The following is a 107,998-nucleotide window of genomic DNA, read 5'->3' as shown; positions in this document are numbered from 1 at the left end:
CCTGGGTGATGTTTAATAATAATATAATAATATTATAGTCTGTGTATATACAATTTGGTTGTTGGAAAAAGCATGCAATGCAAATAAAAGTTGATAATTGTAACTAAGGTGATAATGGTGATAATGCCGAAATATGTATGTGGTCATACGAAGACATCAGATTAATAGTAGGCCTAAATACTGGTGATGATTTTATTTTTAGAGGCCTAATATTTAAAAGATATGATAATACAGCAGTCAATTGTATATTTCAGCTATTATGCACATGTAACCTATAACGATTTTCTTTTAAATAATTTTGGTGATTACAAATAATGAAGAAAAACGTTTTGATATGTCAGTGATAGTTTTATTTTGCCATAAAAAAATAAGATTCACTCTTTCCTGGTATTGCCAAACATTTCCGTACAATAAGCCTACACAAACATCTATCATACGAAATTCATCATTGTAAATTGTTACTCTCGGATAATTTATAGGCGTACCAAAACTTGACAAAATAGAGGGCGCTAGACTTGTTTTAATGTTTATCAGAGACAGCTGCTCGATTGCAAAGCTGTATGATGTAAGTCGTACATTTAAATAATAATATAATTTAAAGGTTTATTTTTTAATTTATATACATTAATATTATAATAATACACCAACAATTAAAGTAACATTATGTTCTGCATTCTTTTAATAAATTGTAATATTCACAAGAACATAAAAACATCAATAATACAATCAAGATAAAAACAAAATAATTAATAAAAATAATGATAATTTTCACAAACCACAATAAAAATTAAAACAATTAAAAAAAAATCGCAATACTGAACCACATCTTTCAATAATCTTTTATATTTGTATGTTTATTTCATTTTAACATAATAATATAAAATAATAATACTTCACATGGTAAATTATGCATAAAAATAGCTTATCAGAAAATAAGAATTATAAACGACACTTGCTCAATTGGTGGGCTAAGTATGTCCATAAATGAAAATTCTAATTTTAAAATCTAATTGGAATAAATCATTGTACTTTATGTCTTTGTCAACCTTGAATATGTACTTTTGATGCTGGTATTTGATTGGTTAAAAGTTATCAGACATTCTGATATTTGATTGGTCAGAGAGTATCTGGGTTTAACCTCGCAACTAGCAAGCATTACTTAAACCAAATAAAGTCTAAAACAATTTATGTTGCCATAGCCCACACCCAACCCAAAATATTATCAACAGGGTCCAAATGTTGGTAATATTGAGGATTCAAATTAAAGTATAAATTGCATGCATGAATGAATTGTCTATAGCGCCCTCTATTTTTTATTTTAGATTTTGGCCTACTATAATATTTTTATTGTATGTGTTTGAGTATTTACTCTGGTAGGGGGTTGTGCTTATGACACACTTCATATTTTTACAGCTAAAATGAAATTATGATCTACATTTTGAAATCAATTTTTGACAGAGCGCTCCTCCGTTTAAAAAATCTAATAACTTCTCAGAAATGCTTGGATCTTGTACCCATATTAGAACATAATGCAAGAATAACATGTTTACTTTTTTAAGACAGCTTTGGATTTGAATAAGACAGTTTAATGACACTAAACACTTTAAATTGAATAGGATCATAATGGTACAATCATTTACATAAAAAATAGCGATATAATCAGCCAATTGAACATTAAAACCATGCAAAAAATGAATACTGAAACACTGTCAAGCAGTAAAAGAATAGTTTGAAAATTAGCATAATTCAACATACTGGTTAAAACAGATAATAATAATAAAATACAGAAATGAATATTATCACATATAAAATACTGTACAGATATCATAATCAACATTAAAATATTATATACAGAATATTTTTACATTCAAATTATTATACATGGATTTTGTAAAAGAAAACTGCTGTGACTAATTATAACAATGATTGATTTTAAACATTTTTGTTGAAGAAGAATTTTTTGGGGTAATTATGTTACTTTTAAGCTCTGTCAAACTATCAAACTATTTTGACAAAAAAATTTCTAAAATATGGTAGTGTTATGCCCAAATATGGTAGTGATATGACATTATCATGTTCATATATGGGAACATCACATTTGTTTGTCACATAAAGTTTGTTAGTGTGGACAGAGCTTTAGATTTGAGTCGGGTCTTGTTTCATTCTCTATAGCCTTCATCATACACTGAGTTTCAGAACAATGCAACATAATTGTATAAATACAATCAATTATTATTATATGAAATAATATATTATATAATTATAATATTAAATGACCTGATTTAAATAATACAATAATGGTTATTATTAACTAATCATGAATACAAATTTTCATTAAACACTTGTTTATACCTAATAAGTTGTATTTTATTCTACAAATAAGTACATGTGATATTAATATTTAACATTTTCTAAAATCATACATGAGACAAGCACCATTTACAGGAAAAAAAATACAATAATTCTGACTGAGCAAAAGGGTGACATATGCAGCGTGCACTTTGCTTGAACTATAGATACAAATAAAAAATATTAATAGTAAGTATAAAACTAATAAACATATTAGAAAAATATTTCAAATAGAACCACTTCTTTGGGATACCCCTATTCAGGGGACACCCCTGTTAATGGGATACTTTCGTATAAAACAATCAAAAGGAAATACAGTTTAACACTGGTCCAACCTCTATTCAGGGGACACCTATATTAACAGGGAACACCCTGTTGTGTCACAAATGTGTCTCCTCCGAGTTCTACTCCATATGGATCGTACCCTAAATCATGAATACAATAACATTTAAACAGAACTAATTGATGACTATGTAATGAATGGTACTGAAAATGACATAGCATCTACCTGATCTGACTATATCTTACAGACGCCAGCTGAAAAAGACACCAGCATGTTTTTGTCAAAGCTGTCTTCGAGAGTCGACCAGACATGATAAAAATCATAACTAATTTCCTGGTAAAAAATTTGATGGGTTCTAAATTTGATTGATAGCATTTAAATGAATAAAAAATTAAATGCATAAATAGTTTTGAATTAGTTAGTGATAGAATTGAACTTTGAAAAATAAGCATACATACAAATTAACTGGCAGATTAATATGGATGTACATCTTTCTTTATAATTCATTAATATGATTCAAACAAAAAACATACAATCGTTATCAGGTCACAAATAAGAAAAAAAAGGATAATTATTTTTACAATTCCATCAAAGAGTAATGCATTTCAGATATAACAGTGATTAATATTATCAATTAATTAATAATAGAATACATGTATTACAGTACACACAGCAAGTTTAGCTGATATAAAATTATCTAACACAATTTTAAACAATTATTATATAACTGTTTAGAAATCATAAAAGAGAATAGAGAAACTAAGAACATTTAAAATTGCAGAAGCATTTCTAAAACTAAAACAAAAAATTAAAATTGTATCAGCTAAAACGATTATAAGTACATTTATTGAATTGTATTTGATAAAATCATTTTTCACCTAACTGACTTGGTCAAGGTAGCTTGTATCGCTTAAAATATTTAGTCTGAAATTAAGTATCAATCTATAAGTGCATGCATTTTATATAGAGAAGAAATCCTGTAGAATTCAGGCATATTACTTTTGGGCAATTGTAGTAATTGAGCAGTCTATATAGTTTACCAGTCTGGTAAAGTTTATCTGACCTGACCCTTGGAAGAACAGCTTACATGTTCTGACTGCCCAAAGAGAGAGCTTACAGTGTATGGCTTGGCCTTTGAGGGAAGAGCTTAAATTATATGACCTTTAAGAAAATAGCTTATATGACCTGACCCATGAGAGAATTAGAGCTTATATGACCTGACCCATGAGAGAATTAGAGCTTATATGACCTGACCCATGAGAGAATTAGAGCTTATATGACCTGACCCATGAGAGAATTAGAGCTTATATGACCTGACCCATGAGAGAATTAGAGCTTACATGACCTGACCCATGAGAGAATTAGAGCTTATATGACCTGACCCATGAGAGAATTAGAGCTTACATGACCTGACCCATGAGAGAATTAGAGCTTATATGACCTGACCCATGAGAGAATTAGAGCTTAGATGACCTGACCCATGAGGGAATTAGAGCTTACATGACCTGACCCTTGAGAGAAGAGCTTATGACCTGACCCTTGAGAGAAATCTTATATGACCTGACCCCTTGAGAAAAGAGCTTAGTGAAAAAGTTTAGTATCTAGTAATTTTAACTTATACATATATTGTTTTTACAATTTAAAACTGATTAACTACTATATCGTAAGTACATTTTGCCAAAATGTAAATTTATTTCAGTTTATTTAGACTTAAAATCTTTTTTTTCACAATAAGAAATCTAAGACATGGTTCTAAAAGAAATAACAGTTTTTGTTGAACAAAATCTATAAATCTCCAACAATAATTAGGAAGACGTCTTAGATCGTTATTACTAATGTAATAATATATCAACAGTATAAAATTTCTAATCATCTAAATGTTTTTGCTTACATATATTTGCATAACATTTGAATACTTGGATGCATACATATTCACAGGTATAAAATATTTATACATTAAAGGCACTAATTATTACAATATAAAACATACCTCATTAAGAGAGGATAAGTCAGAAATCTAAACTATTATGTACTGGAATTTTAAATTACAGTTGTTTCATATTTCTGGAATTGTTTTTCAGTTTCATGAGTTGAAGTTTATATAAATTCTTTATACCCTTCTGCTCCGGTTACTATCACGTCCATCCATATACGCATTGCTTCTGGTGATGGCGCCACCAGGAAATATGTCCTTTCGCGTGTTTTTACGCAAAATGTAAGATTTGGATTCGGGCTTTTATGAGGCCGTAAATGATCAAAATAAACTTCTTGAATTGCTTGGAAGTACATCCCGCCCTTGGGTCTGCTTTCGTCTTTTTCACTTGCATAATAAAGAAATGATCGTTTTGTACGACTGAAAACAAACCAACGCTTTCGCCACGTTTTGATGCGTCCGCCCATTTTGATCATCATACCGCGGCAAGTTGTTTTGGTGAGGTTAACGTGGTGGCAGTTGTCAACGTTATGACCATTCACTTCAACGTGGTGGCGCAAGTCAAACTCGGTTGAACGATTCGGTAGAAATCTTGTTAATGGACGGGCCTGACAAAAATGAAGAAGTTAAAGTATTAAAGTAAAGTAGTGTATACAATTTTAAGAAAAGTAAAATAACACACTAAGTTAGCCTAATTAATTATATCTCCCTAGGTTGACCAAATAAAATTATGTCTCCCTTGGTTGACCAAATAAAATTATGTCTCCCTTGGTTGACCAAATAAAATTATGTCTCCCTTGGTTAACCAAATAAAATTATGTCTCTCTAAGTTGACCAAATAAAATTATGTCCCCCTTGGTTGACCAAATAAAATTATGTCTCCCTGGGTTGAAACAATTAAATTATGTAACCTTTGGTTGACCAAATAAAATTATGTCTCCCTAGGTTGACAAAATAAAAGTATGTCACCTAGGTTGAAACAATTAAATTATGTCTCCCTAGGTTGAAACAATAAAATTATGTCTCCCTAGGTTGAAACAATAAAATTATGTCTCCCTAGGTTGAAACAATAAAATTATGTCCCCTTAGGTTGAAACAATTAAATTATGTCCCCCAGGTTGACCAAATTTGACTACCCAGCACAGCTTACCTGTTTGCTGCCCATTCTAAAAGACTTCTCTCTTATCTTTACTTGGTTCAACACCAGCTCTTCTCTCCTGAGACTTTCGTCGTGGAGTTTTCTTTCAAGCTCTTCTCTCTTCCGGTGTTCCTCTTCAAATTGAAGATGTTCAACCATCCGTAGCCTCTCCTGAAATCAAATGGATTTTAACATTTTATGATTTTTTAAACATTTGATTTGCCATTATTTAATGACAAATTTTAGGAGACAGCAAAGATTGTACTAAATTAAAGCTTTTTCTGTATATAATTCTTTACGTTAAAAGATGAAGAACTTCAGTAAATCGCAGACCAAGGTTACTAATAGGGGGCACTGCTCTACAACTAGCAAAGCTACTCCTAGTAACCACTAAAATCTAGTCATTGCCAGATAAAGATTTGGTGACAAGAAGTCCAAACTTCACACACATACCTATTCATTATTGGCTTAACTTAAAGAATTATATACAGATAGTCTTTCAGATGATCATTCATCTGTAATAACATTTTATAATAATTATAAATGGTTACAGCTGAGCAGCACCTCCAATTTGATAATAATGAAGTTTTAAAATGGTGCAATATAAAAATACACTTTTCACAATCTGCAAAATAATTAAAATATATTTACATACCTGCTGCTCTAATAGAGCCTGTTTTTCTGCTTGAGCTTCTCGTAATAGACGCTCCATATCCGCCAGTCTCTCCCGCTCCTCTACAGTAAAATTACTGATGTAAAAAATAGACATTATTGTTAATTTGGCGGTGTCTCTAAACCGTTTACACTAGGTAGGTCTCAGTGAAACATATAACTTCACACAAACTACATTCATTCTTGGAAAGACGCACTGATTAAGAAAAAAAATTCCTTGAGGAACTATAAATTAAAACGATTTAAATTCTCAGTGGATTTCGACGACGTAGTTGAACAGAGCGACAGTTGTCAATGCTCAACGTGCACGCTATGAATCGTGGTTCCAGTCCAGTTAATTCTGTTACGCACTTTACAGGAAGTCATTAAGTAAAATCAGCATGATCTCCTATTTGCGATTTCCTATACAGCCAAAATAATGTTGACACTGGTCGTGTCAAATTGTAAGGGTACTACTGTAGTACGTAAGAATGCCAATGCTGATAGCACAATGAAGTGCTATTAATGAAAACATATCGTGCAAAGACAATTACAAAATAATTCAATGCTATGAGTGTAAGACTCAATAGAGAAACTGAAATTAAAGTTGTACCAAAATATTGTTTTCAGCTAATTCAATTAGGACTATTTAATCAGACATTACAAAAATAATTTTGACATTACCCGTACATTTATTGAGTACGAGTATTTTTGTTGATATTTTAACTGATAACAGTTAGAAAGAAAATCATAACATGCTGCTATAACATATTAGATTGAAATAAAAATTCAGTAGAACTCTATTAAGGGGACACGTTTTGGACCAATTAAAGAGTCCCATAATTAATAGGGTTGTGCCCAAACAGTAATAATAATAGTAATAAAACCGAAAAAATATAAGCAAATTACCATAAACACACATTTGGAATACCAGAATTTCTAGAAATGTAGACGCATGTGATGTGCGCAAATATGTAATGATATGATGTCCATATATGGGTACATCACATATTGTGTCACATATAACATTTGATAGTCTAGACAGATGAGCTTTACACTCCTAAAGACTAAAATGGTATTACTAACCCAGATTTTGCCCATGATTTTGAAGGTGTTGAATTTACTGATGAAAAATCCATGTGGCCTTCAATACTTTCAAAACTTGATACGCTTGCGGCGTCACTACAGTACCCCATCATCGTGTGAATCGTGTTGTGACGTGGAGAATCGAACCGAGGTGAGTCTTTATAATGGCTTCCGTTTAATGTGTTTGAAAATGACTCGCTTCGCTTCTTTTCCTCCCACTGTGCGCGGACTTCTTCCCCGGCCCTTTTTCGTAATTCTAGCAATCGCTGCTTTTCTCTCTCAATAAGCATATCGCCTGAAAAATAAAATTAACAAAAGAAAAATAATGAACAATTTATTTTAACATAGCTAATTTAAATATGTAATATTTAACTGAATATAACTGAATTCATTTCTTTCTTGATAATGTTATTAATTAATATTAATATTTTACCGTTCAGTACATGAACAAAATGGGCAACAGCAGACAAAAAACCATCAATATATTTCATACCTAAATTGCTTAACTGTTTATAAAATCAATAAAATTATGTATTTATTGTTCACGGTCATTAACTTAACTTAACAAATCATAAACAATTAGTTATCAATCAACCAATCAACTGTCAATCAATCAACAGTTGCCATAACGATGTCAAAAGTAAAATTGAATTGTGTGCACTTGTCTGCTTCCTATCGGAAATGAAAGCAAAAGATTGAGTAGTGAGGTGACTCTAGTATGATGTCACAAAAGGTGTGAATGACGTCAGTGACAAATCAGTGACAATGTTAGTAAAGGGGACAATTATAGAAACATTATAGTGAGGTATCTCTATGTTACAATGTATGTTAATGTATGTATCTTACATCATTTGTGACAGACAGTACTAATTAAAATTATGAGTAATTTATAACGAAACATCAACAGTTAATTATGTACAATAATATATTTAATTCAATAAATTGGTAAAAAATATGACCTTGTCTAACAACATTATTACTATACTGTTTTATAGTACTGTTCATTACAGTATAATAGAAATCAATGCATTGTCGAATTATGTAAAGAATTTGGGAAAGGGAAAAAAATTAATTTTTTCAATAATCAAACTCAATCAGTGAAATTAAATACCAATAAAAATGTATATAACATTTACAATGTTTCATTTTATTCATACACATTTATTCAGTTATTTTATTTTTATTCAGTTATAACAATAACACCTGGGGCCTACACTAGAATCGCTTGTCTCATTTGACAGACACTGTAAAGTCACTCTACTCATTTTAACCAGTAAATTTCCAAACTACCCGAGTATACAAGTTAGGGAATAAGTAAATAAAAAGGAAAGAGAAACGAGGTTTATTTTTAAAACCGAGTTAATAGTTATTACTAATCATTTTAAATCAAAGTACATGTTCATAAACCACAAACTTTTATTATCCTTTTTGTATCAACAGACTGCAAGGTTTTGTTTGTTTTTAAAAAATAAATTTTGAAGAATGGAATCAGTAATTGCTTTTTTATCATGTTTACACATTTGCGTATTTGACGGTGGCCTAAAAAATTTAACCCTATACTAATTTATTAATAAGTTTAAGTAAAAAGGAATTAGTTTTTCAACATATTTTTACTACTTAAATAACACAAAAATAATATAGCACCTCCCATGTTAGAACCTAACTTTTATCCAATTGTATTATTTATAAACAGATTTTATTTATTAAAACTTTATTATTAATTAATAAAATGTATTTGTCAATGTGCACAATTGAAAGATCAAAGATCAGTGCTTTGACAAAATTTACAATCCTTCTGTCTGCACACCTGGCCAATATATCATACCTATCTATGTTAGATCTACAATAATATCATTCAGGAATAATACAACATTTTCAGTATGTATACATCGTATGTGTTACATACTATTTGACAATCATTAAATAGTACCCTTTTTCCAATTGTATAACATTTTATTGGCATTCAACAATAATACAACATTTCAGTACTGTGTGTATGCGGATCGTGGTAAAATCAGCCTCCGCTGGCTGGGTCACCCTCTTGAAATTTGGTTAAATAAATAAATAAATATGTTTAGAGTGAGTGCACCTTGATATGCTAAATTAAGTAACTAAGCCTAAATCCCATGCATGCATTCACAGTTTACACACAGATGAATGGGTGGGTAAACATCTGCAAGTTCTATCAGAACAATCAGATTAATCAATATTATCATTAATCTATATTTTGTTAAATTCAATGTAAACATGAAATGACAAAAATAAGAAAATATGTTTGCGATGAGCAGCTCCAAACATTTGATTTTGATTTTTTAAAAACATGACTTACCTTCAATTTCTTCCTCTGCTCCAGAGTCTGAGTCTGCAGTTAGTCACAAAAAGGTCAAAGGTGAAAGTTAGTAAATAGCCCATGCAAAATCAAATCATAAATCGTATATTAAAAAAAATAAAAAAGGAGGGAGGGTGGAATGAAATGGGTTAGGAGGAGGTTATTGATATTAGAACAAGCAAATGGTAATGGAACTAGGTTTAGTAAAACCCTTTCTTTGGGGCCCTCCTATTGAGAGGAAACTTTCCTGTTTAAAAGAACGAGTAGCAATTTATGTTTTAACACTACGGCCAATCTCTATTAAGGATGTTAAAACAAACAAGGGGGAAAATATCTTTTAATACTGCAGCCAATTCCTATTCAATGGACACTTAGTAGAGATTTTTTTGGGTCAAGTTAAAAGAACAAGGGGAAATTTATGTTTTAACACTACAGCTAACCTGTATTAGGGGACACTCCCCTGTTAAAACGAACAAGTGAAATATATCTTAATACTGCGGCCAATTACTATTCAATGGACACTAATTAGACTTTTTTGGGTCAAGACTGTGTCCCCTAAATAGCGTTTCTAATGTTCTTGTAATCTGGTACATTATTTATTTGTCCCCTTAACAGAGATTTTACTGTATTTTATAATTTACTACTTTAACTTTGCTTCGATAGCTGTTAGCGCTCAATTACAAGAGTATACTATCAAGATAAACTCTGTTACAACTGAAATTGTCTGAGTGCTCCATCATAAAAGCTTTCACAAGTATTATCATTACATATTTTTACAGTTTTGTACTGCCTGCGTTTTATGCCATTAGGTCTTAATGATGTGTATTACCTCCAAGGTCAATGAAAAAATTCACAAAAAAAAACCTCCCTACAATCATTATTCAATATTTTTGACAAATGAATATTAACACATTCACTGCCACGGCGTATTTATACGTCAAAAATTGCGTGTCGCTACTTGCCAAGACGTAATACTACGTCAAAATCGTAGCACTTTTGTATTGTATGTAGAATCGCTGGCAGTGGTGATTGAAACAGGAATTATCGCATGGCAGTTTATGAATGATGTACGTAAACGATAATCTAAAAATATTTTGAATGACATCATGATAGTCTGTGACCAGATGTTACACTTTCAAACTGTAATTTAATATGTAAACGGGACTTGGCACTGGGACAGAAATTACGGAAAATGCCTTGGCAGTCAATGTGTTAAAAGCCTGCAACATCACTTTTTAATTTAAAATGAATTAGCAACACGAAAAAAAAAGGCAAATAAAATTTAAAACACTGCACAAAATAAATTATAAAAGCAATTTTATTTTGTGATAACCATTAGCTTTAACATTACCAAAAATCTGACTTTCAGCTATTTACTTAAACCGTTCACAATGAAACAAGCAAGCAAGCACAAATGTGAGGTTTACAAATTAAAAATGAAGCAAAAATAAATTAATAAGGAGGATAATTAATAATTATATTAGTTAAAAGTACATTTGGACTTTTGATTGTTGTTGTTGTTGTACTATCTGGCACGTTACACAACACCACAATATAACTCTGTTGGTGGTTTGGAGAAGCTATCACAACACAGATTGGTTTGTGAGTATGTGCAGATGTTTTGTTTTTTTTCTTTAATATTTTGTTTGTAGTAAAAAAAACATAAGATAGTATTACCTGTCTCTTCTAAATGCTGTTTTCGGTTTCGTTCGATATCAAGGATTGAGCCGCCCTTCTTCAACGAGGAATACGGAGATGAATGTGGTGAGTTCTCGTTGGACTTCTTGCCGACCGTAAGCGGAGAACCTGAATTTTTGCGTCTTCTTGCCAGGAACTCATCACTTAAAGACATCTCTGGATGTAGTTTCAAACGCCTTTCTGTCATATCTCGGATTTTTTTCTATTTAAAATAATTTGAAAAAACATTTTAAATACAAAAAGAGAATAAATGCTAAAAAAATTAATGTGAAAATATGAGACAGATCGTCTTCAACTTAATTTGCTATGTTCAGTTTAATCTTTTCACTCTCTACATGGAATAGTTGAACACAATTTTGTAGCAATTTATAGGTACTGTAAGCAGAACACAGATAAAATGGTAACAATACTAAAATCCAATCCAATACAGTGTTCATTACATTTCATTTAAGTTTGTATACTTAAATAAAAAAAAAAATGTACTTACTAGTTGATTTGGATCTTGAATAAAAACCGCTCTTTTTGAAAGTTTTGCTAGAACTTTGTTGTATTTCTTTTCTATGTCAGCTAATTGTTTTTGCTCCTACAAGATAACAAAAAGATTTTCCATTCATTAACACAAATATATATTCACACATTATTAAAGTTACAATACATTCGCACTTCGTTCTAGATCACACAAGGCAGTGCTTTCCAAACCTTTATATCATTTTCACTAATTTTTACAAAAATTCTGTTCTGTTTAGTATTAAACAGTAATGTAGAATTAGGAAAGGTAAAAAGAATTATAGAGATGTTAGAATAAAAAGATGAAGAACCAAAATGTGATTGGCAGTAACATATAAAAACTGTGTCAAGAATGCTTTTAAGAGTGGGTGGGTGCTGTGTTGAAGTGAATGTAAGCATTCGTAATACAAAAAACTGTAGACTAAAATAATCAAACCCACCCAATCCACTTAGTACAACTATACCTGTGGGTTGAAATTTGTATTATAGAAATGAACTGAAATAATAGTAAATAAATTATAAATTAAGTTTCAGAATATCCACAATGTACAATATAAGATAGATTAAAGTTATTAATATAAATACTTCTAGTATTAATTTTTAAACTTACCTTTTAAAATAAAAAAATCACATTTTAAAAAGTGCAAAACCTTTGCGAGACATGAATGACAACGAATACAAAATTTATCTCGTTTTTACGATGCACAAACAATATGTGGTGTTAAGTAAATAGTCAGGTATTATCGATAGCGGATGACAACGACATAATGTCAATAATATTAAACTTTGATAAGAGAATCCAAAGTTATGCATGATGTGTAAAGGTCAAAGGGCAACAGGATGGTGTGTTTGTCATAATGTGACAGACAGGTGTGGGCCAAAGTGAAGGGACCTTCTCTAGAACCTAAGACAGACATTTTAACTCATTCTTCTTAAGCTCTGTCTACACTATATCAAACTTTATGTGACAATAAATTGTGATGTGCCTATTTTTGGACATGATGATGTCTCACACTTTTTTTGTCAAACTAGTTTGATAGTGTAGACAGAGCTTTACATAATTTAATTTTGTTGTCATTTTCAGACATATTATATTTAGTGAATTAGTTAGTAAATATATTATAGGACATATTCGGTGATAAGTTCATTATAATTTAATAACCAGGTGTGAGCATTAATAAAAGAACACACATTCATTTCAACGGAAAATTGGCAATGGTATCTGACCATGCTGAAATTGAGATGCTCCCTAATTTAAATATGATTTGTTCACACCTTTTAAAACCTTAATACCATGTGATCCATTATTGGAATTTCTGTCAAATTACAAACCTTTTACGGAGGGGATGAACGACTAGATGATTCAGGCAAATATTACTTTTACACATTTATACTATTATCAGATGTCTCATCGAAATTGACTGGCTATTTATGAAGATTAAACTTACCATCATTATTTTAGGTCAAAAGTTAAACACCACCAGAACTCAATAAAGTGTCTCCATAATATGAGCATGGAGTATGGGTTTTGGCTGTAGTGTTATAACATATAACATAACATAACATAACATATATAATATCCTTCTTGTTTAATTATCAGGAAATATACCTTTAATAGGTGTGTCCCCTGAAAGGGGGTCAAAACGGACGGGATCTAATGCATAATTAAATATTTTTTAAAGTAGTTTATATCAGCTGCTGCTTTTACGTTTTTTTTTAGAGAGCTTCCAACTTTTTCGAGAGCTTAAGGCTTCCTTGATTGCCACCGAAGTGTTTAATGTCGTGAATAATGTTGCCAAATAAACAGACTAATAAAAGTAAAATAAACTTGACTTTGATAAAAGTTTGCAAACATATTATTGTAAAACACTTAGCATTAGATAATTAAGATATAAATATTTTTGAATAATTTTTTAATGTAATTCTTACATTTTCTAGTTCAGTGGTTGCTAGTGTTCTCTTTTGTTGTATGTCTTCAGTTTCTGTCTGTGAGTCCCGCAATACAGCTGTCATCTGCCGATCTATATGATTTACATTATCCTACAAAAATATGCACAAAATATATACCTCAAAAAATTGTATAAAGTTCTGGATGGGAAGAATAAAGACTTAACTTAATAATTAAATTGCTTCTTTTTGATTGACTCTGGTATATTGTCTAAACATGCCACACATTGCTATGTACAATAGTACTATCCAAGCCTATGATAGATTAGGATGCTACTGCAAATTGGTGCTCTAGAGGGGTAGGTTCTGTGATGTGTATTTAGAAGTACTACCATGCATTAAGTTCTGTCTACACTATCAAACTAGTTTAACAAAATAAGTGTCATGTATCTAAAGATGGTAGCAATATGACATCATCATGTCCATATACGGGCTCATTTATTTGTCACATACACAGTTTAATATTGTAGACAGAGCTTTATGCAAGTGTGGTGCTAATGTATTACGTATATCATGGCATGTGGTGTTTAGTAGGACATTTTTTATGGTACTAATAATAATAATTTAGATTTTGTTCAACCTGCCATGAGATAAAAGAAAGAGTTGAAGTACCTTCCTGTCTTTGAGGATGACCTCTGTCTGCCTTTCTTCCCTCATCAACTCCTGTTCCATGATCTCTTTTTCTTCTTCTATTCTAGCCTCAATTTCAAACTGCTGGAACTCAAGATCTTCAAACTTCTTGCGTTCGATATCAACCAGTTCCTTCTCTTTCTGCAACCTCTGTAACAAATCTTCCTTACTATTCTCTGGACAATCTTCCAGAAGTTTCTGCGTCGCTTCGAAGGCATTCTGAAGTGACTCTAAACTGTGCTTTGTCTGCTCCAATAAGGACTTTTCCTGTTTAAGAAAATTAAAGTATGTATGAAAACTGTTTAGGAAATTACCATAGAAACCTTATATTTTAACTTACCAATTTTGTGGAACATATATGCATATTGTTGAGATATATTGAACAACTATTTTCTTATGCCACTACTAAGAAGTTTAAAATTTAGATTGAGATAGAACACGCTATCAAAATGGAAAATATTTGAGTTTGAAACTTATTATCAGTCATGAGATGACATGACTAATAAATACTCATTAATTAGAAAGTACAAAATTAAAAAGAGGCTGTAGTATCTGAATATCGACCTCAAAAAATAGAAACTTGGGAAGAGGTTAATGAAATAAAAATCATTAACCAGCAGTATTGCAGAGTTGTAGATTGGAACTTTAAATTTAATATACTATACGGGAAGTTCAAATCCAGTTTTTTTTTCAAGATTTGTTTTTCTCAACAAGAGAGAATAGAAAATATATGACTATAAACGTTCATCTGGTTGGTAGTAAAAAATTAATATAGAAATTTCTTTTAACCAACCAATATTGAAATAAAACTTAGATGGTAAAAAAAGTACCTTTACCATTTAAGTTTTCTTTCATAATTTTTTTGTTAAAAAGAAATTTTAAAATTCAGAACAATATATATAATAAAAACAAACAATAATTTTACAAATTAGCATTCAAAATTGTATGATTTTACACACTGTTAACAACTTGATGTAAAACAAAAATTAACTCTAAAATGGATGAATCATCTAGTTGAAACTATTGTTTGACAAAGTTTTGTTTTGTTTTTGTTAAAAGACGTGTCAATTGAGGAAACAACTTTAAAAAAAATAATACGGTAATGAAATGGCAAAGCTTCCAAAGTTTCCTTCATTTTTTTAAAAACTTTTTTAACTGGTTTTCAGTTTTGAATAAAATTCTTGAGTGCAAGATGATAACAAAACACAAACAGAATACACAAGAGCGCCATCATCACAAACTATAGAGGGTAGCAGACAGGTTTTATACTTGTGAGTTGGAAATGAACAAATCAATTGACCATTTGTAAAATGATCACAGATCTATTTGACTTGTTAACAGTTTTTGTGAATATCAGAAGAAAAAAAATGTATAAATGTTTATGACAATCATTAACATTTACCCATAATGATTATAAAAGTTAGATTAGTAGCAAAACTGAAAGAGTATTAAAAATGCAAGTTAGTTATCAAACAACACGGACACAACAATTAAAAGAACGAAATCTGCGATAATCACAGACCTTAGCCTTTTCCTTTTTGACTGTGTCACCCAGTCTGACTTTTAGTACCTTCAACGTGGCTATCTGTTCCTGTTCTTGTTTGAGTCGCTCCATCTCGCTCACGTGCTCTCCTTGGAGCAAAGCGGCCTCTATCTCAAGCTATAAGACGTCACATCACACAACATTGACAAGGGCAGCAAAGAGTGCAGCATGGTTTTAAATTTTTACAAACCACAAGTAAATATGTTTACATTACAATTTGCACACAATGTGTCATTCAACAAACCATTTCAATTTTAACAAAACAAAAATGTTAATAATTAATTTTAATTAATTAGTAGTGTTGTATTTATTAAATGTTTTGTTGAATAAAAAAAAAATAACAAAAATTAAATTAGTAGTGTTGAAATAAAGTGTTAGCCGATATGCAAAGTAGCATTTAAAAATAAGGAAAAAACAAGCAAAGGTTTTAAGAAAAGTTATATTTATATTAAAATATTAGGATGAGGGAGAAATATTCATAAAGTGGATACATATGAAATGATAGAACAGTGGGAATGAATAAACGAAGCATTGACAAACAGGATAAATAGAGAGAAGAATGAAATGAGAATAGAAGAAACAGTATATATATATATATATATTTATTTTTGGTGGTTCACATTTAGGAAACACAAGATACAAACATATACAGGATAAAATCAAAGAGAAAAAGAACAAGGAATTAGAATCTGTATGTATTAACAATTAAACTCTGTAAAGAGTCTATCATCATTCAGCCAAAATGCAGTTAAATTGCAAGCTACCATATTAATATCATTTCCCATTTTAATTCCAAATTTCATTATTAACTTACAACTGCTAAACATATTAACTCTACCCCAATCTACTTAAATTTAAATTCATTTCTAATCATAAAGTCTATAGCTAACTCAAACAGAAGACCAATATGGTGCACATCTTGGTTCCAACAAATTACTGTGTAATATATTCTTAAAGCATATACAATGGAACAACAAAAGGGGAAAAGAATGATATCAGGGAATTCAAAGCATGTGCAGTGGAGGATACAGAACAACAGTTTCCCAAGATAAAACCTACACATACTAAACCCAAAATATATAAGATAAAATATAAATTCATTTTAAGGAATGTAACCCACCTCTCTCATTGTTTCTGATTCCTGATTATTTAACATTTCTAGAACTTTCTCTAGTTCTTCTACCTTCTGGATAGAATCTGTTCTTTCTTTGTCCAGTCTCTCCAGCTCGGTTTGAAGTTGTGTCAATGTAGTCTACCAATTGAAATAGTAAATAACATTTAAAACCTTTTAAAGTAATGTTTAAACTTTAATGTTATTAACAGGATGCACGTACTGATAGGGGGAAAAGCTCAAAATGTTGAGTGATAGCCATGTAAACTATCAATAGGGGTTTAAGATGGCCCACTACTTTATAGTTTATTACTTTTTTTTGTTAATGTACTTTTTTCTTATTATCTAATATAAGAAAATCTAATTAATAACAAAGTACTGGAGCTGTAGCTTAGTGGTTAACGTGCTTGTCTTCTAATCAAAGGGTCCAAGGGTTGTAACCAGGGTTGTAACTCATGACTCTTTCAACTCCACTCACTAAACGAGACTTAGTTTATAAACATGAATAGTTTAACCATCCTGTAATTGGTGAGTTGCTTGCTGTTGGATGCGTATAGAATAGAAAAAGAAAAAGATAATAATATTTATAAAAAAAAGAAAGATTATCTTACTTTCTCATCATCAGAACCACTGTCGGATTCCATAGACTGCTGCTGCTGTAAGAACTTCATTCTGAGTTTGGCAGATGGAGAGTCATCACTGCCATTGATCACTGCACCATTATCTCCTTTCAATCGTTCATACGACACTCTTCTTTCTGTTCTTGGACCTTTGAATGCTGGACAATCGACTTTAATCGCCGGAGGACTGGACTCTGCTGGTTTTTGGGTGGTTTCTTTGATTGGTTCTTTCTCAAGTTTTGGAATGAAATCAGGTTGTGGTTCTGTTCTCTTAGAAGGTGGATCGTGATTCTGATTCTGATACTCTGTGCAGATGCTAAGAATCTCATCCAGTCTTTGCTGCTCAAGATCTGCTAAACGTTGCTCTTGCTTCCTTTGAGCAACCATCTGCATATGTTTGACGCATAACTCCTTTTGTTCCTCTTCCTCAAATTGGTCAGGATCAGCAATGAATGTTTTCCGATGTTCTGTGATGTCTTCTCTTGATTTCCTGTCAGTTCGAATAACTTCTTCAGGTGGAAGTTTGAAGCTGACAGACCGTCTGACATTTTGATCTGCTGAAGTTTTTCTGATTGGAGTAATTGATTTTAATTCTGGTCCACTGGATATTGAGCTTGAACTTAAGTTTGATTGGTCGGAACTAGACGAAGAACGATCTTGTGTAGCGGACACTTTCGTCATGGAAATAGAACTTTCTGGTGACTGCTCAGCGACATCTGGTTTCTGATGAGTTCTACGCTGCATCAGACTACTTTGACCCATCCGAATACGATTTGGCGACATAGGAGGTTTATCTGACAAACGGGGACTACCTAGTGGTGATGTCCGCTTGTGCCCTAAAACTGGGCTTCTTTTCTTCCCATTTTCAAATTTTGTCCGTACAGAATTTACTGTTGGACGGAACTTATTTGTTGCGCAAGTTTCATTAGCAGTGTCTTCATCTTCCTCATCGTCGCATATTGCGGTTTCTCGTATCTCAGTTGGCGAGCCAAAATAAAATGCTTCTTTTGGACTGGAAAGATCTTCTTGGTACGATGATCCATAAATTGTTGAGGCTTCTGAGCTGGTTGAAGCAGGACTAAGAATGTTAGAGTTATTGGTTCGTTTGACATCATCAAGTGGTGAATCAAATATAGCATACTTGTTTTCAATCATAAAGCCGTCGTCGTCTTCGAACGATACTTGCCTCATAATTTCCTCGAGGTCAGCTTTAATACTGACCTCTAAAGCGTCCTCTGAGTTTCGATTACTATTACTATTAAAGTTTTTGTGCGCATAAGGGTAAGAATTCATACCGTTCATTTGATGCGTGGGTCTGTTTGTATCATTTAGGCTGTGTACGTCACCATTTTGTTTGATGTTTGAGCTGTATGCAGTTGATCCATTGATGGGAGTGTATTCTAGCGTCCCAAGTGATTTGAGTCGCTTTGCTTCTAAAGGATGGTTGAACTTGAAAACAGCCGTGTTTCCAAAGCAAAGCATTGCTCCTGAAAAAAAAGAAGTATAAGATAATGTTTTATTTGATTTATGTTTTATTTGATGATTGTATTTAAGGATTGATTTTAGAAATTGTCTTTTTAAACTATTTTATTGCCACTGGTTAAAGCTCTGTCTACAATATCAAACTAGTTTGACCCAAAAAAGAGTGTGATAGTGCCCAAATATGGTAGTGGTATGCTTAAATATGGTAGTGATATATCATTTCCATGGGCACATCACATTTTTTGTCCAAAAGTTTTTCAAACATTTCCTCAAAAAGTAATGATAATCTACTTTACTAACATTTAACATAATTTAAATTTAAAATATTAAAAGATCTGAAAAAAACCTCAAATAAACACATTGATGACAAATGGCTGAAAATTGTTATACCACTTTTACAAAAAAAATCATCAAGGGACCAACACAACAGAAACAAAGAGGTATGAGTCATATCAGTCACAAGAAGAATAAACTATAAGCTAACATAACTTTATGAATTAATGTATAAAGCTCTGTCTACACTATCAAACTTTAAAATGTGCCCATATATGGACATGATGATGTCATATAACTACCATATTTGAGTATATCACTACTATATTTGGGAACATCACATTTTGTTGTCAAACTAGTTTGATAGTGTAGATTGATATTACAACAAACCATTTAAAAAATGACTAGAAAATCGAGAATATTTGAAAATATAATTTACAACCTCTGAAATATCTGAAGTAAAAAATATAATAGAAAAACAATTTAAAATCAATTGAACAGAATGACCTGCAATACACTTGACTTGACACACGGTAGAGTTGTAGAATATCTTAAGTTTAACTTTACTAGATCGCATTCCGGTACTATAAAATAAACTGTATTAACCAGTCAAGGATTCAGTTTACAAATTGTCACTAACAGAAAGGAAATTTGATTATATATTGATGTCTGTCACTGTTATGCTATATCTAGGTACCTAAATATACAGTTAAATGAATATTGAAGTACAATTTTGAATCTTTTAAAATATGTATTTAAGATTCCAGGTTTGAATAAAGACAGATTTAAACAAGGTAATTATTTAATACAGTGTATACATTTACAGTGTATGCAACATACAATGGTTCCATGTACAGTAGCATACAGTAGGTCATAAAAAAGAATCCTGTGTGGTCCTAAATAGTTATGATGCTTTATCAGTGACAGTTCCCAGGTTCAAATCCTGTTAGAGGTATTTTATCACAAGATCTATGGGACTACAGTATATATCCATTGTAAGCTATGCTACATGGAACCTTTAAACTATGTGTCCCAAGGTAAACCCATATTCATAACCATAACAATGCCTACCTTTCTTATGAATGAAAGTAAATTGTGGCAAAGTTGCTGGTAAAGAAGCGAAATACATATTGTTGCCAAGCTCAACGACATCTTTCAACGCAATGCCGAATGACCTTATTCCAAACGAGGCCATACGTTCCTCTGCCTGGCTACGCGGTATCACTTGGTGTTTCATCATCTTTATACCAATTCCTATATCAACTGTACAAAACTACACTACTAAGGAGTGTGTGTAGTAAGACAGGAAATTTTCGAAAATCGATTTAAATTGTTTAAACTGATGAGTCCTTTGGACCAAAGATCATAAGATTAATTAACAAAACACAATGTCTACAAACATTTGCATCCAGTTCCGGTAAAAGTTGCACTTTGCTGTTAAAAACAGATATTGAATGTCAGAATCCTTAGAATATTGAATCCTTTTGAAATTTTAATCTAATTAAAACCGTAGTCCAAAGCCCTTGATGAAAAAATAAACGATACATAATGAAATGTACGAAGTCCAACAGCTAAAATATAAATCACAGCGAAGCAAACATCAACCGACTGAACGGCGACAGAACAAGAAATAACTTCTAATAAATGTACGGTGGATAATAATGATTCAACCGCAGTTCCTGAAGAAGAAAAAACTATGACCCAAAAACTTCTAACTCATCAACAAAAAAACACAATGTCCTCGGTGAAATCACTTGTGTCTGCTAGTGACGGCTTTACTACGATGACACAAACTCAAGTTCCTCTTTCTTCCAGTCCGCTCGGAAGTGCCTCAGTGCTCTGCCCCAAAGTGATCAAACAATTGAACAATCAGCTCACAAATGTAGTATTTAATATCATTGAGTACTGTAGATAATATGATTAATCAGGGCAGGATACAGAACCAGGGACATCTAATTAATAACACGTCTAAACGATAACATTAATCATCGGATCATATACTATTGACTTTTGTCTTTTTCTTACTTATGCAAAAGGGGAGGGGCTTAGTTGATTGACATCATTTTCACAAAGGTTTACAAATGAAGTTTTAATCCTATTAATACTTATTTTTTGGATGGAGATTGGTGGGAGATGGAATGATGGCAGGGGAGGTGTAAGCGGGAGGATAAGCCCACCCGTGGTTTATACGTAATAGGTAGTTAAAAGTAGTATATAGCTTGGTTTGAACTATTCGACCAATCATAAAGTAATTGTCAAAATGATGTGCCTAATTGCACCACGTTCCTGTATTCCAACTCAATTTGAAACCTATTAAATATACTTTACAGTTTAAATATAACTTGCGTATAAGAAGGATACAAAATATGTGGGTAATAGGCAAATAAACTCCATTTGTATCTTGCGGTTATTGGCCCACCTCCCAAATCTGACATAATTTATGTCAATGTTCAAAGGCGGTTAGCTTGTGTAACCACTCGGGTATGGTAGGGAAAATAGTAGCTACCTATGACCTGTGTAACATAAACTAATAAATAATTATTAAGAAATTAAATTAAATAGAACAATAACATATTGTGAACCCAAAACAACACATCCTGGAGAAGGAACTGTTTAATAACATTTCCTGTCTTGACCAATCAATGTGGCAGGATTATCAAGAAGGAAATTAGAGTTATAATTAATCATTTTACCAATTTTAGCATGTTACAAGTTCAAGTGAAAAACAGGTTGGACCAATTTCATAGATAAAAGACACAATGTAAACATCTACATTTTTTTACTATCTGTTTTGTTTTGATGTGATTTTTTATTTCAGTATTTATTTAAAAGTGGAAATAAGTGCCTCAACGTTAACCGTTTCTTTTCCTTTTTTCTAATAATATTAATAGCATATACAGTATGGCCGCAATTTGGGGATAAAATTATGAAGTGGAATTATAAAAAGATTGAATTAATAAAGGAATTAGCTCTTGTGTTTAAATTTAGGCTAAACAATTATGGCACAGATTAATCTCAATCATATACAGTTCTACATGGAATGATAATAAGATGTAATTTGTATCTCATAATTATTGCAGGACAAATATTAGAGAATACGAAACATATTTATTTAAATTCTTTTAATGAAATTATTTGATGTTTGATTTAATATTGTAATGCAAGATTGATAATTTGAAAATATACTTGTCAAGAAAATTTCAAAAAAAATGTTGACATTAGGAAAGAACTTGACAAACTGATTTATGACAGAAACAGATCATTTGATTAGTCAGGGGTAAAATGGATCAATCAGGCAGACCAATGCAAGAGGCGTGAGGGGTGTAATTTAATTAGCATAAAGTACATCACCCTCCTTTATTCCCCGGCATTGAAACATCCCAAAGCTTCCCAAGTACAGACAAACTTTCAATTATATCCGTTGGTATAAACGCACTGCTATTTAGTAGTTTAGAAATAAAACTTTTAACACACATGCCCCTTAAGCTCTGTCTACACTATTAAACTAGTTTGACAAAAAATGTGATCTGCCCATGGACATGATGATGTCATATCACTACCATATTTGAGCATATCACTACCATATTTGGCAGACAAACTTTAAATTATATCCGTTGGTATAAATGCACTGCTACTTTAGTACTTTCGAAAGAAAACTTATAACACACATCCCCGCCCCTCCCCCGAGGTGTTATTACACCCTATGGTATGCATATCCCTCTCAAGCTCTATCTACACTATCAAACTAGTTTGACAAAAAAAATGTGATGTGCCAATGGACATGATGATGTCATATCTAAGCATATCACTACCATACTTGAGCATATCACGACCATATTTGGGCATGTACATCACACTTTTTTTTATTGTCAAACTAGGTTGATAGTGTAGACAGAGATTAAGGGTTTATTCTTCATCCTCCTGGGATATGCATGTCCCTGGAATATATAATAATAAGCACAAACACATAAGAGGGTTTCAGTATTCCTGTATTCTTTTTAGAGAAAAAGTATTGGTGTAACTATTTTCTATTTTTTTTTTACTATAATATAAATAAATATTTATTAGGTTTTGTCTTTTTTTGGTATTTTTAAATATTAATAATAGATTATTAATTATTTTGTTTATAATCAAATAATTTACAATAAATGGTTAATACATTTAAAAAACTTTAAATCAGTTGTAATAATTAAAAGATTTATTTTATTTTAATATTTATTTGAAATTCTATACAAAAAAATGACTAAATCAAACTGAAAAATAATTTAGTAGTTTTTACCATGTGTTTTTCATTTTCCAAGTAACCAACTAACATAATTCATTATCATATTAGCAGTATACTTAATTGTGTTAGCATACCCGTTGCCATGAGGTAAATAGCAAAATACTTCTTGACACATTTAGCCGAGCCCTCAGTCCCACGGGATATAACGCAAGTTCTTTGGACTCGGGATGCGCAAAACCACGGACATTCAACTATCAAAGGTCACGGTAGAATGTAGAATGAAGTAGGACGGGGTAAACGTCTGCTAACATGTATCAAATAGTTCATTCCAATCAAAACACATTAAACTTAATTTTTTACATGCTGTCGATAGATCTGTGACATCACCAAACATTATTTTCATTTTGGTAGGTTTTGTAACGACACGATAACAATGTTTTTGTAATACTAATTGTAAAATTGAAACATAGGATGTATGGTAATTCACATCAGACGGGAGAAAATTAATTTTATCTAAAAAAGGTGGAATATGGAACTATAACAACAATGAAGTGATTAATTATGAGTAATTCCAAACTTGGAAAAACAATGGACATTAAAAAAGACAATGGTTTGGAAATGAAGGAATTGGCACAGGCAGTAAGGCTGTGGTTGTGCCTACAATATAAAAGGCTAGGTTCAAATCATGTATTTTTACTGTATTTTACATATTAACCGAAAGCAAGTTTATACTGCTACAGTGCTAGTATTTATATCAACCCAGTCGGGAATTCAAACTCCTCCTTTTGCTGGGAAGTTTCACTGCCATACAAACTCGCTAGTATTGTTTTTAATGGCTAACAATTTCTAATAACCCTTTTTTCGTATTAGTTTATGTTCAGCGCTTAGAGGTTTCACAACATTAGGTGCTACATAAATCCAGGATATTATTATTATTAATAATGGCCCTCCAACACATGCCCATTTCAACTGTACAATAACATTACTAAAGCTTCTACATTCTACCTATAGGTAAATCATTTTTTTCAACAAGTTGTCTGCAATCCAACAATTCAACTTATTAAATAAAAGCAAAACAAAGAAAGCAAATATATCAAATTCAATAACAACTCTAGTAAAAGTTTTAAAGTCAAAAACAAAAAGAAATTGGTTTCCACTCTAATAAAAAAAATTAACCAAATAGGACAATAGCAATTTGTTAAGTAATTGTCTTAGGAAATTGTCAATGTATGTCTATTGGACGAAGTGAAAAAATAAACTAAGCATAAAAATAATAGGTACACCAAACATCTTGGGTAATTATTTAATCACAGCATCTACTGTCTAACAATAATTTGATTAGATATCGCATGCAAAGAAAGTTTTGCATAACATTTGTTGGCAACTGTGTGAGGTTAAAGGTTAAACCTGAAAGGAATCAGGGAAACAGAGGATTGGAGATAAATATTTTGGTAACAATGTTAATAGCGATGGTACATTGTAATGGTAGTATGGTGATATTAGATTATGGTAATGGTCATGGTGGTAATAAATGTTGGTTCCCATTGGTTTGTTTCATGTTTGGCTTTACAAGGCTTATTTTGCCATGAAAAATATGCTTACATTTTAAGCCAATCCCAGGGTATGCTTGATACAGAATGTACGTTAGTCAAAATCTGTAGGCAACACCTGACATTGTTTAAATTACGAATAGGCTATTCACCTTCCAAGTCTCACAACACATCAATTCTAATTTAAACAACATGATTAAGATATCACAGGTAATGTTACATGTTAAACCAAATCCTATCAATTTCCTAACAAATTAGCCTAATCATTAGCATGCTGTCTGTTATGTCACCATTTTAACACATCTAACCGCGAGGTAAGGTGGTAATCGCAAAACGAGAAAAGTCTGTTTAAAGATTTGCTTAGGGAAAACAAACATGAGAAAAGTTAGGTTTTGTGGTACTACACATGTTTGGGAAGACGTGTACTGCCATCTAACAGTGAGGTAAAGGTGGCCATCGCCAAATGAATCTGTTTTAAAAAAGATTTGCTTGGGGAGAATAAAGGTAAAAGTTAGATTTTGTGGTATACCATGTGTTTTGGAAAACATTTTTTATGATACTGGTACAGTCTGAATTGGACCTAATTAACTAACTAATTAAACATTAAAAAATATATATATACAGTTGAACAAAGTAATAATAATAATGTTCATTCTTATTCGCTTACTGCACAATGCTTCTAAGCGCTTCACATTACTATATCCCAGTCATTTTTCATCAAACATGTATGGAAACATACTCCCATAATGCAGCTAGTAATCAGCGCAAAGTTGTGTCATGATTTAACCAGGTACTCATTTATACACCTGTGTGGACAGAGGCAAATGTAAGTATCTTGCCAAAAGGATACAAGCACTGTGGTGAGAGTTGGATTCGAACTTACGAACACACTGTGCCTTACAAGTAAAAAAAATTAACTGCAGATAACCGAATGCAGTTAAATTTATTTCCTCAATAAAAAGAATAGACATGCAAGATATTCAAATCATTCATCAGAGTAATGAAAAAAATGTGAATAGTAAATTAAAGAGGAAGAAGATGACACTTGTGGCGTAGATCACATGTGATCAACTTGTAATCTTTTATCCTTGGTGCGTTAAGCCACTACAACGAGTTAAGCCACTACAACGAGTTAAGCCACTACAACGAGTTACAGTTACAGATTCTTGTTAACATTTCAACAGGAAGATTGTCTAATGACGTGATTGACACAACTGAGAATTTAAAATCGTGCAAGGTTAGACAACATTAATAGGTACCTGGAAGTCAGGGAACATATTCACCAGCAAAATGCTACACAAAACAAACTTAAAGCTCTGTCTACACTATCAAACTTTATGTTACAAAAAAAATGTATGGCCATTGTCATATCGCTACCTTAAATGGCCATCACACTTTTTTTGTCAAACTAGTTTGATAGTGTAGACAGAGCTTAATTATACATAAAATGGTAAAGTTGGCTGGAACATGAACTGACCACAAAACTAGACTTCTTAAAAGGAAGTTCAACAAAACTATAGAACAGAAATACTTGACAAATTAAAAAAAAAAATGATACTATTAAAAAAATCTTTAAAGCTCTGTCTACACTATCAAACTAGTTTGACAAAAAAAGTGTGTACCCAATATGGTAATGATATGACATCATCGCTTCCATATATGGGCAGATCACATTTTGTTGTCACTTAAAGTTTGATAGTGTAGACAGAGCTTTAATAGCAGAGTACTTTTATAATTCTATAGTCCAATCGTCTGTCACCTACCTTGTGATATTTTTGTAGAGGTGAAGATTGGTTCGTTATCAACAGTACACGCCCCTTTAGGATGGATAGTGACTACATCATTTGCATATTCAATGATGCAATGTTCAGGCTCCACCCCTTTCCCTGAGATTACAATGTCCTGTGTTGAATGAGCATCAGTACGGCCCACTAAGTTGTTCCCTGTAAAAAATTATGTATTATAAGTATATTATTAGGTAATATCTGTCTCTTTGTGGCTAAAACTTTCCATTTCTAGGTATTCTGATTAATGACAGGATTTGTTTTATAACCACAATATGTGTTTACCAAACAACATAATGAAATTCAAAACATTATTTTTGGTCAAAGTGATTAAGCTTTTGTGACATTAGATATATTGTTCACCTGAAAAAAGTCATTTTAATGTCATATAATATAGTAGTTATTAAAAAATGTTTTGGGGGACAATACATCTATAAATTGGCATATTCAACAACAAAAATTGTAAAAACTATTTTTTTCAGTGGTATAAACATATCTTTATTAAGGTTAGACCACTATTAACCAGAATTGAATTAATTCGTGCTAATCCATCATTAATTATTAAAACTGATAACAAAACAGATAACAAAATTGAGATATTATAGAAAAAAAATTATCATTAAATAAGGGTATAAATATTCACATTTCCTTTGATAATTTGTTTGATTTCCTTTATTAATATAGTAAAAATATTGCAAGTGTATTATTTTTAGATACATCACTTTTATTTTGTGAGGAATGCCACACTCTGATGACTCATGAGTGACGAACCTTCTTTGAGGGGTAACAGGGTGACAGCTGTGCTAATGCGGCTACCTCCAAGACTGACTAAATGCGGTCGCTCCGAGTGAACTTTCAACGCTTTACTAGTATCTGTTAGTTCTAATGACGTATCCTATAAAAAAAAAACAGCTTTCATCATTTTTGTAAAAATTTAATAAATCCTCGTTTTAACACAACCAATTGTAATACTGTAAAACAAACAAAGATTTTATTAATTTTATATAAGTGAAATTCTTATGTAATTGGTAAGTGGCTTTAAGCGTGGTTCCCACTAGCGACGCAACGCAAGGACGCAACGCAAGTGAATTGACCAATCACAAGCGATGGCTTATTCGCTTGTGATTGCTAACTGTCTATAACTTCGCTTGTCATTGGTTCAAGATTCAAGATTCAAGAAATTTTATTTGTCCATAAAAATGGAAACGCTTGCGTTGCGTTTACGTCCTTGCGTTACGTTCTAGTGGGAACCAAGCTTTACTAAATGCTGATGTATTAAAAATGAGTTAATGAGCTAAAAGTCCAGCCACCATTTATACACACAAAACACTTGATGATTGAGATCAAACAAATTTAATAGATTTTCTTAATTTTGTTCAACAAAAACAATAATTTTTTGATCTTAGGGGACATAAACATATCTGGTGTAATATATAATAATACCTGACTATTTTTCTGTGTTCTCTTAAGACTGTCTTCCCATGTGTCCTCGATATTAAATTGTGATAACTCCTCCATCGTGAGAACATGATCTGTGAGAATTATCTCACTTGACTCCATCTTCTGTAAAGATAAAAATAACATTTAATTAATTAATTAACATTTAATTCTAATTAATAAAAAGACAAAACATTTTGTAGAGATTATGTTTTACTTTTGAAGTATCAGTTTCTAACATTGTTTAATATATTTCTATTTTTGTATTCTAATAATATGAGCTATTAAAATACAATAATAATTATTTAAAAATATTAAACAAACTTAGGTATCAGCACAAATAGACTTTTAGTACCTTTTAACAATAACAACAAACAAGGTTATCTACATTTTTATCCAAGTACAAATTCCAATGACCTATAACAATGAAAGATACAGTAAAGTTGTATAGCCCCCTCTATAGTATTAGTTTAACGATTTCTTTCACTCGCTGTTGAGCGAATTCAGTAGTGAAGCGTACTAAATCACATCTACTAATGTAAGCCTACATAATACCCTTTAGCAATGAATGGGATTTAAAAAGAAAAGAACTACAATATAAGGTTAAAAGTTCATAATTATTACCTATCAAATGATATGTCAACATTAAAATGAAAGAATAAAAAACTTTTGTACGAAAAAAAAGGGCTTAACATATTTTTTTTTTTTTGTAAAAAAAATATGAGAAAAGACTTTCAGTTGCAATGATAATGTATTTAAAAAATCACTCTACTGCAATTACTGCAGTATTGTAACTACATTAAAAAAATGTTTTAACCCGTTTATGCAATTATTAATCAAGAACAATTTATTACAATGTCTGTCAGATTATAAACAAACTAACAATCAAATGTATACTTTTACAGTGAACAAATATAGCTACTACACGAACTGCAGTTACTAACTGCAGTTACTAACAGCAGTTACTAACTGCAGTTACTAACTGCAGTTACTAACTGCAGTTACTAACAGCAGTTACTAACTGCTGTATAATACTGTTGACATGATTTCTTATGGAATGTACATGATGTCACTTCAGCAGTACAAACCTCCAGGTACATAAGAAACCAAACACTTCCTCTTACTATTTTCAGGCCTTACGTCAGAAATACACAATAAGGACACTGTACTCAGGGACAAAATCAGGAAAGGAACTGCCTACAGGATATCTTGTGTGGCATTTTGAAAACAACACAACAATGATACAGAACATACACATGTCCATGTTGAAAACAACACAACAATGATACAGTACATACACATGTCCATGTTGAAAACACAACAATGATACAGTACATACACATGTCCATGTTGACAACACAACAATGATACAGTACATACACATGTCCATGTTGACAACACAACAATGATACAGTACATACACATGTCCATGTTGACAACAACACAACACTGATACAGTACATACACATGTCCATGTTGACAACACAACAATGATACAGTACATACACATGTCCATGTTGACAACACAACAATGATACAGTACATACACATGTCCATGTTGACAATCAATGAGATAGATAGATATAATAATGTGGTTCATACAATTGAGTAAAAGTTGTTTTAATGCCGTCAACTTTTATCTTTCATTTTATCGAAAGGAATTTTTCTATATAATAAACAAGAAATATTTCTTACAAAAAACGCTGCTCGCTTATTGAAAAATATTTTTTATTTCAAATGTTTTTGAATGTGTCATTTTATTGTCACATAATAGATAGTTATTTTACCTGAAAAAAATGTAATTTAAAGCAACAAATACTTAAATTGTCTGTCAGACAATGGTTTTGGGGTTTCTTTTCATTTTTTATATGTGAATAAATATTACTTTTTTGTTACAGAAGTGAATACTCAATTTCTGTCACTTTAGTTAATTTTATTGCTAAGGTCAAATCTGGGGGTCACTTCATCACCCTAGATATTTCAATTGTGAAGTATCCTATTACAAACACAAACTTTAATGGACTGTTTTGATAATAATTCAATGAATATCTGACAGTGAATATAGGGATTTGTAATTTTAGCATGACATGTCCTAATAGACTCTTTCCCAGCCGTTTTTTGGGTCTACTGTAGCAGCTGGAATCAATAAATCATAGTGGAGTTTCCATTTTCACAAAACTGTCTGTCCTTAGAACTATAACTGCTGCTTGCTTTAGCTTCTGATTGAGTAGTCCTAATGGGACATAGCGGGCTAGAGCAGCAGCGTGAAAATCATTTATTTTTTGCAGCAGGAAAAAATAAAACACAAATAGACATTGAGACTAGAAAAGTGGATTTTTGTATTTTGAGGAAAAAAAATACTAACAAACTGTATGAAAAAATGTCAAATTTAACCAAACTTAACACAAAATATGTAGACCATTTAATAAACCAGTCTACCTTTATTTAATAGTTGTGAATTGTATTATAAATAATTCAAATGCTTTTAATACAATTCACGCTTTCCAAATATTTCTATCAATTATTACTATAAAATGAACAAATTCCTTGAATATGTAGGCCGACAATAATATGAACTAAATATGCTGTTAATGTTACTTGGTTCTAAATACATTATAGCTTTACGCAGCAATTAATATTTACTATTGTTCGAGGAGTAGAAGGCGTTTATTAAAAATGATGTTCTATGGGAAGAAGGGGGTGGGGAGAAAGCGTTTATTTGAGGAAGGCATATATTCAAAGGTACATCTAATTTGTACCGCATCTATCTGTCCCCCTCCCCCTCCCTCTACATAATCCTGACTTATCTTTAACAATTGGCTTTAAAGGTATTATCACAATGAATACAATGAAATGAACGAATGATAAGTAATTTATCACTTTGCACTGTACAATTACTGATAATTGATGATTGAAGACTTTAATGAAGATTATAAAATCAAGATCAATATTAGGATTTAGATATGCTCTAAATAGTGTACTGTAAAAGATTTAGATTTAGGTAATGTGCACAATGCTATAATAGTATACAGTAAAGGATTTAGATAGGTACTGTCTGAACAATGCTATAATAAAATAGTAAAGGATTTAGAATGTAGGTACTGTCTGAACAATGCTATAATAAATAATATACAGTAAAGGATTTAGAATGTAGACTGTATGCACAATACTATCAGTAAACTATGTTAAATTCTTCTGACATATATTTATTAGCATCAAAATCCATATTTTATTATTCATATGTTGAACAAAATCTGTATTGATTTCCCACACAAGAGTAATAAATATCTGCAACTTCCTTTTGAGTGGAATTCCTCATCCCACCAGTATTTCAATTATTAATGAGGCACCAGTGCCTACTGATGTTTAACACTATTTTTTTCCAGCACATTTGAATAGCACTTCAGGGATCATGTTAGAATTATTCTGCTGCAGTTACTGCAGTAGACTTGCCAAAAGTCTGTAGTTATTGTCTTTTTTTATGTTAGTTCACCAGTCGACGTTTCGATTTTTGTCTAAAAATGTACATGAAAGTATTATTCGTATGAAACGCCACATGTGCCAAAATATTTATCTTTACTCATTACAGGCTAGAACCTAGTCTATTGCTGCAGTAACTATATCTACATTTTGTTTTAATACTGCAATAACAACATATGATTTTTTTGTTTGTTTCAATCTATAAGTATAGGGTTTCAATAATACATTACATCATGGGCTTTACTACTTTTGTCAATAGGGACTATTTGCATGTCCAAATGTCAAAATATATCATTATCATCATTTTGTTGATTTATGTGGCAAGTCGACTATACCATCCACTGCATTCTAATGCTAAATTCAGGAACATGTTCTATGGAAATATGCCTGTGGACGAGAATCAATTGACTGCTACAAATAGTGCACATACACTCAAATCGCAAAAGTTCCTATATAACAATTAAAAATGTCCGTTTAGTAGCAGTATATTAATTATCTGCCTATGTATTATTGGTCGTACTGTAGTTTCTACAGCACTGTCAAAAATATACATTACTAGTCACCTTTACAGAATATTAAAGCCCCCTTCCCTACATTTTTTTAGATCTAATCTAAGATCACAAACTATATTTAATGTAAAAACAATACTATATGGTCCTATTGCGATAACTTTTTCGTCTTTAAACGGTTAAAAATGTGAAAAATAAGTCGATTCTAATAATTATAGCGGCCCGCTATAAATCCCAAAATGCATTGCGCGCAGATTGATATTTTTGTTTTTCACCTGTAATTCGCCCACTTTTCGATCGATCGTGAGGCCAAAACAAATGGAAGACTCCTAACTTTTCAGCGAAAATACAGGGTTTTCCCCAATTTGTATCAACGGAGTCTGGCAAAAATACAACGTCAGGCTACCTAGCTAGCGTACGATGTTCGTACGTTACCGATGTTTACCAGCTAGGCCTACAAAACTAAGCCTAGCTAGGCTAGGCCTAAGACCGTCCACGAGAGGTCGATCGCCGCGAGCTACTTAGGTAGTGCATTGTTTCTCACTTTTTATCATAATTTACCATAGAACGTACATTTAAAATAAGGGATGACATGGTTTAATGTTTTTAAAGTGATATATATGTATTATTTTCCAAAAAACGTCCAAATTTGCAGGGAAGGGGTCTTTAACAAAATCCCTGTATTATTATTGACTAAAATAAAGGGAACATACCATACACTATAGTGTCATTCTTATTGCAACTCTCACAAAACCCATATCTGACCATAAATTCAGAACTAGCAATTTTGTGTGGGTTTTATTACTATAGAACTGCTTATTTACATGGGCCTACAGGTGTAAACAGATTTACTATGGTTTGTTTATTTAATGACACAGTATGATTAATGCATCTAGAACTTGACTTGAATTAAATAAACTTGGGATATTGAATACGTAGTACAGTACAATATAAACACATTCTTTGATCATACCTCAGTTATCAGTGTGTTTTAAAATGGTATACAAATATAAAATTTTGTTGTAACCTACATACAGTTATAAAGACTTGGAATGAAGTAGTGAATGGCATTTATGGTAAAGGCACTGTAAATAATTACCTCTATTAATGGGACACCTTTGGGACCCAACAAAGTGACCTATAATAGGTCACATGTTGGTCATGTGTTAAAATACTGTGCAGAATATTCAAATGTGTCCTTTAAACAGAGTGTCTTCTGAAAGCATTGGACATAGTATTAAAATATTGAGCCTCATTCTGTACTGTATGTTTCATCATATGGGAAAATTCCTCTTAGTCACTTACAGGGAGGGTTCCCCTAAATATGTTACAAGGGAGGCTTTCCCCTAAATAGGGATATCCCAAATTAAGGGTTATTCCTTATCTTTATCTGATAATCCAAGTCAATTCTGATGCTATATATAGTGCAAACCGCTACTAGATAAATCCAACTGTAAAACAGTATCAGCTCTATACTTTAATACACAATCAACCAGTTTGTCCATCTCTCTATAATAATTAATGAACATACTTTACGTCTCAATAACAATAATATACATAACTTGTACTATTACTGTATACAACTTAATATAAATAATAAGTACATTGTTAACAGAAATTCTCAGACAATATAGGGTAAGAATTCCTTTGGCTATTATTTATAAAACACAAAAAATACTGCAATAAATAGCGGAATACTTACTGTATACTGTTTACTGTATAAACAAGAACAACTTGCTTAAATGTATGTTTTGTTAGTACAGTACTTTGATTAATAAGTATAATACTGTACTCAGACTACCTAGCATAGACATTGCACCTATCATACACACATGTCTTTTAATATAGGCTGTGAATGAGACAATATCCTGTGGGTTGTTTACTTTGGGTAGTCCAGCAGGCAGGTTGCCTTCATTCATATCACCGGAAAGAACAACAAACCAGTCATATGATTGTTAACCAGTAAAAATAACAATTAAAATATTTCAATTTTATACTGGTTTGTTATTTAATGAATTATTTTAATTGGGGATATTTATTTTAAGCTTGAAATTGAAAAAAAAAACAGTAATACAAAACCATTCCAATGACTTTCAATTGGTACACACAAAATACTAATTTCACGTAAATGGATTTTTTTTTTGTAATACTACAGTAATAGCACTCGACTGTGCAATCAGCAAAAAAATAATGTTTATAGAATTACCATATATTTCAGTTTTTCAGTTTTTCAATAATAAGTACAGTAGGCCTACAGTATGAAAGGAGTATTATTTGATCCATGTTTTACTGACTATGTTAATGTACTTAAAGATCTGTCCACACTATCAAATTGTATGTGATAAAAAAATGTGATGTGCCCATATATGGACGTGATGTCATATCATCATTAAGCATATCACTACCATATTTGGGCATATCACTACCATATTTGGGCATATCACTACCATATTTGAGCACATCACACTTTTTTGTCAAACTAGTTTGATAATGTGGACAGACCTCCAGCAATATGATTTGATGATTATAGTATATTGTTCAGTTTAGGAAAATATATCAAAAACAAAACTGTAGATGTTTAGAGATAGTGAGTGACATCACAACTAGCATAACGTCAATTAAATTCTGATATTGCGATGATTATGGCATTTCCTATTATGCAATGATGTCTACACTTAGTAAAGTACAGTAAGTAACTGGCCCTGAACTTGAAAAAAAAATTACTACTAAAGTATTTATAGAATTATCTGTAGGCCTACTAAATAATTTTCATTTGTAGGAGACAGCTATATTATACAAAAGGAGATTACCTTGGAAAACAGAAACTTAAAAAATAATAATGCCAATTGGGTCGTCTTCTTTTTATTATTTATATCAAGAAAATTTATGTTTTTAAATGCTGTTTTTTAATTCATTATAAAGTCTAATCCTATCAAATCAATTTTTATTTTCTTCAAAAATACACAAATGCCAAACAGTACAAGAAAGTAAGTACAAAAAAAATTTAGAAAATTTCATTAGATTAGACCCAATAAAAAAATGTGGTTTTTTTACATGGCATGATTAGCTATTAATATGATGGTTTAAAAGTTCATTCGCCATTTGCACACCATGTTGGAATGTTTGAAATAATAATGTATTTTTTTTCTGCATACGACCATTTAAAAAAAAAACTTAATAGTATTTAGTAAACATTAATTTTACATAGGTCCTAATGTCTAGTAGAATGTAAAGATGCTATGTTCGCACAAAAAGATTCTTTTTTCTCTACAAAATAGAGATAGAAAAAGAAACAGATGTGATAGTCTTGAGGAGGTCTATACTGGAAAGTTGAACAACCCTAGACTTGGTTAATAATCAACCATACACTGACTCAATAATAAAACCTTGAACACATTAAAATAATAGAGTATTTAAGCTCTGTCTATACTATAAATAGTTTGGACAAAAAAAGTGTGATGTGCCCAAATATGGTAGTGATATGCCCAAATATAGTACTGATAAGTGATAATGACATCATCATGCCCATATATGTGCATAACACATTTTTGTTGTCATAAAAAGTTTGATACTGTAGACAGAGCTTAAGAAAAATAACTTTATTCCAATAAATAACTTTGTATTTATCAAATTCCACATGTTTGTTGTTAGCCTAATTATTCAAAGTTAAAACAATATTTATTTTTGCCGAGTATTTATCAGGAATTCAAATCTGACAATTATTATTATAATATCATTGATACTTATGCATGGTTTCATTCATAAATTCTCTAAAGAGGTATCATGAACAGAAAGCAGAAATTAGTATTTTATTAATTTGTTATCATTATTAATATATAAATGACAAACTTAATCTAGTGAGTGTACGAGACAGGCACAATTATAGCCACAGAAATGAAACTAATCAAGTATGAAATATTTTTATTTACAATCAGCAAAAGTTAAAGGACTTGATAAGAACCCATATTCAGGGAACATTTGCATGTTCTCTTAAAGATATATTGTCCCCCTGAAATATTTTTTTTAAAAATTTGTTGTCATTTTGATGTTCCATAATAGTTGGATAAAAAAAATATTTACCTGGAAAAAACTATATTTAAAGTCGAAATGGCTGCCATGCCAGCCAATAGGTTTTTGGTTAAATAAATAACAATTTGTTTTGTCTATATTAAAGTTAAAAAATTAATTGTTCAGGTTTTTTTCCTACGGAAGTGATTAACTTGATTAAAACTACAAAATGGCCTATTTAAAACCCGATTGTAATAATCATTATGTTTTGGGGGAACACTACAGTACATCTTTAATTCGGGTTGTTATTATGTAGGAGCTTTAGTGTATATTTGCTATTGTTCGTTTTAAAGAAAAGTGTCCTCCGTCCCAAGAGAGTCCCTTATGGGATGCACCACATGCAAGAGTTCAATGTGTAGAAGAATTTTTGAACCAGAAAAGGAGTTTTTCCAACCAAATGAATGGTTCTACAGCCACATGCATTACTGTAGGTCTACAACAATTACATAATCATTTAAAACAACCACTCCCCTTACCCTCCATATTGGAAATTACTAGAATATGTTACATCCATAAACTATTTTGTTTTCCAAATATGGGCAGAAAGTCATGTGATAAAGATCACATGACATGTAATTTGTAAGCCAAGGTCATATAGTATGGATTCTGTATGAAATAATATATGCCTCTAAAGTTGAAACTGAATTCCTTAGTGTTGAATGCAAACATAGGAGTAGCAATGAATAATATATGATTTAATAACAGCTTGGATTAAATTAACATACAATACTGTCAAATCTATAATTGATTTTGTCTCAACAAATAAAATATTGAGTTGATAACCATCAATCAAATATCACATAAAATTATATTATTTAAAATTCTGATATCATTTTAAAACTAATAAAAGTTTATTTAAAAATTTGAAAAAGATTTGATATATTTTTCTAAGTTTAGTTTAGAAAGGAACTATAGGCACATATCATCCACATTTATTTTTTATTGTTACATTACGTTTATGTCTTGTCATGATGTATTTCTGTGAGGGTCCCTAATGATCAGCTTCGGCTGGATGGACCACCCGTGTAAAATATTGTTAAAATAAATAAATAAATCCCGCATCCACTCTGAATTTACATTATCTTATCATAATGATATTTTAACATTTTCCTTATTGTGCCTCTTGAAACCTTTGTTTCATAATTACCGTATGTTTTAGCTTATTGTTTAATTACTGTATGTATAAAAGGAGGTGCTCAATTAAAATAATTGTATAAAAGGTTTTATAATACATATTTTATTCTATATTTTCCTTTGGAACCTTTGTTCCATAGTTATATTTAGCTTATTGCTTAATTACTGTATGCATAAAGAGAGCCGCACAATTAAAACAATTGTATCAAGTGTTTTATAATACATTTGATTCTATATTTTTTTCCTATGAAACCATGGATCTTTGTTTGATCCATAGTTTCGTTTTCAGCTTTACTGTACTGTATAAGCACAAAGGGAGGTGCTCAATTAAAATCAAAAGGGATTTTGACACTTTCAGTGAACACTATTCCCACTTCCTATAAGCATAAAATAAATGCAGTTTAAAGTTTTAAAGTTAATCAAAATAGACCTACCTTTTGTTTACCGTAATGAGATAGCTCATACATACACCAACCATTTGGTATAGTATTGGACGATAAAGTCTCCATTTTTATCGATATTAATAATTCACAAATTCCAGATAAATTGTAAAAGTATTATAAATCCACTGCATTTAAATAGTTATTTAAAGTTAGCTCGCATTTTACAATTCCAACTTTCAAATCAAACAAATTATAGATCATCTCATCAATTAGAAACCAATTAATAAATAGCCACAAGTTTCGACAAACTAATAATCGGCCGACAGATATCAGCGTCTATAATCATTTAGCATGTGAATAATCAGAGGTTCCGGCCAATAAGAACTTCTTTAGAGAAATCTAGTGAACTGAAAAGTGGCGTCAATACAAGACTTCTTATCAACAAAGGGGCGATTGTTGGAGCCTTTGGTCCTTTAAGACAATGCCTGATAAAATCACAATAATAGAAAATATTACTTGCTTCATGAAAAGATGCTGAGTTCCTTTTCAACTGAAATGTTTTGAAATTTCTCAAATTCAAATGCGTGAAAATCTAGCTTTAGGCGTTTTTCTGCAGTTTACTGGTTATATATTAATTCCAGTGAATGTAAACACACTCCTTGATGTGTCAAATTTTGATGATTTTTCCAGATTGTGTTTAAATTTATTATTTATCAACAATTTATAATTTACAATTTGGTTAAACTTAGTCACTGTTTACAGTAGATGGAAAGAGGATTGATGGTCCAAGATCAGAGGTTTTTATTCCTGGAAAATATTGTCCAAACTATTATGAAATGCTAGTTTTCTATGATACTCTTGCCAAAGCTTTCTGTAACTTCACAGACATTTTAAACATTTATCACCACGGTATAAATAAGGTATGGCATATTAAGCCAAAAGGATGGAAAAAGAAATTCAACAAGATTGTAATATAATGACGCCTTGAAGGGCAAGCAGTTGATAATCTCAACGGTCAATCAACTGAATTGAAAAGTTGTAATCCGATTGTCTTGACAAAGGATTAAAACTGCCACTTTAAAGTCAAGTAGCCACTGATGCCAAATAATTACTGCAACCTCTTCGGATTTATCCTCAAAGAACACTTGTACAAAGTCGAGATGTCTTCACTGAAGTTTTATCTTTGACGGCAAGCTCACAAACCCTTCCTTTCATTTGATTATTTGTATGAACTAAAGATTAATACTTCATAACAGAAAAATCATTGTATAAATAATGAAACAGTAATTGTTCCATTAACTCACTGATTATGATCAAAATAAAATATCTAGACAGCAAATACAAGATAGGAATCTTAATACTGATCCTAAAGTAGTTTGTTCCACACACTTAATAATGGACTTCTTCAACCAAAAACAACATACAGTAGTACTAGTACAGTACTTATAGTTAACTACCATATTGTCTGACAAATCTTCAAAAAAGAAACTTGCATGGTTGATTTGAAAAAACTCGTAAGATTTATCTGGAATCGTTCTGACTGGTTTGCGCTTCGATACTAAATGAACCAAAACAGAACTTGTCATAACTCTCTATTAACCGAGATATTGATTTTCAATATCGTGTTTATTTATAGCATATTACATAATTAATGACTAATCCCCCAATTGATTCTACGCACCTATCTAATTCGATGATCAATAGCTCAATTCATAATTATCATCTGCAAACAATAAATATGCGTAAACTCTGGTTTCGTTATTAATCATAGCTTTTAGTACGACGCTCTATCTACTACGTAGGATGTCAAATTCATATCCTTGATGAAAACACCTCAAAATCGCTGAGTAATGCGATACACAAACAAACCAAACTGTGATCTCCAGCTGGGATGTATCTTCAAGCGATGGAATTTTTCGGAAAATATTCCAAATTGAATCTAAATTTCACGAAAAGCTATTAAAATTTACAAAGATGTTTGTGTATAATATAATTAGCCCCAAGTAAGCTATTAATAGTTGTTCTCATAAAGGAAGCACATCTATCTTCAATATTATCACTTCTTTCTGCAAAGTCTATACAACTATAAAGTAGATCTTCAAAACTGTAGTACTATACGGTACACTATTATGCAATTGTAAAATAAAAATTCTTGTTTTATGATACTTATATGCTTTCGCTTAGATAAGATAAAACAATAAAAGCTGTTTTACTTTCACAATAGTGAAATATTTCCACGACTCAATTTATGGAACTCGTCGACGTATCCTCTCACAAGTAAAGTTAACGTATTCTGCTGATGAATGTTCTTCGTCTGACATTTAGCGTGTAATGTACATCTTTCTGCATATATTTTGAGGTCTGAATTTCCGTTTAAAACTTGCTGCAAATAAGTTAAAATATTTTGCAATATATTTCTATACATCTGTATTGCGTCATAAATACCTCAGCCGACGCAATAACTGATGTGACTGATACCCACTCAACGTAAAAATGGATAGCACTGAGATTTTACTCTCCTACATAACAACAACAATCAAAACATCATGATAGGTCGATAAAACTTCTGAGACAGTTCAACGAGCTGTAGCGCCATAGACTCGTTGCCTTAATTGCATTTGAACGCTTAATACTTTGAATCATAGATTTTAACACAGATCTGGCTTTACTTCACTGATCAAGCCTGTACGCAAATCGCATCCATACGCTTGGGTGTTTGGTACGTGTGAAAAATTTAAAGTTCACGCGGGTCTTCAGAACTCAATTCAATAATTTATACGCAATGATGTTGAATTGCTTTACTAACGGCAAACAACTTTTATGTAATCTGCCAGCAAACACAATGTATTAAGTATCTTCAGACTTCTTCAATGCACTATCGCGCTGTAAACATGATATTTTTATTCCATAGAACACTTGGTGGATATGTTTTTACAATTGTTTAGTTTTAAAACCCACTTTTTCCTTTCCAATTTCCACTATTGTTTGAAGGTTTTCATGGCGAAATCAATGTTTTCAGAACTACTGTTATACATGGTATAAAAAACTCAAACACTTTTTTCTACCACTAAGATTAATATATTAATATAAAAATTGCAAATGAATTACTTTTTCATTTCTTCTGCTATTAACACTATAGTCAGCATTGGTTCTCTATTCAGTGTTCACAGAAAAAGTATTCCATTTGTTTTTCACAAACTCTGTTTTCACCAGTCAATCAACTATGAATAATTATGCATTTTATGCACAGTATAGAAAAAGCAAATATAATGTTCCTACTTACTCTCCATTACTACGATTTGATAAAATAGATGGAAATCCATCGCTGACAAGTGGCCGATTTAGTCTAATAATTAGTGCTACCGTACATACATTAAAACAAACTCTACAACCAGTCTTCTCTCCTCTGGTTGTTGTTGATCTCTTTGAAATTGTTGTTGTGTCGTAGTTCGCTTTCTCAGATACCTAAGCATCAGCCCACCTAAGAATCTATAATAGGTAGATCTATATTTGGATCCTCTCAATTTCATTTTCACCAGATCATTTCACCTGTGCTATTCATCCTGCGCTATTCATCCTACATTATTTATTCTATGTTATTATACACATACTGTCTGTTCATAAGCATACTGAACAAGTTGTTAAACTCAGAGCTAAACCTATGATTCCTTCTTATATTTTCTATGAGTTACGTGGTTTATGTTTTTTTAAATTTTATTTTATGTCTTGAGGCACATGTGGCCAAGAATTACCAATAGTAAATTAATCACTGTCCTATCAGAATAATAGGTGATAATCCTCCTGATACAGGGGCTATTTTGTGAACCAGTTCACTGGGGTAACCCCCTACTCTTCTCGAATAATGAACTGGGTTCTTTAAACACATGTTAATTATAACTGTGTACACTGGACCTACAACGGTTTATAGTTCTTATCCGAGAAGACTTGTTCCACCACGAGAACTAGGAGTGAGTCGGCCTCGAACCCTTGGCGATGTTGTTGGCTCTTTAGGTAGGTTTAACCGCTGGGCCATTTGACTTACTCACTATACTGTACAGTATGTAGGCCTATTGTTAAACTAAGAGCTACACTTACTGTAGTATTGCCCTCCCGTAACTATGAGTTTTTTCTTTCTTTTTAAAAGACAATGTTGTCATAGATCATGCTGATTGTACATCAATGTTTAATTAAATTAAAACTGACTGATGCCTATCTACAGTAATCTATGAAATGCAGAAAAAAAACCTGAGGATAATAATTATGTCAAAACAGAATTTACATTCTGATACATATTTCAAGAACAAAGGGAAAATAATGCTTTGTTTAGTTTGTTTTAATAAAAAGGCAGAATGCATTTCTGTTTTTGTTTTATTGGTATGGTACATGGTGAGAGTCATGGTCGAAAACAATCAAATCCTATTATTGGCAAATTTCTTTTTGCTGTTGGTTTGGTTTAGAAATCAAATAAAATAAATATCCTTAATTTATAAAGCGCCTAGTAATATTGAAAAAACCTCAAAGTGCTCCTGTGCAGAAAAAATCCAAAACCAAAGCATCATCAAGAAGATTGGAAAATATCCTTTGCCGCCATCATCAAAGAAAGAAGTTTTCATTTATCAGGTGCTATGGTACCGTAGATGATGGCATTCCAAAACCCTATCGTTTTGGTGTTCTCACTATTTATGTTAAGAATGTTTTCCTAAACTTAAATGTCAATCATTTCTAAGCTGAATTAACTGGGACAGATGAGATGCTATTAGTGATGCTTATACAGGCATCAACACTCATTAGGACAGGATCAATTTCAATGTTAACACCCAGCAAACTATCAAACGGCAAAGGTCAAAAACAGTAATTAACAGAATCAGGGTCATTACCTCTATGGTTCCCACTACAGTACAGATGCAACACAAGCGATTTGACCAATCACAAGCGATGGAATATTTGAACTGTTGCTTGTCATTGGTCAACTCGCTTATGTTGAGTCTCTAGTGAGGAGAACTAAGCTTTACTTGCTATCACTACTTCTGTTTACTTCACTATTTCTATAATTAAAAATAATAGATTTATATTTTAAGTAATTTATTTTCTTGAAAAAGAGGGCAAGTTTGAGCATCAGGCCAGCACTAATAGTATTATATTATGGATGGACTAGAGGACTATTACTATTGTTAGACTACAGTAGCCTAGTAAATGTTTACTAATTTTTAAATACTATAAAAACTGAACTTTTATTGTATCTCTTTTAAATCAGAGGCACAGTCTCAATGAGATGTGCAACAAGTTTACAGTGAAAAATAATACATACACACTTAAATATAAAGAGGATGGAATTTTTATTCAGGAAACCTGAATGAACTATTATTAACCTTTTATGCCTTGATTATTTTTAAATATCATTCAACCTCTTAACAATTGAATTTAAAGCCAGACTAATAATTATTGAAAAGAAGGTTACAACCTTAAATAATGGAATAACAAAACCACAAGAACTGCTGAGAGATTAATGTCACAATGGTGGTACTTGTTGAATTCATGGTTTTTCTACCAACATTGACAATACTATGAATTCACTTTTTGTATAACAATAACATGTAGCAACAAGATTTGGGTTTTATCAATCGCTACTAGTACAATGTTTAACACTATCCTCTACTGTACATCATAGAGGATTCAGAATTTTTAATGATAATAATTTCTCAAACTGTAGTGCCTGGATTACAGTGTAAGAAATTCTGGATGATTGACCTCCAATAAATACAAAATCTTGGCTACACAAATAGATTTAGGAAACTATAGTACAGTATACTGTACAGTACAATGGGTGTATTATGTTCCTGTATGAAATAATAGCTGGTTTAGACAATTTTCATACAGTACTTGTTGTAATGTTGATTGCATACTAAATAAAAGATTTTAAGTGTATAGCTAGCAGATATTGTACATTTAATAAGACTGAGGTATGCTAAAGTGACCATAAATACAATCAAACATTACTGTAGACTTATTAAAACGTATGATTTGTATTAAATCAGCTACTGTAGTAATAGTAGTAAGGGCATGTGGCACAGTGTGTTGGACGTTGGATCACTGGTCAAGGGATCGTGGGTTCAAATCCAACTCTCACTGCATTGCATGTACAGTACAGTATCCTTAGGCAAGACACTTTACATTTCTTTACCTCTCTCCACCCAGGTGTACAAAGAAAGGGGTACCTGGTATAGGTTCAAAAACCAAATTGTACCACTGTACAAGCTCTCTTGAAGACATGTTTACTCTCTCATGAAATCATCATTTCATGATGATGGTGGTTTGTGGGGAGGCTCCCACCTGAGGGCATAGTTAATGGACTATACCACTTGTGGAGAGGGGTGTTCAATGAACATTTCTAATTTTCGAGGTATATCTCGCTCTTCGAGGAGAAAGGGCTATTGTCGGTTTATCCAGGTAAGCTAGGCACAAAATAGACTGCGCTGATTATGGCCACTGCAACATTATGGGTGTATGTTTCCAGACGTGTTTGATCAAAAACATTACCAGGGTATAATAATGTGCTTAGTTGTGTATTAAGCAAAATTATAAGATTAAGATCAACGTATTATTAAAACAGAATCAATTTCCATTATATTAAATCCACAGTACATAGTCATTGCACTATACAGTACTCATATTAATCAATAATTGAATTCCAATGTTTATGTGTACATTGCACTTTGCTATACATCACCATCATTAATTGATCAGATGATTCCACACCAAATTCAACACTTTGTTTGATTAAAATATAATATTAAGAATCAAAACATTACAAATTGATCATAGCTTGCAGTCAATGGACCATGACTGAACTGAATTAATTACACACTTAAAACCATAGGTAATAATATCAACCAAAATAATAATATATAAACTTCAAATGTACAGAATTTACACAATAATAATAATACAGATGGATATATCAGAAAATCAAATATTTTTCGATGTCTCCAAAAAAAAAAATGGTGGTTTGTAGGAATACTTCCCCTTGAGTATTATATGTGGTTTGTAGACTGTACCATTTATGGAGAGGGGAGTTCAATCATTTTACTGTATACTATTTCAAATTATACTAAATTTCGCTCTTTGCAAAGAGAATAGGCTATTGTCGGTTTATCCCAGAAGCCAGGCAAGAAATAGGCCTACTGTAGACTAAACCATGTGTAAAAAAGGGCAAGGTACAGTAAGATAAAACATGCATTTTTGTACTTTACACACAAAGACACATGTGTTGCAGAGCCTGTATTGTGACTATGTATTCTAAATGTTTACTACTATACTATATATTGTACATTATGTACTGTATTTACTATCAGTACCTGTATGGTCTTCTTCCATTGTACTGTGCACTGAGATAATAATCCCAGCAATCAAAGTGATTGACTTACCTATCAACTCAGACTCACTGAACCTGTCCTCTTGTACTATTTTTAATTATTCATAAAAGAATGCATACAATTTTAACCACAACACTGAGTATTAGTGTGGACAGAGTTCAAATAAGCAACATGTACTGTACTATAAAGGTCATATTGTAATACTACTATTGTGTACAGTACTGCACCAGGCATTGGCATGGATTTAAACATTACATTAAACAATGTCAGGCCATCCTGAGGCCAGTTTCTGCCAGCAAAAGAAAACAGATACTGTACCTCCTCCTAACCACCCCTAATCCCCTACACCCCCTCTCAACCCTGTACTACTATACTATATTCCATACATCTGTAGTATGACCTACAGTAAAGTCTAAAGCTCTGTCCACAATCTCAAACTTTATGTGACAACAAAATGTGATGTGCCAATATATAGACATGATGATGTCATATCACTACCACTACTATTACTACTAATCTATTTAGAATAAAGGTTGACCTACTTACTAGTTTACCTGAATCACAACATCAAATAGGGCTTGCGAAATTAAATCCCATTAAATCACTTTATTAACAGTCAATGAAGGAAGTGCTAAAATTATCCAATTAAAGTACAGTATTTACACCTTAAAGGTTACTTAAGGTCATGGAAAGTGATTACATTTGAATCATTCAATACCTGACCAGTGACATATTGCAGTTATTAAATTAGGGACCATTGTACTGTGTAGGACATGCTAAGAGAATTCCACAAACTGATTCACTGATCTTCCTGCACTGTTGCAGGGCTGATGCATTCGGGACCAAACAAGTTTCCCAAGTAAATCTGTCTACACTATCAAACTTTATGTGACACAAAAATGTGATGTGCCCATATATGGACATGATGATGTTATATTTAAGCATATCACTACCATATTTAAGCATATCCTACCATATTTGGGTACAATCACTTTTTTTTCGTCAAACTAGTTTGATAGTGCAGACAGAGCTTTATGGAGATCGTGTCCCCAGATTAAGGGTTGTTTTTTAGCCGCATTCATTTCCATGAAAAGACTTTGGTAGCACGACAACCGAAAAGACATTCTCAACATCATTTTATTGGAATCACATGGACATGGTACAATACAGTACAAATCTACAGTAACTTTAGTTGAATATATAATTTTGCCATGCAAACCTTAAAACAATGTTACAGTATATCACTATTAAGAAATATTAACAACAGACTAAAATAATTGAACAGCACAGTTACATAAAGAATACAAAATGTATTTTCCAATTTTCCCAATTACAATTTTAATCAAGTAATCTATACAATCTTACCTGTTTCTATTTCAATTTGTAAACGTGTTCTCCAGTTTCAGTAACTTTAAACCAACTCCATAAATACGAAACCTACAAGTAAACAACATTTAAAATTCATTCATTTTTTATTTCCATTGATGGTTCCTACACAATTATTTATAGGGAAAGAAGTTAATAATTTATATAATAATTACAATTTTAACTAAAAATAAGATTTCCATCTGTTGTAAAATTATTACATTTTGAATTATTTGTTGTAAAAAATATTTTATATTTTTTTAAAGTAAAATCATGGAGTAAAGAATACTCCATGGTAAAATTCATCGAAAGGCATAAACATAGTAAAATCAGAGGTATCCCCATGAACAAATTAAACATTTTTTAATTTACCAATTTATTCTAAAATGGATCGAAAATTATAAATATTTACCTCACAAAACTGTAATTAAAAGCAAAACTAGTCAAATTGTCTGTCACTGTCAGACAATGGGTTTTTGGTCTTTTTTATAGTTAATAAAACATTATTTTTTGATTTTTCTTTCTATAGACTTTTAAAACTACTGTTAAAAACTACTGTTAATTGTATAAACTCTAGTTTACTTTCATTATTTGGAATTATATATCTTATCTTATGTCATCGTGCTAATAATAATTCATTACAGTATATGAAACTGCAAAACTATCAATCATACAATTTTAAAAAATAAGTTTTTCAGAGGGAATGGAAATAAAGATTTCTTGTTCTTTTATCACAAAATCATTGTTTCAAATTATAATTCTTATTCTTTGAGAAAGACAAAGGATATTACCTCAGTCAGACAGTCAATGATGTTGAAAATGATCAAGATCTTGTTGACAGAAATAGAATATGTTCTTAACCAATCTAATGGCAAATTTATGAAAATCTATAGCACAATGCAGGTAATTTGAGGAGATTTATTAATAGAAGATTATCGCATAATGTGGTATTTGTATTGCCTGGCTTAATTATAAAGCCATAGTTTTAGTTCATGCTTGTTTGTAATTTAAATCCGGTAAACTGTAAATCAGGACAAGGGAGGGATGATGTCAACATTATTTTACTGAAGTTATACTCCAGTAAAACTACAATATCAATCTGTATAGCAGGCTTTTGTTGTGTGTGGGGGTGAGTGGGGGAATAACCACAACCACACTGTCTCAATGACTAGCTCGTAAACTTTACTAACAATTGAAAAATCTAAAATTATGCATATTGCAATAAAAAAGTACTGTAGTTAGTGCAGTAATAATACATAGCTCGGGCTTTTTGGGGGGTAGGGGATAAGCACAAACACGCTGTCTCAATGAATGGCTCTTAAAATCATGTACTATTATAATTGTTCATCAATATATATTTATTATTATTAAAAAAATTGTTACTGCAGAAATATTACTGCAGTAGAATATAAATGTTGATCCCTAATTAAACATTTTAGAAATTACCAAAAGGCAACATTGTTGAGTAAACTGTTAAGTAAGTTAGCATACTGAATGTACTTTTTGCAAGGTAACTGTTGATATTCAAAGCCCCTTTCACATGGACAGAAGAGGCCAAATGTGACACTACAGTATCATCATCAAGCAAAAGCAATATGTATACTGTATTGATAATTTTTAGTGTGAATATTATATGCCAGACAATTATTTATATGAAAATATTTCTCTGTTTTGAAAAATATTCAGAATGTGAACATTGATTGTGGACTAAACACATGTTTAGAAAGCTTTTAGTGGATCTCCTGAGGGAGCCATCAACTGTAGTCAAGGTTGTAATATTTAAATCTAGAGCAGTGCTAAGCAAAAGACCTGTAGTCATTTAGAAATATTGTACTGCAGTATAAATAATAATAATCGCTTTAGTTTAGATTGTGGAAATATCATGTTTAAAGAATGATTTTGAAGACTAAAGTTTAATAAATTTTATTTAGAACAATTAATACTGTACATTAAAAAAAATTGTACAGTAGTACTGCAATTTAAAAATACGGTACAGTACTCAGATTTTGGTCGCAGAGTAGAACATTTGTATAATTGTTATTTCTTTATACTGTGAAGCCTCTTTAATTAGTCAAAGACTGTTCTCCCAGAGGGCCCAGATAATGGGTGGCTGTGTGTGACACTCAGTGGTTGTTTGTATACTAGCAATACACTAAGTCATGTATATATCTTTTAAATTACTGTAGGCCTTCTGTGTATTTATGTTATAATTTTTATTTACTTTTAAACTTATAACTGGACCATTTTGGAAAGCAGTACTACATTACTGAAAATGCAATCCAGTCAAAAGAAAGAATAAATAAATAAATCCCCTACTTGTCCGATAGGGGTGCTCAAGGACTATGTCACTTTATTCAGCTAGCAATGGTTGCTAGTGTGTGTGTGTGTGTTGATTCATATGCATTATACCGTAGTTTACAAAGATTAAGAACTACTAAATACATAGGCCAACCTATATATTACTGAGTGATCAATATCGGCCTACCATACCAATATTAAGTTTACTTTTGTATAATACATTACACTCGCTGACCAGTAGGTAGAAATTGTAATTCTTTGTTTCCAGTGAATGATGCATACTTCAGTTTAAACACAGAAATTAATCCATTAGATCCGTTAACAATAAAATATAGTATCATATTCAATCAGACACAATCAGACTGGACCATGATGCAGTGCCTGTGGGCACAAAATGTACTACTAGCTAACTTCATATGAATGCAGCAAAGAGCAAAGTATGGGATTAGCTTCAGGGTAATTTGTATAATTACATTAGTGGGCATTGATGTTTGTTAGTACCTGTACTACTCATTGTAAACATAAAAATCCATCTTTCGTTTTGATACTTATGAAATAAATATGGGATAAATTCTATACACAGACCTGCTGAAAATTTATTATCATTTTGTTGGTTATCCGCAACGAAGTTGCAGGATAACCTCTTGTGATTGTACGAAATCATCATCATCATCATCATCATCATCATCAACTTTTTATTCTTCTTCTTTCTTTCTGTATGATTTTTGTGTAACGCTTTTCTCTAAAACTCGCAAACATAACATTTCGGTAACTATGTTAACATTTTGACATTTATGTAACGTCGTCAAGCGAAGCTTTTCATGATGTTTACAATTGCGCAACGTGACGTACGCGCGATTTAACGATTTTCTCGTATCTAACATATGTCGAAAACCAAATAACATTTTAAAGTGAAACTTTGCAAAAGTTTAATTTATATCATGCGCTAACTTTCTGTTGAAAAAAAATTGCGTGTTTTACACAAAGTTACGCGCGCACGCGTATTTAAAATTTCAAAATGCGCAAAATTAATTTATAATCAACTTTCTACGCGTTTTATGTCGTTTTAAGCATGTCAAAAATTCCCACGCGTGCGCACATTTTTACGTGTGCGGTGCGCACGTAGCATTGAAAACGTATTTTTTTCGCGTGACTTATGTTTTTCCAGCCTCTTCTAGTAATTTTACCAACTTTTAAACAATTTCGACTTAAAGTTACGTCATACGAGCACGTCGAATTGGACAATTTGGGCGCGTTTTTGATGAAAAAGTTCAAAAATTCGTCAAAATTATGCCTTTTTTTAAACAGTCGTAATTTCTAAACTAGACGGTCAACTTTTTGTGGATGGCATATTCTGGAAGTAGATGAGTTGTAGATATCGGATCAGGTAGTAACATGGCTAACCGGACATTGTGACGTCATCGTATGGCCACGCGAATATAAAATTTAGGATTTTTGTATCTTTCGTCATAGCTCATCACATTGAATAGAGCGCATCTCCACTTATCCGTTTTCCATTTTCACCCCAATTTTGATATTGCCTATGTCTATAAACTATCTTTCGCATGAGTTAAAAATATTTTAATTTTTATGACGTCATCATGCCTAAAAATTGAAATCACGTGTGGCATTAATTTCATCTTTACAGTAAATTTTAATCTGTTATAGCTCGTAAGAATAAAATGTGATAATCACGATTAAAACTTTTTCTGAAAGCTATTTGATTGTAGATACGAAATTATGTAAAAATTTTGCCAATCGGATGTTGTGACGTCATCATATGGCCAGTTAAATAAAAAAGGTCGTATTTTCATCTTTTGCGTCATAATTCATTACATTTAAAAGAGCGCGCATCAATATTTCACGTATTCAAATTTCTTCTACACGCTAATACGTTGTTGCTGAGATAATTTCCTTTCGGAATTGCTACCTTCGCGTTTCATTTTAAAACCGTCAACATGTTAAAAATTGCAATAAATAGCGGGTCCCGTAATTTCACCTATTCTACACTGTATGTGATATGGATACAGATTATACTGTGTATACTATATATGAATTTAAATAATAAAATTCAGCAATAACAACATATCATATTCTTCAGTTCAGGTCATAATGCCAACGTGAACACTTCCTTTTGTCCTCAACATATCCCCTTAATGTTAATGTTGCACCACTTGCGCGGCGGATAACCAAACTCGTCAAAGTGACGAGTTACATGTCTAGTTAAACTTTATATTTATTATTATAAAGTAATGCCAAGTTTATTAAATATTGATAATTCCTTTACTACTACTCTGTATTAAAATATGATATAAAAAGCATGAATGATTTGTTTATCTTTGCAGATAAAAATCCAGACTTTGTTTCTCTTTGTGAATTTATATAATAAAATTCAGAGTTATTTATATAATATTATGCTAATGTTTTAACAACTACTCTAATTGGCCTAAAATGGCAGTGATAATAATAGGCATGACGTGCGTAATGGCCATAACTACTGCCATACTGTAGTTTACCATACATTTTAGCAGCTGGGAGGCAGATGTACTATTATGTATCAAAAATTACAATAGTAAAATGACAGTATGAAATATAATCATATCTTTAAAAATAATATTTTTATTTAACTACAATTTATTTCATCACTTTGAACAATTATGTATAGATGATCTTTGATTTATGAATTTTACCAGCATTTACTGTAAACTTACACATACAATACATGCCCAGAAATTTGATGAAGCCATCCCATGACCTGAAACATATAGGGCTGAATTGGGCCTACAAATACAGTATGGAATATTATTGATTATATTGATACATAGCAATAAGCATACTGTAGGTGAAATTACAGGACCCACAATTACATTCTAATTTTTTGGTATGATGATGTCATCAAATCAAACATGAAGATGGCAATTTTGGATTATATTTGAATTGATAGAACACAGTATACAATGTGTACTTAGTTAACATGGGTTGTTAAGAATTATGAATGGATGGACTTACTTACACCATGGAGGTCTTACACTACAAAGGCATCAAAATTACAATTGTAAAATGGACAGATGGATGTTATAAATAGCCACTTGATGTACAGTATCAGTTTTATTTCTATTTTTAAAACAATCTCAGGGACATGCAATCACTTGGAAGGTGATAATCACGTTTACACGTGTTAAATATGGTCAAAGTGTTTAACCCTATTGTCACTAGGTGAAGTAGTGAAACAGAATGACATTATGAATCAAATAATATTTGATATGCTAGAGTTATAGCCTTGCAAACTATGATATTTAAACTCACTTCAATTCACACTACCATCAGCTGCACAACAAATTAGCTACTAATGTGAACATCAACGAAGGGGAGAAAGAGAGAGAGAACGTACTATATTAACATGTATTTTGGAAACTGTCCAGCTTTTTGCAGGACGACACTGTAGGCCTATAACTACCAAATAAAATTGTGATTCAGATTGAATTTGTAAACAAATACCTAAAAAAATTTCTGTCTTTATTGTGAAGACACCACAGTGTGCTACTGATAACTGTCACAAATTAAATTATTCTATTTTCTGCTTTAGTTGGTACTCTAAAAACAAGTGCAAACTAGCAGATGTGTGCCTGCTGTTCTGGTTAAAAAAAAACATGACATAATTTCATCGATTACAGTCAAATTATTAAAAACATAAACAAAATTGACTGAAATTGCTATGGAACATGTATAGCTCTTCATCCTCTCAACAGGACCCATGAATTTAAGTCAATGTATCTCCATGGTGATAACCATGGTTACATCTAGCAGCTGCCATCCTAATGGAATGTTGTATATCAAGGTCAAATTCCATCAAAGGTCAAATATGATATGTTGAAAATATGAAATGTAGCTGGTAACAGATTGCTCAGTAAAAATGAATGCATAATGAAATCATAAACCAAATTACATAATTTTTAATAAATCAAGACCATTTCATTAGTGAAAATTTTTCTCCACAATGTTTAATCAAATAATTTCTTTCTACCAAAAAGAGGAAAGTTTTGACCTAAACTTCTGTGATTTTATTTATTAATTTAAGAATGCAGAACACACTAGCCTACATTGTGTAGGCTTAGAATTAAGATAAGAACTATCTACATTCTAACTCTATTTTAGTCTAAAACTAATAAATAAAGAAGGCACAAACACATAGGCCTACACCTAAAATATAAATTGCATATCTTGTTAGCCTTCACAATACTTTACTAGCATAGGCCTAGCTAGGGTTTTTAGGCCTAGAGAACACTTCTCATTTTGTACACAGAAAATAACTGCATTTGGATGAGGTAAGTCACTGCCAGCCAAATCTGCACTTACTATTAAGTTAGCATTGGAAGGCCTACTAAGTAGCCGAATGGCCAGGTCCGTCCTGTGCAAAAACTTTTCGCGGGGTTTTGCGATTCAGAGTCCTCTAGACCTCTAGGCCTAGGCCAAGGGGCTAGGCTAGCTAGTACTACTAACTAGTAGCTAGCCAGGCCAGGCCTGAACTTAATAATAAAATACACAAAATACTTTGCAATTAACCTTAATTTAAAAAATAAAACAACTCACCTTGCTGTTTAATAATTTCAAAAATCCGTATAAAGATCAATAATAGTAATATCAGGTAAAATGAAAGTTGTAATTAAATGACGAAGTTCACAAACATTGCCAAAGCATTCTTTAATCTGAGTTGTCTGTCCATGTGTTAGAGGCCAACCATGACACAATGGTTTTTCTACCACTTCCGCTCTCTGCTGCTGGGGTATCAAAACAACAAACTTCAAAATCAAACAATTTCCAAATTTTAGGTAAACTATAGAGGGGGACATTTCTAATTGTACTTGTGTCACAAACATGAAAGAGTTGAAATTATCTTTTTACCACACGTATCAAACTATTTCTAACATGTGGAGGGCATACTGTTAATTTAATAATAAATAATGTAGTAATAAGACATTAAATGAAGTGTTAAATAAATACAAATAGAATGTGCTTCAGTATTTATTGGCACTCACTTTAGAACAATGGCACATACCGTCCTTTCGGTGGTACGTCCATACAAATATCAAATAATTGTTTATATTATGTAGTTGGCCTTAAAAAAAAACAACTATATATAATATATTATATTATTTTCCCATGGTATATATACAATTGTGTAATATATAATACCAAGCAGTATACGTAAATAATAATATTCATCCAGCAATTATATTTTTTTAATTTTATTTAAAACCCCAAAAATTTGTTCCTTATAACCAATGACTGCTTGTGTACTAGCTGTACCGTCCATACACTGTACAATCTAGTTTAGGCCTAGTTCAATTCAAACTATTCAAATTTAATTTAAAAAAATCATTTAATAAACCGAAGTCAAGAGTAAATATTTTACGTATTCTTAAATCTTAAATGACGAAGGCCATTTTATGAGAGATAACAAGAACGGTATTTTTTTTTCAATTTAAATACTTATTTTAATAAAGATAAAAACAACAATCTTGCTAAACAAATTATAAATGTAATTACGACATTAAATATTCTAATAATAATTGTTGGCTTGCTCATTCAATCGATTTTCTTAAATTTCAATAGACATGTTCTGTAAGTATCTACCTATTTACACCGAAAAATTCAGAATGATAACTTGAAAATTGTAGGCGCTATCGTGCTAACAAACAAACAAAATGAAGTACTAAAATTGTATTTTGCCAAGAAATATTAATTTTTGTATTTGTATTTTGTATTTTGTATTAATATTTGTCCTCAGTGAGGAAATTCGGATTAGGCCCTCCACGGACCCACGGCAGCCAGCAGTGCAGCGCCTACCAGATTAGGCAATGAGAGTAAAGCATCTTGCCTAAGGATGCAATTAGTATGGTACAGATAACCTCGAACCCATGCCTATCACATGCTAGTCCGATATTGCCATTACACCATCACTCTCCAGTATATACAGCACCCGCCACGATTTCTAGACGGTCTCCCATCCAGAACGCAACCGGGCCCAACGTTGCTTAACTTCGATGATCTGACGAGAACCGGTGTTTCAACGCAGTATGGCCGCGTATCCGGATATTCACCCCCTGGACATTTACCCCCCGGAAAACTATCCCCCGGACAACCACCACCTGGACCACTACCCCCTTAGGACAACTACCCCTTTAGGACAACTACCCCCGGACAAATACCTCCCGGACAACTACCCCCTTAGGACAACTACCCCCCACAGCTGTTTCAACTAGTGTTAAGGTATCAGAAAAAGTCAAGCGCCCTCAGTGTTAGCAGACGAGGCTCCCCCGAGTCGCGCGGACATATAATTTTTGTTTACAAACCATTATTTCGCGAACGCCAAATTAAATTTCGCTATCGTCAGTTTTTATGTAGTAAAAACATTTTATACAAAACTAAACGATTAAAAAAAGTGTATGTTCAATTAAAAAATAAATATTTTATTTGTTTCTTTACTATAAATTAATAAATAAACGAGGATATTGTCCATTTCACTGAAATACTCTCCCGCACATAAACCAGGAAGTTGAGATAAACTGTGTAATGAAATAGTAAACAATCGTAAGTAGAAAATATCATTGTATTCTTTACTTTATTTTTGGATATAATTCATTTTTTTAGAAAAAGAACGAACTAGAATATAGTCCATCATTATTATATAAACAAAATAATACTAGTTTTGTTAATATAGCCTGGTTCAGTTTTTAGTAAAACTCGCATATTTTGCAACTCTTTTATACATTGTTATTGTTATCGGCGAGAAAACGGTTTGGCGATAGGCTTAGAAAGTGCGTTGACGCCCGCGATGACCGTGACAGTAATGTGGGCCTAGAATGAAGCTAGGCCGAAACATAGAAAATTCGTAATAGTTAAACCTTTAATTACCCTAATCCTAAATGTAATCATTATAACTGTTACCAAATAATTAATGGCATGTGTTTATAATAATAATTATTGCTTTCCTGGTGCATTTTTAGGCTAGCTGGTGTGACTGAGTGACAGTCACAGCCTAGGCTAGGCCTTAATAATATTAATACATTTTTACAGCATAATAATGGTTTAATATTTTGGCTATTAGCTCTCTTGTTTGGATTTGTTTGGACACAAAATTTGAAGTACTGTAGATTTAAAAATTGATTTATTTTTAAAGGAAAGTACAGTTGCATCTATTGTTTTTGTAATCAAGATGACATCAGAACCAACAATGTTCCTCAAGCCTGTAGATATCTCAAGGCCTACAAGTCTTTTGTAGACCATGGAAGTGAAAAAAAGAAGCAAAACAATATCGCACAGCGTTTTTAGGCCATACCTGGTATACATTGAATTAAACAGGATAGGTAAATAATCATAACCACCTCTTAGAAAGTTTAATACACACTCCAAACAATGAAATGTGTGTTTGTACTTCATATTAAAGAACAATGTTAGTATAAAATAACTGTCGAAACAAACAATTGTTACAGTAATTTATAAATATACCTCTTTTCTTTATTAAATATTTCCTCAATCAACTATTTTTCCAGGTGTCAATATGTTATAATATTCAACATGCGACAGGATGCTGACATCTTGACTGGTAAATTCAAATGTTGTTTCAACTTTACATTGACATTACATAATAACTCAATTGGTCAAGTTGCTCTTTAAATATACATTGTCCCTTTGAGCATAGAATTTCAAAATTGTTTATCCTGTTTTTATGCATAATAAAGCAAACCTTTGGCTGGAACATATTTTCCTATGAATTATCCATATATTATCATTATCTGCTACAAGAAATAGTTGTTAACATTTTTTAAATATAATAATTTTGATGCTCATTTTTTATGCAGATTGACGTTTATTTGGTTGACCAATATTGTTTAATCTCAGGTGATCATCTAGCAGAAAGAGAAAATCAGAAGCTGCAGCACATCGACATGCTACAAAGTACAATGATTAAAATCCAGTCTTTAGAAGAGAATCTTGAGCATTTAAGAAATGAACTCTCAGTGTCACTTGTGACAAAACAGCATAGTAAGATTGCAGAGACTGGCCACAGACTAAATCTAAAAGAACAAGAGGTCAAAGACTTGGTCAGTCCTACATTATACACCTTTCAAATTATGTCTAAAACATGCAAATACTATAAAAATTAATGCCATATTTCTTTTATATATTTTATATAGTGAACTACTATGAACCAAGAGATTTGAAACTGGACCTCTATGTACAAAAATGGACGAGGTATTTAGAAAAAATTAATTCCTCGACAGCAGTACCATGGAAAAAGTTTTGTGGGAAATCATGAAGTAACATCTGACGTTTATTTCACCTGAGATCCAGCATGAAGTAAATAGGTCGGTAACTAAGTGGAGAAAAGTTGAGGAATAGTTTGCTATTTCTCAGTTAATTGTTACAGTATTGCATATTATTATGTACAGTATACTGTATGAATGGTAGTATTTTTTTGTGTTATTGCTAGAACAATGATTTTGTAAATATTTAACAAATGGTATATGAATTGTAAATGAATTTAATTTTTTGGAAGCTATTTTATTTTAATTTGGTTTATATATATTATTGATTGATAACGGAAATTGATGTTATTTAGTGATTTAGATTGTGATTGCATATATAATACAATACAAATATGAAAGAAATATGCATTTATAATTAAATATCTAATGTCACAGTACTCTATAGCTTCTTTCTATTAATATATTACAGATCTTTGACTAAGACATGCTAGGTAGGCTGCTAGTCTTTAACCTGCTGATGATGTAGCCTAGCATATATATAGTATAGGCCTAGCTAGGCTAGGCCTGTAACCTGGCCTACTCTGTACTCCTCTCTCCCAATATGAATGATTATTAAAAAAGCTTAGGCCTAGGCTAGGCCTAATTTTTAATTAGGATCAGGAACAAGTAATTAATCAGCTTTATAACAGGTCAACTGTCACTCAGGCCCCCGAATAGACATGTTTACGTGTTAAAAATAAACAGTTATTTTATTTTAATTTGGTTTATATATTAATAATTATTGATTGATAACGGAAATTGATGTTATTTACTGATTTAGATTGTGATTGCATATCAAAATAATAAATATACAATACAAATATGAAAGAAATATGCATTTATGATTAAATATCTAATGTCACAGTACTCTATATCTTCTTTCTATTAATATATTACAGATCTTTGACTAAGACATGCTAGGTAGGCTGCTAGCCTTTAACCTGCTGATGATGTAGCCTAGCCTATTATATAGGCCTAGCTAGGCTACTAGGCTAGGCCTGTAGCCTGGCCTACTCTGTACTCCTCTCCCAATATGAATGATTATTAAAAAAGCTTAGGCCTAGACTAGGCCTAATTTTTAATTAGGACCAGGAACAAGTAATTAATCAGCTTTATAACAGGTCAACTGTCACTCAGGCCCTCCGAATATACATGTTTACGTGTTAAAAATAAACAGCCATTAGTCTTACACAGCTGGTTTTAACCACGCAATGGGGCCTGGGCATAGCCTATTATAAGCTAGCATAGGAAAAAATCCAGCCAGGCAATATGAATACGATCCTTGTTAAAACATTCAAGGATAACTAAAGTATCCAACTAAATCAAAGAATTCAACAGAAAAAATTATTTTTAAACTGATATGGAAAACAACATTTATACCTACTTTTTAAATGTATCGCTTGAGAAAAAAACTGGCGTTGGGTGTACAATTTTCAATTACATTACCTCTTAAAATCCACGTGATAAAACGACGACAACATGTTTTTCACCTTCATCCAGGGTTGTTCTAATGAATATTCATTATTTTTCTGACTTTCGCGGTCTTTATTTGTTTTTATTGGCTATTAAAAAACAGTCGTTTTATGCTTGATTGCTTCCGGGTTCCTCATGTGGTTTGTATACAATATGTTTTCGGAATCGCTACTCCATAAAACGCTATGAAACGTTGGGGGCGCTGCACTTAATTCATATTTCTGGAACAGCTGTGCCCCTTAGGACGACTACCCCCTGGACAACTACCCCCCGGACAATTACCCCCTAGGAACAATTACCCCCGGACAATTACCCCCCGGACAATTACCCCACCCCCCGGGTAATTACCCCGCGGACAACTACCTCTGACACAATACTCCCCGTAGGACAACTACTTCCTGGACAATACTCCGAGGGCAAATAATCTTTTAGGACAACTACCTCCGTAGGACAACTAACCCCTGGACAACTAACCCCTGGACAACTACCCCCGGACAATTACCCCCTAGGAACAATTACCCCTGAACAATTACCCCTTGACAATTACCCCCGGAGAATTACACCCCCCCCCCCCCCCGGGTAATTACCCCGCGGACAACTGCCTCTGACACAATACTCCTCGTAGGACAACTACCTCCTGGACCTGGACAATACTCCGAGGGCAAAAAATCTTTTAGGACAACTACCTCCGTAGGACAACTAACCCCTGGACAACTACCACCCAGAAAACTATCCCTTTAGAACAACTATCCCCCGGATGGACAACTACCACCCAGGCCATTCAACAACCTGACTCTGCAACAGTGTATAATAGGAATTAATAACTATATTTCAATTCGTTACTTTGACGAATTACTATTCATTATTGTAAACAAAAGTAAAAGATTGAACATAAATATAGCCTGGTATAAACTGAAGATTGTCACACATGATCATAGGATAGTCAAACGTATTATATAGTACTCCATGTATTTACTGTAAAGACTGGGTTTGCTAATAATAATAATAATTTTTGCGTCAGGACAATGCTTCGATAACCACTGGTCTTAAAAGAATTAATTTTTGTCTCAAATTTGTCATTTGTATTTTTGTACACTTGAAGAATAATATCACTTTTGATATTTGACCTCAATGTTCACTCACCGAATAAACGGCGATCTTTAAATAAATTCCCCTCAAATAAACGGTGACCATGTCACTCCCATGACACATCATATGGAATAATCGGCGTCTATTTCCATTAGATTATACCCCCTCCCATTGAATAAACAACTTTCTTCCAATAAATGTCCACCTAAAAACCACCTAAACAATAAACAGCCCAGGCCGTTTTTTTCAATAAATACGGTACTTTAAATCTAGCACATCTAGGGTCTAGCGTGCTGTTAAACAGAATAATCGATTAAAAACGGGTGTTTCGAAACTAGAGACCCGAGACCAGAGACCAGAGACCCGAGACCCAATACGAAAAGGGAGACCTAAATATACGAAAAGGGAGACCCACGTACGAAAAGGGAGACCCCACTATACGAAAAGGGAGAGCCTAATATACGTATTGGGTCTCGTGTCAGGTCTCTGGTCTCGGGTCTCTAGTTTCGAAACACCCGTTAAAAACAGATGATTTCATTTTTACAGAAACCGGTCCTATATATTTGTCTACTTTTAGATTGGGGGGGGGGGGGTAGTTGACCGGGGGGTAGTTGACCGGGGGTAGTTGACCGGGGGGTAGTTGTCCTAAGGGGGTAGTTGTCCTAAGGGGGTGGTTGTCCGGGGGGTTGTTATCCTAAGGGGGTAGTTGTCCTAAGGGGGTAGTTGTCCTAAGGGGGTAGTTGTCAGGGGGGTAGTTGTCCGGGGAGTAGTTGTCCTAAGGGGGTAGTTGTCCGGGTGGTACCCATCCGGGGGTAACTGTCTAGGGGGTAGGTGTCCTAGAACCGTATGGCCGTATTAAAAAAGAAAAAAAAATAATAATAATAATAGTAATAACACTAATAATACCGTAATGATAATGACAATGAAAAAAATTAAAAATAATAATAATATTTTGTTTACTCTTAAGTAGACATTTTAATTAATTTATGGGACATGAAGATGAGAAAGACATTAAATAATTCATTGATATTATGATAAACTCATGTTGTTTTCCTCCCACAAACATGCTGTTTACACATTATTATGACGTATATTCCTGCAATATAGAATTAAACAAAGTTCTCTTCTCTATTTTATATAGAAATTGTAATTCATTTCTACGTTTACATTCCATTAAAAAGTTAATTTGTTCGATTAATTATTTTCTTGAATTCGTAAACAAAAGACTGCAACCAATAGAACCTGAATGTTCATAGGTTTTTTCATGCTTGATACTATGTGACGTCATTATAATTATTATAGATGTATTAACAACCCAAATACATGAACAAATGAAGATTAATTGAAACAGACTTGAATAGGCCATTTGAAGTTTTCAAGTTATTCACTTCCGTAGGAAAAATAAACGAACAAAAGATTACAAACGATAAAACAAACTGTTAAATTTAACAAAAATCCATTGTTTTGATTTAAATTACAGTTTTTCAGGTCAATAATTTTAGTAAAAGTTAATAACTATACTATACGTGACATCAAAATGGCATAGGCCTATTTAAGAAAAATGAATTCAAGGAACAATAATTTACATTACAATTTAATTGTGGTAAGTCAATGTATTCGCAAGACACTTGCATCGTGTTAGAACAACTTGGTGGCAGCATTCTACTAAATATTTACTAAGATAAACGTCCATTAATATATCATGTCACTCTATAAACGTATAACATTTCAAAATACAACAGATTCGTCTTATATTGTTTTGGTCTAAAAATATGGTACTTAAAAAACGGATGTTGCTGACCACAAACATGTGTACTATTCTAGGCCTCTAATAATTTCTATGAAATGTTATTTAACGTATCATTTGCACCCACATCCATTGTTTAAAAGAAAAACTACAATTATATAGTTTTAATTAACAGCAATTTCATTTAAATACTTTAACTTAGAATATTTACTTTTGAAAATATATAAGCCATGTGGAGTATTAAGTCGACTATCGCTAGTTTGATTTGATGATATTCCAGTTTTTCTATCAACTCGATATATGTCACCACCATAATCTGTCCAGTACAGGTAGTTCCTATAAATGTCAATGTTATACGGACGTGCCTTTTCAGAAAGCGTAATCGTTCTTCTGTTAGATCCATCAAGGTTAGCTTCCCCAATCATTCTCTTTTTGTAACCACACCAATACATCTTTCCATCTAAAATATATAAAAGCTTTTTTTTTAGTGAATAGCGGATGAATTCAATTTAATGGATATGCTCCTTTCCCTCATAGTAAAATTGTATACGTGAGCAGTTTTAAACTGTATGAAATTGTTGACAGGTCTATAAATGTAAATAATAATAATAATATTCGTTGTTAGGCTATAGGCCTATAACGCTTATTGCACAATGCTTCTAAGCGCTTAATATTATTACCTCGGTCATTTTTTTTATCAAAGTGTTGAAAGGTCTAAATGGTGTAAAATAATTTGGTTGATTCAGTATAAAATAGTATTACATTATAACAGATAATTGTAACATTTTATCAGCACAAAACATGTGCATGAAACATGACCAAATTAGTCTTGCATGGAGATACCTCCATTGTCTTAGCATTGAGTAATTACTCCATGATCTTACTGAGAAATTATCGTGTTGTTCAATAGTAAAGAGTTTAATCTACTTGCGGTCGTCAGCAAATAACATCATTACAAATACTAGCACATCATTATATAGTATCATTATATAACTTGCATACATTTATGACTCTAACTTACCGGGAACTGCTAAAACAAGTCCGGTTGGATAACTAAGTCCAGTTGTCACTAAAGCAGTTCTTGTACTCAAGTCATTTAACTTCACTCGCTCTATCCTTTCCAATTCTGCATCAGTCCAGTACAGGTATCTAATTAAATATAGTATGTTATTTACAGTTACTGTACAGTCACATACATACCAGAGAAACACATAATACTAAAGCTATATTATTAAATGAACTGAAATTCTGATATTGAATGTATGAAAAAACATCAATAATTATTACTTTTCTATAATTCATTATTAAAATAGGTAAATGATTTGTATGCATTAATAATACACGTTTACGTAATAATCGATATTATGGGTATGTGAAGTTAGTTGATCTCATTGGAGAGTTATTGCATAACGGAATCAATAGAGAGTGACATACCCGTTAGTTGTGTCTATCGCAATTGCATATGGATAGATTAATCCTGTGTCAATCAGTGTTCTTAAGTCTATTCCATCCAGATTTATTACTCCAATTACTCTACGTGTATTTCCAACATCAAGTGTTAAATAAAGCTTCTTTCCAGGTCCATCAACGGCTAAACGCACATCTTTATAAATGATATTATATAACACCTATATAAATTCCTGTCATTTGATTGGACGAATGTGGGTCACATGGCGTGCAATAGTACGCACTATTCAACGATCGTTAAATAGTACTTTTTGAAACATTTTTGTGTACGAAAAAAAAACGTCTAGATGAAACAAATAATGAATGTTTTGTATTCGTGTAATGGTACAAATAATGGCACGAGGTGAATGATGAAAGGTTATATCAACTCGGCTTTGCCTCGTTGATATAACCTTTCATCATTCACCTCGTGCCATTATTTGTACCATTGCACTCATAAACATTCATTATTTGTATATTAAACAATGTTGTTTAATATACATATAATATACATAAATTATAATAATATTATATATAATCTACCTACAGCTTTGCTAAGGATTTTTTAAATAAAAGACAACCCCGTTTTTAAAGACATTTTAAATGTCAAACCCTCAAACCAAATAAGAGTTATGTATTTAATGTATGTAGAAGAAGATCTAATAAAAACGTGTAATCCTAATTTAATTTTCTGAGGACGTGGACTTGAAAGACCTGACAAAGTATGGAATAACAACATAGACATTATTTGACAGAGAGACGGATTCAGGACGCTTTTCGCTTTCGCTGAGAAATTATGAACTTTTTTTTTTTTTTTTTGATAGACTATAATAATTACCATTTATGTGCAGATGTTTAAGTTGTCTAAGCTCTATTCAGTAGGCATACGCGTTGATTTTGTGACGTAACTGATGATTTTGTTTTCGTTGATTATTTAACAATAAAACAATGTAGGATGTGGTTCAAGCATTAAAATATTCTAAAGAGTGCATATTTGTACTATAATAAGCTTACACAGTTTAAAAAGTTGCTATCAAAATATAATGAGGCTTATTTTCTTATTAAAAAATAGACTGACTTTTTTTTCTTACAGTATATAAAAGAAAAAAGCACGTCATGTTGGTTAGTGTCAAATGAATATCGTTCAATGGACATCTTGCCGTCATCATACCAGTATAGCGTTGATGTGGTGTCATCATAGTCAAGCTCCCAAGGGTCGACTAATTGAACATTCTCCATTCCAACCGGCGTAAAACTTAAATACGAGCTGTCACTCTTTGAAATGTAAATTCCAACAGGACCAATGTTGGTCACGAACATACTAACACCACCTGTAAAACAATACCGTTTAATAATTGAAAACAATAATACTGTACAAAAATAATCACTATGTTAACAAACCTACTAATCTAGACCTATATATTTTATTAGTAAACTTTAACTGATATTTACACAATCGAAAATGTATCAACATTTGGCAAGTTTTTATTTAATAAACGGTAAATCAGCGTACCAATTTCAGTTTTTAAATAAATAAGTATTATTAAAAGGAATACAAAATAACAACACGTCTTACTTTGTTCTTTCCAGTGTTTGTAAGTCATAACACATTCTTCGGGATCATAACTATAATCTCCACTTCCAACCTCTAAAAATACAATAAGAAAACTAATTATATTAAAAAGATGATTTATTTTATCATAATATTTTGCATTAAGATGTTTCTAAAAAGTACTAATTATATTATTATTACAACTATTAATCTAATAAATCTACTTTTCTTTCCTTAGGACTTTACAATATATCGTTGTGAAGTATAGAAACAACAGCAGTAGGTACTACACATCTATCCCCATGTGTGGTAGGGGTAAGTCTCGGTGAGGGAAAACGTGTTAAAGCAGAGTCTATTTAGAAAGATTCATTTTTACTTAAAGATGTTAAATCAAGCTTGGGTCCAAGCACTGTGCATTGGATCCGATTACTAAGTAAGCGTAGGTCCCTACTGTATTATATATCCATCAAACATCGTTCGTAATAACAACACTTAAAATAAACGTCAACAATTAATAATTATTTACCATTATCCGTGGTTGGCAGGACCGTAGTAGGCCTATCCCCCAAAACATGGGAGTTGATCACCAGGTAAAACCAAGCACAAACAATCATTCTTGTCTTCAGTTGACAGCACATACAAAGTAATACGCTAGAAGTGGTTGATGTACACACAGTACATAAACAGTAATAGGCTGGAAATGGTTGATGTACACACGTCACATACAAAAGCAATACGTTGGAAATGGTTGATGTACACACGTCACATACAAAGTATACGTTGGAAATGGTTAATGTACACACGTCATATACAAAGTATACGCTGGAAATGGTTGATGTACACGTCACATACAAAGTATACGTTGGAAATGGTAAATGTACACACGTCACATACAAAGTAATACGCTGGAATGGTTGATGTACACACAGTACATACAAAGTATACGCTGAAAATGGTTGATGTACACACGTCACATACAAAGTATACGTCGGAAATGGTTGATTTTACCAAAACAAATATTGAAATAGGCCTACGAATAACTATATAATTCAGACTAATGCAATAATGTCACGTGATGTTTAATGCATTTCTAATTACTATACCATCTTTATCATTGTCTGATTTAAAATATTAAGTGGATTGTTTTTATTATTGATGTGAGAATCCGTTTTATAGATTATACTGCTATTAAAAAATTACATAATTAAACCATTACTACTAGGCGAGTAGGCCTACTATACTAAAAGCCACTATACTAAGGGCCTATATGTGTAAAGTATAATTTGTGTGCCTCGTTGTCAGACTTGCTTGTGGAGTATTTAAGAGGACAACCACCAAGTACCAAGGAAATAAGTATGCAAATTCACAATTTACAATAGGCCCCAAAAGAAGCGGGCCAGAAAAGAAAGACAGTCACATTAAAATACAATACTGTACTGTATATACAACTTCCTTATAACACACTCTTAATACAAACGTTAACAATTAATAAGTTACCATTATCCGCGGTTCGCAGGAAAGTAGTATTAAAAAAACATAGGAGTTGATCACCAGGTGTAACCGGACCAAGCAAAAACAATCATTCTTGTCTTCAGTTCAGTTGATGTACAGCACATATACAAAGTAATTTACATTTACATACAGACCAGAAAACATATACACATTTAAATAAAACACATGGACCTATTATACTTAAAAATGTTTTAAAAATCGTTAACAATCTAACCTTCATAGCAATCCTGTATTGGGTATCCTTACTTGGTGGATAACCATTGTGATTGTCACGGATCATCTTTTACTTATTCTCAATTAACCAAGCTCTTATTTCTACTTGCCAATTTTTGTTTGTGACTATATACAATGATAACTATATGATGATGATGATGTAATGATGATGACGATTTGATACGGTAACTCGTTGTTTTATTCTTTGTCTTCTAACATACGTCAAAACACAAAATGGATGATTTAAATTCTATCTATGAAATTATTATGATAAAGGATGTAGGTGGTTCACCGATATCCGTACGGTATTGTGTCTACAGACAGTAAACTGTGGCCATCTCTTCACGTCTTCAATAAAAAAAATTCACCGCTGCCACCATGTAGGGATTTTATAGTGTTGATTCCGAGCGTATGCTTTCTCTGGCGTATTAATCCACGAGACCGTACACAGACTGTGTGCTCAATGATTCCACATACACAAAAAGTATAATCAACTATAACTTTTATTTCTTGTAACTCAGTATTAATACAAAACAACTTTCTACCAGTCTAGACCTTTCTTCTCTATACTATATACGTCTTTCTACTATGTTAATATATTCTCTTCCTGTCTGTATCTGTAACATTTTACTCTTTATACTCAATATGCAAATTAGGAGCTTCAGAGGAGGTTCACATGTTCCCTCCAAAAGTTTCCTACAGAAATTATGCTAATAAGATTGGCTCATAAATTTAGCAGACCTAGTCTAAAACATCCTTTATCTAACTAGGAAATCAGAAACATAATATTTATGACAAATATTAATAGTAATAATAGGCCTACTGTGCTTCTGTATTTCAGTATTTTATTGACACTAAAATTATTAAACCTAGAAAGTTAATGATTTTGTACAATTAAATATTTTACGTATTCTTAAATCTTAAATGACGAAGGCCATTTTATGAGAGATAACAATAACTGATTTTTAATACATACTAATTTTGATAAAGATAAATAAAAAAACTTGCTAAACAAATTATAAATGGAATTGTGACATTTAATATTCTAATAATAATTGTTTGCTTGCTCAGTTTGTACTCGGTATTTTCAATAAGTGACCTTGTCTCTTTTATGTCTTCATTTTCTATCTTTTCGTCATTTGATTCAATTTTCAGTAGTGTTTCCTTTGATACGTCATCATCCTCAATTTCTGTGTATAACTGTTGATCTTCAGATACACGACATCTCTCGAGAGCCTAAAATAAGAACACATTTTTATGAATGGAAACAAACGTATAAACCAAAAAGCAGACTAATAAGTTAATCTAAAATACACCTGACTTAGGCCTACTGAGCAAGTCATATGGGAACGGGTCTAGCTCATTAACTTTTGATATACGTTAATACTCACGAGTTCTGATTCTCTTGCAAAATCTATATTGTTTAATACTATAATAAGAATAAACGCTTCTATGCCATCGGCCATTACGATACCCGCCCAAAGACCTGTAAAATCAGTTTCATATGTCAATGCTTTAACAACCAGTGGCCGCAAGAAAGGTACTGAACCGAATGATCGGTGGTGAGTACAAAACCCGATTTTGCAGCTGTCATTGGATAGAGTCTAACTGACTATTGCAATTCGTTATACCTTGTATGCAGATCTGAACCTCATTACGTAGCAAAAATAAATGGACAAGTGACGTAATGAAAAAGATCACGCCTTTTAATAAGTATTTATTACAGTCAGACTCGTTTCTAGTTGACTTGCGATAGTCAGTTAGACTTGATCTAGTTATAGCTGCAGAGTCGGGTGAATACAATCAAATCGAGTAGTGGTGATGATATTTATGTTGACGATGAAAATGAAAATGATGATGACAAAAGAAGTTGTAGAAATCACTCAAACCGATCAAGCCTTAAAATTACCTGTTGTTTTCCAATGTAATTTGAATGCAAATACAGCAGCTAATACAAGTCCAATTGAGTAGGAAATCAGGCTGGTAAGAGATCCAACGTTCTGTCTACCAATTGCTTGTAATATTGCCTTGATAATCGCCTGATCACAATCAGAAAAACAGTTAAACAACCAAAACAAAAATATGGCTAAATTTTATTCCAAATTTAATGTAATATTATACTTGTTTTGAACAATAACTTTCAATACAACCTACCTCAGTCGTTACCGAGACAACATATATCCCAGCCAAAAATATTATCTTTGAAAATGCCATTATTATTTCTCTACAGGATAAGGGATAAATGTAAAAAATTGTTGTATTTAGTATTGTAAACAAATTGGAGAATTCAAGTGCTGCGCGACATGTGTCTCATGAAGGAAATTGTGGATTGAAAAAATTCCAGCATTTTAACCAAAGGTATAGAAACGTTTCAGAGAAAACAGACAGGACTGGAAGAAAGCAATCCGAGATATAAGCAAGGCAGCCGAGGCGGGAAAGTCATCAGACTATCTGGCGGACCAGCAATAAAGTAAGTAGTTTTAGCTTAACGAAACTCCGAATTGCTGAATTGAAGAAATTTCATGCGGGCAGTCATCTGTTGTCCATGTCAGATATTTCTGGGATTCGTCCAATACAGAACTATTAGGGTAGAGTGAGGCACTACATTCTTAATCTATATCCATGGTAACAATTCATAATTCTGATGGCTCTTTATTTCTGTGATAATTCCTTGGATTACTCCATAATCTAATTCGAAATAAGAGCATAAAGGGGATATCTTCTTAATTTGCATACATACCTATCATTGGTGTAAACATATCCAGCATAATCTCGTAACAAGAAGAGTGTAACACCAATAACGACTGCAACGCTTACTAAAACACAGATCTCGGTCAATTATTATTCTAGTCATTGTAATAATTTTGTAGATAACAATATTCAATAATATAAAACAATAATTCAACACGGTACAACGGCTTACTTGAGTAATTGACTTACATATAAAAATAAACGCTATCTCCACAATAATTTTGGCCTTTTTCGAATCATTTTGTCCCAAGTATTGACCAACCATAATCGTCAATGAAACACAGAATCCTATCAACATCTGAAATATATTAAAACGACACGTTAATATAAAAGATTTCTTGAATTTTTCTAATTCTGTTAAAAGTATTTAATAAAGCTAGACTCGTATTTAAATGACTTGCGATAGTCAGTTAGAATCTATCTAGTGACAGCTGCGGAATCGGATGAAATTTGACAAGGACTGCCGTTTTAGTGAAGGGTTTTATTTGTTGGATGTGCAGCTCGGTCTTGTTTTCATAAGTAAGAGGAAAAGATCATCAACAAACAATTTAGGACTCTTGAAACATATTTATATAATATGACCAACAACAACTTACTATAAGAACGTACGCTGCAAGTATGTTAAATGCACCAAAAACTGCAACATCAATGGCCCCAAATCGTTCTATAAAAATAATATTAGTTAACATAACTAATTCATTATAAACACAAAATAACTTCCATAGACTTACTTTCCTTTTAATCTTATGTTTATTTATTTGTATTTATTTCCGCAATATTTAATGATGGTGGTCCATCTAGCTGAAGCTGATCATTAGGGACTCGCGTCCTTGGCAATGCATTTTAAAGCGTGGTTCCCACTAGCGACGTAACGTAACGTAAGAAAATGCCATTCCAATAATTTTGTTTTCCCCCGCCTGCCTGAAATCAAACCTGCGATATTTGCAGCACGGTTGCGTCGGTTCCCACTTGTGATTACGCAATACAGCACTTTGCGTCAATATGTCGTTGCGTTGTGTCGTAGTGGGAACCACGCTTTAGGGCCCTGCATGCTTGGGTGAGCGGGCACCAATTAATTAAACTTTCGTCACTGCTATTCTATTTATAAAAGAAAAAATGTTGAATAAAATAATTATATGTAAATCACCACTGGCGGGCACCTAAAGAGATGTTAGCCTTTACGCGTAAAACACCATATGATAAATGAAACGACTTTTGTACGCGACAGTCGAATTTAGGGTTTTCAGTGTCATTGAGAAGAAAAGTAGTACTTGAATTGTTAACCATACCTGATAGTATGTAACAGACCATGATGCACACCTGCATTATTTCGTACGTAAGCCCTCCGTGTACAGCAATTGAGAAAAATTCGCCCCAATTCTCCAGAGATTTGAGAGAAAAAACTGCAAAAAAAAAAAAGAAAAAAAATGTATTAACAAATTATAAATTAAATACATTAGTTATAAAAAGTTGCCGCTCTTTTTCGCTTGACCTGAAGCTGGAAATGGTGATACAACTTACACTCAAGATCTTCGTACTTGTATACATATACTGCTAATAAAATACAATTAATGTATTGTGCAACAACCACAGCTATAGCCGATCCCCTATAAATAAATGGTGTAAAAGCCCATACTGTTATTTTATTGATCAAATTATATTATAACATATCACTGGTGACGTCAAACTGTCATGCAAACTAGCTGTATACGCTTTTCTCAATCGGATTTTATACCAGTCCTGCAGTCAATCTTAAGCTCTGTCTATACTCTCAAATATGGCAGTGATATGCTCAAATATGGCAGTGATATGCTCAAATATGGCAGTGATATGCTCAAATATGGCAGTGATATGCTCAAATATGGTAGTGATATGATCATCATGTCCATATATTGGCCCATCACATAAAGGTTGATAGTGTAGACAGAGCTTTACCATTTCACTTGTGGTTCAAACGTGTATGGTTTAACAAAAACTATCGGGAGTAATTTCGAATTTAACGACACGGAATGATTACGTACGTCGTTAAGTAACTCGGAAATGATTCGGATCAGCTTTATCCCGTCCTATAAAAGCCTAACCTAGTGCGTGTAAACGCAGCTTAATCAAGTTGAACTAAAGGCTGACCTAACATGTTCGTCAGTGGTACTGTCATTGAGCGATCAGAATCAATATCCAAATTTGCAAACATTTATTAGTTAAAATATTTTAAAAAATCATTTATTTTACCTGAATCCCATGTCCAACACATAAACTAGAATGTAATTAAGTAGTATATTAAAACATACACTGACGATAGCTGCTATTGCTGTAACGCCAATCTTGTCTCTGCATTGCAATATTCGACTAAGACCAATGGTGATAAATACAGCCTAACAAGTATACCAAAATAACAGTATTACCCTTCGATATACGGTACTCTCATTTTTTTTTATTAAAACAAACTTGCATCCACTTAGTCTAGGTTGGAGACGGAGTTTTGATATTAGTAAAAAGTTAAATAGTTTGGCACATATGGCGTTTCATACGTATACTACTTTAGCTTGTATTTTCATCCACTCTGCAATAACATAACTATACCTATACATTATATAACTATAAATGTACAAATATAGCCCCCGATTTTTGGTACTGTATCAATATTTCTTCAGTATCAGGAAAAAATCTTAATACAGCATCACATGTTTTACATGTATCATAGTACTGTATCATAGACCATAACCTAATCCTTAATCTGACCTTACATGATACAGGTAGTACCACATGTGATAATATGAATACTGTATTACGGAATATTCCTTGATACTGGCAAAATATTGTCGTATGTGGAGATACATCACTGATAATAAGCTAAAGTACTTACAAAAGTAGCTGGAATAAATCTCCGTATAACAATTCCCGCAAATCTAAGAGCAAATAAATACAAACAAGCGTCAAAATAATAATTGTCACTTTTATTGATTGTTACTATACTTTAATTTTCTTTTGATGCAAAGGAATAACACAAACAACATTATAATAGCATTGTTCAAGTAGGTCCTTACTTATTCCATAACATACTTACACAATTATATCTGGTTCGTCAATTATTAATATTAAAATATCTTCAATATTTATAAGTACAGCACTACAGAGAAGTGACGCAATTATTGATAGATACACCATCTTTTGAAGGTAGATTCCTTGTGATCGTCCGAGGTTTGCTCCATGACCCTGTAAAAAATGTATTTTAGTATCAAGATAATATTGTCCACCCCCACCCCCCTCCCGCAAAAAAATAATATTCAAAACCGTGTTTTTTTTTAAATAATATGCCATTTTAATGTCACATAATGGTTATTCACTTTGACCAAACATTGGATCGAAAACAAATTATTTACATATGAAAAAACTAATTTAAAGCAAAATATAGTAAGATCGACTAAAAATAAATGTTGTTTTTAAGCGTGGTTTCCACTAGAACGCAACGCAACGCAGCGACGTATTGACGCAAAGTGATGTATTGCGTAATCACAAGTGGGAACCGACTACGCAATAATACTGGAAACATCGCAGGTTTTATTTCACGCAGGCGGGGGTAAACACAATTATTGGAATGGCATTTTCTTACGTTGCGTAGGTTGCGTCGCTAGTGGTAACCAAGTTTTAGTAAAAAGGATTCATTAATACTTACAACTGAAAAGTATGTATTACAAACTGTCATTGAACAAGCTGCCGGAACAAGGCAAAATGTGGCTATAAACTATAGGTATAGTGAATAAAGTTTCGTAAATTAATGATTAAATGGTTAGATTTACTTAGGTAAAGCTTGGTTCCCACTAGGACGCAACGCAAGGACGTAAGCCGCAACACAAGGGAATTGACCAATCACAAGCGACAGTTCGAATGCTTTTGATTGGGAACCGACGACGTAACAGTGCTGCAAAAATCACAGGTTTGATTTCACGCAGGCGGGAGCAAACACAATTATTTGAAGGGCATTTTGTTACGTTGCGTAGGTTGCATTGTGGGGAACCAAGCTTTAACGCCGTGAATCTTTTAAACATCTTAAACATGTTAAAACATACCAGGATTCAGTTGTAATTAAAAACTGCCTGCTCGTATCATGTCATGTATTGAACATGCTTACCGATTGTGCTAACGTTATGGCAGCCATTTCAGTCTGACCTAAACGACTGCAGAACAACACACATACCGTAAACATAAGGTACTCGAGACAAAGTGACAATGCCTGTAAAAAATAAAAATAAAACAAGTATAAAACATGTTTTTATTGCTACTATTTACTGTTAATTAACTATAACATGGCGAAGAGGATGATAACTTTTAGAGGACTATACTTTTTTTAAGATCAGTTACAATAAACAATAGGCATATAGGCCTAATGATTGGTGGGTTAAAATATTTTAGTCCCCACATTTCACTTGAGATATGCCTACACGTAAATGATGGTAAGTATAGGCCTAACCACTTTACTAAACCGTTGACCACTGCATGGCAAATGGATTATGTAGTAGGCCTACTATTCCTATACTACAGTAATATAAAACATAATAGTTATTCAATGTCAATAACTTACCAATATACTCCCCATTCTGACAATATCTTTAACTCCATCTCGAAACATTGAAAATGTAAACGGCTCCAAACAAGTCAACAATTTTTCGGCCATGATTACGCTGTTAATACCATCTGTGCAATACTAGATACAATAATACTGTACGGTTCACCTCACTTCAATTATTGAAAGGGCATTTTCTTACGTTTTGTTACGTTCCGTCGCTAGTGAGAACCAACATTACCGCTCGTCAGCTCCGCCTTTTGTGTTCAGTAAACGGTTATAAGAAATAACATAGGTTTCGGTTTGCCATTACTGCAGCTCCTCTGTGTAAATTGTCGTTAAACTTGATGAAAACATTTGAAATTTAGATAGGGGAAGCGTCCTACCATGTAATAATAATACAAAAACAATTATTATAGTGTAGTTAAGTACATATATACAAATTTATATATATAAACAAATCAGGCACAGAACATTAATTCTAAACCGCCCGGTGATATACTGAAATTTAATTAATTAATTTGAAACGATAAAGATGAGGAAATCTGTGAGAATGAGAAAAAGTCGCCCCAACCGAGATTCGAACTCGGACCGCCTGCTTGATATGCAGATGTCCTAACCATTAGACCACTGGGGCTTTCATGGTATTGTTCGAACTCGATTGGATAGCGACTCTTTAACATTCTCGGCGTGGTACGGCGGAACAGCACTATAGATACAAATAGTGATAAAATATTATTTAATACTATTTTGCCCGTGCAGTAATTAAGAAAATGTATATACAGTGTTATATAATACAAACAGCAATAAAATGTTTTTAAAAAATGAGAAAGAGGATTATATAGACTACATAAACAATCAAAGAACCTTTCATCTCAATAAACAGCCTAGAAATCTAAAATAGGTTTGCGGCACACCATACAGGAAGTATAATGGTTGAGAATGTCTCGAAGTTTTGATACAACCGTCTTCTGGAGGTTGCCAAGCAAGTGAAGATGGAGTCGAATATAAAGTAGCACAATATAAGGTCACCATGAGGTCATCATGGCAGGGTGTGAACCAATTTACCACAAGCCATTTGGGTTTATTATTTCACGTTGGACAAACGACAGTAATAGTAATAAAGCAATGTATTAGTCCTGCACTTATGTATCAGTGGCACGTCACATTTACACGTTAAGCTACATATCTAGATGACTATCGATGGTCAGTCACGCTCTACCTAGTGACAGATGTAGAATCTGTGATATTTGCATATACCTACAGTCAGTCTAATCCGATAGTATACATTTTGAATAGCCTAAACACTTGTAATTTACCTCAAATTTAAATAATATAATAATTGTGCATTATTTTAATAAATGTAAATAAATATACTTCCTAAGCAAATCAAACATGGAACTGTAAAATTTAATATTCTAATTATGATTGTTGACTTGCTCAATCTGTACTTGGTGTTTTCAATAAGTAAACTTCTTTCTTGTTGTTGTATTTTATTGTGTAACTTTCCGTTTGATTGTCCATTCTTCTTCTGCGTTTCATTTGATACGTCACCATCCTCAATGTCTGTGTATGTTTGTAGTTCAGACACACTACATCTCTCGAGAGCCTTTAATAGAAACATTAATTGTGAAATGAAACAAACATATCGAAAATAATCCGGTGATGTGTTAATCTGAACTAACGATTGATTCTGATGGGATGGCTGATTGATTGTATCTTAACTAAAGCGTCTTTCACACGTCCTGTTCCGGTCCGGCTCCGACAAATACAATCTCAATGTTTCGTTTCTACGGCGGTCCGCGCGTAGCGTCTATGAGCCGATCAGTTTACTCGATTGGTGTGCCGCGCGGCGAGTCATGAATACGAAAAGAAATACGATACGAAACGTTCAATCTGACGCGAACCGGAAAATGAGCCAGAACTGTAGCAGGTGTGAAAGACCCTTAAGTCCTGGTGGTTTGGTAAGGTCCTATGCTCGAGTAGTTGGCCAAATCCATGGCAAGCAAAATCTCTTGATCCCTATATTTCAGATTTGATTATTGACAATGGTTTCTATTGTTCTTCTGACTTCGAAGAATAAAAACAAAATTGTTTTTAAAAAATGAAAAATAAAAATTATTATTTAAATACTTACGAGTTCTGCTTCCTTTGAAAAATCTATGGTAAGTAGGACTATAAGAAGAATGGTAGCTTCAATACCATCAGCAATAACGATACCCGCCAAAAGACCTGCAAAAAAACCCAATTAAGTTCATTCATTCATCGTGTCGTGGTGATAAATGTAGAAAGAAATAATATGTCATGATGTTGATTAGGATAATGACATGATGATGACAATGATGATGAGGATGATGATAATGATGATGATGATGTTGTTAATGAAGATGACGATGAGGTTGTTGATGTTGATGATGACGATGATGTTGATGATGACGATGATGTTGATGATGACGATGATGTTGATGATGTTGACGATGACGATGATGTTGATGATGATATTGTTGATGATGGCAACGACAACGACGACGACGACGATGATGATGATGATGATGATGACGATGATGTTGATGATGATATTTTTGATGATGATGATGATGATGACGATGATGATGGTGAGAATAAAAAACCAATCGATCCGTAAAATACCTGTTGATTTCCAGTCTAATTTAAATGCAAATACAACAGAACATGTTAGTCCAATTGAGTATGCAATCAGGCTAGTATTAGTTCCTATGTTTTGTCTACCAACTGCTTGTAATATTGCCTTGACAATCGACTGATAACAATCAGAAATAAAAAAACAATCGTAAGTTCAAACTTCAACATTTCTGTTTTCAAATCGATTTAAAGTTGTTTTGATCGCAGATTATTGGTACTGTTGTAATATTCTTTTCACAGTATCATAAACAAATGTTAAACACATGTGATGCCTGATTATAGGCTATAATCCTAACTAACCTAAGCTCAGCATATGGTAGTGGACAAATCATGCCATATGAACTGTGTTCCACCAGTTCCCAAAACTGTAAAAATAATCTTCTACATTTTTTTTGTTTTCCATTCACAAAAAAAAAACCATAAATATACATAAATAATCATTACAAAAATGAAAGAATGGAAAGGGGGAATCTCTGAAGCACAGCTTATAAGTAGAAAGCCCATTCCATTCAAGATTCACCCTTTTTAGTCAATATTTCACTATGTCGGTCGGTCGGTCTGTCGGTCTGTCGGTCCGGTATCACTATGCGTTTTATCGCTTTTCTGTACTTTTTGAACTGTTTTGATGTACATTACTTTTTGAAAGTTCATTTTTTCTGAGAGCACGGGAATTATGGCTGTTGGCCTTGTTTGTATTCACTTTGTTTTCAATTTTTTTAAACCATCTTTTCAGTTATCTTTCCTTAGTGAAATAAGGAGTATTTAGAGTCTCATGGAGTTCTTTATAATTCTCTCTCTTTCATCTCAATGTTTATTGTGAGCGCTTTGGGACAATCCATCGATTGCCAAAAGCGCTATAACAGATCAACAACATTATAATCTTATTTAAAAGACTGTTACATCAATATTATCAGTGTCATTGGTCTACTTAACCATCTATATTTTATAACAAATAAATAGTAGGCCTAATTGTAAAAAACCTACCACAATCGTTACCGAGATAACGTATATCACAGCCAAAAATATCAACTTTGAGAAGGCCGTTATTATTTCTCTACAGAATAAAAGAGAAAGAAACTTGTTATATTTATACAGTTCATAAGATGTGACATGAATCTTATGCATGAGATGTGACGTAAGAATTGATCAAACAATTCGTTTCTAGAGTGGATTTTTTAACCGACATCTAAGGCAGAAATCATGAATAATTCATGATAAATTAGGACCTAAAGAGTGCTAGCTCTCGGTTTATTGTAATTTATTTCAATCTTTATCAACATTTATAGTTTTGTCGGCACATGCCAAAAATTTCCCTGACGCAGTTCATTCTGCATAAAAGCAGGTGTAAAATTTAATAAAGGTGTGTCTACCTAATTTGCATACATACCTATCATTGGTGTAAACATATCCAGCATAATCTCGTAACAAGAAGAGTGTAAGACCAAGAACAAATGCAACACCCACTAAAACACAGAACACATATACTCAGTTTATTATGTCATTTGTCCACGGACATGTTGTAAAATAAATAAACAAAACAATCTAGGCCCTATATTAGGTATTATATAACACCTAAATAAATTCCTCTAATTTGATTGGACAATTGTTGATCACATGGCGTGCAATAGTACGCACTATCAAACGATTGTTTAATAGTAATTTTTTTTTGTGTACGAAAAAAAAAATCTTTTCGCGGTTTGAAAAATATTTGTTTTGTACTATTGCTTTTGAAATACAACAGCGCCACCTATTTTGTAGTAGTTTTGAATGATTAAAAGTTAATATCAACTCGGCTTTGCCTCGTTGATATATAACGTTTCATCGTTCATCTCATGCCATTATTACACTCATAAACATTCATATTTGTAGGCCTATATATTATTATACCACAATATTTCATCAATCCAGTACGTGATTTTCTAGTATCATAATGTAATATATTTATTTCAAGATATTCAAGATACTTCAAGATTTTCGAGAATTTTGTCTTATTATTAAAATGTTTTTTAAACGATAAAAGCGTTTACTTACATACTAAAATAAAGGCTGTCTCCACAATAACTTTTGCCTTTTTCTGATCATTTTGTCCCAAATAGTGACCAACCAAAATCGTTATGGAAACGCAGAATCCTATCAAAACCTGAAAGAATAATTACTATACGTTAGTACAAATTATAACACAGCTGGGTAGATTCTTGTAACTTGATTGAAGGATTGTGGGTCACATGATATTAAATAACTGACTGCCATAATAAGCGACTTGGATAACTTCAGAGGGCGCCATATATACAAGTTCAATCGGGACAAAAAATCAACCAGATATTCTTTGGTGTTATATTATAGTAAATGTTTCCCCTCTGATATGTGTATGGAAATCGAACAGCAATATTACCAATTTACGGCCGTTAATTTGACCAATAATGATACAACTTACCAATAAAATATATTCAGCAAGTATGTCAAATGCACCGAATACTGCAACCTCAAAAGACCCAAATTCTCCTATAAAAATAACAAAAGTTGTATTATTATTCGAATTACCTATAAATTATGTTTTCGCTAAATTATTATTATTATTATTATTATTATTATTATTTTACTAAAAGAAAAACATCTAATCACTACTGCTGCATGGCATCATAAAAAAAGAGCTATGGTTAATTATTAATTATCGTATAAGGATACAAGCACGTTTTTTAACCTTTGATTTGTTTTATTGACGAATAATCTATATATCAATTGTTTTGAAATTGTTTAAAATGTCAATACCTGATAGTATATAACATATCATAATGGACATCTGCATTATTTCGAGAGTAAGACATCCGTGTACAGCAATTGAGAAAAATTCACCCCAGTTCTCCAAAGATTTGAGAGAAAAAACTATTAAGAGAATATAAAACGAAATGCATCTACAAAATTAAAACAAAATCCAAAATCAGGAATCTAAAATATATTATTATTATTATTGGGACTCAACTAAGTGTCCCCTTGATATGAGTGTCCTCTAGATGTCGATTGGATGTAGTGTTTAAACATTGTCCCGATCATTCGTTTCACAAAAGTGGGAATATCGTGTATTTTATTGGTTCTAAAGCTTGGTTCCCACTAGAACGTAACGCAAGGAGGTAAACGCAACGCAAGCGTTTTAACCAATGACAAGCGAAGTTATAGACAGTTAGCAATCACAAGCGAATAAGCCATCGCTTGTGATTGGTCAATTCACTTGCGTTGCGTTGCTAGTGGGAACCACGCTTAAGTAAATGTGGTGTTTCCCCAATTATATTAGTGATATATCTATGATTTGAAGCTCGAAATAAAACTTACATTCAAGATCTTCGTACTTGTATACGTATATTATTAATATGAAACAATTAAGGTATTGTGAAATCAACATAGCAATGGCCGAACCTCTATAAAGATAAATCAAATGTAGAAAAAAATATCACAGTAATGACTACAGTCTCACTAGATAGAGTCTAACTGATAATCGAATGTCATCTAGAAACGAGTCTAGCCATATTAAATACTTTTCATACGCTATATCTCTGTCAACAGGTTCATACAGACAAGCTATAATGTTAATACAGCTATAGACTCATTTCTAGATGATTTGCAATAAGTCAGTTACACTCAAAAAATAATTAGTCAAAAACATTATAAATTATTATAATATATTTAATTTATACATATTTGTTTACCTGAATCCCATGTCAAACACATACACTAGAATGTAATTAAGTAGTATATTAAAACATATACTGACGATGGCTGATATTGATGTAACGCTAATCTTGTCTCTGCATTGTAATATTCGACCAAGACCGAATGTGATATACACAGCCTACAATTAAAATCACCAACAAAATAATATTAAACTTGAATTTCTATAAATTTTAATTAATAGTCAAATGGCCGTCATTTACCGCACCTGAAGAGCCAACAGCCTGCAACTGCATGGGTTCGTCTCACAATTTGTGAAAGGGCACCATGAACATTCACCCCTGTGATGTAATGAACATATGCATAAAGTTTCCAGTGAATGTTCATTTGCTAATTAAACAATTTGAGCCATAAACTGTTTTGTGATGAGTTTGGTAATTAAGTTTCCGAGTAGCAAAATATAAGTTACTTACAAGAGTTGCTGGAGTGAATGTCCGTACAAAAATACCCACCAACCTAAGAGAAAATAGATATAAAAATGCGTCAAACTAGGCCCTAAACAATGTTAATTGATAAAAAGTCCAAAGAGAACTTTGAATTGTTAATCCCATTAAAACATAACAACGTTTAGAAAAACACCAATAATTATGAATACTTTGTTAAAGAAAACCCTATCTATTTATCTACTTACCCAATTATATTTGGGTCGTCAACTGCTAAGATCAAAATATCTTCAATGTTTATGAGTACAGCACTACAGAGGAGTGACGCAATTATTGATAGATACACCATCTTTTGAAGGAAAATTCCTTGTGATCGTCCGAGGTTTGCTCCGTGACCCTGTAAATAATTGTATTGTCAGGGAACTTTCGATTTTTAGACGACACAAAAATTATGCGTAGGGCTTGAGCCCCGGCTCCCATGTCGTCAGTCAAATGAATATATACCATACCAAGGAATAGGGTATGGTAGCACGTCACAACTTTCCCACATGCGCAAATCTAACTTGATATAACGTCAGGTCAGGGGTCGTCGCAAATTTACATAAGAATAAGACAAGGATTAAGCCACATTGTTTTAGTTCACTACAATACATTTTATAACAAGTAAAACTAATATTTAAAAAAAATGAAAAAAAAAAATATTTTTTTGTTTAAGATATTTTCTAAATGAGATTTATATATTTGAGAGAAATTGTGTTAATTTTTTTTTAGTAAGGTAGACCTAATTTATTGATATACCTATTTATATTTCAATGATTAGGGGGTGAACTTGATTAATTTTAACTATTTTTAGCCCTTCCCTTGATATATTGTGTTTTATTTATGTTAAAATGTTTATACTTTATATTTGTGGGTAAATAAAAGAAAGAAAAGAAAGAAAGATGTACTGTGTATTTTTTTAATTTAATGTCCAGTTTATTATTTTTTTTATAATATTATTTCAAGAGGTAACCACTTCTGTGTTGGGCCATGGCTAATTTTTTTTTCTTAGGCTATTTGCCAAATCGTTAATAAATAAATAAATAATTGCCTTATTGGTCGTTTATTCAATTTATAGAGTTAAAATAATAGGGATCGTTTTATTTAGATTTGATATAAATTCTACGTTCTTATTTTATGCCTACTGTCCTTATTGACAATATTTGAATACACCTTTTACATCATGGAACATGCACAGTATAGAAAAGCCTAGTTCATAGGCCCCTACATCTACATTCCTCACTTTGCCTGATGTTTATTAGTAGTTATAGTTATTTTATCATTGGGCCATTATTATTCCTGATACTAAACTACCCTACAAAATTAAAAATACACACCGCTTTTAATGATAATTAAAATATGCGGGGCTTACAATGTATATAAGCGATTTTTACATAAACCCTTGAACTCATAAATATATGCTGTACAAATACACTTAGAACATATTAAAATTCGTCTTAAAGACATTTTCTAGGCGTAATAAAAGTAAATTTGTTTATGAATTCATTTATACTTACAACAGAAAAATATGTGTTACACACTGTCATTGAACCGGTTGCGGGAACAATGCAAAATGAACATAAAAACTAAAAATGAATACACAGAATAATTATCATTATTTTATATATACAATTATTATAATAACAATTATTTTAAAATAGGCTGGTTAAACACGAATAATTAACCGTTTTTAATAATGTAAAATTGATTAATACACGTTTCATACTTCATTACAATACAGGTATTTATTCCATTTTAGCTAACTTAACATTTTTGTTATTAATTGTAAAGGTTTTTTTTTACATATTGAGACTGTATTAATTGTGTTAGGCCTATAATTTCTTACCGCTTGTGCTAATGTTATTGCGGCCATTTCATTCGGCCCTAAACGACTGCAGAACAACACACATACCGTCAGCATTAGGTATTCGAGACAAACTGACAATGCCTGCAAGCAAAAAGGAATAAAATATAGGCCTAACTATAAGATGATAGAAAAAACTAGTCCGGTATTTGAAAATGCGATTATAATTTCTACTATTTCTGTTATATGAGCTTATGAGCATATTTTTATCTATTTCTCTATGCCATTTTTTTTTATTGTGTAGGCCTACTCGTTTTTGTAATTTTACCGTTTTTTGTTTTTGTCGCTCAAGTTTATGATAATAGGACCCTATTGGAAATAAGTTGGTTTTTTTTTACTTTATGGGCTATCCTAGGTTTCTTGTGTGCTGTGCAATACTTTATGGGCTATCCTAGGTTTCTTGTGTACTGTGCAATACTTTGCATGTTTCTATTTGTATTTTTAATCTTTGTCTTGTAATTTTATGTTGAAACCTGAATAAAATCAAATTAAATCAAATCAACTAACATCGGGAAATGGGAAGACTAAAACATAGAAGGACGACAATATAATAATAAAACATAAGTAATTATGTGTATTCAATAATGTTAGTAACTGAAAAAATACGCGAGTATGATAAGTAGCCCTCGATCACAAAACAATATAAACAGATGATACAATAATAATATATAACTAGAATTTAATTCGTCACTTTGACGAATTATAGGTGATCATTTTTATCGCTTTACTGACATTAATATTTTTTAAACATGCACGTACGTTAACATACAATAGGAAAATGTTGATGTATACCATCCTGATATACGCTATAGTGCTGAGTTGTGCCTATCATGTGTCATATACAATATGTACAGTATATACTGTATATCTATATACAGTGTAGCATAGGTGAAATTACGGGACCCACATCATGTTCAAATTTTTTGGTACGATGGAATTATCAAAATAAACTCGAAGATGACAATTTCGAAAGATAATGAATTGAGCAAATAAATATAAGGATTGGAAGATAATTTGACACGTAGAAGCGCAATGCGCGCTCTTTGAAATTTGTATAACTTTGACTAAAGAAATTTAAAAACAACGTTTTAACTTCAACTGGCCATATGATAACATCACAACATCCGATGGGCTTAATTTTTATATGAATTCATATCTACATTTATTCAGCTTTCATAATAAATTATAATCTTCAAAGTCACCTTTAATTCTGAAGAGCTATAACATATTCAAATGTATGGTGTAGCTGAAATTACACGACCTTGGTTATTAAAGTTTTTACACATGATGACGTCATCAAAATAAAAATGTTGACAACTCTTGAAAAAGATAATTAATTGAGCAAGCACATACTAAAATTTCGGCGAAAATCGGGCTCAAATAACGGAGATGCCCTCTATTGAATGTGATAACCCACACAAAAAGATAAAAATTACTAATTTTTAAATTGAAGTGGCCATTTGATGACGTCATACCATTTTGTACGTCTAATGTGTACATGAATATGTATCTACAACCCAATGGCTTCCCGAATAAGTTAAAAAAATTGGGGGTCACCTGCCATTCTGAAGAGTTATATTAATTTTAAAAAGGCCTTATTTTTCACCATTTTCAGCACTTTGATGCAATTAATTTGCGCATTTTGTTATTTTTAACCTGCTCGTATAGCGTTATTTTAAGTCGGAACTTACTCAAATTTGGTGAATGTACTAAGGATGGTGAGTAGAACGCGATTTGTATAAAAAAATTGCAATTTTTACGCTCTGTAAGTATCGCGCGCGCAAAATATTTTTTTTGCGCAGTAATTTTTTGAAACACGCAAATGGCCTAATTCATGCTCTAAATTGATTAAAACGTAATTTTGAGCTTTTTAAATTTTTACTGCGCGATTCCACACGCATGACCCTACGTGCGCGCGCGTTTTTACTTGCTAATATTTTTACCCTTGAACTGAAGTTTACGTGTAGTGAATTTCATAAATATGTGATAATGAATTATGGATATATGATTGATAATGTGGTTTCACAAAATGGCGTATACGTGACGTCACGGATGAGTGATCACGCTGAAAAGCTTATTATGGCTAAGTTAAAGTATTTGAAAGACATTGTGAATTTTTTGTGATCATTGCTATTCAACTTTTTGAGATATTTGACGAACAAAAAGTGTACAGAAAGAAGAATAACTAGACATGTAACTCGTCACTTTGACGAGTTTGGTTATCCGCCGCGCAAGTGGTGCAACATTAACATTAAGGGGATAGGTTGAGGACAAAAGGAAGTGTTCACGTTGGCATTATGACCTGAACTGAAGAATATGATCTGTTGTTATTGCTGAATTTTATTATTTAAATTCATATATAGTATACACAGTATAATCTGTATCCATATCACATACAGTGTAGAATAGGTGAAATTACGGGACCCGCTATTTATTGCAATTTTAACATGTTGATGGTTTTAAAATGAAACGCGAAGTTAGCAATTCCGAAAGCAAATTATCTCAGCAACAACGTATTAGCGTGTAGAAGAAATTTGAATACGTTAAATATTGATGCGCGCTCTTTTAAATGTAATGAATTATGACGAAAAAGATGAAAATACGACCTTTTTTATTTAACTGGCCATATGATGACGTCACAACATCCGATTGGCAACATTTTTACATAATTTCATATCTACAATCCAATAGCTTCCAGAAAAAGTTTTAATCGTGATTATCACATTTTATTCTTACGAGCTATAACAGATTAAAATTTACTGTAAAGATGAAATTTATGCCACACGTGATTTAAATTTTTAGGCATGATGACGTCAAAAAAATTAAAATATTTTTAACTCATGCGAAAGATAGTTGATTGAACTAGACAATATCAAAATCGGGGTGAAAATGGAAAACGGATAAGTGGAGATGCGCTCTATTCAATGTGATGAGCTATGACGAAAGATACAAAAATACTAAATTTTATATTCGCGTGGCCATACGATGACGTCACAATGTCCGGTTAGCCATATTAATACCTGATCCGATATCTACAACTCATCTACTTCCAGAATATGTCATCCACAAAAATTTGACCGTCTAGTTTAGAAATTACGACTTTTTAAAAAAAGGCATATTTTAAACGAATTTTTTAACCTTTTCATAAAAAACGCGCGCAAATTGTCCAATTCGACGTGCTCGTATGACGTATCTTTAAGTAGAAATTGTTTAAAATTTGGTAAAATTACTAGAAAAGGCTGGAAAAACATAAATCACGCGAAAAAAATACGTTTTCAATGCTACGTGCGCACCGCACACGTAGAAATGTGCGCACGCGTGGGAATTTTTGACATGCTTAAAACGACATGAAACGCGTAGAAAGTTGATTATAAATAAATTTTGCGCATTTTGAAATTTTAAATGTGCGTGCGCGCGTAACTTTGTGTAAAACACGCAATTTTTTTTCAACAGAAATTTAGCGCATGATATAAATTAAACTTTTGCAAAGTTTCACTTTAAAATGTTATTTGGTTTTCGACATATGTTAAATACGATAAAATCGTTAAATCGCGCGTACGTCACGTTGCGCAATTGTAAACATCATGAAAAGCTTCGCTTGACGACGTTACATAAATGTCAAAATGTTAACATAGTTAACAAAATGTTATGTTTGCGAGTTTTAGAGAAAAGCGTTACACAAAAATCATACAGAAAGAAAGAAGAAGAATAACTAGACATGTAACTCGTCACTTTGACGAGTTTGGTTATCCGCCGCGCAAGTGGTGCAACATTAACATTAAGGGGATAGGTTGAGGACAAAAGGAAGTGTTCACGTTGGCATTATGACCTGAACTGAAGAATATGATATGTTGTTATTGCTGAAATTTATTGTTTAAATTCATATATACTGTAGTATACACAGTATAATCTGTATCCATATCACATACAGTGTAGAATAGGTGAAATTACGGGACCCGCTATTTATTGCAATTTTTAACATGTTGACGGTTTTAAAATGAAACGCGAAGGTAGCAATTCCGAAAGGAAATTATCTCAGCAACAACGTATTAGCATGTAGAAGAAATTTGAATACGTGAAATATTGATGCGCGCTCGTTTAAATGTAATGAATTATGACGCAAAAGATGAAAATACGACCTTTTTTATTTAACTGGCCATATGATGACGTCACAACATCCGATTGGCAACATTTTTACATAATTTCGTATCTACAGTCCAATAGCTTCCAGAAAAAGTTTTAATCGTGATTATCACATTTTATTCTTACGAGCTATAACAGATTAAAATTTACTGTAAAGATGAAATTAATGCCACACGTGATTTAAATTTTTAAGCACGATGACGTAAAAAAAATTAAAATATTTTTAACTCATGCGAAAGATAGTTGATTGACCTAGACAATATCAAAATCGGGGTGAAAATGGAAAACGGATAAGTGGAGATGCGCTCTATTCAATGTGATGAGCTATGACGAAAGATACAAAATCCTAAATTTTATATTTGCGTGGCCATACGATGACATCACAATGTCCGGTTAGCCATATTAATACCTGATCCAATATCTACAACTCATCTACTTCCAGAAAATGCCATCCACAAAAAGTTGACCGTTTAGTTTAGAAATTACGACTGTTTTAAAAAAGGCATATTTTAAACGAATTTTTTAACGTTTTCATAAAAAACGCGCGCAAATTGTCCAATTCGACGTGCTCGTATGACGTATCTTTAAGTCAAAATTGTTTAAAATTTGGTAAAATTACTAGAAAAGGCTGGAAAAACATAAATCACGCGAAAAAAATACGTTTTCAATGCTACGTGCGCTCCGCACACGTAAAAATGTGCGCATGCGTGGGAATTTTTGACATGCTTAAACCGACATGAAACGCGTAGAAAGTTGATTAGAAATTAATTTTGCGCATTTTGAAATTTTAAATGCGCGTGCGCGCGTAACTTTGTGTAAAACACGCAATTTTTTTTCAACAGAAGGTTAGCGCATGATATAAATTAAACTTTTGCAAAGTTTCACTTTAAAATGTTATTTGGTTTTCGACATATGTTAAATACGAGAAAATCGTTAAATCGCGCGTACGTCACGTTGCGCGATTGTAAACATCATGAAAAGCTTCGCTTGACGACGTTACATAAATGTCAAAATGTTAACATAGTTAACAAAATGTTATGTTTGCAAGTTTTAGAGAAAAGCGTTACACAAAAATCATACAGAAAGAAAGAAGATTAAGAAAAAGACTAGACATGTAACTCGTCACTTTGACGAGTTTGGTTATCCGCCGCGCAAGTGGTGCAACATTAACATTAAGGGGATAGGTTGAGGACAAAAGGAAGTGTTCACGTTGGCATTATGACCTGAACTGAAGAATATGATATGTTGTTATTGCTGAATTTTATTGTTTAAATTCATATATAGTATACACAGTATAATCTGTATCCATATCACATACAGTGTAGAATAGGTGAAATTACGGGACCCGCTATTTATTGCAATTTTTAACATGTTGACGGTTTTAAAATGAAACGCGAAGGTAGCAATTCCGAAAGAAAATTATCTCAGCAACAACGTATTAACGTGTAGAAGAAATTTGAATACGTGAAATATTGATGCGCGCTCTTTTAAATGTAATGAATTATGACGCAAAAGATGAAAATACGACCTTTTTTATTTAACTGGCCATATGATGACGTCACAACATCCGATTGGCAACATTTTTACATAATTTCGTATCTACAATCCAATAGCTTCCAGAAAAAGTTTTAATCGTGATTATCACATTTTATTCTTACGAGCTATAACAGATTAAAATTTACTGTAAAGATGAAATTGATGCCACACGTGAATTAAATTTTTAGGCATGACGACGTCAAAAAAATAAAAATATTTTTAACTCATGCGAAAGATAGTTGATTGACCTAGACAATATCAAAATCGGGGTAAAAATGGAAAACGGATAAGTGGAGATGCGCTCTATTCAATGTGATGAGCTATGACAAAAGATACAAAAATCCCTAATTTTATATTCGCGTGGCCATACGATGACGTCACAATGTCCGGTTAGCCATATTAATACCTGATCCGATATCTACAACTCATCTACTTCTAGAAAATGTCATCCACAAAAATTTGACCGTCTAGTTTAGAAATTACGACTGTTTAAAAAAAGTCATATTTTAAACGAATTTTTTAACCTTTTCATAAAAAACGCGCGCAAATTGGCCAATTCGACGTGCTCGTATGACGTATCTTTAAGTCAAAATTGTTTAAATTTGGTAAAATTACTAGAAAAGGCTGAAAAAACATAAATCACGCGAAAAAATTACGTTTTCAATTCTACGTGCGCACCGCACACGTAAAAATGTGCGCACGCGTGGGAATTTTTGACATGCTTAAAACGACATGAAACGCGTAGAAAGTTGATTATAAATTAATTTTGCGCATTTTGAAATTTTAAATGCGCGTGCACGCGTAACTTTGTGTATAACACGCAATTTTTTTTCAACAGAAAGTTAGCGCATGATATAAATTAAACTTTTGCAAAGTTTCAAGTTGAAATGTTATTTGGTTGTCGAGCTATGTTAAATACGACAAAATCGTTAAATCGCGCGTAAGTCACGTTGCGCAATTGTAAACGTCATGAAAAGCTTCGCTTGACGACGTTACGTAAATGTCAATATGTTAAGATAGTTACCAAAATGTTATGTTTGCGAGTTTTGGAGAAAAGCGTTACACAAAAATCATACAGAAAGAAAGAAGACTAGACATGTAACTCGTCACTTTGACGAGTTTGGTTATCCGCCGCGCAAGTGGTGCAACATTAACATTAAGGGGATAGGTTGAGGACAAAAGGAAGTGTTCACGTTGGCATTATGACCTGAACTGAAGAATATGATATGTTGTTATTGCTGAATTTTATTATTTAAATTCATATATAGTATACACAGTATAATCTGTATCCATATCACATACAGTGTAGAATAGGTGAAATTACGGGACCCGCTATTTATTGCAATTTTTAACATGTTGACGGTTTTAAAATGAAACGCGAAGGTAGCAATTCCGAAAGGAAATTATCTCAGCAACAACGTATTAGCGTGTAGGAGAAATTTGAATACGTGAAATATTGATGCGCGCTCTTTTAAATGTAATGAATTATGACGCAAAAGATGAAAATACGACCTTTTTTATTTAACTGGCCATATGATGACGTCACAACATCCGATTGGCAACATTTTTACATAATTTCGTATCTACAATCCAATAGCTTCCAGAAAAAGTTTTAATCGTGATTATCACATTTTATTTTTACGAGCTATAACAGATTAAAATTTACTGTAAAGATGAAATTGATGCCACACGTGATTTAAATGTTTAGGCATGATGACGTCAAAAAAATTAAAATATTTTTAACTCATGCGAAAGATAGTTGATTGACCTAGACAATATCAAAATCGGGGTGAAAATGGAAAACGTATAAGTGGAGATGCGCTCTATTCAATGTGATGAGCTATGACGAAAGATACAAAAATCCTAAATTTTATATTCGCGTGGCCATACGATGACGTCACAATGTCCGGTTAGTCATATTAATACCTGATCCGATATCTACAACTCATCTACTTCTAGAATATGTCATCCACAAAAATTTGACCGTCTAGTTTAGAAATTACGACTGTTTAAAAAAAGGCATATTTTAAACGAATTTTTTAACCTTTTCATAAAAAACGCGCGCAAATTGTCCAATTCGACGTGCTCGTATGACGTATCTTTAAGTCGAAATTGTTTAAAATTTGGTAAAATTACTAGAAAAGGCTGGAAAAACATAAATCACGCGAAAAAAATACGTTTTCAATGCTACGTGCGCACCGCACACGTAAAAATTTGCGCACGCGTGGGAATTTTTGACATGCTTAAAACGACATGAAACGCGTAGAAAGTTGATTAGAAATTAATTTTGCGCATTTTGAAATTTTAAATGCGCGTGTGCGCGTAACTTTGTGTAAAACATGGAATTTTTTTTCAACAGAAAGTTAGCGCATGATATAAATTAAACTTTTGCAAAGTTTTAAATTGAAATGTTATTTGGTTGTCGAGCTATGTTAAATACGACAAAATCGTTAAATCACGCGTAAGTCACGTTGCGCAATTGTAAACGTCATTAGAAGCTTCGCTTGACGACGTTACGTAAATGTCAATATGTTAAGATAGTTACCGAAATGTTATGTTTGCGAGTTTTAGAGAAAAGCGTTACACAAAAATCATACAGAATGATTTCGTACAATCACAAGAGGTTATCCTGCAACTTCGTTGCGGATAACCAAAAAATAAAAAGATGATGATTTCGTACAATCACAAGAGGTTATCCTGCAACTTCGTTGCGGATAACCAACTAGACATGTAACTCGTCACTTTGACGAGTTTGGTTATCCGCCGCGCAAGTGGTGCAACATTAACATTAAGGGGATAGGTTGAGGACAAAAGGAAGTGTTCACGTTGGCATTATGACCTGAACTGAAGAATATGATCTGTTGTTATTGCTGAATTTTATTATTTAAATTCATATATAGTATACACAGTATAATCTGTATCCATATCACATACAGTGTAGAATATGTGAACTTACGGGACCCGCTATTTATTGCAATTTTTAACATGTTGACGGTTTTAAAATGAAACGGGAAGGTAGCAATTCCGAAAGGAAATTATCTCAGCAACAACGTATTAGCGTGTAGAAGAAATTTGAATACGTGAAAAATTGATGCGCGCTCTTTTAAATGTAATGAATTATGACGCAAAAGATGAAAATACGACCTTTTTTATTTAACTGGCCATATGATGACGTCACAACATCCGATTGGCAACATTTTTACATAATTTCGTATCTACAATCCAATAGCTTCCAGAAAAAGTTTTAATCGTGATTATCAAATTTTATTCTTACGAGCTATAACAGATTAAAATTTACTGTAAAGATGAAATTGATGCCACACGTGATTTAAATTTTTAGGCATGATGACGTCAAAAAAATTAAAATATTTTTAACTCATGCGAAAGATAGTTGATTGACCTAGACAATATCAAAATCGGGGTGAAAATGGAAAACGGATAAGTGGAGATGCGCTCTATTCAATGTGATGAGCTATGACGAAAGATACAAAAATCCTAAATTTTATATTCGCGTGGCCATACGATGACGTCACAATGTCCGGTTAGCCATATTAATACCTGATCCGATATCTACAACTCATCTAATTCTAGAAAATGTCATCCACAAAAATTTGACCGTCTAGTTTAGAAATTACGACTGTTTAAAAAAAGTCATATTTTAAACGAATTTTTTAACCTTTTCATAAAAAACGCGCGCAAATTGGCCAATTCGACGTGCTCGTATGACGTATCTTTAAGTCAAAATTGTTTAAAATTTGGTAAAATTACTAGAAAAGGCTGAAAAAACATAAATCACGCGAAAAAATTACGTTTTCAATTCTACGTGCGCACCGCACACGTAAAAATGTGCGCACGCGTGGGAATTTTTGACATGCTTAAAACGACATGAAACGCGTAGAAAGTTGATTATAAATTAATTTTGCGCATTTTGAAATTTTAAATGCGCGTGCACCCGTAACTTTGTGTATAACACGCAATTTTTTTTCAACAGAAAGTTAGCGCATGATATAAATTAAACTTTTGCAAAGTTTCAAGTTGAAATGTTATTTGGTTGTTGAGCTATGTTAAATACGACAAAATCGTTAAATCGCGCGTAAGTCACGTTGCGCAATTGTAAACGTCATGAAAAGCTTCGCTTGACGACGTTACGTAAATGTCAATATGTTAAGATAGTTACCAAAATGTTATGTTTGCGAGTTTTGGAGAAAAGCGTTACACAAAAATCATACAGAAAGAAAGAAGAACTAGACATGTAACTCGTCACTTTGACGAGTTTGGTTATCCGCCGCGCAAGTGGTGCAACATTAACATTAAGAGGATAGGTTGAGGACAAAAGGAAGTGTTCACGTTGGCATTATGACCTGAACTGAAGAATATGATATGTTGTTATTGCTGAATTTTATTATTTAAATTCATATATAGTATACACAGTATCTGTATCCATATCACATACAGTGTAGAATAGGTGAAATTACGGGACCCGCTATTTATTGCAATTTTTAACATGTTGACGGTTTTAAAATGAAACGCGAAGGTAGCAATTCCGAAAGGAAATTATCTCAGCAACAACGTATTAGCGTGTAGAAGAAATTTGAATACGTGAAATATTGATGCGCGCTCTTTTAAATGTAATGAATTATGACGCAAAAGATGAAAATACGACCTTTTTTATTTAACTGGCCATATGATGACGTCACAACATCCGATTGGCAACATTTTTACATAATTTCGTATCTACAATCCAATAGCTTCCAGAAAAAGTTTTAATCGTGATTATCACATTTTATTCTTACGAGCTATAACAGATTAAAATTTACTGTAAAGATGAAATTAATGCCACACGTGATTTAAATTTTTAGGCATGATGACGTAAAAAAAATTAAAATATTTTTAACTCATGCGAAAGATACTTGATTGACCTAGACAATATCAAAATCGGGGTGAAAATGGAAAACGGATAAGTGGAGATGCGCTCTATTCAATGTGATGACCTATGACGAAAGATACAAAAATCCTAAATTTTATATTCGCGTGGCCATACGATGACGTCACAATGTCCGGTTAGCCATATTAATACCTGATCCGATATCTACAACTCATCTACTTCCAGAATATGCCATCCACAAAAAGTTGACCGTCTAGTTTAGAAATTACGACTGTTTAAAAAAAGGCATATTTTAAACGAATTTTTTAACCTTTTCATAAAAAACGCGCGCAAGTTGTCCAATTCGACGTGCTCGTATGACGTATCTTCAAGTCGAAATTGTTAAAAATTTGGTAAAATTACATGAAAAGGCTGGAAAAACATAAATCACGCGAAAAAAATACGTTTTCAATGCTACGTGCGCACCGCACACGTAAAAATGTGCGCACGCGTGGGAATTTTTGACATGCTTAAAACGACATGAAACGCGTAGAAAGTTGATTATAAATTAATTTCGCGCATTTTGAAATTTTAAATGCGCGTGCGCGCGTAACTTTGTGTAAAACACGCAATTTTTTTTCAACATAAAGTTAGCGCATGATATAAATTAAACTTTTGCAAAGTTTCAAGTTGAAATGTTATTTGGTTTTCGACATATGTTAAATACGAGAAAATCGTTAAATCGCGCGTACGTCACGTTGCGCAATTGTAAACATCATGAAAAGCTTCGCTTGACGACGTTACATAAATGTCAAAATGTTAACATAGTTAACAAAATGTTATGTTTGCAAGTTTCAGAGAAAAGCGTTACACAAAAATCATACAGAAAGAAAGAAGAAGAATAAAAAGTTGATGATGATGATGATGATGATGATTTCGTACAATCACAAGAGGTTATCCTGCAACTTCGTTGCGGATAACCAATGACTAGACATGTAACTCGTCACTTTGACGAGTTTGGTTATCCGCCGCGCAAGTGGTGCAACATTAACATTAAGGAGATAGGTTGAGGACAAAAGGAAGTGTTCACGTTGGCATTATGACCTGAACTGAAGAATATGATATGTTGTTATTGCTGAATTTTATTATTTAAATTCATATATAGTATACACAGTATAATCTGTATCCATATCACATACAGTGACATACAGTGTAGAATAGGTGAAATTACGGGACCCGCTATTTATTGCAATTTTTAACATGTTGACGGTTTTAAAATGAAACGCGAAGGTAGAAATTCCGAAAGGAAAATATCTCAGCAACAACGTATTAGCGTGTAGAAGAAATTTGAATACGTGAAATATTGATGCGCGCTCTTTTAAATGTAATGAATTATGACGCAAAAGATGAAAATACGACCTTTTTTATTTAACTGGCCATATGATGACGTCACAACATCCGATGGGCAACATTTTTACATAATTTCGTATCTACAATCCAATAGCTTCCAGAAAAAGTTTTAATCGTGATTATCACATTTTATTCTTACGAGCTATAACAGATTAAAATTTACTGTAAAGATGAAATTGATGCCACACGTGATTTAAATTTTTAGGCATGATGACGTCAAAAAAATTAAAATATTTTTAACTCATGCGAAAGATAATTGATTGACCTAGACAATATCAAAATGGGGGTGAAAATGGAAAACGAATAAGTGAAGATGCGCTCTATTCAATGTGATGAGCTATGACGAAAGATACAAAAATCCTAAATTTTATATTCGCGTGGCCATACGATGACGTCACAATGTCCGGTTAGCCATATTAATACCTGATCCGATACCTACAACTCATCTACTTCCAGAATATGTCATCCACAAAAAGTTGACCGTCTAGTTTAGAAATTACGACTGTTTAAAAAAAGGCATATTTTAAACAAATTTTTTAACCTTTTCGTAAAAAACGCGCGCAAATTGTCCAATTCGACGTGCTCGTATGACGTATCTTTTAGTCGAAATTGTTTAAAATTTGGTAAAATTACTAGAAAAGGCTGGAAAAACATAAATCACGTGAAAAAAATACGTTTTCAATGCTACGTGCGCACCGCACACGTAAAAATGTGCGCACGCGTGGGAATTTTTGACATGCTTAAAACGACATGAAACGCGTAGAAAGTTGATTAGAAATTAATTTTGCGCATTTTGAAATTTTAAATGCGCATGCGCGCGTAACTTTGTGTAAAACACGCAATTTTTTTTCAACAGAAAGTTAGCGCATGATATAGATTAAACTTTTGCAAAGTTTCACTTTAAAATGTTATTTGGTTTTCGACATATGTTAAATATGAGAAAATCGTTAAATCACGCGTACGTCACGTTGCGCAATTGTAAACATCATGAAAAGCTTCGCTTGACGACGTTACATAAATGTCAAAATGTTAACATAGTTAACAAAATGTTATGTTTGCAAGTTTTAGAGAAAAGCGTTACACAAAAATCATACAGAAAGAAAGAAGATTAAGAAAAAGACTAGACATGTAACTCGTCACTTTGACGAGTTTGGTTATCCGCCGCGCAAGTGGTGCAACATTAACATTAAGGGGATAGGTTGAGGACAAAAGGAAGTGTTCACGTTGGCATTATGACCTGAACTGAAGAATATGATATGTTGTTATTGCTGAATTTTATTATTTAAATTCATATATAGTATACACAGTATAATCTGTATCCATATCACATACAGTGACATACAGTGTAGAATAGGTGAAATTACGGGACCCGCTATTTATTGCAATTTTTAACATATTGACGGTTTTAAAATGAAACGCGAAGGTAGCAATTCCGAAAGGAAATTATCTCAGCAACAACGTATTAGTGTGTAGAAGAAATTTGAATGCGGGAAATATTGATGCGCGCTCTTTTAAACGTAATGAATTATGACGCAAAAGATGAAAATACGACCTTTTTTATTTAACTGACCATATGATGACGTCACAACATCCGATTGGCAAAATTTTTACATAATTTCGTATCTACAATCCAATACCTTCCAGAAAAAGTTTTAATCGTGATTATCACATTTTATTCTTACGAGCTATAACAGATTAAAATTTACTGTAAAGATGAAATTGATGCCACACGTGATTTAAATTTTTAGGCATGATGACGTAAAAAAAATTAAAATATTTTTAACTCATGCGAAAGATAGTTGATTGACCTAGACAATATCAAAATCGGGGTGAAAATGGAAAACGAATAAGTGGAGATGCGCTCTATTCAATGTGATGAGCTATGACGAAAGATACAAAAATCCTAAATTTTATATTCGCGTGGCCATACGATGACGTCACAATGTCCGGTTAGCCATATTAATACCTGATCCGATATCTACAACTCATCTACTTCCAGAATATGTCATCCACAAAAAGTTGACCGTCTAGTTTAGAAATTACGACTGTTTAAAAAAAGGCATATTTTAAACGAATTTTTTAACCTTTTCATAAAAAACGCGCGCAAATTGTCCAATTCGACGTTCTCGTATGACGTATCTTTAAGTCGAAATTGTTCAAAATTTGGTAAAATTACTAGAAAATGCTGGAAAAACATAAATCACGCGATAAAAATACGTTTTCAATGCTACGTGCGCACCGCACACGTAAAAATGTGCGCACGCGTGGGAATTTTTGACATGCTTAAAACGACATGAAACGCGTAGAAAGTTGATTATAAATTAATTTTGCGCATTTTGAAATTTTAAATGCGCGTGCGCGCGTAACTTTGTGTAAAACACGCAATTTTTTTTCAACAGAAAGTTAGCGCATGATATAAATTAAACTTTTGCAAAGTTTCACTTTAAAATGTTATTTGGTTTTCGACATATGTTAAATACGAGGAAATCGTTAAATTGCGCGTACGTCACGTTGCGCAATTGTAAACATCATGAAAAGCTTCGCTTGACGACGTTACATAAATGTCAAAATGTTAACATAGTTAACAAAATGTTATGTTTGCAAGTTTTAGAGAAAAGCGTTACACAAAAATCATACAGAAAGAAAGAAGATTAAGAAAAAGATGATGATGATTTCGTACAATCACAAGAGGTTATCCTGCAACTTCGTTGCGGATAACCAATGATGATGATTTCGTACAATCACAAGAGGTTATCCTGCAACTTCGTTGCGGATAACCAAAAAGTTGATGATGATGATGATGATGATGATTTCGTACAATCACAAGAGGTTATCCTGCAACTTCGTTGCGGATAACCAACTAGAATTTAATTCGTCACTTTGACGAATTATAGGTGATCATTTTTATCGCTTTACTTACATTAATATTTTTTAAACATGCACGTACGTTAACATACAATAGGAAAATGTTGATGTATACCATCCTGTTATACGCTTATAGTGCGGAGTTGTGCCTATGTGTCATATACAATATGTACAGTATATACTATATATCTATATACAGTGTAGCATAGGTGAAATTACGGGACCCACATCATTTTCAAATTTTTTGGTATGATGGAATTATCAAAATAAACTCGAAGATGACAATTTCGAAAGATAATGAATTGAGCAAATAAATATAAGGATTGGAAGATAATTTGACACGTAGAAGCGCAATGCGCGCTCTTTGAAATTTGTATAACTTTGACTAAAGAAATTTAAAAACAACGTTTTAACTTCAACTGGCCATATGATAACATCACAACATCCGATAGGCTTAATTTTTATATTAATTCATATCTACATTTAATCAGCTTTCATAATAAATTATAATCTTCAAGGTCACCTTTAATTCTGAAGAGCTATAACATATTCAAATGTATGGTGTAGCTGAAATTACACGACCTTGGTTATTAAAGTTTTTACACATGATGACGTCATCAAAATAAAAATGTTGACAACTCTTGAGAAAGATAATTAATTGAGCAAGCACATACTAAAATTTCGGCAAAAATCGGGCTCAAATAACGGAGATGCGCTCTATTGAATGTGATAACCCACACAAAAAGATAAAAATTACTAATTTTTAAATTGAAGTGGCCATTTGATGACGTCATACCATTTTGTACGTCTAATGTGTACATGAATATGTATCTACAACCCAATGGCTTCCCGAATAAGTTAAAAAAATTGGGGGTCACCTGCCATTCTGAAGAGTTATATTCATTTTAAAAAGGCCTTATTTTTCACCATTTTCAGCACTTTGATGCAATTAATTTGCGCATTTTGTTATTTTTAACCTGCTCGTATAGCGTTATTTTCAGTCGGAACTTACTCAAATTAGGTGAATGTACTAAGGATGGTGAGTAGAACGCGATTTGTATAAAAAAACTGCAATTTTTACGCTTTGTAAGTATCGCGCGCGCAAAATATTTTTTTTACGCAGTAATTTTTTGAAACACGCAAATGGCCTAATTCATGCTCTAAATTGATTAAAACGTAATTTTGAGCTTTTTAAATTTTTACTGCGTGATTCCACACGCATGACCCTACGTGCGCGCGCATTTTTACTTGCTAATATTTTTACCCTTGACCTGAAGTTTACGTGTAGTGAATTTCATAAATATGTGATAATAAATTATGGATATATGATTGATAATGTGATTTCACAAAATGGCGTATACGTGACGCCACGGATGAGTGATCACGCTGAAAAGCTTATTATGGCTAAGTTAAAATATTTGAAAGACATTGTGAAATTTTTGTGATCATTGCTATTCAACTTTTTGAGATATTTGACGAACAAAAAGTGTACAGAAAGAAGAATAATGCACATACGTTAACATACAATAGGAAAATGTTGATGTATACCATCCTGATATACGCTATAGTGCTGAGTTGTGCCTATTATGTGTCATATACAATATGTACAGTATATACTGTATATCTATATACAGTGTAGCATAGGTGAAATTACGGGACCCACATCATGTTCAAATTTTTTGGTATGATGGAATTATCAAAATAAACTCGAAGATGACAATTTCGAAAGATAATGAATTGAGCAAATAAATATAAGGATTGGAAGATAATTTGACACGTAGAAGCGCAATGCGCGCTCTTTGAAATTTGTATAACTTCGACTAAAGAAATTTAAAAACAACGTTTTAACTTCAACTGGCCATATGATAACATCACAACATCCGATGGGCTTAATTTTTATATGAATTCATATCTACATTTATTCAGCTTTCATAATAAATTATAATCTTCAAGGTCACCTTTAATTCTGAAGAGCTATAACATATTCAAATGTACGGTGTAGCTGAAATTACACGACCTTGGTTATTAAAGTTTTTACCCATGATGACGTCATCAAAATAAAAATGTTGACAACTCTTGAGAAAGATAATTAATTGAGCAAGCACATACTAAAATTTCGGCGAAAATCGGGCTCAAATAACGGAGATGCGCTCTATTGAATGTGATAACCCACACAAAAAGATAAAAATTACTAATTTTTAAATTCAAGTGGCCATTTGATAACATCATACCATTTTGTACGTCTAATGTGTACATGAATATGTATCTACAACCCAATGTCTTCCCGAATAAGTAAAAAAACTTGGGGGTCACCTGCCATTCTGAAGAGTTATATTCATTTTAAAAAGGCCTTATTTTTCACCATTTTCAGCACTTTGATGCAATTAATTTGCGCATTTTGTTATTTTTAACCTGCTCGTATAGCGTTATTTTAAGTCGGAACTGACTCAAATTTGGTGAATGTACTAAGGATGGTGAGTAGAACGCGATTTGTATAAAAAAATTGCAATTTTTACGCTTTGTAAGTATCGCGCGCGCAAAATATTTTTTTTGCGCACTAATTTTTTGAAACACGCAATTGGCCTAATTCATGCTCTAAATTGATTAAAACGTAATTTTGAGCTTTTTAAATTTTTACTGCGCGATTCCACGCGCATGAACCTACATGCGCGCGCGTTTTTACTTGCTAATATTTTTACCCTTGACTTGAAGTTTACGTGTAGTGAATTTCATAAATATGTGATAATGAATTATGGATATATGATTGATAATGTGATTTCACAAAATGGCGTATACGTGACGTCACGGGTGAGTGATCACGCTGAAAAGCTTATTATGGCTAAGTTAAAGTATTTGAAAGACATTGTGAAATTGTTGTGATTATTGCTATTCAACTTTTTGAGATATTTGACGAACAAAAAGTGTACAGAAAGAATAATAACAACTAGACATGTAACTCGTCACTTTGACGAGTTTGGTTATCCGCCGCGCAAGTGGTGCAACATTAACATTAAGAGGATAGGTTGAGGACAAAAGGAAGTGTTCACGTTGGCATTATGACCTGAACTGAAGAATATGATATGTTGTTATTGCTGAATTTTATTATTTAAATTCATATATAGTATACACAGTATAATCTGTATCCATATCACATACAGTGTAGAATAGGTGAAATTACGGGACCCGCTATTTATTGCAGTTTTTAACATGTTGACGGTTTTAAAATGAAACGCAAAGGTAGCAATTCCGAAAAGAAATTATCTCAGCAACAACGTATTAGCGTGTAGAAGAAATTTGAATACGTGAAATATTGATGCGCGCTCTTTTAAGTGTAATGAATTATGACGCAAAAGATGAAAATACGACCTTTTTTATTTAACTGGCCATATGATGACGTCACAACAGCCGATTGGCAACATTTTAACATAATTTCGTATCTACAATCCAATAGCTTCCAGAAAAAGTTTTAATCGTGATTATCACATTTTATTCTTACGAGCTATAACAGATTAAAATTTACAGTAAAGATGAAATTAATGCCACACGTGATTTAAATTTTTAGGCATGATGACGTCAAAAAAATTAAAATATTTTTAACTCATGCGAAAGATAGTTGATTGACCTAGACAATATCAAAATCGGGGTGAAAATGGAAAACGGATAAGTGGAAATGCGCTCTATTCAATGTGATAAGCTGTGACGAAAGATACAAAAATCCTAAATTTTATATTCGCGTGGCCATACGATGACGTCACAATGTCCGGTTAGCCATATTAATACCTGATCCGATATCTACAACTCATCTACTTCCAGAATATGTCATCCACAAAAAGTTGACCGTCTAGTTTAGAAATTACGACTGTGTAAAAAAAGGCATATTTTAAACGAATTTTTTAAGCTTTTCATAAAAAACGCGCGCAAATTGTCCAATTCGACGTGCTCGTATGACGTATCTTTAATTCGAAATTGTTTAAAATTTGGTAAAATTACTAGAAAAGGCTGGAAAAATATAAATCACGCGAAAAAAATACGTTTTCAATGCTACGTGCGCACCGCACACGTAAAAATGTGCGCACGCGTGGGAATTTTTGACATGCTTAAAACGACATGAAACGCGTAGAAAGTTGATTATAAATTAATTTTGCGCATTTTGAAATTTTAAATGCGCGTGCGCGCGTAACTTTGTGTAAAACACGCAATTTTTTTTCAACAGAAAGTTAGCGCATGATATAAATTAAACTTTTGCAAAGTTTCAAGTTGAAATGTTATTTGGTTGTCGAGCTATGTTAAATACGACAAAATCGTTAAATCGCGCGTACGTCACGTTGCGCAATTGTAAACATCATGAAAAGCTTCGCTGCACATCTTCATGTGCATGAAAATATGTTGAAAAAGTTACAAAATGTTATGTTTGCAAGTTTTAGAGAAAAGCGTTCCACAAAAATCATACAGAAAGAAAGAAGAGAAATAACTAGACATGTAACTCGTCACTTTGACGAGTTAGTTATCCGCACGACAAACGCCACGTGCACGTCATACGTTAGAATATTGCACACAGAAAAAATTATGGCATTATGACCTGATCTGAAGAATATGATATGTTGTTAGTGCTGAATTCTGTCAATTTTGTGTCATATAGTATATACATGCAAACAGTATAATCTGTATACATGTTACATACAGTGTAGAATAGGTGAAATTACGGGACCCGCCATTTATTCAAATTTGTAACACGGCGACGGTATCAAGATGAAACACTAAGATAGCAATTTCGGAAGCAAATTATCTCAGCAACAACATATTAACGTGTAGAAGAAATTTGAATACGTTTAATATTGATGCGCGCTCTTTTGAATATAATGAACTATGATGCAAAAGATGAAAATACGACTTTTTTTATTTAACTTGCAATATGATGACGTCACAGCATCTGATTGGCAAAATGTTCACATGATTTCATATCTACAATCCAAGAGCTTCCAGAAAATGTTTTAATGGTGATTATCACATTTTATTTTGACGGGCTATTACAGATTAAAATTTACTGTAAAGATGAAATTAATGACCCACGTAATTAAAATTTTTAGGCATGATGACGTCATAAAAATTAAAATATTTTTATCTCATGCGAAAGATTGTTGATTGACCTAGACAATATTAAAATCTCGGAGAAAAAGAAATACGTACAAGCGTGATGCGCTCCATTGAATGTGATGAGCAATAACGAAAGACAAAAAAAATCCTATATTTTACATTCGTGTGGCCATATGATGACGTCACAACATCCGTGAGGTAAAAATTCTGCATGAATTCATATCTACAACATATCTGCTTACATATTAAGTTAAAAAAATTAGGGGTAATCGTTGATCCTGAGAAGCTATAAAACATTCAAAATAGGCATAATTTTGACAACATTTTGTAACTTTTTCAACTAAAACGCGCGCAAATGGGCTAAATCAACGTGTTCGTATGACGTAATTTTAATTTGAAATGATGTCAATCTTTTTGAAAATGACTAGGAAAGGCTGGAAAATCACAATTCAAGAGAAAAAAACATGATTTTCATGCTCTATGCGCACCGTGCGCGTAATATTTTTCGCGCGCGCGGTAATTTTGTACATGCTTAAAATGACATGAAACGCGTAGAAAGTTGATTAGAAATTATTTTTGCGCATTTTGAAATTTTAAATGCGCGTGCGCGCGTAACTTTGTGTAAAACACGCAATTTTTTTCAAACAGAAAGTTAGCGCATGATATAAATTAAACTTTCACAAAGTGTCAATTAAAAATCACTTTTAGTTTTTAATCTATGATCAATCATAAAAAAATCATAAAATCGCGCGTAAGTCACGTTGCGCAACTCTGACGTAATTCAAAAATAGGAGGTGCACAACTTTACGTAAATGCCCACATGTTGTCAAAGTTATAAAATGTTATGTTTACACATTTTAGAGAAACGCTCTACACAAAAATAGCGAGAAAGAAAGAAGAATAATACAGAACTAGACATGTAACTCGTCACTTTGACGAGTTTGGTTATCCGCCGCGCAAGTGGTGCAACATTAACATTAAGGGGATAGGTTGAGGACAAAAGGAAGTGTTCACGTTGGCATTATGAACTGAACTGAAGAATATGATCTGTTGTTATTGCTGAATTTTATTATTTAAATTCATATATAGTATACACAGTATAATCTGTATCCATATCACATACAGTGTAGAATAGGTGAAATTACGGGACCCGCTATTTATTACAATTTTTAACATGTTGACGGTTTTAAAATGAAACGCGAAGTTAGCAATTCCGAAAGGAAATTATCTCAGCAACAACGTATTAGCGTGTAGAAGAAATTTGAATACGTGAAATATTGATGCGCGCTCTTTTAAATGTAATGAATTATGACGCAAAAGATGAAAATACGACCTTTTTTATTTAACTGGCCATATGATGACGTCACAACATCCGATTGGCAACATTTTTACATAATTTCGTATCTACAATCCAATAGCTTCCAGAAAAAGTTTTAATCGTGATTATCAAGTTTTATTCTTACGAGCTATAACAGATTAAAATTTACTGTAAAGATGAAATTGATGCCACACGTGATTAAAATTTTTAGGCATGATGACGTCAAAAAAATTAAAATATTTTTAACTCATGCGAAAGATACTTGATTGACCTAGACAAAATCAAAATCGGGGTGAAAATGGAAAACGGATAAGTGGAGATGCGCTCTATTCAATGTGATGAGCTATGACGAAAGATACAAAAATCCTAAATTTTATATTCGCGTGGCCATACGATGACGTCACAATGTCCGGTTAGCCATATTAATACCTGATCCGATATCTACAACTCATCTACTTCCAGAATATGCCATCCACAAAAAGTTGACCGTCTAGTTTAGAAATTACGACTGTTTTAAAAAAGGCATATTTTAAACGAATTTTTTAACCTTTTCATAAAAAACGCGCGCAAATTGTCCAATTCGACGTGCTCGTATGACGTATCTTTAAGTCTAAATTGTTTAAAATTTGGTAAAATTACTAGAAAAGGCTGGAAAAATATAAATCACGTGAAAAAAGTACGTTTTCAATACTACGTGCGCACCGCACACGTAAAAATGTGCGCACGCGTGGGAATTTTTGACATGCTTAAAACGACATGAAACGCGTAGAAAGTTGATTATAAATTAATTTTGCGCATTTTGAAATTTTAAATGCGCGTGCGCGCGTAACTTTGTGTAAAACACGCAATTTTTTTTCAACAGAAAGTTAGCGCATGATATAAATTAAACTTTTGCAAAGTTTCAAGTTGAAATGTTATTTGGTTGTCGAGCTATGTTAAATACGACAAAATCGTTAAATCGCGCGTAAGTCACGTTGCGCAATTGTAAACGTCATGAAAAGCTTCGCTTGACGACGTTACGTAAATGTCAATATGTTAAGATAGTTACCGAAATGTTATGTTTGCGAGTTTTAGAGAAAAGCGTTACACAAAAATCATACAGGTTGATTTCGTACAATCACAAGAGGTTATCCTGCAACTTCGTTGCGGATAACCAACTAGACATGTAACTCGTCACTTTGACGAGTTTGGTTATCCGCCGCGCAAGTGGTGCAACATTAACATTAAGGGGATAGGTTGAGAACAAAAGGAAGTGTTCACGTTGGCATTATGACCTGAACTTAAGAATATGATATGTTGTTATTACTGAATGTTATTATTTAAATTCATATATAGTAGACACAGTATAATCTGTATCCATATCACATACAGTGTAGAATAGGTGAAATTACGGGACCCGCTATTTATTGCAATTTTTAACATTTTGACGGTTTTAAAATGAAACGCGAAGGTAGCAATTCCGAAAGGAAATTATCTCAGCAACAACGTATTAGCGTGTAGAAGAAATTTGAATACGTGAAATATTGATGCGCGCTCTTTTAAATGTAATGAATTATGACGAAAAAGATGAAAATACGACCTTTTTTATTTAACTGGCTATATGATGACGTCACAACATCCGATTGGCAACATTTTTACATAATTTCATATCTACAATCCAATAGCTTCCAGAAAAAGTTTTAATCGTGATTATCACATTTTATTCTTACGAGCTATAACAGATTAAAATTTACTGTAAAGATGAAATTGATGCCACACGTGATTTAAATTTTTAGGCATGATGACGTCAAAACAATTAAAATATTTTTAACTCATGCGAAAGATAGTTGATTGACCTAGACAATATCAAAATCGGGGTGAAAATGGAAAACGGATAAGTGGAGATGCGCTCTATTCAATGTGATGAGCTATGACGAAAGATACAAAACTACTAAATTTTATATTCGCGTGGCCATACGATGACGTCACAATGTCCGGTTAGCCATATTAATACCTGATCCGATATCTACAACTCATCTACTTCCAGAATATGTCATCCACAAAAATTTGACCGTCTAGTTTAGAAATTACGACTGTTTAAAAAAAGGCATATTTTAAACGAATTTTTTAACCTTTTCATAAAAAACGCGCGCAAATTGTCCAATTCGACGTGCTCGTATGACGTATCTTTAAGTCGAAATTGTTTAAAATTTGGTAAAATTACTAGAAAAGGCTGGAAAAACATAAATCACGCGAAAAAAATACGTTTTCAATGCTACGTGCGCACCGCACACGTAGAAATGTGCGCACGCGTGGGAATTTTTGACATGCTTAAAACGACATGAAACGCGTAGAAAGTTGATTATAAATTAATTTTGCGCATTTTGAAATTTTAAATGTGCGTGAGCGCGTAACTTTGTGTAAAACACGCAATTTTTTTTCAACAGAAATTTAGCGCATGATATAAATTAAACTTTTGCAAAGTTTCACTTTAAAATGTTATTTGGTTTTCGACATATGTTAAATACGATAAAATCGTTAAATCGCGCGTACGTCACGTTGCGCAATTGTAAACATCATGAAAAGCTTCGCTTGACGACGTTACATAAATGTCAAAATGTTAACATAGTTAACAAAATGTTATGTTTGCGAGTTTTAGAGAAAAGCGTTACACAAAAATCATACAGAAAGAAAGAAGAAGAATAAAAAGTTGATGATGATGATGATGATGATGATTTCGTACAATCACAAGAGGTTATCCTGCAACTTCGTTGCGGATAACCAATAATAAAGATTTTGTACAATAACAATAGGTGATCATTTTATTCTAAATGATCACCTAATAATAAAGATTTTATACAATAACAATAGGTGATCATTTTATTCTAAATGATCACCTAAAAATAATATCGACAACTTACCAAAATACTCCCCATTTTGACAAGATCTTTAACTCCGTCTTTAAACATTGAAAATGTAAGCGGCTCCCAGCAAATCTTCATTTTCTCGGCCATGACACAGAACACTTTCTCTCTAACCGATACGAGTGTACGATTAATTCTATTGATTCGACCGATATATAATACAGTCGTAAGGCTAATGCGCTTTGACCTTTTAAGAGCCATTGTCTGTAAGAATCAAAGAAATATCAAAAAGAGTGGCAGACTCAAAAAAATGGATTTCTTTCAAATTTTGCACATGGCTATATATGTGTTGAGAGAAATCAAATATGAAGTATTTTTTTTTTCACACGTATATTTCCATGGCAACGGCCAAATTTGTGTTTTTGACAAATTTTGTCCTTTTTTAAGGTTTTTTAAAATGGATATTGGTACTACTTTGATGAACGATATTTTTGTTTTGTTCATTTAATTATAAAAAATAATTAGTGTATGCATAATAACAATGCATTGTGTACCTGTTTCAAATTTTTTTATTATTTTTTATTTCATACTTTGGGAGATACCATTTATTTAAAAAGGGGTGTTTTTCACTTTTTTAAAATTGTTCAATGCAACTAAACTTTACTTCACCATAACGCCCAAAGTGGTGTATTTTTTTAGCTGATTTATTACAAATAGGTAGTTCTAATGTTTAATAATTGATTTCTAAAATAAAATACTGGGGTAAATTTAAAATCTACAAGCAGTGTTGCGAGAAACATAGGCATTTTTATAAAAAAAAAACATGGTATATTAGTAAAAACATTTTATTTTCTTTGATTATTTGATTTGAAACTCATTGGTCAGAAAAATTCTTAATGTTTTATATAGTTCTAGTTGTGTTGAGAGAAAAAAAATTAATTTTTAATTATAGATTCTGTAATTCCCAGTTTTAATGTCATTTTATAGGTTATATCCTCTGGAAATTTGAATAAATTATCAGATCGTTGTGAATTTTAATCTTTGCAACAGATTACTCCTCTCTTATTTTGAAGCTCCTCTTTCATTTGTTTACTTCTTTTATTTGCTAACCTAAGCAGATCCCACATGCCCATCTACCACCACTTTCGACTACCACCCCCCCCCCCCCCCCACCACGACTATAACCACAAAAAGATAAACTGCAACACTTTGGTCGATCATCCACTATAGAGTGTCAAATGCATGCATTTCAAGCACCACCAACACTGCCGCTAGTATCGCTCCAATGAATAGACGGATTCAAACTCCTCCATTCCACCCCCTCCCCCTTTCTCCAAGCCGCCACCCACCCCAAGTTAAAAATTGCAATGCAAAAGATAGGACATAAAGTTAAGTTTTTAGACCCTCGCCTTCAAC

General features: G+C 32.5%; 3 protein-coding genes, 3 long non-coding RNA genes and 1 other non-coding gene across 12 annotated transcripts; 1 reads left to right on the top strand and 6 right to left on the bottom strand.

Annotated features, from left to right (window-relative positions):
• Nucleotides 1-319: 319 nt before the first annotated feature.
• On the bottom strand, nt 320-53,919 carry LOC140056030 (uncharacterized). Of its 6 annotated transcripts, XM_072101251.1 has the most exons (17): nt 53,777-53,919; nt 46,889-46,960; nt 28,583-28,702; nt 27,911-28,034; nt 27,119-27,298; nt 17,817-19,312; nt 17,215-17,346; nt 16,074-16,211; nt 14,534-14,818; nt 13,904-14,014; nt 11,955-12,050; nt 11,447-11,669; nt 9,770-9,802; nt 7,441-7,735; nt 6,359-6,452; nt 5,716-5,874; nt 321-5,173 (listed from the first exon to the last, which is right to left on the bottom strand). In XM_072101251.1, exons 3-17 carry the CDS (start codon nt 28,697-28,699, stop codon nt 4,730-4,732), a joined length of 3,927 nt encoding a protein of 1,308 aa, XP_071957352.1. In that variant the 5' UTR covers nt 28,700-28,702; nt 46,889-46,960; nt 53,777-53,919; the 3' UTR covers nt 321-4,729. The 6 variants fall into 6 exon arrangements, with proteins under 6 accessions (XP_071957350.1, XP_071957352.1, XP_071957353.1 ...); XM_072101249.1 differs by lacking the exons at nt 46,889-46,960; nt 53,777-53,919 and adding an exon at nt 38,202-40,154 and having other exon boundaries at nt 320-5,173; XM_072101252.1 differs by lacking the exons at nt 46,889-46,960; nt 53,777-53,919 and adding an exon at nt 41,434-41,754.
• A 1,703-nt stretch (nt 53,920-55,622) lies between these two features.
• On the top strand, nt 55,623-58,431 carry LOC140057248 (uncharacterized). Its single transcript, XR_011846894.1, has 5 exons — nt 55,623-55,777; nt 56,367-56,553; nt 56,740-56,792; nt 57,049-57,291; nt 57,385-58,431. It is a non-coding gene; the product is annotated as an uncharacterized lncRNA (long non-coding RNA).
• A 3,177-nt stretch (nt 58,432-61,608) lies between these two features.
• Nucleotides 61,609-64,833, bottom strand: LOC140057335 (low-density lipoprotein receptor-related protein 6-like). Its single transcript, XM_072102952.1, has 5 exons — nt 64,827-64,833; nt 64,342-64,581; nt 63,239-63,407; nt 62,826-62,953; nt 61,609-62,264 (listed from the first exon to the last, which is right to left on the bottom strand). The coding sequence occupies exons 2-5, from the start codon at nt 64,568-64,570 to the stop codon at nt 61,969-61,971; spliced, it is 822 nt and encodes a 273-aa protein (XP_071959053.1). The 5' UTR covers nt 64,571-64,581; nt 64,827-64,833; the 3' UTR covers nt 61,609-61,968.
• A 2,452-nt stretch (nt 64,834-67,285) lies between these two features.
• On the bottom strand, nt 67,286-71,866 carry LOC140057163 (multidrug and toxin extrusion protein 1-like). The gene is made up of 10 exons (XM_072102717.1): nt 71,807-71,866; nt 71,508-71,650; nt 70,800-70,885; nt 70,568-70,681; nt 69,875-69,942; nt 69,468-69,576; nt 68,437-68,613; nt 67,919-68,013; nt 67,595-67,763; nt 67,286-67,293 (listed from the first exon to the last, which is right to left on the bottom strand). Exons 1-10 carry the CDS (start codon nt 71,864-71,866, stop codon nt 67,286-67,288), a joined length of 1,029 nt encoding a protein of 342 aa, XP_071958818.1.
• Nucleotides 71,867-74,404: 2,538 nt separating this feature from the next.
• Nucleotides 74,405-74,476, bottom strand: Trnad-auc (transfer RNA aspartic acid (anticodon AUC)). The gene has a single exon. It is a non-coding gene; the product is annotated as a tRNA-Asp (tRNA).
• Nucleotides 74,477-76,489: 2,013 nt separating this feature from the next.
• On the bottom strand, nt 76,490-78,660 carry LOC140056799 (uncharacterized). Its single transcript, XR_011846825.1, has 4 exons — nt 78,532-78,660; nt 77,888-77,963; nt 77,485-77,554; nt 76,490-76,618 (listed from the first exon to the last, which is right to left on the bottom strand). It is a non-coding gene; the product is annotated as an uncharacterized lncRNA (long non-coding RNA).
• Nucleotides 78,661-79,300: 640 nt separating this feature from the next.
• On the bottom strand, nt 79,301-80,234 carry LOC140056197 (uncharacterized). The gene is made up of 3 exons (XR_011846734.1): nt 80,202-80,234; nt 79,828-79,913; nt 79,301-79,383 (listed from the first exon to the last, which is right to left on the bottom strand). It is a non-coding gene; the product is annotated as an uncharacterized lncRNA (long non-coding RNA).
• Nucleotides 80,235-107,998: the final 27,764 nt, after the last annotated feature.

Source organism: Antedon mediterranea, chromosome 8, assembly GCF_964355755.1.
Source record: "Antedon mediterranea chromosome 8, ecAntMedi1.1, whole genome shotgun sequence".
Taxonomy (NCBI): Eukaryota; Metazoa; Echinodermata; class Crinoidea; order Comatulida; family Antedonidae; genus Antedon; species Antedon mediterranea.
This window is presented reverse-complemented; position numbering and strand designations above follow the sequence as displayed.

Bases quoted from the DNA above. Each gene is read 5' to 3' on its own strand.
- LOC140056030 (XM_072101249.1), bottom strand. From the start codon at position 38,276: ATGGAGACTTTATCGTCCAATACTATACCAAATGGTTGGTGTATGTAT. The intron at 27,299-27,910 runs GTTCGTCACTCA...AATTTTTTACAG, and splicing joins CCTGTTACCCCTCAAAGAAG to GGAACAACTTAGTGGGCCGT. The intron at 9,803-11,446 runs GTAATACTATCT...GACTAACTGCAG, and splicing joins ACAGCATTTAGAAGAGACAG to ACTCAGACTCTGGAGCAGAG.
- LOC140057163 (XM_072102717.1), bottom strand. From the start codon at position 71,866: ATGTATAGGTATAGTTATGTTATTGCAGAGTGGATGAAAATACAAGCT. The intron at 70,682-70,799 runs GTAAGTTGTATC...TTTTTTTTGCAG, and splicing joins CAAGTACGAAGATCTTGAGT to TTTTTTCTCTCAAATCTCTG. The intron at 68,614-69,467 runs GTAAGTCAATTA...AATAAAATTTAG, and splicing joins GATAGCGTTTATTTTTATAT to CCATATTTTTGTTTTGGTTG.
- LOC140057335 (XM_072102952.1), bottom strand. From the start codon at position 64,570: ATGTTCGTGACCAACATTGGTCCTGTTGGAATTTACATTTCAAAGAGT. The intron at 63,408-64,341 runs GTAAGAAAAAAA...TCATTTATAAAG, and splicing joins GCTTTTTTCTTTTATATACT to ATGTGCGTTTAGCCGTTGAT. The intron at 62,265-62,825 runs GTAAGTTAGAGT...TATATATTTTAG, and splicing joins ACTTGTTTTAGCAGTTCCCG to ATGGAAAGATGTATTGGTGT.